Here is a 144,179-nt window from a genome sequence, read left to right on the forward strand (position 1 = left end):
CTGTGGAAAAGCAATCAAAATAATATTAAAGTACTTTTCATTAAACACATATTACATCTGTGCATTTGTGTGCATATACATATGTCTATATTAGTGACCATTTTTTTTCTTATATGTTAGAAATTAGACTCTATTAGTCTGGCTGGAGTTCTTCTACTCCAGGCAGAGAATGTCCAGGGAGTTCAAAGCACTCTCCAATTGGTACAGAAGCTGGAAGAATTGTGAGAAGGAAGTGGTTCTCCCTTAGGATTCGGCTAGGTCACAGCTATTTGATGGAATTGGGGGAAACTTAGATGAGGCTGGATTAGAGAATGAGAGGAGTAGCAGAGGCCAGGGACTGCAAGGCTAGAAAACCAATTGTTAATGGTGGAAGTTATCTGAGTTCTTAGAGGTGAATCTGTGCAAGTCTACAGCAAGTTAAATTCTTGCTTTCTTAGTAGAAAGAATTAGACTGAGGGGTGTAAGGCAGAAAAAGAGACTGAGGCAAGTTTCAGAGCAGGAGAAAGGGTTTCTTAAAAAGCTTTAGAGCAGGGATGAAAGAGAGGAAAGTACACTTGGAAGAGGCCCAGGAAGGTGACTTGAAGGACAAGTGCCCCGTTTGACCTTGGACCTAGGATTCTTCCCTTAGGGTAAGCTGCCCACACGTGCAGTGGCCTACTAGTCCCTGGGTGGCAGGTGTACACAGTGTGTGTACTGCAGTTATAAACATGCTTGCCTGAGGTGTTCTCCCATTTTCTGGTGGAATGTCCATGGAAAGTCATACTGAAGCAGGAGTGGCCGCGAGAAACAGACCTCTTGGATGCTGAACTAGGAAGAAAGAGGTGATTTATTTTGGCTGGGAGCAAGGCAACATATTTGTCTAATACTCAAGCTTATCCAGCAAAGAGAAGCTCTGCCTTTATATAGGCTTACAACTCTAGACATTACATGTGAAAGGATCTTGGGTTTACAGACTTAGAAATTACATGTGAAAGGGTCTTGGTCAATGGAGGAGGAGTGAGGTGGAAGCTTGATCTTGTTTAAGCAAAAACAATGCCTCTGAAGAGATTCCCCCATACTGTGCCTGCCATCTATAGGAAGATGATTAAGGAGGTGGCAGTTGGCCAGGCTTTTCTTCTATTGAAATGCAGTGTGGCAGAAGGGGGAGGTGATCTTAGGTACTTGGGTCTCTTTCCTCAAGACTTCACCATTTTGCCTCTTAATGTGCATGCTTGAGCCCACTCACTCAATTCCTGGGATCTTATTGTAAGCTGCTGTTGACCAATTTCAGTTGTTATTATCTGTGGGGAAATTGCTTCACTCTGGTGCTGGCTGTGACCTATTGTTATTTTAGAGAGGCAGTGTGACAACTGCTTGACCATACCTGACTTTTCTGGTGGGGTTTGGGGGAGCCCTTTCCTGCCCTGCTCATGCCTGACCTACTGTAACACAAGCTACCTACTGTAACACAAGCCCCATAGAGAGGGTCAGAGGTTGGAGGGGACAGATGACAGGTCCAGAGTGTGAGAGTTGGGCTGTTTGCATCTTTTCCGCCTTTCAAATGCTTGAGAACTCAGGAGAGGGCAAATCAGTGATGATACCAGTATCTCAGATCTACTAGGAACCTCTTGTGTAAAACTTGGTCATGAGAGACACAAGGTGAGGCAGGAACTGAGGCTTGTGGATTGGGAGATGTGAAAGACAAATATTCTGGGCCCCCAAAATCACTAAGCTAAAAGGAAAATTTAGGTTGGGAACTGCGTAGGGCAAACCTGCTCCTATTCTATTCAGTCATCCCTCTGCTTATTGAGATAAATGCATATCGGATTGTCCCCTTTGGGAAGGCTAATAGAAACTCAAAAGAATGCAACAGTTTGTCTCTCACCTACCTGTGACTTGGATGCCCCTTCGAGTCATCTCACCCTTCTGGACTGAACTAATGTTCATCTTACTGAAAGGGAGATCCAGGCATCTCAGATCAACTTCCCTTTTTCTAAGACTGTAAACTTCCCCTTTTCATTCCTAAGATTGTGAACCAAGCCCTTTTCATATGTAATTCCTAAGACTGTAAACTGAGACCCTTTTCATATGTTAAGCTCTAAACCTAAGATTCTTCCGCATGTAACATCTAAAGTATAAGCCTATATAAAGAAGGAACCTTCCTTTGTTAGAGGAGCTTGGATATTAGGCAAATATACCATCTTGCTCCCGGCTGAATAGACTCCTTCCTCCAATATTCAGTGTCTGAGAGATCTGTTTCCCGCGGCCGGTCCTGCAACATTACATACGTTGATTAATGTCCGATGTCTCCCTAAAACGTATGAAACCAAGTTTTGCTCTGACCACCTTGGGCACGTGCCTTAGGACCTCCTCGAGGCCATGTCACTGGTGTGCGTCCTCAACCTTTGCAAAATAAACTTGATAAATTAGCTGAGACTCAAATTTTGGGGCTTCACAGAGAGTTCTGCCGTACTTCAGACCAACTTCAGACCACAGGGCTGCTGCGAATTCCACCAGCCCCACCCCCATCAAGGCCTCCAAGAGGAAATAATGTGGGAGGAAATTAATGGAGAGGATTGGAGTTTTGGCATGATGATCTAGGGGATAGAGCACTGAGACTTAGGGGTAAGCCAACCGTAAGAATATTTATACTCACCAGCTGGTAAAGACTGGGATAAGTGGGTAATTTACAGCATTAACACATGCTGTCCATGTACCGAGCATCAGGGAAGGTGCTTTATGTACATTAACTCTTTTATGTGAGGTGGGGTTAATCTTTCCTATGAAAGAAAACTAAACCCAGGCTCAGAGTAGTTAAATGCATTGCCCAAAATCATGCATCCAGTAAGAGTTAGGGTGGATCTGATTCCAGTTTGAGAGTGACAAACCTTAACCATGAGAACACCAGGGAGTGAAAGTTCCGGTTTTGCTTTGGCTCCATGACTGAGGCTCTGATCAAACTGTAAGTCTAGTACTGAAGAGCTGGGCCCATGCATGAGGCATTCATTCAGTCTTGCTTCCACAGCATCTAGTACTGGTCTCAAATGGACATGTGACAAGCAACTCTTGAATTGACTTGGCCACATTAAAAACAGCATCTGAGTAGTTAAGGAGTGGCCAATAGGATGCAGTCTGTAGGAAGTTTGCAGAAAGGGCATCTTCTCCTGCCAGGCCATCAATAAGGTGGGGAGTGCAGGCAGTGTGCCCTCTGTGGGTTGACCTGTACATCTATAATTAATGATAGCCTCCTTTTGCCCTATCTGGAGCTGCATATGATTCTTGGAAGGCTCATCTGCAAATAGTGTTGTACTAGCCTGAGCATAGAAAGTTAACACCAAGACAAAAGTATGCCAAATTGCAGGATCTTCATTGCCTGCAGCCATGGAGGGCTCATGTCTCTCCAACCCGTGGCCCCAAAAGGAGGGTGTTAAGACTTTTTATACCCGTAAATCCACCTGGGGAGTGAGGGTGAGGGGCAGGGGTGGGGGTGAGGGGCTTTAGAGGTTCTGAGGGCTAGTGGATTTTGTAAATCACTCCTGGGTGGAGATAAGGGTGAGGGGCTCCAGAAATTCCAGTGGATTCCTGGGCGAAGATGAGGGTGAGGGGCTCCGGACTCTCTGAGGGCCAGGGGACTTTTTGACATTCTTATTGTTACTTAAATGGTTCACAAAAGTCAAGATTAGCATTTGTTTAGACATTGTCTGGGTTGGGTAGAAATTACAGTCCTTAATTACTTACTCACATTTAGGTTCCAACAGAAAGCTGAGGTATAGTTGAGGTATGCAGTTTTGTGGGGCTTTTACCATGTCACAATAGCACCTCAAAAATACAGATGAGCAGGGAAGCTCACACCTGTAATCTCAGTACTTTGGGAGGCTGAGGTGGGTGGATCACCTGAAGTCAGGAGTTCAAGACCAGCCTGGCCAACATGGCAAAACCCCATCTCTACTAAAAATACAAAAATTAGGCTGGGCATGGTGGCTCATGCCCGTAATCCCAGCACTTTGGGAGGCAAAGGCGGGTGGATCATGAGGTAAATTGATCAAGACCATCCTGGTCAACAAGATGAAACCCCATCTCTACTAAAAAAAAAATACAAAAATTAGCTGGGCATGGTGGCACACGCCTATAGTCCCAGCTACTCGGGAGGCTGAGGCAGGAGAATTGCTTGAACTCGTGAGGTGGAGGTTGCAGTGAGCCAAGATGGCGCCATTGCACTCCAGCCTAGGTAACGAGAGAAACTCTGTCTCAAAAAAAAAAAAAAAAAAAAAAAAAAAAAAAAAAAAATTAGGTGTGGTGGCACATGCCTGTAATCCCAGCTAATCAGTAGGCTGAGGCAGGAGAATCACTTGAATCTGTGAGATGGAGGTTACAGTGAGCTGAGATAGTGCCACTGCACTCCAACCTGGGTGACAGAGTGAGACTCTGTCTCAAAAAAATAATAAAATAAAATAAATGGCTAAACTTTACATTATTCTTAAAGTTGATAAAATAAATCATAGGTCTGGGGAGTGTGTAAGCTTGAAAGTTGAAGAGTTCTAAAGTCTTAACTTCCCCTTGGGAAGATAAAAGCTGTGGTTCTTTTGTTGCGATAATGACAGACTTTTAGAGTCTATCTGTTTGCCTGACTCCCATTCACTGAATAAATGCTGGTAATTGCTAATTGCTTTGAGAAGAAAACTGACTCATAGCTTGAGAGTGACTTGCATATCAATGTTTCAGTCCCTCTGTGCTGGTTTTCTCAAAAGGGTGGGGGAGCTGGAGAGGGCAAGTTTGCTTCCTCAAAGGCTTTTGGCCTAGACTGATTCAACTGTGAGTTTTTTTTTTTTTTTTTTCCCCAAGAGATAACATCACCGGGAAATTTAAACTGTGGTCCAGGGAATTAATGTTTCTTTTTTCTAGTCATCTTGTTCTTCAGGTCATGTCTTCCATTTCATACATAGCAGAGAAGATAAAAAGCATTTGATCAAATTTCTAGCAAACTAGCTGTTAGGGGCTGATTTAAGTGGCTGCCCATACCCACCAGGGCCCTTAAGTGTCTTTCACTCTGATTGCTCCTCCAAAAATATTTTAGCCAATCACTGATTGATGGCTGAGTGTTAAGCCCAGCTGCAGCTGTAGTGATGGACTTTCTCTTTGTAAGGATAGCTATAAACTAAGAAGGTGCCTCTAGGCCCCACAGATCAAGGGCCTTTTCTGAGATGCTACAGACATGAGGTCCTGAAAGAACTGTTTTTGTTGATTGCTTCATCCTTGGGGCAGAAGAGCTGTTTTGCTTCAGCTTATTCTGGTTTTCTTATTTTCTGGTTTATGATGTGCTCCAGGATGAAACAAATTTTAAAGTCAAGAGATTTTTAAGGGGAGAATTCCAAGAGTTTTCAAAAGGGACATCATTTTAAGACACTCCAAAAGAGGACTATAACCCTCCTCTTGACCTCTCCAACGTTTGGTACACGTCTCATCCTATTCCCATCTTGTCTACCAGATGCTGATACCAGCGACACAAGTCAGGAATCATCCATTCCGGGAGGTATCCCTTTGTAATCTCTCAGTGGGGCCTCCTTACCTGCTGCCTCAACAGAGCTGATTTCTCAAGACTGGGGAATTGCAATAGGGAAAGAGTAAGTCAAGCAGAGCTGGCTGAGTGGGAGACCAGAGTTTTATTATTATTGTTATCTTATTATGGAGTTTCCGCTTGTTGCCCAGGCTGGAGTGCAGTGGTACAATCTTGGTTCACTGCAACCTCTGCCTCCTGGGTTCAAGAGATTCTCCTGCCTCAGCCTCCCAAGTAGCTGAGACTACAGATGCATGCAACTACGCCTGGCTAATTTTTGTATTTTTAGTAGATATGGGGTTTTACCATATTAACCAGGCTGTTCGTTAACTCCTGACCTCATGATCTGCCCACCTTTACCTCCCAAAGTGCTGGGATTACAGGCCTGAACCACTGTGCCTGGCTGAGATTTTATTATTACTCAAATCAGTCTCCCCAAATATTTGGTGTTATATGTAAATTTCTGATGCTGCAAAAGAAATAGCACTTGAATGTAAATTTCCTCAGCAAGGCACTTTACTTCTATAGAAGGTTGCAGCTCACAGATAGAACAAAGCTGAGCACACACCAGGACAAGGGAGGGGAAGGGGTTCTTATTCTTGACGGAGGTAGCCCCTACTGCTGTGTTTTTCCCCTATTGGCTAAGGTTAGGCTGCACAGTCAAGGCTAATTCCAATTGGCTATTTTAGAGACAGCAGGGGTACAAGCCAGAGTGGCAGGGTGGGTAGTTTGGAAGGAAGGATGGTTATGGGACAGGTCAGAGCAGGTAACCAGGGGTCAAAGCAGGTGACTGGAGCAGGTGACTGGGATGAGTCAGGATGGAGTAAGGGACTGGGGGAACAGATGTGAACTATTGATTAGAACTGATGGAAAAGGTTGTTTACTGAAACTACAAGGAAGTTAAATTTTAAAATGGAGAATTAAAGAGTAAGAGAGCTGAGCATACTGACATACTGATTCTTTGAAGACAAACTTGGAGTTCACTATATCTAACATTTGGGGATTGAAGTTTTTAAGGACAATTCGTTGGAGGGGACGGGCAGTGAATCAGGTAGTGCTGACTGGTTGGGTCAGAGGTGAAATCCTTTGATGTTCCAGTCTTCTTGTGCTGAGTCAATTCCTGGGTAGGGTCACAAAATCAGATGGGCTGGTTTCTCAATCTGAGTAGTGTCAGTGGATCCATCAAGTGTGGAGTCTGCAAAACATCTGAAGCATTCATCTTAGGAGCAGTTTAGGGAGGGTCAGAATCTTGTAGCCTTCAGTTACTTGACTCCTAAAGCATAATTTCTAATCTCGTGGCTAATGTTAGTAGTCTAGTTCCCAGGCAAAAAGGTTTGTTTTGGGAAAGGGTTGTTATCGTCTTTGTAACCTCTCAATGGGTTCACCCTACCCACTGCCTAGACTTTTGAACAAAGTCCTGAGGACCAGGTCCCACCTCCAGACACTTGCCTGACATAATTCATCTGGAGCATGTTCCAGATACTGGTATTTTTTATTTTAAAACGATCAGGTAATTCAACTGAATAGCTGGGCTGAGAATAACCTCTGTATGAAGGCATTCTAAAATATTAGCATTAAAATATTTAACTGTTAAAAAACTTGCTCATGCAAATTCTTCTTGTTGCAATGTCCCTCTTATCCTATCTATTGATTTTGGTTTCATCCTTACTTCTATTTTACCTGTGAAGTTTTCCAGACTGATTGTGGCTGAGATGGTGTTTCTTTCTGAACTTTCATGGTATATGTTTTAAACTATAAACTCTAAACTAAGTTCCTCCTAAAGTTAGTTCAGCCTATGCCCAGGAATGAACAGGACAGCTTGGAGGTTAGAGGAATGATGGAGTCATTTAAGTTGGACATTTTTCACTGTCTCAGTCATAATTTTGCAAAGGCAGTTTCACCTTGACATGCTCCTCCTGGCACACACAAAGGCAGAGATCGTTGTTCCTTCCATATGCTAAACCCAGAAAGCTGGCACATGATCCTCACCAGGAGGACTTTGAACAAAGTCCTGAGGACCAGGTCCCAGCTCCAGAAACTTGCCTGATATAATTCATCTGGAGCAGGTTCCAGACATTGATTTTTTTTAAATTTTAAAGCAATTAGGCGATTCAATTGATTAGCTGGGCTGAGAATAACCTCTGTATGAAGGCATTTTAAATATTAGCACTCAAATATTTAACGATTAAAAAACTGCATGACTTTTTTTTTTCTAAAAGCCTTCTGTATACTGTCTAATTTAATTCTCATGTCAATGATTAGAGATTTTGCAGAAGCAGAAACAAGCTCAGAGAGGTTAAGAATATGCTAGTAAGTAGAAGAGGTTATACCTGGTCAGTGTAACTTCAAAGCTCAGAATTTTAATTGCTATGGCAGACGCTGGTCTGATTTTCTTTGTTTTCTACTGGGCTCAGAACTACTTGAAGGGGAAGGCTGTGTTTTTTTTTTTTTTTTTTTTTTTTTTTTCCGTATCTCTATTTCCAGTGCTTGGCATTATGCCCCATGTTAGTTGGAAACAAATGAATACTGAATATTATTCATGAATGTGAGGATTCTTCAACAGAGAGTTGGGTCTTAGCCCTGAATTCTGGGTCTTCAGGGTTATTATGCTGTGTCTGGCTCATGCAAATTCTTCTTCCTTCTTCTCCTGTCCATTGATTTTGATTTCATACTCACTTCTATTTTACCTGTGAAGTTTTCCAGCCTAATTGTGGCTGAAATGGTGTTTCTTTCTGATCTTTCATGGTATATAAAACATGTATTATTTGACCCAGGACTGAATCTGTACCATTCTCTTGCTGTATGTGTAAAGACTGTACACTTTCATTTTGATCTGTAAGATCAAAAATTGGAGCAAGATTGTAAATATCACCAGAATCTTCTCTTTTGAATTTCTTAAAATTTCCAATGTGGCCCTGGTATAGAGTCCTTATGAATGGAATTCTGTTTATCTGTTAACTTTATTCTGTTAAATAAATTTAACAATTTATTGAATTGTAGAAAAATATTTCTAACTGGAAATAAAATTATTAACATCTATAACTGAGTACATAAAGGTTTATTTATTTAGTAATATAAAATAAGTTAGCCTTGCACAAGCATGCCACAGAAAGCAAGTATATTCAGAGGTAACAGATACATTTTAAAATAATAAATATACTCCTATCTTTTTCTTTCTCTTTATCACTGTACATAGATGTAATATTCTCTTTACATAGATGTAATATTCTCTTTATTCACTGTACATAGATGTAAAGAGAATATTACATCTATGTACAGTGATTAAAAAAACCTACTTTTCCAATCATGGACTTGTATTTCATAGACATTACACCTATATGCATGGGGAATAATTTTTGAAGGAAGTAGTGTAATGTGGAGGTTAAAAGTATAGTTTTGACATAATATATTAGACGGGCTACTGTGGGTAATGTGATCTCTCAGGCTTGGTTTCTTAATCTGTGAAATGGGCTGTTAGTATTACTGTCTAAGGTTCTGGTGAAGATTAAATGAGACACTAAATATCTTAATGCAACGACCATAATTTGCACTTGATGAATGTTCAGAATATCATTATTAAAATTTTTATTATCATTAAAAGGTTTAAAATGTGAGCTCCTTTCAAAGGCAATTTATATTCCCAAATAGCAGAAGGAATGTTTTTGGACAAGTTGGTGTGGACAGCTACCTATTACTCAGTTTGGCTCCTTTGTCACCCTTCCTTTGCAAGTCACATGTTGGAGTCCCTTCAAATCCCAGCTGCATCCACATTTTATAGGTAGTTCATAGAAAGCAGCTGCAAGTTTTCACCACTCTACCCTGTATTTGAACTAAAGGAGATACATATTTTTGTTGTACCTGCATTTCAGACTGTTTTGGGCACTGTCTATGGGGATGATGGGCCAGTGCAGGAGGAGGGCTAAGGAATCTAGCTGAGGGGCTGAGGGATTAGGTGGAATATGAGATCCCCCTGGCCATTCTAGAGAGAGAATTCTCAGGTGGGTATGAGAGATTTAGATAAGTTCAGTCTACAGAATCACTTAGATATATCTGATATCTCTTTCTAGATGATTCAGCTGAAATGGACACCATAGTTTTACAAGAAGAGTCAGGGACAGCCTAATACGATACACACATCCTCATAGGAGTTTCTCTTATTTCTTCTCCTCTCCATCCACTTTTGGCAGAGTGTCCTTCATATTAAATATTTAGCTTTGGAATGAAGCCATGGTGCAGTCAGGGAGGGGAGGGGCAGGAGAGTGGTTTGGAGAGATGGAGAAATGGAAGCCGTGGAAAACAGAGCTAGTGATAGGCTGTGGCACAGGTAGGGGTTTGCCTGTGATTCAACCATTTCCATGTGATCACCCAGGCCTCTCTGGGATATGATGTCTCAGCCTTACCAGAGTCACAACCAAATCACACCTTTATAGGTGCTAAATACTCGAGAGAGTTATTCCCCTAATGATTCTGTATGTAAGTCAAAATGGTGAAAATACTCAACACAGGTAAAGCACAGCAAGGTTTTGAGTTTAATATTTCCGATGATGCTTCTTTAGGGACTATTAAATATAAAATCCTTCAATTCTTTTCTCTCTATCTTGATGTTTTGGGTATACTTTCCTTTCAGAAAACACATAGGAATTTCAACGGGAAATTAGCAGCTTTGGCACTGCTGGGAGAACTAGGCTGTACTAGGAAAATGTTGAATGGTGCACACAGCTACTGCCTTCATTCCTTTGGAAACTTCATGTCTCCATGCCAAGGCCAAAAGGTTCTATATGCCTAAATATGAGGCTCAGGTAGCTCAGAAAAGCTGGACACCATGGCTGGACCAAACCTTTTATATCCTGTTCAAGTTGGTTATGGAGCCTGCCACTAGGAAGAAGATAGAGTTAAAAAACTAAGTCTCCCCCTCGATCTGGACAAATTATCAATATTCTTTCTTTCTTTCTTTCTTTCTTTTTTTTTTTTTTGAGATGGAGGCTCACTCTGTCGCCCAGGCTGGAGTGCAATGGTGTGATCTCAGCTCACTGCAACTTTTGCTTCCCCAGTTCAAGTGATTCTCTTGCCTCAGCATCCCGAGTAGCTGAGATTATAGGTGCCGGCCACCATACCTGGCTAATTTTTGTATTTTCAGTAGAGATGGGGGTGTTGCCATGTTGGCCAGGCTGGTCTTGAACTCCTGACATCAGGTGATCCACCCACTTTGGCCTCCCAAAGTGCTGGGATTATAGGTGTGAACCACTGCATCTGGCCAAATATCAATATTCTTTAGGATGGGTGCATAAACTTAATACGGGAAGATACCTGTTCTCATATTCTGGCACCTCCAATGAATTCCACAGTACATATAGCAAAAAAGAAATACAAAAAGCATTGTTAGAATGTGGATTATAGTTTGACTTAGTGAAACGATCCAAGTCTTGGTTGGCTGCCAGCTTGGCCCTGGGAAACCCATCGACTATGGATGGGAATGAAAGAAGGGCTCTGAGATCTTCTCTTCCCAAAAGGAAATCTAATTTAAATAGTTCCTGTCAGCTATTTTTGACAACTGGGTTAACTACTATTCTCATTTTCCCTTCTCAGATAGTGGTTTTCTTTGACTCTTGTCCTAAAAAAAAATGCATATGAGATTTTAAATTAGCTGCTGAGCTAGCCAGTTTCTGGAAAACTATCTGTACTTTTGCAGCTTGGCCTGATCGCTCCTCTTATCTGGGTCAAAAGTTTGAGGGTGAGGAGTCTGAGTCCTGGTTGAATATCTTTTCACAAGTTGCTGTTTTGTTGTGTTTTATTGTACACACTGTGGCTTCTGGACGTATTATGTCTCGAGCACTGTCAGTGCTGAGTGGGATCCCTACCTCAGCCTAGGGATTATAGGGAGGGCAAAGGGTGATGTGAGGTGCAGGTTGGGTGATTCAGGCACAGCTTCAGTGACAGAGCCATTGTATCTGCTGGTCTTTTCCTGCCCATCTCAAAGAATTACGGGTCTTCTCTACAGATATGAACCATTTCAGAGAGGGTACTCTTCTGCCTCTCAAACTGAAGCTTGGATTGAATGTTGGTGCATCATAAAGAATTATGTGGTTGGCTGTGTTTACTCCATTCTATGGTGAGGTCTCTTTCCCGCAAACCTAGGCATGAAACAACTTCTCTGATTTAGGGTTCCAGAAGGAAGAACTCATCTCCCAGATCCTGGGTATGAACATAACTATATTAGAGTAGATATCTGGGAATTTAGGTGATGGGAATTAGGCATGGATGTTGCCTCCTAGCGATCTTTCAGAAAGACAAATCTAACCATTTGACTTCTGTGCTTAGAGATTACTGATGGTTCCCCACTATACAGTGAATAAAGTACATATTCCTTAAATGACAGCCAAAGTTTTAAAAAATAAGCCTTCAGTCAAACTTAAAGTTTCTTCCATTGCTCAGCTTTCAAACCGTATGTCCCAGTCAACCAAACTATAGGCCATTTCCAGCAGACCACACTTTATCTTCATCAAAATCCCTTTGGCCTTTTCTGTAGAAATGAATGAGCTAGTTCTAAAATTTATATGGAAATGTAAAGAGTGAAGAAAAGCAAAGTCAGTCTTGAGAATGAAGAACTTGGACAACTTAGGCTCCTAGATAATCAAGACTCACTGTAAACTCACGGTATCTAAAACAGAATGGGCAGATACATGGCATAGATTAAACAATTAGAAACAGACCCACACACAGTGGGTTGCCTGAATTCTGGCACAGGTACACGATAATGAACTTGGGACAAAAGTCTTTTCAATAAAAGGTATTGCGTCAACTGAATGTCCATGTGGAAACAGAGGACATTGTGCCTACTTTAGAAACAATTTTCATATAGATTGTAGATTGTGAAAGGTAAAAGCTACTAGAAGAAAACATAGGAGAATATCTTCTTTACTTTGTAGTAGGCAAAAATCTCCTTAAATAGGGCATAACAACCACTATCATTGAAAATTAGACCATATTAAAATCCAGAACTTTCATTCATCCAAGTAAGACTTTAAAAGACTAAAAATTGAAGCCATAGAGTGGAAAAAGATACTTGCAATATATGCAGTCATGCACAATATAGCAAAGTTTCAACCAGTGATAGACCACTTATGACTGTGGTCCCATAAGATTCTAATACCATTTTTTCATTTCCACCCACATTTTATTATCATCTTTAATTTATTGCATACAAGCAAGAAAATTATTTCCTTAATAAGGGAGAATTATTCTGCAAGTATTAAATGTTACTTTTGGAAAAGTATTATAATTATTATATCCTTAGTTTTTTTGTTACTTAAAAATTTTATTGTATTTCAATAGTTTTTTGGTGAACAGGTAGTTTTTGGTTACATAAATAAGTTAAATACTTTATTTTATTTTAATAGTTTTTGGGGAACAGGTGGTTTTTGGTTACATGAGTAAGTTACTTAGTGGTGATTTCTGAGATTTTAATGCACCTGTCACCTGAGCAGTGTCACTGTCCCCAATATGTAGTCCTTTACCTTCACTACTTTCTACCCTTTCCCCAAGTCCCCAAAGTCTATTACAACAATCTCATGCCTTTGTATCCTCATAGCTTAGCTCCTACTTATAAGTGAGAACATAAGATGTATTGTTTTCCATTCCTGAGTTAATTCACTTAGAGTAACGACTTCCGACTCCATTCAGGTGGCTGCAAAGGCCATTATTTCACTCCATTTTATGGCTAAGTAGTATTCCATGGTGTATGTGTGCTGTATATTTTTTATCTACTTATTGGTTGATGGGCATTTAGATTGGTTCTATATTTTTGCAACTGTGAATTGTGCTGCTATAAACATATGCATGTAGGTGTCTTTTTGATGTAATGACATCTTTTCCTTTGGGTAGCTACCCAGTAGTGGGATTGCTGGATTGATTGGTGTTTCTACTTTTAGTTCTTTAAGAAATCTCCATACTGTTTTCCTTAGTGGTTGTGCTAGTTCACATTCTTAACAGCTGTGTAAAAGACTTCCCTTTATACCACATCTACACCAACATCTAGTATTTTTTTATTTTTAAATTATGGCCATTCTTGTAGGTGTAAGGTGGTATCTCACTGTGGTTTTAATTTGCATTTCCCTGATTAAGAGTGGTGTTGAGCATTTTTCATATGTTTGTTGACTGTTTGTATAGCTTCTTTTAAGTAAACAGATGACCCACAGAATGGGAGAAGATATTTGCAAACTATGCATCCAGAATCTACAAAGAACTCAAACAAATCAGCAAGAAAAAACAAATCATCCTGTCAAAAGCTGGGCAAAGGATATGAATAGACCATTCTAACATTTTTACTGTACTTTTTCCATATCATTGTGTTGCAGTTGCCTACAATATTCATTACAGAACTATGTGGTACAGTTTTGTGGCCTAGGAGTAATAAGCTATACAATATAGCCAAGGTGTGAAATGGGTTCTACTATCTAGGTTTGTAGAAGTACACTCTGTGATGTTCACATAATAATGAAGTCACTTAATGTATTTCTCAGAACACGCCTGTTGTTAAGTGATGCATGACTGTGTATCCAGTTAAAGACTTATATCCAGAAAGTAGAAAGAACTACAAGTCAATGGAACATAATGTACAACTCAATAAAGAGCAAGTAAAAAGTTTATATAACATATGCGTGTAAGTAGACATAAATATATATTTATATTATTACTTTCTATTATTTATATTATTATATATAAGTAAAATTATATTTGTATATTTTTTATTGCATTTTAGGTTTGTGGGTACATGTGAAGAACATGCAAGATTGTTGCATAGGTACACACGTGGCAGTGTGATTTGCTGCCTTCCTCCCCTTCACCTATATCTGGCATTTCTCCCCATGCTATCTCTCCCCAACTCCCCACCCTCTGCTGTCCCTCCCCTATTTCCCCACAACAATATATATATTTTTTTAAGACAGGATTTCACTCTGTTGCCCAGGGTGGAGTATGATGGCATTGATCACATCTCACTGCATACTTGAACTCCTGGGCTCCAGGGTGGAGTATGATGGCATTGATCACATCTCACTGTAGACTTGAACTCCTGGGCTCAACTGATTCTCCTGCCTGAGTTTCCTGAGTAGCTGGGACTATAGGTGCACTCTACCATGCCAATCTAATTTTTTGTTTTTTATTTGTAGAGGTGACGATGAGGGGCAGAGTCTCACAATGTTTCCAGCCTAGTCTCAAAAGCCTGGTCTCCAGTGACTCTCCCACCTCAGCCTCCCAAAGTTTTGGGAGAACAGGCATGAGCCATTGTGTCCAGCCTAATGTCATATATTGATCAGGAAGAGAAGCACTGGAAATTTCTCACACACTATGGGAAGGAGGATAAACTGGTAAAGTCACTTTAGAAAACCATTTGGTATTATTTGCTAAGGAATTCAATCTCTGGATATATACTTAAGACAAATGCATGCAAGTGTACCAGAAGATGTTACACACTAACATCATGACCACCTGAGACTGGAGGTGACCCAAATTTCTATCTACTGATAGCAGAATGGGTGAATAAATTGTGGCATATTCACACAAAATACGAAGGCCCTTGAATGTCATGGGAAGGGATCAGACTTTAGTTGTTAGGTAATAGGACACCATTCAAAGCTTTTGAGCAGAAGGGCAAGATAAAAACTGTGTATCAGGAAATTACATCTGTTAATGCTATGAAGAGAGGAACTCTTTTTTTTTTTTTTTTTTTTTCTTCGAGATGGAGTTTCACACTGTCGCCCAGGCTGTAGTGCAATGCTATGATCTCGGCTCACTGAAATCTCCACCTCTTGGGTTCAAGCCTCAGCCTCCCAAGTAGCTGGGAGTACAGGTGTGTGCCACCACGCCCAGCTATTTTTTTTTTTTTTTTTGTATTTTTAGTAGAGATGAGGTTTCACCATGTTGGCCTAGATGGTCTTGATCTCCTGACCTTGTGATCCGCTCACCTTGGCCTCCCAAAGTGCTGGGATTTCAGGTGTGAGCCACCACGCCTGGCCAAAGAGAGGAACTTTTTACATATTGGGATATAGATTTTTCTTTTCAAAAGGCCCTTGTAAGTAATTTTTTTCAATAGGCACTCTAAAGTTATGCAACGTTACTTTGAGATAGTTTTTTTTTCCTACCAGAAAGTGTTTTCATGTTGAGATGTTTCCACTTCAAAAAACTATACCTAGCAACCCAGAGTATGCTTTGAATTTCACCTTATCAAACTCTTTGTTTCTTGCAAAGAATTTTCCTGCTGAAAACATCAAGAGCAAATTAAAAAAAAAAAAGTAGACTCTCAGTGGATTTAGCTACCTATATTTTCAATGATAGAATTTACTGTGGATATATATTTTTTTCTCTGTATGGTTTGGTTAGAATTCTAGCTTAATAAGTCATGGTTGTCAAGGTTTAGAGTCATTTTGGTTCTAAAGATAGAAATAATTCATAAAGAGAAAAAGTTCACTTCTTTATTTTGAAGTATTTATTTAGTATCAAATAGTCTGTTAGTCTAATTTGTAGGCTACTTACCTACATTGAAATATTTATTTAGGATATATTATTTTAAAACAGGTCAGTTATGTGAGAACGAGAAAGACGAGGAAAAACCTAGATTTTTATCACTTTTAGGTTTTATTTGTCACATATAATTACACATTACATGCAAGAAACTCACAATACAGACCAATATGTTTATGTATGCTGGTACATCAAGAATAATACAATGCAAAAATTTATAATTTGTACATACAACTATCTTAAAAAGTCAAATAGGAGTAATGTAAAAATAATTTAGTGAATTGCTCACTGTTTGATACACTAGTTGACATTTTGATCTGCACTTAAAATCATTATAATTTAGCAGGTAGTTCTTTTGAAAGCTACATCTGATCATCCTGACCTATCTGGAAATGTGCATAAAATATGAAATAATAGCTTTGTGTATACTGTAAATGAAGATATTTATTTTTCAATAGTAAACAGACATTATGATGGAACTTACACATTAATGAAGAAAAAAACTGCAAAAATTGAAGAAAAACTCCCAGACCACCAAAAGGAAAGCAATGTTGTGTTTTTTAAACATTCATTTGTGTGTATTATTACAACAAACAATATATGTATTTGTCTCTATTTTCCCGGCAGGGCCGTATAGGTGAAATACAGGTTCCCAGGCAAATGCTTTTGTAAAGCAGATGTGGGGAAAGTCCTTAAAAACACAGACAGGAAGCATGTTGTGCTCACTCTTACACTTGTGGATTTTATACTATGTTTTGAAAGGTGGTTATGTTTTTACTTACTTGGATGCAAAATCTGTAAAGCAGAGACTATTCTAGACTTTTTAATTTTAATATGATCAGTTGACATTTCTATGTGCTGTTTAGGTACCAGGACTACTGTAAATTAAAATGTCACCCTGGCGTAGAACCTCAATCCACGTGCACAGTGGCAGGGGTCTAGCTTTTATTTCACTTCCCACACTGTCAAGGAAATGAATTGATTCTGCCTTTGTTTCAGACTCAGGAATGCAAGCAGCTAGAAGGAGGCCAATGGGTGGAAGAGTTGATTGCTTACGTTAGGTTTGACCTAAAGCTATAGAATAAAGAAGGAACAATTCAATTGCCATTTGTATTGCTGGAGAGAAAAAGTAGTTTGTGGGCAGGAGTTTGTTTAAAATGTCTGAATTTAATCAACCATGAGAGGATCTCATTTACTCAAACAGATTCTTTACAATATTTCGATTTTCTTTTCCCACAGAAATATTACAGGTATCTTTTAAAACCAAGGGTTATTAGTTACCTGAATTTCAAATGCAATTTAAAACATTGCAGGAATCTTTTCTTTTCTAGTGGAAATTATATTTGGATAGCAAAAATGTGTCATTAATGTTATAAAAAATTTAATGACAAGTGGCAGAGCACCTAATGTTTAGACTTACTTTTTCTATTTGCTACATTTGACAGAGTAGTTTTTCAATTTTTTAAAAATACATCTGCACTTGCAGGATTTCTTGTTTTCATATAACATAACCAAATAAAAACAAGATCACTCACTGTTTTACATTTTCAGAACTGGTTATTTAAGTGTGTAAAAAGTTCAGGAAATGTATTGACAGGGGAAGAATGATTTAGTGAAAACTGGCATTTTTTCTTTAATTCCCACTAAAATAATGGAAATGTATAGGCCAATATAAATTCCCATTTATATTGGTATATATATTCCCTTTATATGTTCTGCGTATATTGGTAGATATATTCCCATGTAATGACGTGTATACTTTCATATAGTGGTATTAATACCATTATATGGATATACAATTAGTATGTAATGGGAACATATATACTAGTATTTCTAACTTAATTCCTATTAAATTAATGGGGATTTATAGGCCAATATTCATATAGCTATGCTTAACACAGAAATTTTTATGGTTGGAGTATTAAATTATAAATGGTAGCATTAAATTTTATGGATTCAATATTTATGAAAATTCAAACATTTCCATGAAACTGATGGTTTGGGTAGAGATAAAATAATTTAAATTTCAAACTAAGATTTAAGTAGAAAAAGTATAGTCGAAAGCAAATTCTAATTTTCATTTTAAGTTTATGTTCAGAGTATAAATGTAAATAACAAGAGTGCAAGTAAATTATTGATGCTGGACTTTCAAATAAGGAGGTAAGCCTTTAGTAAATTTTATTTTAGTACTAATTGCATTTTATTTTGATTACAACTACCATAGTTCCCACGGGTCCATTTCACTATGCTGTTTGTGTGTGTGTGCACACGTGTGTATACTGGGGGGTTGGTGGTAACGTACACTTAAAATGCAAAGTACCTGATTGATAAGAGAAACTTCAACCAAACTAGCCATTTTAAAAAATCACAGGCATCTTCAAAAGCTTGAAAGGCTGCAAAGCAATTCCCAACAGTCTGGGAGCTCATCAGACCTTGAACTAAATAAATATGTTTCAAGAATAGAAATAGATTTATTTTTCAAATGAATGTAGATTTTTTTTGAGAACTAAAATACACATCTGAAATTATTATTGACATTAGTTTTTCCATTATGATACTCTGTAACAGTGGGCACTAAAACTCAAATTATTATGTGGAAGTCTCTAATCATATATGATGTTGACATAAGTTCCTGCTCTTCAAAATATTAATAAGACACAGATGTAGGTTAAACTCCTATTCTCTTTTGACAGAGCCAAATTGACTTATATTTATAGGTCCAATTTAACATTAACCTTCTGTTTTTTGCAAAGATCTCTGTGCACTATGCAAAAACAGAGCTAGAAGAAACAATTCTAGTTTTTAAATTTATTTCACAACTAGCATAGCTATTACCTGGCAGTTCTCATCAGACCCTCAGCTCTGCATGAGGTATAAGGTAGCCTTTTTCCTCAATGATGTGTTTATTCGCTCAGACTCCAGCTGTCTCTGTAAGAAATCAGCTAGTTCAAGAACAACCAGCATGATTACTTCAACTGTCTTCAGGATCAATAAGAAAACTAATTGAATTGATCTCCCAGTTTCTTCTTGTGAATTTCAACCTTATTATGAGAAAAACAGGACTTAGAAGAGATGCCCGTATTTTTATATGCATGTGCACATTCATGGGCCAACCTACATCCTGGCAAAAATATCCTCAGTGGACTGTCCCATTTCTTAGACTTCCTTGGAATTTTGTTGTGGTGAACATTGCTTAAAATAAATGGACCTTCAGCCATTATTTGAAATTGTATTAAATCATTTGGTCTACGGATTTGGTTATGATAAGATTTAGTTTGAAGGAAGGAGTTAATTATAAAAGTAAAAAAGGAATCTTGAAGTTGGAATTAACTCCATCCTCATTTTGTTCTTCTAATAAATGGGTGAAGTTTATGAAGAAAACACACAAATCACTGGGTAGCTCTTCAGGTAAACACCAGGTTTTCTTATTGTTATTTTCCCACAGGCCCTGCAGAAGTTATATGATTGATTTACACGCAGCAAGGGGATCCTGAGAGCACTTGCTAGATTACTATTTGTAATACTGAATTTATAAATCTTGGACATACTCTGTTATTTGAACTTAATTTGTACAGATGCAGTAGCTTGCATGGAAAGTACTCAGCCGGGGAGTAGGCCTATTGGTTTTCTCTGGTCCCTTGAGAAATAAGGGCCATGAATAAAGCAACTCATAAAGCAAATGAGTTTTGAGTTAATACAGCAGTGATCAGTAATAGCTCCCCATTGACACAGAGCAATGGGTAAGCCTGGGGGCAGATGGGAACAAATTGTATCACAGCCAAAGAGAATTACAGGAAGCCCTTGTTATTTTCCTGTTTTCTGAATGGACCCCTGCAGAGGCAGGAACAGGCAGCAGGAATCAAATTTGCCACCTGCAGAGATTCAGGAGAACAAGAATCAACTCTTGGATATCTTGTGCTAGTCAGGATATTGGAGATTGAATTGTAACTGGTTCTAAGTCAAAATGATGGAGAAAAAAGAGTTGTTACTTAGTGAAAGCAGGGAGTGGGGAGAGTTGTAGCTGACCCACCACGTTGTCAAGTCACGAGCACAGATACATCTCAATTGGTGGTGTGGACCTCTAATCTAGTCTGGTATTTCTTATTCTAAGGAGCATATATTTGTGTGATGACAAACATTTCAGGGACAAGTAAAAAGTCTTAAACACAACAACAAATAAATAAACAAACAACAGCAACAAAAACCCAAACTAAAACCCAAGCAAAACCTCCCCCAAACCCCCAAAACTTTAAAGAGTAGGCAGGTAGGGAATAAGTGTTTCTGAAAACACCTAACTGACCACTTTATTCACATTCACTTTATAAACGAGACCTCTTCTTTTGGAAGTCTCTGGCAGAATCCTTAAATGATAATAGCCACTGATTTCAAAGGATGATGTCTTAGAACACAGCAAAGAAAAGCCACATGTACCGCTATGGTAGGAAAAGTGTAGAATTTAATACTGCATCTCAAGGCTGTGTTGTGTGAAGGAAACTTTGGGCATATAGTGTGGCACATGACACTTTTTAATTTGGGGAAAGTAAGAAGTCTAATGTGTCACCAGCAGGACACACATGTTTACCTCTGCTTGGAGAGCCTTTGAGGGGTCACTGAAGGGTGTACACCTGTCACTGAGCCTTCCTAATGCAGAGCAGTGAACAACCGTGGAAGCCAAATCTGCCTTGCAGATGAAAAGAGGAACCAGTTGATTCTAGGCTTGGTTCTTTTGGTGTCACAGCAGTGTGGGGTGGTGACAATTGCCACCACAACTAGGTACAGAATATGAAAAGCTCTTCTGTAACCCAGAAACCCAGCTCCTGAGGGAACCAGGGAAGGAGAGCCTATGAGACATTTGAATTTTGCAAATATTATGTAGTGTTGGGACACTTCTGCCCTTGTTGAAATGGAAAATAATTGCTGTTCTCCTTCCCAGAACTTCTTTGTCTTGGTCCTCTTGGACAGTGAAATTACAACCTTTAGGTCACGCAAATGTAATCTCCTCTCCCTTCTCACTGATACTTGTTAATTAAAGCACTTTTGCTATGCTTAAATTAATGAAGCTCACCCATGATGTTCAGTGCATGTTAAATTTTACTCTTAGGAAAATGGTTGTCTCCTTTATTTTCTCTTTTTCTCTTCTCCTACATATTCCTTGGTTTATATGACTTCTCTCATTTCCACTTGGTATTTTGTAACCCTGTGTATTCACTGAAAAATTTCTAGCCTTGGTGGGCAGTGAAAATTTAAATAAAACATTATGCATTTGAAGCAAAAGAGTGTACATTTAAGAGATTGAAAGCAAATGGGATACGATAGCCTGTTTTCAACTTTCGGGTCCTTTCAAAAATCAAATTGCAAAGGAAGTTGCAGGTAATATTGGAAACCAGCTTGCTCTGGAAGGTTTTTGTTGCTAAAAATTCCTATTATGGTGCATGTGACAGTATCAAGATGAATTTTCCCCACTGTCTCAAAGGGCCTCTATGCTCTTTCTTTAGAACCTAAAACAAATATTTATTTTTCTTTATGAGTATGCTTATGCTAAGACTGTGATACTATTAGTTGGAACTTAAGCAACAAACCTCTAAATCTAAACCTGTGTAATGAAAGAGGTTTATTGCTTAATGTGGTTTGAGTTTTATGTACACAATTGTAGGGCAGGTAGAAAACTATATTTAATTCATGAAATAGCTTTGGATGATAATAGATCATTGAGATGTATGATACAGGCAAAGTCAAGTACCATCAAAATTGTCACTATCCTGCTGCATGGGATATAATTAATATTACTGTTCTTTCAAAATTGAAAATGAAGATACATCATCTGAAAAACATAAATATGTCTGTTCTTTCCCTGAAACATTTTGGGCTGCTCTGGTTAATATTGGGCAATTTTTACACTAACAAAAAACGAGTATAGTTTTGTGTTGCTCCCACAGGACAAGTTTGCCTGAAACATAGAGGGAAAACTGTCTAATGTAGCTGCTTCTGCTCAGCTGTGGCCTTTGGTAGGTCCTATATCTGGTCTGAGAGATTCTATGGAAACTTTACAACCTTCAGTAGAATTGCTACTTGCTCTACCAAACATCTGAGTGCCTTTAGAGATAATTTCTTTGGGTAAAATGTAGTGAGGAGAGCTACTTTCTCTGAGTGGCAGCAAGGTGTGTGGCCAAATAATTCCACAGATAGAATGGATAAGATGAGTAAGCTTTCATCTCTTTTTCTTCCCTTTATTGTTTCTGCTTGATTCTTACCTTGCTCTTGCCAAATAAATAATGAACCTTTTGCGTTGTCTCAGACCTAGTAGTATGTTCTAGGAGCATATTAATGTATTACAATAAAGTTTTATTTTAGTTTCGAGCATATGAAGTACTTCTCTATGACTTACTGTATTTTGAGACTGAGACAGAAAAGAAGGGCTCACCCCATGTGTCACAGAGATTATATGGAAATAGCACCCCATTTCTGTAGGTATGGGATGGCGTGTTCCTAGGAACTAACATCTTGAGCTTTAACATCCCACTGCATACCTGTGGAAAACAACTTCTTCTGTAATTTTGTAAAGTTTAAGTGCAATTTCAAGTGTAGATTTTAATGAAGTTCTCAGTACAAGGTAAGAAGAAATGCAAAGTGAATTGAAAAAGTATATTCTTAAATTTGTTTACAATGCATGATGGGAAAAACCCCTAGAAAATTGATCTTTCTCTGAGTATTTGCCTAGGGTCTAGAATAATCTTTTTATACATTTGGGTCAGAACTTGCTTTAAAAATTGATACATTTAACTTTAATGATTTCTGAGCTCTTAAAATTCCTTTAAAAATGTATATACTGCATTTATTCAATATTGTGTGGAAAGTACCTTTTTACAAAAGTACTTTTAGTTCACTCTCAATCTATTTTTCCTCCCCTAAAATCCCAGTGTCAATGGTCCTTATATTTTTGATTCAAGTGTCAGAGGTGTTTGAACCAGAGCAACTCCATCTTGAATAGGGGCTGGTTAAAATAAGGCTGAGACCTACTGGGTTAGGTATCAGGAGGTTAGGCATTCTAAGTCATGGGAAGAGATAGGAGGTTGACACAAAGTACAGGTCACAAAGACTTTACTGATAAAAGGATGTGGTAAAGAAGATGGCCAAACCCCACCAAAACCAAGATGGCAACAAAAGTGACCTCTGGTTGTCCTCACTGCTCATTATACACAAATTATAATGCATTAGCATGCTAAAAGGCACCCACCAGTACCATGACAGTTTACAAATACCATGGCAATGTCAGGAAGTTACCTTATATGGTTTTAAAAGGGGAAGAATCCTCAGTTCTTGGAATTGCTCACTCTTTTCCCGGAAAACTCATTAATAATCCACCCCTTGTTTAGCATATAATCAAGAAATAACCACAAAATAGCCAACCAGCAGCCCTTGGGGCTACACTGCCTATGGAGTAGCCATGCCTTGCTCCTTTACTTTCCTAATACACTTGCTTTAGAGGGAGAAGAAAAGGAAACATCACTTAGGTAGATAGTAAAGTCTAGTCCTTGGAGAATCAGCCTGCCTGAAAAATCACAGCTACAGGCAAAAATGGATCAGCCTGGGGAAAACTCAGACTGTAACTGCTGCGCTATTAGAAAGTAAGGCCCAGCATAGAAGCCTTTTGTTCATTGTGCAATTAGCCGGCTCCCAGGAAAAAGTTTCCTCTTTTTTTCTGCTCCATGGGAACTTGCACAGGGAGGAAATAAGCTTACTTGAAACAAACCCACAATTATACAAACAAGAGAAGCTATGTTTTGTGCTCTCCTGGAGACATCCCACAGCTGCATAGATAGAGGCAGTTATAGAGACAGCTTTCAGATAAGAGAAGTTACTCAAATAGCTACAGAGATGAGAGGAGTTTCTGATAAAAGCTTTTGGATTCAGCTATAAAAACAGCAACTCTCTTGAGCTCCCCTCCCTGCTGCAGAGAATTTTCTTCTTTTGCTTATTAAACTTTCACTCCAACTTCACCCTTTGTGTCCATATACCTTAATTTTCTTGGTTGTCAGACAACCTTGGGTAACACCTTAGACAACAAGACCATTGACTTTGACCTGTTTCACTTTCACTTTACTCTATGGACTCCCCTGAATTCTTTCTTGCATGAGGTTCAAGAACCCTCTTTTGGGATTGGGATCAGATCCCTTTCCAGGTAACAGAAGTGCTTAGGACACAGTAATATTGTTTGCATTAAACTGAACTTGACTCATCTGCCTACTGCTTTAAGAAATATCATGGTGGTATTACATAACAAAAAGTTGAACATTTGCCACACACTGCAGCTCACAATGCTATCCACATTTGGTTTTGCTTCTGGAGCAGTTTGTAATGTACACAATTCCTTGTACTTTTTACATTTTTGATAACAGTGGGGAACATTGACTATGGGTGAAATAGTTTGTAATTAGATGGATTAAATGGCTCTTAAATGAATGTCCCAGGGTTGAATTCTTTAATTGACTTTTGCCTTAGACCTTACTGGCAGTGGTCTTAAATGGAATCTGCATGCCCTCTTCTATGACTATAGATCGTGAACCATCTCAAACTGGGGGAAATACAGTAGTCCCAGACATTTACAAAGTTTCATGTTCTCATTCTTCTCCTGAGCCCAAGCAATAGACCTGCGAGTAAAGAATTATGCTGAGAATCTAGGCAATAATCTTGATGTTTCTAAAACAGCAGTAAGGATTCCTTGAGAAACTAATTTTCTGTTGGTGGATATTTCTCTGAAGAGGATAATATTTCTTCCAGCAACAGCTTTTTGGTTCTGATTGACCTCAAGAATTGTTCGACCACAACTTGGATGTGTGTGGCCAGTTGAGAAGCTGAGAAACTTAAGCTACCATGTCCTATTCTTAGTTTGCTTTGGCTAGAATCCTCTAGAATTTGTAATACCCTAACAGATAGTATCAGCTTCCACAATGTTCATGGCATAAGCTGGAGAAATTTCTAGTGCCGTCTTATCTTGGTAATTATCAGTTGATGGAGACTATGTCTGTATGAGACTGATCATTATAAGAGAGATGTAGTATCCATCTTATTTCCACATATTTAGATGAAACATTTAATTGAAGCATTACCAAAAATATCTTGTTTTTAGCTTTTAAACATATAAATAGACTTGGCTTAAGTAAAGACTTTGAATGCTTTGGGGGCTTTGTGATAAATATGGTGAGAATCTTTTCAGAGGTATTTTCTTTGTGTCTTAGTTGCATTTCATATCTATGTTTCTGAATTTCAACTTTTGCCTGGATCCTGAGATGTAAAGGGCATGCTGTGATAATGCTGGAAACAGAATTTGTTAGCATTTTTTGGTAATAGTAAATGAGCTAAGTGAGACTTTTTCAATATTAAAATTTGCAAGTGAATGGATATCAGTTTTATCAACACAGTCATATTATTGAAGAAAATAAATGTTCTCTTACCTCCTCGTGACTGTCTTAGAAGAGTTTATTTTAAAACTGCAACTATCTATTTCAATGTTGAGAAGTGTTTCAAATGGCCAGATTAGGAGTCCTCCTTCTGACAGCCCTGCTGGGGTTGTCTATTACAGAAGGCTCCCCTTGAGGGGCTTCCTGCCTTCTCAAGGAGGTTTCTCTCAGGGTTTCGTGCCAAAGGTGAGCAGAGGTTGTTCCCAGTGAATTCCCCAAGTTTCCCTTGTTGTTTTTCTGGTATTGATAGTTTTCATCTGTAATTTTCATTGCAAACGGAAAGCATTTGCTGCCTGGTAGGACAAGTTTTTGTATATATTATGTCACTTAATCTTTAGCACAATTCAGTAAGGTTGCTATTATCCATGGTTTCAAAGGAAGACTGAAGGTAGGAGAGCTTAAATATGTTGCTCAAAACCACAAAGCCAAAAAATGTCAAAGTGTGTTCAGATGTGGGTTTGCATGACCCTGAAGCTCAAATTTTAGCGTCTTCACTATACTCTATTATTCAACATCATTAAATTGTTAACGTAGGTCTAGAATGTTACAGCTAGGGGCCTAAAACAAAAGCATGATCAAATCCCCTTCTGAGGACATAGCCTTTTCCCATGGGGCCATTAATAGCAGAGTCCTAGGGATTCACCATTCCCCCAGCCGAGTCTCTTTCCTCTTCTTTCCTTTCTAATGATTAGCAAGGAAAGAGTGATGCAGGAGCAAAGTAGCAGTGGAGACTGAAGGAGAAAAGATCACTAACTGCTTGGGACACGATAAGCTAGAATTTCCATAGCAAGTAATCAGGTGAAGAAGCAAAACTTCTGCCCCATATCTACAGTCTGCATTTCTGGGATACCAACCCAGGAAGAACTTGCATCCTTAGGCAAGGGAGAAATTAGAAAGAAGAAAAAAGCAGAATATTTCATTTTCTTTGTCTTCAGATTTTATCAGAAACCTTAGCCTATCTAGTTGTTTTAGGGTTGTTATGTTGCTACTTACCTTGGAATTGCCAGAAGGTTCTAACAAATTTACCGTAAAAAATGGTTTTGAATGAAAAATGTTGACAATGCACTTATTTATTGTTTACTTCAGAATGTCCTTTTAAATAATAACCCCGTTTATTGTGTATTCTGTGTAGAGTCTCGAAAATGACATGGAAGAAACTTGTTCAAGCACATGACATTTGTGGGAAAAGATAGATCAGGGCCTACTTGAAGGTGAAGTTGCTCTCAACAATGTGCCAGGTAATTCATATTAGGAGCTGGTGTTAGACAGAAAAAATGATTGTTGAAAAACAGCCTGATGAGCAAAAGCAATACTACGTCATCCCTTGAGAGAAACCATCATAGCCCATGAAAAACATGAATTTTCCTCCTCAGTTATTTACATGCAAACATCTCATTGTGTTCTCTTTGGATTATCCATTTTACTTATGGAAGCTCTAGTAGTGTATACATGTATACATGTAAATATATACACACTAATATACTTATTTAACATTCTAAATCTTTCTAAGGTCCTAGTTTTAGTTACTTTGGTCAGAAAATATAAAAAATCAAACATAATACATGTCTGTAATGGAACATAATATTTGAGAAATGGAAATTATTACAAACAAACATGAGACTTCATCAGAAGGAAACACTAAAACACTTATTTTGTTTTTTTTTCCCCATCTACTGGACACATGGGTTGAGTCCACATAACTAGAGCCAATAGATCTGAGGGTAAATTCAGTTATTCTGATCCATGACAGATGTTTTCCAGAAACATTGCTTTCGGATGTCTGGCACATATTTGCGCCTTGTCAGATCGATGAGGAAATACAAATTTCACAATGGGGTCTTCTGGCAGATTGTAGACTGAGGAACACTCAGAAGTCAGCAGCCTAGTTTTTTTTTTTGCTTGTGTCTTCATAGGTAACTACATGGTATTTGATTCATGTAATCAATGCTGACAAAAGTTTAAAGGGGAGAGCTTCTCGGCATAAGCCATCTGACTTGGCTGTCTACCTAGATCAAGTAAAATGGGTGATTGCCAGATCTCTACTGTATTTTACAATAAAGAAAACCAGTCAAAGAGAATTGTCTTAGAGAAGCTATTTAGAAGATTGACACTTTACAAAGGGAAACTTGACATTAAGCAGAGATCAAAAAGACCAAAATATTGGTGATGACATTATATAAACACAATCTTCACGAAAATATTTTTGGGCCATTTTTAATATTTCACATCCGAGTAACTACACAGGATTGAAAAGTAGATGACACACTTTTCTATATGGTCATTTGAGTCTTTCTGTCTCGAGATTACATTTATTGGATCTACTTTAAAAAAATAGTTTAAACTGTTCTGGCAATCAACAAAAACATCTGTCATTTTATCACGCTGATTCAAAAGGCATAAGAATTCTAAACTGAGTTAAAAAAAGAAAATAATACATGGGGAGCATGCAGTATGGAGAAACCAGTGAGAAATAAAGAGTGTATTTTAATGTTTGACTTCCTGCATGGGTGAAGTGATGAGCTCATTGACTATTACCTTTTGTGAACACTTAAATAGGAGCAAGAAAACTGCACATTTAAAACCAGGAAACAAACCACTGAAGGCCTGAGAATGAAAAATCCCCCATGACGACTCTTTGGAAGTATTTGCAGTGCATGAGAATCAACTTTTCTACAGCCTGACACATTACTGTGTTTTGGATTACCTTTCATGCTAATCTCTTCCCTTCAGTTATGGAGCTAGATGAGAGAGAGATGCTATTTTTTAAAACAATACAAAACCAAGAAATGGAGGTGAAAATGATGTCTTAGCCGGATGCGAAGTTTAAGGTGAACATTGAAGGTCAAAAATAGCATAATGCATTCATTCCCTTGCAAAGCACTAGAAGGACCTGGACCTTCCATACAAGGTGCTTTGATCAGAGGTAGCATTTACTTTGTGTGTTACTATAGTGAACTTAACAAAAGGTGATTTTTCTTTGATGATGTCATAAATATTTGCTTGAAAGCAATATATTACAGACAGAAGGTTCACCTTTTATGATGACTTCAATTCACATACCATGGTGGGTTTTGGTTCCATTGGGTGTCTTGCACAAACTGGACTTGTCAGTGTGGTATATTCCTTTCCTTCCAAATGCTCCACTTACTTTGGCTGTCCCTCTAATGTGCAGAGTGGAGTGGCCAGAGAGGAGTGAGGTTGGATGACCTAAAAGCACACACGTTCCTAGAGAATTAGAGCCTCCTATGCATTCTCGAAGCAATCTGCTTCCACATACATGGTGGCTTCTAAGCTTGGTGAAGGTCGAAATGGCATAAGACCTGTTAGGGCAATGGAGCAGTTTCTGCTTCCAGATTTTCTAGCTGAAAGGAGAGAAGAAACAAAGACAGTGAACATTTCAGATGTGGTTACAGCACACACTTGTTGAGCATCTTCTGCCCATAAGAACTGTATTGAAGACCTTTACGTATACTTTCACCTGCAATCCTGAGTTTTTCTTAAATGTCAAGACATTAATCAATCTCTTCAGGCACTATGAATAGTCTTCTGGCTCATTATGAAAATGCTCTTGAATTTGTGTACACTGCTGAGAAGAACTGTATACTAGTTATCATAGAGATATTATTGATAATTTCCTTAGAAAATACATGTTAATCCAAACTCTTTCTCCCCCTTTTTCACCCTTTCCCTTTCTTTAGCCTAAAATTATTTATGACTTGACCAAGATTTTAAAAGGAAAGCAATGCTTTTTTCAGTACTTCTAAGCTTATTTCCAGATAAAGAAATTTTTATTTTTTCCCAGTTCTCAAAATTAATGACTTTTCTTCCTGTAACTGATTTGAAGTACACCCCACCCGAACCCCACTGTAAAACTGGCATATAATGTAGGTTGAACAATAATAACATTTTCCCAGAGACATGGAAATGTGGTCTGCTATTTTCAGGTAAGGAAAGAGGACTGTGGAATTAGAACAAGTTTTGTAATTAACAAATAATTGTTGCTATCACTCATTATAACATTGCTGAAGAGAAAGAAAGGAGCTGTTTGTATAATAAATGCAAAGGGATAAAAGATCATTAAAAATTTTTATTTTGGTAAATTTGCTTTATCCATGTGCTTTACCATTTGCTCACTCTCTCTCTCTCTCTCTCTCTCTCACACACACACACACACACACACACACACACACACACATCTTTTTAAACCATTAAATATTTCAGTACATGTTTTCTAAGAATAAAGAATAGATCAGATCATTCTCCTTTTAGGGACAGGAAGTCCATCATGGGCCAGGAGTGTCCCTGCACGTCCTTGCTCACCCTGACAAATTGCAAGGCCTAACTGTTCTCTGACTCTGATAATTTCTGCAGCTGGTCACACAGGCAATTAAGGTAGGCACAGACAACTATAGCACTGACCACGATGTGGCTGCTTGCTCCTAGGGGAGGCTTGTTTATTGCTCCCCCAGGTGCTGAGACTTCAGCTCTGGGTTCCTCAACTGTGATACAACCCACTGTGTGTGTACTGCCAGCTGGTCCAATCATATTGCCTTGTGGGATTTGGGAGTAGGGAAACTGGCACTATCACGCTAAAGCTTCTGCTATTTGCTGTGCTGTGAGTAGTCAATTGCCTGAGTCTTTTGTCTACTTTTGGCACCTACAGAGTTGTGGCAAAGCAATCTACTTGCTTGCTTCATCTCCTTTGGAATCCTGTTACTTCTTGCCACCTATCTTCTAAGAGGTTGAGAGTCTTCCCAAAATGGCCCAAAGTGCAGGGTGCCAAGACCGACAAGAACTTTTTGGAAGAATAAAAAGGCAAGAACTCAAAAGCTGGGTTCAGGGACATTTGTGAACTCCCTGGGTCTGGTAGCAAATATTCTGGCCCAAATGGTGCAGAAGGTGGGCAGCGAGTGGTCCACCTCTGTCCTACCTGCTGATGAGCAAGAGTTGAGTCAACAGATGGAGGCTGAGAGGTGAGGGATAAAATCTAACAAACTGCCATGGTTTTCTGTTTGCTCTCCGATGGGCTAGGGGACTGAGAGAACACTCTGGGCTCTTAGGTGGGGAAGCACAACTGTGTCAGGTTTTAAGTTACAATTGTATGCATCTGAAGGGCAACATATTCCCAGAGAGAGTACCAAGACGCAGATCCACGGGAAAAGGGAAAGGAAAGAAGTCCAGGGGTGCTTTGATCAGCCGACGGAGGGGCTGTTCCACACTTGGCCACTGCCTTGGTGCAAAGAAGGAGTAAGAAAGGTTACGCCTTAGAGCATGCGCACCAAGGCTGTGTCACGTGGGAATCTACGCTTTAAACCACTGTGCAAATTACATCATTGAGATAGAATCATGTCCCATAATAAGGTTTACTACTCTGAATTTCTGTTTTAGTGATTACATTATGGCCAGTCCAAGAAGATTTTCTTTTCTGTTTTTTTTTTTTTTTTTTTTTTTTTTTTTTTGAGGCAGAGCCCAATTCTGTCACCCACGCTGGAGTGCAGTGGCGCAATCTTGGCCGAATGAAACTTCCAGCTCCCAGGTTCAAGCAATTCTTAATGCTTCAGCCTCCCGAGTAGCTGGAATTATAGGCATATGCCACCATGCTCATCTAAGTTTTGTATTTTCAGTAGAGACAGGGTTTCCCAAGTTGACCATTCTGGTCTCAAGCTCTTGACCTCAAGTGATCCTCCTGCCTCAGCCTCCCAAAGCTCTGGGATTAGAGACATGAACCACCATGCCGCCTGTGTCTGTTTTTGATATCCATGCTCAAATGACTAAGTATCAGGTTCTCTTGAGGTCCTTCTCTTGTAAGGAGCACACATTTAATTAACCAGATTTGAAACAGAAAAAAAAAAAAAGGGAAAGGAAGCAACTGTAGCCACTGGGCAAGGCTATTTAGAGCTCTGTTACCTACTACTTCGGCTGCTCCCAGGGCTGAATGTGTAATTGGTATTGATAATTTACATTCTTGTTCTGTAAATGCTCATGATGTTCAGGAGAGATTTTCTTGATTGGAAGAGCCATTTGTAGAGAGGGATAGAGGATTGCATGCACAACTGATCACAGATTGGCTTTGATTCTCTTCTAAGTTTAAAAAAAAAAAAATTTAGAATTCCAGAAGGAGAAAAGGAAACCACAGCCTTCATCAAGGACTTAAATACAATGGGACTCATGAAAAATGTAATATCTCAGTGTAACAGCCTTGGGTGGCCAGTGGAAAAAAGCTAATTGGAATCTGGAGGCTTGTGGTAGATCCCTGCCAACTGAATTTACTTGGTGTTATAGTTCTGGCTGTTACAGACATTGTGACTGTAAATGAATTAATTCCCTGCGATAGCACCTGGTGTGCCATTTTGGACTTTAGTCATGTATTTTTCTCAATCCCTTTTGCACCCAAATATTAAGACCCCTTCTCTGGCTGACCCTCCGAAACATGTTTCCTGGGCTGTTGCAGTACTACTTGAATTTCCCTGCTATTTATTGCCAGCAGGTGGATCAAAACACAGGACAAGCCACTCTCTCTCTCTCTCTCTCTCTCTCTCTCTCTCTCTCTCTCTCTCTCTCTCTTTTGCAGAGAAATTAGGCTTACAATATTGATGATACTCTATTGATAGGCTTCAATAATATTAGCAGATGCTAAATTACATGAAGGCCTAGAACGACTCTTAATTCTGATAAGATACAGGACTGGCCACCCAAGCCAAAATTTTCAAAGTGATGTGTATTAAGACTCAAAAGTTGATCCTAGACAGTAAAGAAAACATTCTTTGCTCTATGGCTCTCTTAAGAGAAAGGAAGCCTGGCACTTAATTGGACTATTTAGGGCTTAGAGACAAGACGTGCCTTATCTATGCATGCCTCCTGTTGAGTCCTATGTACACCCTGATCAAAAAGTCTGCCATATATGGCTGGGGACCTAAGCTGCAGGTGGCACTTGGGTCAGTGTAGCAGGATGTTGCAGCAGACCACCCAGGGGGCCCTTTTCAACTCCAGGCTTCTGGAAAGGGAAACGGTCTCCACCTGGAGGTAGACCCTTGGCATTATGGACTCATTGCCTCCCTGGCACCACTAACCACTTCATTGGGGAAAGAACACCGTACACCCTGGAGATGCTGAGAGGAGGGATTAATACATGCTCTTTTTGTCTCTGAGTCCCAGCCCCTCAGTTGGCAAAATAATCAGAGATAAGTAGCAGCTCTGATTGCCAGCTGGTACCACTGCTAGATTTATCGGCTGGGTTTATCATCCTCATCTATGCGCTGTGGCATCAGAAAATCTTCTGATGGTATTCTCTGAATTTGTATGGAGTTTGTATGGAATTTGTATAAATTTGCAGGAGGTCAGTGCCAACTGTTCCTGTTGTGTTTGGATTAATACCAAGGTTCAGTGGAACAATCCATGCAGATAGATTGTATGCATATGCATATGGTGGAGCAATCTATGCATACCATAAGAAAGGAAGCTAGGTGCTCATCTGAAATTCGACCTGTTAGTCTCCTCTGTGACTTATTCATTTGGGCCTGGGATTCTGAAGTGCACAGCTGAGGTTAACACTGCAGACTGACCTCATTCTGTGGATGGGATTCTGTTAATCCCAACCACAGGCCTGCTTAGCCTGGAATTATTCTACTGTGCCTGGTGTATCTAAGGCAGCTCCCCAAAATGAATCACCCTTTTACCTGCATAATCACTCAGATAGCTCATACTGATTCATGTACTTCTCCTGACACTAAGTGTCTTTGAGTCATGCTATGTAGGACTAGCCAGGTGACAACTACATGATGACCCTGCCCATAGAGCTTAACTAGACCAAGGTCATGGTGATCAAATCAAATAATATGTTCATATGTGGGAGAGAGTGGTCCAGAGGATATCCATCCACTGGAGCTTGGTGGGGAGGTTGCTGTTTGGTTAATCTTTGAGTCCTTGCAATGATTGGCAATGGCACCACTCTTTGGATCACATTCCCACTGTTAGCCCCCTAGGTTAAGAGTGCTGTCCTACCTAAGGGATATATGGTTTTCTATTTCCATATAGCAGTGTTCCCCAGCAACAGAGTCCATATTTTAAAGACAGACCAGGAGCTACTCTTAAGTTTAGCTATCAGAGCCAATGAGATGAAAGAAACTATAAACGATCAGCAGGTCAGTCTTAGCTCCCTGATTGTAAATGGATCATTGACCTTAGACTACTTAGTCTGGTAGAATTGGGGAGAATTTGTATGGTGGCCAACTGTTCCTGTTGTGTTTGGATTAATACCTACAGTATGGTGGAGAAATCCATGCATACCATAAGATAGGGAGCTGGGTGCTTATCTGAAATTCGACCTGTTAGTCTTTTCTGTGACTTATTCAACTGGGTTTGGATCTTGGAGCACATGGTTGAGGTCAGTACTGTGGACTGACCTCATCCTATGGATGGGATTCTGTTGACAATAGCCCTAATCCAGTATTGACAGAAATAAGTGGAAACAGATTTGGTCGTAGTCCTTGTCAGTATGTCTAATTCAAGTTGCGGATGGGGTGGCGTAATCATATAAAAATTTAAGTACAGCCAAGGATCTGCTAGCCTGAACATGAATTATCAGGATAGGCAGTCCACTGAACAACCCTGTCCATTCTTGCTGACTGAGCTAAACTGCAAGATCTAATTATCTTCTTACCCTGAGTTTGTTTCTACAGCTAGTCAATTGACAACCTTCACTGCCTGACCACATGAGGACCACAGCATGACCACTTTGAGACCCTGACTCCTGGAGAAGGAGGACTGGTTTGTTTACTGCTTGCTACAAAAGACACTGAACCTTTGTCTCTGGGCTCCTCAGCTGCTGTGCAACTCACTGTGTGTGTAGCAGCAATTTGGGTTCATTGTGTCACATTATTAGATGTAAAGGTAAAGGAGCTGGCATTACCATGCTGATACTCCTGCTGTTTGCTGTGCTATAATAAGTGGCTTTTCTCTGGCTCACTGAGTCACGTTGTCTATTTCTAGCACCCATAGAATTGTGACAAGCCAACCTGCTTGCTTGCTAAGACATCCTTTGCAGTTTTGGAACTTCCTACCACTTTCTAAAGCTGGGTTTCTTTTCTGATGATAACCACAGTACAGTTAGTAGATTTGACATTTGACATGAGATATGATACTTAGACATATGTGTTAGATAAATAGATATAACACAATTCTCTGCTATCAGTTTTCTATTATTGTCAACAGTTTTTTAAACTAAAGTTTTTCCAAGAAGTCAACTAGCAAATCCCCTTTGGCTATTTTTTGTCCTATTTTTAAAAATTAAATATTTGAAAAGATTTTAAGGTTCGAACTGAAGCTGATTTAAGGCACTTTTAATCTTTATCCACACAAAGATTGGTGTGTATTTCCTGAACTTTTGGAGCTAAAGAAAATGGAAGAGATTCTTTTCAATGTTGTTGATCTATGGAAGCAGACATAACCTTGAGAGGTGAAGTGAAGTGTCCAGGTGCATTGGAGGAGGAAAGCTCGTTTAATATTTTCATTTTGTGGCCACTCTCCTCCACTTCCATTTTTTCTTTTTTCTTTGTAATGCCATCCAAAGTTACAATTGAAGGCAGTAGCAGGCTTGGGTACTTTTGAAGCTGATCAGAGTTTCATCCAGTAATAGGCTTCAAAATCTCATTCATTTCAGAAACCATAAAAACAGAACCATACAGAAAACCATGGGAGCTGATGACTCACAGGCAAAGATCTCCATGTACCTAAATAATAATAACAGGAAACTTATCCTTTCTTCCAGCTCCATTGCCTGAATCAGATGTACAGAATCTACAGTACAAGGGCTCCAACTTTAGCAAAGAAGAATTCAAGGAGAGGTGTCACATATTCTGGTAGTTCAAATGATCCAGACTTGATATGCCATATGTGTTCTTCTGCTGTGTATATGGCCTTATTTTGTTCAATATAATACATCTTTCTTTCATAAGAGAAAGCTTTGGCCATTACATTTATTGTTCTCTAACAGAGGCTGTTCCTGGAGTCTGAATGATATAATCAGTCAAACCCAGAAATGAGTCCTAATTCTTGAGTAGTCAAGAAAGCTCAGAAACTGCTGCTTATGAAGGGATCTCTTAAGCAACCATAAGCAGTTCTTAAGCCATGGGATGACAAACTCACACACGTGGTCTCCACTAGGGCTAGCACCAGAACCCAGGCTCTCTGGCTTCCAATCTCACTTTCTTTCACAGGAAAATGTTGTTATTGTTAGCCCTTGGTATGCTCACAGTTGAGTATAGATGACTGTTAAAGGAAATCTATTTTCTGCAAAGATATTTCATTCAAAAACAGAACAATGTGTCAATTATAATGCTTATTCTTAGCTGTGTATAGTTTAATTCCACAATTTATACCCCAAAGCTAAATAGATTTTTTTCATATAATATAACCAGAAAACAAAGCAAAACAAAAGTGAAAACCCAAATAAAACAAAAGGGAAAACCTTGCTCTATTTTTAAAGATATGAAATTTTAATGTCTTTTTGTATACTGAAGTATTTAGAGCATACATGTTGAATGAGTAAGAGTAAGAGTTTAATAATCAGTTTTAGGATTCTGATTAATGTCTAGAATTATGAGACCTTGCCATTTACTCCAGTGAAACACCAATTTTTTATTTTTATTTATTTTTATTTATTTTTAATTTTTAGTAGAGACGGGGTTTCACCATGTTGACCAGGATGGTCTCGATCTCTCGACCTCGTGATCCGCCCGCCTCAGCCTCCCAAAGTGCTGGGATTACAGGCTTGAGCCACCGCGCCCAGCTGAAACACCAAATTTTGAAGAGATTCATGCATAACTAGGACTGATGATCTACAGTGGCTTTTAAACATTGCTCAGTGAAACCTTTATTCTGTGAGATGTCCCTTGAAAAATGGCCTGTGCTCAGAAATATTGGAGAACTGAAGAACTTTGGCTTAGACAGTGAAATGTATGTATGTAACACACACACACACACACACACACACACACACACACACACACACAAACACACACAAAGGCTTTTCAAAGCCTTTTATACATATTATCAGTCCCCAATATGTAAAAACATAATAAGATAGGCCAGATTTCCTCGTATTTGTCTACAGAGCTTCCCATGCACAAACCACATCAGCATTTCACTGTAGTAGTATTCTACAAGAAGCTGGTAGAGCTTGTGAAAACTGAAAACCTTATTCAAAGGGTCAATCCCTCTCATTCCCTAATCATCAAATCTTAATATCTGAATCATCTCAATGTCCTTTTCATGTAGGCAAAATGCTGAAGTTTGAATATTAGACTCCAGTAACAAGAAAAACCTCTGTAACCCACAGTTTAGAAAATTCTAAACTTGGCCGGGCATGGTGGCTCACGCCCGTAATCACAACACTTTGGGAGGCTGAGGCGGGTGAATTACGAGGTCAGGAGATCGAAACCATCCTGGCTAACATGGTGAAACCCCATCTCTACTAAAAATAGTGTGGGTGTGCTGGTGCGCACCTGGAGCCCAGCTACTCAGGAGGCTGAGGCAGGAGAATTGCTTGAAGCTGGGAGGCAGATGCTGCAGTGAGCCGAGATCGTACCACTGCACTCCAGCCTGAGCACAAGAGCAAGACTCCATCTCAAAAAAAAAAAAATAAAATAAAATAAAATAAAATTCCAACTCATCAAGTTGTATACATTAAATAGGTACATCTTTCTGTAAGCCAATCACATCTCAAGAAAGTGGCTTAAATATTTTTTCATTTGGTTGTACTGGAATAGCTTTCTCTGTAACCTCTACCCATTGGCTTTAATAAGTGGGGCTACATTGGTTAAGTCCAATTTCCTGTTCACATTGCTTTAAGCATGTGAAGATAACCGTGTTGTGCTTTCTGAGGCTTCTATTCCTCAGAGTAATCATGAGCAGTTATTTTAATTCCCTCTACCATCTTTGTTATTCATCTCTGAATGCCATCTAATTTGCTTATTTAATTCCTGAAGCATATTGTCTATTAGAGTGAGGCTAACATTTCTTTAGTTCTAGACACAAGAATTCTGTTGATGTGACCTGTAATTCCAACAGGTTAGATGTTTTATATCGTCATATTGTTGGTCCATGAAATAAAATCCCCATAACTTTTTTTGCGTATGCAACCACTCACCTTCCAAATTCCTATAGTTGGATTTTTGGACTAAAATTTTTCTTTAGTAACTACTGTGTTTTTAGTTATAGCTAACACTTCTAGTATGCTTGATTTTTTATCTTTTCTCACCTAGGTTATCAACCATTCCTCCATTGATTGCAACTATTAAGATGGGAGTTAATTAAAAGTTTATAGATTGGGGCTAGGGACCTGACTTAGGATGGTTAGAGTCCCGTCTAAGATTCAGGGGATTAGAGATCCCTCTTGGTAAAGTTCCTCTTGGCTAAGAACAAGTTTAATGCTTTGGGATGTTAATTGCTATTATCTTTGGATTAATCTGTTTTGCACTCTTTGCTGATGGCTGTAGGTGACAGGGTTGGATATGTACAGTATTGGGGGACATGGGGAGCTTTTTTCTCCCTAAAAGGGGAAACGTGAGAGCCAATAAGATTGCTGGAAAAGATCCTTTTGCTACTGAGAAGTAGCCACCTGAAGTTTACAGTGTCACCACAATGGGTGGGTCTTTCTCTGGCCTCCCTGATCTTCCCCACAGTGCCACAGGCGACGCTTTTCTCTTTCTCCTATTCCTTTCCTATCTTTTCTATTACTCAGGGCAATCATCTTGCCCAGAGAGCACAAGTTGGGGGTTGGATGAAAGATAATGGGGCCCATCTGGGGCAAATTTAAGCCTTGCCAGTTTGATATTGGGTGATAAGCAGAATGTCTAATGTCTATGTTTTATCACATATATTTTGCTGTGGCCAGAATGAAAAAAAGTACTTTTCCTTTAGGATGCAGCTTGGCCCCCAAGGCAATGGTGATGCAAGCCAGATCACTAGGTCTGCTCAGGGAAAGGGAACCCAGAAGCCTGGCATGCCAGCAGAGTAAGAATTTCTTATCAGTCAGATGTCTAGCTTCTTTCGCTCTATGTAGATTGTTGAATGAATGGTAATAAAATAAAATGAATAAATCAGTGTTTATCTCCTCTGCAAAATTTTGATTAATGCAAAAAAGAATTCTAAGGCCAGTCTTAAGCTCGTGTATTTTGTGTTATGCATTTGTTTTTCTGTGTTGAGCGATGATTTAGGATAAAATATGGGCTTAGAATACCTGTGAGCCTGCTTTTTGAGATGATCTAGTAAGCTGGTGAGTAACAAACTTGGCTGCAGGTCCCTGAAACAAACAAAAAAAACTGGATGAAGTCTCCACCTTGTTTTATGTCCTTGGGAGCTTGACCTTTTAAACACATGGTGGCACCTTCTCTTGGTCTCCACCTTCAAAGAAACAGGAATTTTAGGGTTCATGTCATAGTCAGCTCTAAAAATCATATTAAATAGGTAAAAGCCTTTGCAAACTCAAAATTAACTACTTTAGACTCTTCCTGGGAAGGGAAATGGAGACTGTCTTACATTGTAGCTCAGTAGCCAGGGCTTTGCACTTTCACAGTGGCAGTTCAGGTTCAATCCCCCCTAGAAAGTAAGTTATTTTTGGTTTAATATCGGTGTGAACTTGTCTATTCTCCTCCATGGACTGTCTGAAATTTTCCTTTCTCTAAGCACCAGGGAGTTCACCTTTGGTGAGGTTCAAAAGCCAGAAATATTGGCCATTTGGCATAAGAAGTTCTAGAAGGACTTTATTAAAGAGTGCTATGGTTAAACTCAGTTTAATTAAAAGCAGACTTTCAAACTCTAACTGCCTGGACTTCTTGGGAAAAACAGGAGGCACCAAAGACCCCTTTACTGGCCCTGTTCTTCCAAGGGCTCTCCCCTGAAGCCAGTCATCCAATTAAGAAACTGGCAAATGAAAAATCTTACAAGTGCTGAATCTTTGTCTGTCTGTATATTTATATGTGTTGTATGTTTATATATAAAAGAGCTCTAATTAATTGGCTTAGAAAAATAAGCGCTTAAATCAAATATTTTGGCAGAAAAATAGAAACTTGAATGCCTTTTTGTTTATGTGACTTTAGTAATCTTTTGGAAATAAAGAGTTTTAAAGATTATTGGTAAAATAAAATGTCTTAAAAATGTAGACATTTGGTCTAAATTAAGGTCAGATATCAGATTTGCTAAATGCTTTAAGGTCAAACTTTCTTTGACTTTTGAAAATTTTTCAATTCACCTACTTTAGGTCATTAAATTCTAGATAAGACCTGGGGTCATGTGGAATTTACCATGCCGCCTAGCTATACAAAGAAGATTATAAATAAAGATTTTATATATAAAAGGATTTTGTATGGTAAATTCTTGTCCTAAAGTAAAGTAACTGTTGTTTAAAAGAAGGAATATTTAGGGCCATTTAGTAAGTCCAAGAATGTCTCAGATGTTCTGTATAAGTTGTGAAAGGATTTGTAAAAAGGAATGTATGCAAGAAATGTTGTAGAATTCAAAGGTGTTAGGTTTCTTAAATGCCTCATGAATTGCAATAAAAGGTTTTTCTCAGAGCACTGATTTGCTCTTTCACAAAAAAATGTAAAGGTTTATAAAAGGTTTGTAAGAACCTTACCTTATGGTTAGACATTAAAATTGAGTAAATGTGTCTATAAGGTTTTATTAAAAAGTAGGTTTAACATTAATAGTACATTAATATAAAAGGGAAATTTGGCTTTTTGCTATAAAAATCATAGAGGAAGCATTATCAAATGTGAAATGGTGTTTTTCTTTCCTTGGACTATATTTGCATTTGTGTTATTGGTATATGTTCCCAAGTTATGGAACTCCTATAATTCTAATATTACTTAGTGTATGTTATTAATCATTATAACTGTTCTGTAAAATTTTGTGTGCCACAGAGGTAAGCAAATTTATTTATCAATTGTGGCTTTAATAGTGGCTGTCCTAAAACTTTTTATCATCCACAGACAATTGTTGTCTTATTTTAATCCTCTTTAGAAGGTGGTTTATAATCAACTATCGAATTCTAACAGGTGTTCTTAAATGCAGGTTTTTGATAACTTTGGAGATTGTAACATTAGAATAGAGAAAATAACTTTCAGAACTCTCATGAAGATCTGGAATGTTCATAAATATCAAGCAAAACAGGAGTTAACTAAATTTGCTAAAAAAATAAAAAACTAAAATAACCTTTTAAACTTTGCTTAGCACATTGCCGATCATTTTTTGCTTTTCAGAGTCAAGAAAACTTTTCTTTTGAGCTATTTACAGCTTTTAACAGTTGAATGTACTCCTGTGAACAAAATTTGAAGGACATTTGTTTCTCTCTACCTGATTTCTACAGAATTTGGAAACTAGTTCTGAATATTCTTAACTTATGGCAGTACAGTTATTTGCATAGGTGCAATAAGAATCTGTTTTCTTTTGTAACAGGACACAATTACAGAAATGGCAGAAATTGCTTATTTTGTCAAGGTTTTAACTGGAAAGGTATGTTTTTCTTTAAGGAATTAAACTTGACTTATAAAGCCAATAAAAGCCCCTTGGGGAACTGGCCTCATACCTTGCCTGCACAGTCCCTGTACAGGGTTTCTGACCTATGGTAAGTAAAGAATGTCACTTTCTGTCAGGTCCAGAAGCCCCAAGTTATCTTGGGACCTCAAGAGGAAATAAATTTACCCAACTCATAGGTATTTAAGGGTAGAAACCCATGGCTGGGATCAGCTTAAAAAGTCTAATCTGAAATTCCTTCTATGGAACAGAGTTCCATCAAAGCCAATTTAAAAAGAGCTTATGTGAAAAATAATTGTTCTTGTTGCACTTTATAACCAGGCCAAGTATAATAAAGCAAATCAGTCTTACCATGATTTGTTTTTAGTAAAAATGGGAACCTGCCAGTAACCCCAGCACTTGGGGAGGCCGACATGGGCAGATCATGAGGTTAAGAGATTGAGACCATCCTGGCCAACATGGTGAAATCCCATCTTTACTAAAAATACAAAAGTTAGCCAGGCGTGGTGGTACATGCCTGTAGTCCCAGATACTCAGGAGGCTGAGGCAGGAGAATCACTTGAACAGACGAGGCGGAGGTTGCAGTGAGCTGAGATTGTGCCACTGCACTCCAATCTGGCTGACAGAGTGAGACTTCATCTCAAAAAAAAAAAAAAAAAAAAAAGGAAGCTATGTTTCAAAAGTTATGGTACATTTGTTTTTAAATTTTAGTCTCATTAGTTGTTTTTAAATTTGTTTCTGCAATTTAGGTTAACCCTGCTTATTCCTGTAAACTAACCAGGGATCTCTGACTGCTGCTCAGAAGAAACAAAAGGGTGGGTAATGTAAAAATCTGGATCGGTGTTCTAATTCTGGGCACATTACAATCAGCTAGCAACCCCATATCAGCTTAGTTCTAACAGTTGCCCAGTTCATGAAAAGCCTTCTAATTTAGTTTACTTGGAACAACTTTACTTATTTTGCTTTACTCTTGTAGAATATATTGCCATTATACTCTGTGTAGGAGTACAGAACAAACTTAACTGAATTCTTAAACTAAACACTTATTAATCTTCCAGATACCGTCTCTTGTTGAAACTCAAGAGTCATGAATGGCCCTAGCCATACTGATGCTTTCTAACTGAGCTTCTGTCTACTCTGAACACAAGAGCCCCTAAGAGTTAGGCGGGAATACTATTGCTCTTATTTTGCCTAAAGAAGTTACAGAAGGTGGACCTTCATCTCTCTGCAGCCCTTAGGATTAAGAGTTCCTCTATAAAAAGGAGGGGGGAAATGTCAGAGGCATGTGAACAAGAACAACTCCATCTTGAACAGGAACTGGGTAAAATGAGGCTGAAACTTACTGGGCTGCATTTCCATATGGTTAAGGCATTCTAAATCATAGGCTGAGATAAAGATTGGAACAAAATACAGGTCATAAAGACTTCACTGATAAAACAGGTTGCAGTAAAGAAGACGACTAAAATCCAAGACCAAGATAGCAATGACTTCTGGTCGTCCTCACTGCTACACTCCCACCAGCACCATGACAGTTCGCAAATGCCATGACAATGTTAAGAAGTTACCCTATATGGTCTAAAAAGGGGAGGCATAAAAAATCCATTCCTTGTTTAGCATATCATCAAGAAATAACCATAAAAATGGGTAACCAGCAGCCCTCAGGGCTGCTCTGTCTTTGGAGTAGCCATTCTTTCATTTCTTTACTTTCTTAATAAACTTGCTTTCACTTTGGAAAAAAAAAAGTTTATAAATCTACCTCATTGTACCATTATCTAGATCATAATTAAATATAGCATAGTATTACAAAAATTAGTAAGAGCTTATCAAATCTATTGTTACAAACACAATCGGCATAGGGTTGATATAATTTCCCTGTCCAGTAATTTTCTAAGAAAATAAAACTTATTTTTCCATAACTAATCATAACTTGCCTCTTACTGATTACTTGATTTCTTTCTAAGTACTTTCAAAATACATTTTAATGATTTAATCCAGGTTCTAAAAACAATTTGTACAAAGCTAAATATTCTGTGGTTTTCAGTTGCTACCACATTCCTGTTAAACTTGGGACTATCTCTTGAACCTTGTTTTCTAGGAGTCCTTCCACTCTTGTTTGCTTCAGAGGTTATGATTGGTGTTTCGTTGTTGTTTTTCCACAGCTCCTCTTAATGTTTTAATATCGCCATGAGATTTGACCTCATTCACAGCCTCCTGGGGTTCTCTAACAATATCTTTGACTTTATTGGCCTTTAATTCTCTCTTAATAGTGCTTCAAGCTGAAGGTCATTTTTTCCCCCAAAAAGCAGCTTGAAGTCATCTGAGGGTTGAAGAATTGTGCTTTCTCCTTGTCTTTCATGAATATGGAATCCTTTCCTTTGCAGCTGGTTAGTAGTGCAGAAGAAAACCTTAGAAAGCCTTTCCTTAGAGAAACCAGTGTGAAGTTTCAGAGGAGGATCAGACTAAAGCCAGGACATCTGGGGTCTCGTGCCAACTTTCTCAGGCATTGCTTTAAAAACACCATAACTAGCCCAGGCATGGTGGTTCATGCCTGTAATTTCAGCACTTTGGGAGCCTGATGCAGGTGGATCACGAAGTCAGGAGTCGAGACAAGCCTGAACCACATAGTGAAACCACATCTCTACTAAAAATACACAAATTAGCTGAGCGTGCTGGCACGCACCTCTGATCCCAACGACCTGGGAGGTTGAGGCAGGATAATTGCTTGGGCCTGGGAGGCAGAGGTTGCAGTGAGCCGAGAATGTGCCACTGCACTCCAGCCTGGGTGTTGGAATAAGACTCTGTCTCAAAAAAAAAAAAAAAAAAAATCACAACAAATTTGGACTTTGATGTTTCTTCATCTATTGAACAAAATTAAACAAGGTAGATCAGTGGTTTTCGACTGATTTCAGCTGCCCGCCTCCACCCCAGGAGACATTAGGCAATATCTGGAGGCATTTTGGCTGTCACAGTGGGAGATGGGTGGGTGCTACTGGCACTTAGTGTGTTGAGACAAGGGATGGTGCTGAACATTTTACAGTGCATAGGATTATCCCACCCCAAACGTCACTAGTTTCAAAGTTGAGAAGGCTTGGGTTAGTCCGCTTCATGATCTCTTTAGGTACATATTTCATTCCTTTTAAATGTTATTTACAAAAGATGAAATTCAGTTTTGGGGGAGAAGGAAAAGGAGAAGATGAAAACAGTAAAGCCTCATTGCATGGCTTAGAGTAATAATATTAGTCAGTTGCCTGACATTTTGCATGGATAATCATACATCATGCTTACCTCAAATCTAAGTGGTAGTTACTACAGTTATCACCTTTCTTACAGATGAGAAAATGCAAGCAGAGAGTGTTAGAAACTTGCTCAAAGACATTTAGCTGATAACTACTATGATCTGGATAAATATTGGAGCTGTTTAAATTTTTAGGACTTTGGCTATCCTAGGACTTTGGGAGGCCGAGGCAGGTGGATCACTTCAGCCCAGGAGTTTAAGACCAGTCTGGCAACACGGCAAAACCCTATATCTACAAAAAATACAAAAATTAGCCTGGTATGGTAGCATGTGCCTATAGTCCTAGCTACTCAGAAGGCTGAGGCATGATTACTGGAGCCTGGGAAATAGAGGCTGTGGGGAGCCCAGATGATATCACAGCATTCCAGCCTGGAGAGTAGAGTTAGATTCTGTCTCAAAAAAAAAAAAAAATAATAATTTTTTGGGATCTTATCTTGCATCTGTTATTCTTATCTAATTGCAAACCTTTCTCCTTACCTGCTATAATTTTTAAAATTAAATTTACGTATGTTTATATACAAATAAAATTGTCTGACTTTTTATTTACACAAATTTTCTTAAACTCTATTTGAAAACCAGGTATTTAGAAAGATTTCAGTATCATCTTTTACCTTTAGTAAGAAAAAAGGCATACAATAAAAGAATACATTTCTGGCCTTCCATTTCTCCTTTCATAGGAAGAGGATATTTGGATAAGGTAATCTATGGTGTTGTTTTTCAGTTCCACTGTTCTAAGAACTGTGAATATTTTGCATTTGCTTGACAAATCCATTATTGAGATTTAGTTGTTGATATTTACTATTCTATATGAATTTGAAAGTCTGTTTGTCACACTGAACTTCTGAAGCAATCAGAAAGAAATTCAGTTATTATAGTGTATGCAAGTCATACTGTAAGCCTTAGTTGAAGCATTTAAAAATTCTATGAGAGAATTTCTCCTTTCATTTCCCTTCCATTTCCAAACAGTAGTTTAAGGAGAGCATTTTTAAAAGTTAAAGTTTTGAATTTGAAAAGCCCATATTTAATTATATTTGTGGATTCTTGAATATAATAACATTTTAGCTTGGCCGGGCACGGTGGCTCACACCTGTAATCCTAGCACTTTGGGAGGTCGAGGCAGGTGGATCAAGAGGTCGAGAGTTAGAGATCAGCCTGGCCAACATGGTGAAAGCCCGTCTCTACTAAAAATACAAAAATTAGCTGGGCATGGTGGCGTGCGCCTGTAGTCCCATCTACTTGGTAGGCTGAGGCAGGGGAATTGCTTGAACCTGGGAGGTGGAGGTTGCAGTAAGCCGAGATCATGCCACTGCACTTCAGCCTGGTACCTGGCGACCGAGCAAGACTCTGTCTCAAAAAAAAAAAAAAAAAAAAGAACATCTTAGCTAATATAACAGAGAAGAAGGAAGATGAGTAAGAGTGAGATACTCTTCTTAAGTTGACAAACTATGAAATGGGTTAAATAGATGATTGTATTGTTAAATGTACAGTAGTCATAACTCATTTCACATCCACCTTTCACTGAATTTTCTGGTTGTCAACGTTTTAAAAAATATTTTGCTTTTCATTGATTAAATTATTCTTATTTCTTAATATCTTCTTTCATAGAATTTGGATTTCTATCACATCTTAAACAAATCCATTTCATCATAATAAGAAATCATTTACTTTTTATGCTTTAAGGGACTTGGGTATAGGAACTTTGGATTTTATATGTGTGTATAGATATGTAAATAATAAATATATATATTAGAAACTCTGAATTATATAATGCATATTTATAAAATCTCCTAAATAGATCTTTTTTAACCTTTATTAATATTCGATAACATGACAAAAGCAGTAAGAACCTAGGTAGGGGTTGCTGATTTTGTAGATTTCTAGTATTCTTGGGATTTCTGGTGTATGTATGGAAAACAGAATAGTAGATAGTAGCTGATTTTAGACACAAAATATACTCTGTACATTACCCCTTTGCCTTCATTCTTTCCCAAGAAATACTTGACTTTATATAGACAAATGGTTCCCATTATTTTTTACACATTTCTTCCTAAACTGAGAGGGCCAATATTCAAATTGTGATGAGATTTCAGCCCATATTTATTTTGTATCTGATAATGATATGGAACCAGTTTATCAGGGAATTTATTTATTTGCATGTGTTTCTAATATGTTCACGTGTTGTAGAAACACAACATGGTTAATTTCCTTTGATCCATACACAGTGCAGCAACAAGCACTACCTTAACTTCATACTTATCTCCCACCAGTTAGGGTTAATATTTATGGGTGTTTATTCCTTCAGCACACATCACTGGCAACGGGGATGACTGGGCTTGCATGGGTTCTATGACTTTTTGATATATGTTATGAAAACTCTTCATGTTTTTAAAAACTATGTCTACAATTTAACATTTGAGATGAATCTTCTTTCTAGCCTGCCCAACCCACATTATATATTTAAAATCTTTATTTAAGAGATTTTATTGTAGTAGAGAAGTCATAGGCAATAAGGTCCCTTCCTTCCCCTTCCTTTCTTTCTTCTTTCTTTCCTTCCTTCCTTCCTTCCTTCCTTTCTTCCTTCCTTCCAACAGACTGTCATTCTGTTGCCCAGCCTGGGATGTAGTGACACAATCAGTACTCACTGCAGCCTCAACCAATTCTCCCATCTCAGCCTCCTGAGTAGCTAGAACTACAGGTATGTGCCACCACATCTGGATTTATTTTTTATTTTTTGGCAGAGATCAACTTTTGTCAGGTTGCCCAGGCTGGCCTTAAACTCCTGGGCTCAAGCAATTCACTGGCCTCAGTCTCCCAAAGTGTTGGGATTACAGATGAGGGCCACCACACCTGGCCTGTCTCTAATTTTTTTTTTTTCATCATTAAAAGTTCCTATTTATGTCAAACTCAGAAGCTCTAAAAGGAAACAAATCCTGAGTGTGAAGGAAGAAGACTGATGAAATTGTGGCTCTAGATTCTTTATTTCCAGGAAAATAATAATTAGAAAAGGAAAATTATCAATAAGACAAATTTTATTCTGGATCCCACAGAAATTTCTATTTCTTATAATGTCCTCTCCAAATTAATTTTGCCATTTTTGTCAAATTTTAGCAGTTTACAAATATTTATTTGCAGCCTACCAAAAGATATAGTGATCAGAATGATATCCAAAAGTTAATAGCTGGTTTGTGATAGGTCATATGCATTCAAATACCCTTTCCTTTAGTGTGAAGGAGAAAATGCAAAAGCAAAAATACTGTGACACTGCATTTTAAAATCACAGAGGTAGAAGTAAAAATAAATGTGGTGTTGTTGAAAGTTAAAAGAGAAAAATATGCACCTTTCATATATAGCATCCAAAACTATGTGAGGTAGAAAATAAAGATTGACATGTTGCAAAACACTAAATCTCTGTGAGAATATTTTTATGAAAAAATGGCTACAAAATAGCAATTCACCACTTAAGTTTAACCAAATAAGATGACATCTCATTTTAAGTTAGTTTTTAAAGGAAAAATATATTGCTTTGTTTTTCAGTTAGTTACATTAGTTGGAACAGTAAGCACAAGAAGATACTGCACCATTTTAGTTAATCCAATCTTTAAAACTAAATTTCCCTAAATTTCTCAGAGGTCTGACACTACTCTGAGAAGAATGAAAAATAGACTGGCAAATATCAGGGCACACTGATTAAAAGTCTGGATTATGAGATGGAATTTAACTGGAGTCAATACTTAGTCACTAATTTAAAAAAAATTAATTTTTTTAAAAAATGTATAAATTTAGTAAAGACAAGGTCTCACTATGTTGGCCAGGCTGGTCTTGAACACCTGGCCTCAAGCAATCCTCCCACCTTGGCTTCCCAAAGTGCTAGGATAACAGGGGTGAGCCACTGCATCCAACCCTCAGACTTTACTTTTTAACTATGACCTTGGGCAAGTTATTTCCTTAAACATTAGTTCCCTCGACTATAGAGTAGAGGTTACAGTCCATATCTAATATGATTAAGTAAGATATCCCATCCCAGACACAAAATGGTCAATATATGTTGTTATTAATAGTCTTAAAGCCAAATTTTTCTAGAAATAAACACATTTTTAATCAAACATTTTCTCTCACATATCTCAATAATTTATAGAAACACATACCAATTTCTCCTGCTATGTACAAAATATTAATTTTAAATCTACATATACTCTAATTCTATACACTTATAAAGAAACACACCTATATCACGCATACACACACGCACACACACACACACACACACACACACACAACTGGAACCATTTTGTTTTAAACTATACAACTGAAAGAATAGCCATTTTGATTTCATTCACAAAATATGTGTTAATGTTGTCCAGTGCCGTAATTTTGGGAGCTATTCTCATTTGAGGTTTTTTCCATTGAATTGAAACCATTTATTTCCCAAATTAACTCTCCACAGATGTCTTGTATAAAAAAAAACAAAAAACAAAAACAAAAACAAAAACTGAGATCAGCTTTTGATTGTGATGTAGTTGATTTTAAAAGTAGCTTTCTGCTTTTAGTTTACCTGGGGATAATATAGTTCATAGTTAAACCAAAGCATCTCCTTCTTGACCTGCTATTTTGATTCAAATGTCAAGAAAGTGCTTTAATAATAGTAATTAGAAGATTAGGACAAGACTTGCCGTATCAATGAAAAGGAATTAGCAGGACATACCACCATGTCCACTTTATCATTATTATATTACTTTTTTCTATAAGACCCACTGATAGAGATATCAGAATATTAAGGCTTTTCCCAAGAATAATTACATTGTTTCACAAAACACATAACTCATTTGGTGAAAACATTCATGTCAATCGGCTTGACTGAAATGGTTAGGCAGGTTAGACAAAACAGTGAATTTGCAACTTTGGAGATGCAGGTGCAGTTTAAAGAATAGTTTTCAGTTTATCGTTTTATTTGAAATGCAGATTCTTGGACTCTCACATAATGAACCATAATTTCTTAGAGCATTCCTAAGAACTTACATTCTTCTGGAGCTCATAGGAAATTCTGAGAATCTCTGGCTGAGATCATGGGATAATAATTGAGTGCAAAGTGGCATTGTGTGGCAAAGCAGAGAAAACTGTGGAGTAATATTTGAAGCTGGGGTGCCTGTCTGGATTCTACTTCTTCCTGGCTGTTTGATCTCATATAATGATTTAACTTCCTTGAGCACTTATTTTCTCACATTTACCCATCAGAGTTGTTACAGGAAGCAGATGTGATAATAACCATGAAAGCACTTTTAAATCTGTACACTGCCATACAAATGTAAGGCAGCATTACTATGGTGGTTGTAGTTAGCACTAGCTTGGTGCAAAACCTATTGCGGTGTTTGCCATTGAAAGTAATTGCAAAAACTGCAATGACTTTTATACCAACTGTTTTAGTGATAATTCGACTGATCTAACAGTGTTGCATTTTTCCCAGTATGATGCTAAACCTTTTCAATAAACACTTACATGTCAAAATCTAAAATGCATTAGAGGCCAGTCATGGTGGCTGACACCTGTAATCTCAGCACTTTGGGAGGCCAAGGTAGGTGAATCACTTGGGGTCAGAAGTTCGAGACCAGCCTGACCAACATGGTGAAACGTCGTCTCTACTAAAAATACAAAAATTAGCTGAGTGTGGTGGCACATGCCTGTAATCCCAGCTACTCAGGAGGCTGAGGCAGGAGAATTGTTTGAACCGGGAGGCAGAGGTTGCAGTGAGCCAAGATCGCACCACTGCACTCTAGCCTGGGCGACAGAGTGACTCCGTCTCAGAAACAAAAGACAAAAAACAAAAAAGGAAATACATTAGAGAATACGATTCGGGTTGAAACCAAGTAGGCAAGGCAGGTTAGCAGTGGTCAACAGTTCATGTTTGAGTTGATCCCGAAGTGATCAGAATAAACAGGGAAGTGGTTGAAAGCAAAGTGGAATTCAATAAGACAACAGCAGTGAAGGGAGTGGGTGGAGAAATTAAATTGCACTAAGAGCAGATGGAAAATGAATGCCTATGCCTGAGTCTACCTAATACAGATGTAAAAGTCATAAAGACAGTGAGCTGAACATCAATCAGGCACAGATGCTACAGCTGGAGCAGTAGGCTGAGCCCAGGCATGCACAAAGAAACACGAGACCATCTTTTTTGTTTTTTTCATATTCAGCCAGGGAAGGACCTCTTTAGGGCACTGAATCTATCTCTTGGTCTCCTCATCAAAAGGGTTTGTTAGAAGTAAAATCAGAAAACAACCATGAATGTAACCCATGTTTTGAAAAGTATAACATCGGATCAGAGTAATAAAGGCCGAGGAGGAGAAAAGGAAGAAGACCTATTTTCAATATTTTCCCATTACTTACAGTAAGCACGACATGATGTTAGGGGGTTACAGAGTCATTTAGGTTGTTCGGCAGTTGCATGAGAAAGGGGTCACGTCTGCCACATCTCCTGAAATATCCTCAGCCCTCATCATTCTTTCAACAGGTATGAATCTGTCCAGTGTTTTGGATGTTTTGGAAGTATTTTCTTTCTTTCTTTCTTTCTTTTTTTTTGACATGGAGTTTTGCTCTTGTTGCCCAGGCTGGAGTGCAGTGGCACAATCTGGATTCACTGCAACCTCTGCCTCCCAGGTTAAAGTGATTCTCCTGCCTCAGCCTCCCAAGTAGCTGGGATTACAGGCATGTGCCACCACATCTGGCTAATTTTGTATTTATAGTAGAGATAAGGTTATATCATGTTGGCCAGACTGGTCTTAAACTACTGACCCCTAGTGATCCACCAGCCTTGGCCTCCCAGTGTTGGGATTACAGGCGTGAGCCACTGTGCCCAGCCGGAAGTATTTTCTTTTTAATATGCTAGATGTTGTTCTGGGAGAGCAAGACAGATATGGCTCCTATCCTCAGGAAGTAATGGCGTCCCGGTTTCATGCAGCATGTCCTTATTACAGATTGTTAGCAAAAGTGGTCACAATTATTCTCCCTGTATCCCCATCCTTTTGCAATGTGATTGCAGATCCTATCAGCAAGAGATGGAGTATAATTTCCCACCCTTTGAATCTAGGTTGGCAGGATGACTTTATTTGACCTATAAAAAGCACGGAGGTGACCGTGTGCCAGTTCCTACTCTATGCCTAAAGAAGCTTTCCTCTCTTTTGTCTCTCTCTTTTTCTCTCTCGGAATCTGTGACCACCGTGAGAACAAGGCTGGGCTAACATGCTCGTGGGTAAGAGTCCATGTGGAGCTAGTCATTCTTGCTGAGGCCATCTAGATCAGCTAGTTGAGCACCTGCCTGTCTGGCAGATCCCCTCAGAGCAAGCCCAGCCAACAACGGAAGAATGATCCTGCCAAGCCCAACCCCAGTGGCTGTTCTACAGAATTGTAAACTATGTGAATGATTGCTTCCAGCCACTAAATTTTGGAATGATTTGTTATATAGCAAAATCTGACTGAGCAGCTCTTAACTATGTAAGTATGACTCCAAGCTTATTTTGGGCACAGAATTTTCTCATTGGCTTATCAAATTACCTTGATAACTGCCAAATCGCCACTCCACTTTGCGCTGTATGGACATGGCCTCACTGGACAGTTGTCAGAATACAGACACCCTGGGAAGGTTTGATATTGGATCTCTGATCTGCAGAATACGAAGTTGACTAATGTGCTTGAAATGTGACATTTAGAGTATAATATATTCCTCAAAGAAAATACAAATACATAAGGCAGGAAATAAACATCTACAACAAACATAAACTTCAAACAAGTAGTTGAAAAGTTAAATGCAAATCCTGTTAGCTTTGTTTTCCAACATGATGACTCATGATGTGAAACTATGACCAAATACCTGTTTGTCACATTCTGGATTTGTATGACTAATTTAACATGTCCTATAGACACAGCTATTGAGTCTCCAATTTCTCCTTCAAGTCATTTTATGATGTTGATATATTATTGAAATTATCACCAGCAGCTTATGTATTGTTCCAGTTGTCTAGATGTAACTACTTTAATTCTAATGATGACATATCAGTGGTAATTAGCAAAAGGGAGCTTTGATTTATTTTAATTTTCAAATATGTCAAAGTGTCTTTCCCTCTTTTCCTGGCAGCCTCTTGTCTGTGTCCAGTTCTCTCAGCTGGGCATTTTGGGACAGCAGCCAATTCCAGGGCTAATGTGTTTCTGCTGTTATCTTACACTGATGCTGCTTCATAGAGGCAGCAATGAAGATAAGCCCTAATTGGATGTATTTTCAAAGCAAACCTTTTAGTTACTTAGAACAGAACTCCTCTAATTAGCTTCCTTTCTCCTCTATCTGGCCATACAATAGCCACACTGATGTGGAAATGCTGAACTTGGAAGGTAGTCAAGGGCAGTGTCGGGCAACTGAAGAATAATCATGCTTAGCTCAGAGAAATGCTCCACCATACAGGCTGGGAGATGCCTTTCCACAAAGGCAGGAGGAGTGAAGGATAGCTGGGAGGTCCTATGTGACGAGAGGTCCTTACAGTGGTGCAGGGTACACTACCTAGCAGCCATACTCTGGAGCCCAGCAAGACAGAGAAGGCACAGGGAGGCACTTAAGGAGAAAGAGTCAATACTTTATAATGGCCATTATTTTGCTCCAATGGAAATATTTTACCCTTAGTTGAGGACTGGGCATTTTAAATTGTATTCTTTAACATGTTATTCCCAGGTTGGTGAAAATCTATTTCAATCCCTGCACTTTTTGAGTTACTTATAAGATTCTAATAGCCACTGAATAGGAGAGCTGCTTAGTATTAGGTTGGTGCAAAAGTAATTTCTGTCTTTTGCAGTTACTTTTAAAAAGTAGCTCCTAGTAAAAGGAGTAGGTTTAGAGGTCTTGATGCGTAAAAAAAAAAAACAGAGAAAAGAAGCAGAGTCAAAGCCATTTCTTTCTGGCATTCATTTCTGAAATGAAATTAGAAGTGAGACACAATAAGTTAATAATTTCCCTTTGGCTGGAAGTGGGTCTGCCATCATTACCTCATGCTCTCTAGGGGGTACTAGTTCCTGTGTTCCTTTGTGCATCACTGAATACCAGGGATATGAGGATTAATGTCGCCTGTAACAGATGCATCTGGGCTATATTACATTACTCCTCTGGTCAGTTAGAAAAGGTGAGCCTGCACTGGGCTGGATGGCAGAGTGTGGTAAAGAGGGGACAGTGAGAAGCAGGGTGTGGTCAAGAGACAGCAGGAGGAAGCAGCTTCACCCTGTCGTGGCGAAGGCCTCCTGTGGTTCCTCATCCATTTGATTTCCTAGTCTCTTCTCTGGAGCCATCTGTCTCCAGAATCCTGACCCCTGACTCTAGGAACTTTAGCCAAGATTCTAGCTCTAGCCTTTACTTCATAGGAAGTTTGAATTTGAATTCACTGTTAAAAAAATTATACAGGCTGTGATTTTTGGATGCTGGCATCATTATTTAAAATTTACTTATTTATATTAATAGTAATAATTGGCACCTGTTTTACTGATTTTATAGATCAGAGGTCAAATTTAGTCAACCAGTGGCTTAACCAAGTAATGTTAACTTGGAGATAGCCTTTTATCTTTCCTCCTTGTTGATTTCCCATCTGATTATAATATTGTGTGTAAGGCTTGAATATTCTGTACTCTTCTGGGCACAGAAATACCCCTTCCAAAAGCTAGTCCCTATTCACCCTATTATCTCCAACAAGCATGAGGTCTGTTAAAAATTGTTTAATCTAATAATATTTATGGGATTAAAATTCATACATTAGATAACATATTATTCAGTCTAATATGTTTGATATTTGTGCTAGAGTTCAGGTAGCAAATCAATAGCTTAGGAAAAGTTAGAGACTGTCATTTTAAAATCTTTTTTCCTTTTCTGTGATGCTAATTTTCTGTGACTATCTTGCACCCATGACCACAGTGGGCAAGGCACTGACCCTGCCTCTTTAACCACAGAGATGGATCAAGATGGCTTTTGAGAAGTAAGAGGGATATAGAAGTGATGTCTGTGAATTATATAATAGTTCTGGGGAAAAGGTTTCTAGGTCAGAATTACTTCTACAATGTGCTAAAATCATACATTTTGCATAGAAGTAAAGGCCATGAAAATAGTGATTTTTAATAGTTTCACAGATTTCTCATTGGTGCATCTTTACACCAAAATGAGTATGTAAGTCAAATATAGAGAACACAGTTTATATAACAAATGTCTTCTCTAACACTAGAACCACAATTTGCTCCCCTCTTCCCTCCATTCTAACCCTTGACAATGGGTTAAACTTTTGGTCTGGCACAAAGCTCTATGAGTTTTACGTCATCCCCAGTGGATACACCTAATTCTAGAGACTGCGTACCTGATGATTAGTTCTATCCACTGTATTGGCTGTAGAGGGGTGGTCTCTAGTGTTCTGACGAATTCGAGCTGAGTTTTGTTGCTCAATGGCAGAAGGGGTTGGGATACAGAACTCTCTGAAGCATCGTTTGAAGTTTTCATCCAGAAATGCATAAAGGACTGGGTTGAGGCAGCTGTTTGTGTAACCTAGAGCAATGCAGAAGTGCCAAGAAACAGTCTGGAATGTAGTTTCCGGGATTGTCACCAAGGCTTTAATGATGACGTAAATGTGAATGGGAGTCCAGCAGACGATGAACACAGCCACCACCACCAACACCATCCTGGTGATCCTTCGAAGATTCCTGTCCTTTTCTTTGGAGCCAGAGAGCATGCGGACACTCTTGAGACGCAAGATCATCAGTCCGTAGCACACGGTGATGATGAGCACGGGCATGATGAAGGCGAAGATGAAAACACAAATCTTCAGCAGGTTTTCCCAGTACCAGGTTGGATGAGAGAATGTTAGTGTACAATCTATGGAACCTAGAAGGAAAGAATTTAGGGGAAAAATTAGCAGCAACATTTAATTGTGTCATAAGGTTTTAATACTGCCATTTTGCTCACTCATTTGTAGCCTTGATCAGAGCTAACTTAAGGCTGTAAGGAAATTATGGAAGAAACTCAGCTGTTTGCTGATTTTCAAAGAAAGTTTTAATTCTATTTTTTTTTTTCTAAATTTCCCATTTCGTGGTCCACTTTGATTACATTAAGCTTTCATTGAGGGAATGATAATGAACCTCTCAATATGAGCTTAACCATTTATGAGGTCTATGTTGATATCAAATGTAATAATTATTCAAAGCCTCTAGGAGGCTCCAGCTAATGGATGTTTTCACTTCTTTTCTTTTTCTTTTTCTCTCTTTTTTTTTTTAATGGATGATTCAATATTCTGCTGTTAGATGTAGAAAGATAAATTTGTCATGTATTCAGCCACTTGGAAATTTTAAATAAGCCTCAGTATAATACTCTTTGGGTTTAAGCTGCAATTACTCTTGGGAGAACTATGTTCTAATTTACCATCATTTTTATGAAGTAAATACAGAGAAATCAGGAATACATAGATTGTATTATCTTTAAAGGGTTTAATAGGCCTAAAATTATAAGGAAAATTCCTATTTTAAAATATTTAAAGGCATTTTTTACTAGAAAGAATGATTAAAATTACAATTTGACAAAGACAATGGACCACTCCATAAATACTGCTTTGCTTATGACATCACAGACATGTCAGGCTGTGAACCCTCCATCCCTCAGGCCTGTAACATCACTCACCTTGCCTGTATTTTGTTGTAGCCATGAACATTACAGGAAGACCAATGGCTGAAGAGATGATCCAGTTGCAGACATTGACAATTTTGGCATTTCGGGGAGTACGAAAATCTAAGGCCTTGACAGGGTGGCAGACTGCAATGTATCGATCAACACTCATGGTGCAGAGTGTGAATATGCTGGTGAACATATTATAGTAATCTATAGAGATCACAATCTTGCAAAGGATGGTTCCAAATGGCCATGTTCCCATTAGGTAATTCACACTCTGGAAGGGCAGGGTACTGGTGGCTAAGGCATCTGCCAGAGCAAGGTTGAAAATGTAGATGTTGGTGGCAGTCTTCATTTTGGTGTATCTACGAGATAAAGGAAGAAGAGTGACAGAATCAGTAAAAGGCACTAATGTAAAATACAGGTAAGCTTCCAATGATAAATTTGCATGAATTAGTAGAAAGCTTCTTTGAGATTACATATGGGATTCTTTTCCAGTATTAGCTTGGCTATTTACAATGATGTCAATGATGTGCCTATGGGCTAAATAGCTGTAATAATAGCAACGATGCTGCTTTGTTGAGTTTCTTTTTTCTTTTCTTTTCTTTTCTTTTTTTTTTTTTTTAAGATAGGATCTTGCTCTGTTACCCAGGCTGGAGTGTAATGGTATGAACAGCAATCACTACAGCTTCAACCTCCTGAACTCAGGAGATTCTCTTGCTTCAGGTTCCTGAGTAACTGGGACCACAGGTGCATGCCACCATACCCTGTTAATTTTTTTAAAACTTTCATAGGGACAGAGTCTTGACATTTTTCTCAGGCTAGTCTTGAACTTCTAGTCTCAAGAAATATTCCCCCCTCGGCCTCCCAAAACGTTGGAATTAGAGGCATGAGCCACTGCACACAGTGAGGTTTTTTTTTTTTTTTTTTTTTTTTTTTTTTTGTAATGTGTCAGTCATTGCGATAGGTCTAACAGAAAGAGGGAGATTCCAGTAAAGTAGCAGAGGCAGAGACTGAATAGTTATTCTAAATATAAAAGAGAACATTTTAGATATATAAATGTAGTTACAATTATCAAAAACTATAGTAGTGCAAGTGTCTGTAGGTGTGTACACAAACACATGCACATACAAACACACAGGCTATTATGGGCCACAGAGATGAGGTATCTCACAGAGCGTAAGGCAGCGGGAACAGGAGGACTAAGAGATTGAAGGCATCCTGGAAGTGCAAGTTTAATCCCAAAGTACAAGTGGGATGATTGAGTAAGACAGTTGGTGGGAGCAGGTTATTCCAGATAGAGAGGTAGCAAAGAGCACCCCAGCAAAGGTGTAGAGTTGGAATGGCATGATGTGTGTGTCAAGCACATTCTACCAGGGAATGTCAATGGATCTGATAGGGGAAGAAGAGAGTCCAGTACATGAAGAACTTGTATGCCATGGTAAGAAGATTAGAGTTTATCCAATCCATGACAAGGAACACAGGTATGTTTTCTTTGTTTTTACTTGTTAATAGCTTTACTGAGGTATAACTGACCGATAATAATTAATGCATGATTAAAGTGTACAATTTGATAAACTTTGATACATGTAAACACATGTGAAACCATCACCATAATTAAGATCAGAGTTGGCACACTATGGTGTGCAGACCCAATTGGGCCACTGTCTGCTTTTATAAATAGTTTTATTGGAACACAGATACACCCATTAAAAAACCCGTTAAGTGTTTTGATTTTACAATGGCAGAGTGCAGTAGTTGCAACAGAGATCAGATGATATGCAAAGCCTAAGTTATTTACTATCTTGCACTTTACAGAAAAAAAAAGTCAACTCCTGATCAAGATAATGATATCAATTGCTCCCCAAAGTGTCCTGTGTATCTCTTTAATCTTTCCTTCTTGCCCCTCCCTGTCCTCAGAGTCAACCCTTACTATTCTGTAGGGAATTGCTGATATTGGTTTGCTTTCTGTTCTTATAGATTAGTTTGCATTTCCTAGAAGATGAAAATAGAATCATTCAGTATGTACTCATTTTTTGGTGAAGCTTCTTTCACTCAGTGTAATTATTTTGAGAGTCATCCATGTTGTTGTATATAACAAGAATTCATCCTTTTTACTGACAAGTAGTATTACATTGTATGTTTATACTGAACTTGTTTATCCATTCATCTATGTGTATTTTTTTCTTTTTTTCTCTGAGACAATGTCTTGCTCTGTCGCCCAAGTTGAAGTGCAGTGGTGTGATCTCAGCTCACTGCAACCTCTGCCTCCTTGCTTCAAGTGATTCTCCTGCCTCAGCCTCCCAAGTAGCTGGGACTACAGGCATGTGCCACCATGCCCTGCTAATTTTTGTATTTTTAGTAGAGATGGGGTTTCACCATGTTGGCCAGGATGAACTTGATCTCTTGACCACATGATCCACCAGCCTCAGCCTCCCAAAGTACTGGGGTTACAGGTGTGAGCCACTGTGCCCAGCCCATTCATCTGTTTGTTTTTTTTTAATCCATTCATCTATTAATGGGAACTGAGTTGCATATAACTTTTGGATATTACAACTGAACTGTTATGAACATTCATGTGCAAGTCTTTATATGAACATACACTTTTCTTTCTCCTGGGTACGTATCTAGGAGTGTTATGTATTTTTTAATTTTTATTTATTTTTTCTTTCTCTTTTGTGTTATATATTTTTAAGGCCTGCAGAAATTAGAAATATCATGATAATAGAATAGATAAGCACATACACTTGCAATAATACATTATATCTGATGGCAGAAGTATACCTTGCAAATAATGGATAGCAATTTTTTTTAACATTCCACATACGTTTACCTTAATTTAGTAATAGTACCTCAATTTCACTCTGGGAATCACTCATTTCCCATCCTCAGTCCAGTTGCTTTGCAATGGACTCTATTACTAGTCCAGGGTGTGAAGACATTCAGTGACTAGGGCCATGGTGAATGGCCAAGGATGGTTTCACGTTTCAACCAGAGCCAGTGAGAGTTTATTTTGAGACTAATGGAGAAAAAGTGCATTAGTTTTCCCGCAGGACCCATACCTGAAAAGATGTATGGTATGCAGTTGCTGGAGGAGCTTGTCTGAAAATGTACCTAATCCAGAGAATGTGGATTGGAGAGCATGAGAGAGAACCCTATACCTGAAGCCAGGCTCTCCTTGGACTTCTGATTTATACTGTGCCATCAATTCCTTTTAAATGTTAGCTTGTGTTTACTGTTTTCCCGTCACACGATGTTGAGTCTAACTCATTCAGCCCACGACAGCTGTTGGTTGGAGGTTCTTTGTTTAGGACTGAATTCAGTGTCCAGGAAAGTGTTTCAGTTTCAGTAACATTAGAAAAGTGATTTCATAAATCTCTTCAGAGTCAGCAGGGTGGCTTTGTTACCGGAGCTTTAAAATTCTGATACCGAATCTGGTTTGTAATACTTGCAGAAGTTGTGTTACTGCCAGAAAAGCTACCCCATTTTCAGATTTGGGGAAGTTTTTTTTTTTTTTTGACTTGCTTTAGAAGTTTTACTTTCTTAAAGGATTTTAAAGAAAAAGGTAGAAAGAGCCATTTAACTTGAGGAGAGAAACAATTTGATTTTACTTTGGACTCTAAATATGGCAAATATAGAAAGATAAGGTAGACAAATACTCCAAAGAACAAAAACCAACAAAAAAGCAAAATTAAAACTGTGGTTTTAAGATTTAGAATAATTGACCTTGGTGCTCAAGAAGCTTAAACATTTTTGATTTTTTTTTTAATAAGCAGAAGTTTCTCCCCCAAATCAGAAAATAACTTTGCTAAATTCACTGTTGGTTATAGACCTGCTTGATATAAAGAGATGCTTCACTGCAGCCGCCGCTTTCCCACCCAGCAGACCTTACATTTCCTGGCTTATCTTTAATAGTGTTTTATGTTAAATAATTGGTTTCTTTACAGTCAGTTTTCTGACTTATCATACTTCTATCCTTTCCTTCAGGCTTATCTTAGCACTAAGTATTTCCAATGTATGTTTCAGTTAAAAAAATCATTTCCTTCTCCAGAATGAGATGTTGGTGAAAAAAAAAATTATGTCAGGGTTCAACATTGTGAAAGGGAACACGTGGTTATGCATATGTTAATCAGCATGCTAGCCATTCCACAATGTGTGTCTATTTCAAAACATCATGTTGTATATGGTAAATACATAGAATTTTATCTGTCAACCTACAAAATAAAAATGGTAAAAAATAAAAGTGAATATTCATAAAAGCTCTTTCAGTGGGCATTTTATAGGAATGATGCTTTACATTTTTCTCAATTTATTTAAAAAGCCTTCCTTTAAAGATAGCCAGCATTCTTATCCCAGTTACTCATGCTTTGGATTACAACAACATATAAAAGGGGGCTCAGCAATCTTCTAAATATGTGAAAAAAAAAAGTTATAGAAAGTGAAAGGTTTAAGAATTCCAATTGCCTCCAGTATATATATCCAAAGGCTTTAATCTGAAGAGAGAGTTTAATCAGAAAAGGAGTAATGTGGTCTGGGCGCAGTGGCTCACACCTGTAATCCCAGCACTTTGGGAGGCTAAGACCTCATTTGAGGTCAGGAGATGGAGAGCAGCCTGGCCAACCCTGTCTCTACTAAAATTAGAAAAATTAGCTGGAGGTGGTGGCAGGCACCTGTAATCCCAGCTACTGGGGAGGCTGAGGCAGGAGAATCGTGCCACCGCATTCCAGCCTGAGCAACAGAGTGAGACTCTGTCTCAAAAGGAAAAAAAAAAGGCAAGCTCTTTATTCTATTCTGTTCTGATGTGGTGGCATGAATGTTGTCCCAGCAAAGTTCATTGAATGGTCAGAGTCACACCATGAGCCTCGCACAGCAACATAGGACTCAGAGTTAGCAAACTAGCCAAAGAAGCGACCTGCAGGAATAATTATCCTTGCCCTTCAGTTTACCTGAGTGGGTCTGAGTAGGACTCCTGACTATTAAAACACGATCTTGCTTCCATCCTCCATGCTACTGCTTTGTACTGTACTATGAATGTGTTCTGTGGCACATGAGCAAAGAGAGACTCATCTGGACTCACAGGCACTCCTGACATTGACCCTTCTTAGGGTAGCATTAAACTCCATCTTCTGCTGTAAGCAGTGGCCCAAGCTGTTTCTTTCTAATTATCCCATTACAGTTTTGTAGTAGATATTTCTTTAACTTTGGTCTAGATGATTAAATAGCTGTTTTGTTTTATGTATGAATTCAAATGAATTTACCATGCTATTCCTTTTTGAAAATAATTGTGTTCTTCTGAGACCCTTCCATGTTTGACCCATGAGAGTGATTTGTGGAGCTTCCAGAAGCATTGAGGAGAAGGCATTGTGAGGCCCATTTGTTGGCAGCTCACCTATTATTTGATGCTGCATATATGACTTTTGTTTATAAATGTCCTTCCTTTCTTATGGTTATAAAATAATTCCTATTTGTCTTTTGACCTATTTTTCACATATTTCTCAAACTATTGCTACTTACCAAAATGTGATTGATTTCGTGCTAAGTGAAGCTAGACTGAATCAATTATTTCTGTATACCTGATGGTCTTTGCAAACTTTTGTTTTGTGGTTAATTCTTTGAATTGTGATGATCATGTCTCAGTTCAGAAATAAAACTGATCAAGAGAGCCTGAGAGGAAGAAGGACACTTTTTAGAATCCAGCTTGCTGGTTTCTTATTTTATTTCACATCATGGCCTTCATCTTGCTCGACCACCTTTTCCCTAAGTTCACAATAGAGTCAATTGTGATGGATGGAAGTTTCACTTCTTTTGGGGCTGATTTTTCTGCCCTTTCATTTTTTTTACCAAGTGGTGTGAAGAAAGATACCTAATTCATTAAGAATTCAATGAGCCCCTTTTATATGTTCCACACTGTGCTTGAAAAGATGTATTTATTGCATTCACAGTGACTTTTATGTCCACTTACCCTTACATAGAAATTAACCTTTTTAGTTAAGAAAAAAAACAAAAAACAAAAAAACAAAAAACAACACTGTCTAGACTGTCATCCTTTAATACTCATAATTAATTGGATCTATCCAATGAAATAAACGTACTTTCCTACATTTCAAGTCATTATTTAGACAAAGAATGTGGTCAAATGAATATCTACCTGAATTAATTTATACATTATTATCCATCTATTCCATTCTGATATCCCAGGTGTGTTTTTAACTTGTGACTGTGTGTGTGTGTTTTGAGGGGGGTTTCTAAAGTAAAAACATAATCCAAACTAGTAATTATTCTCTCGTTTGGTGTTAACATGGAGAAAGATTGTGTATTAGGTTGTTATTTTGAATTATATTCTCCACTATCATAGTGAAGAGGAGGACAGAGGACTTCTCACTTTGCTGTAAAGTGTTCTGATACATTGAATTTAGATTTATTTCAAAGTGATGTTATGTGTTTAATGACCATATTTCCAATGAGCAACTATCGGCAAAGGGAGAGTGGTGATGTCAGACCTCTGAATCCTGCAACTGGGAAGGAACTATTGCTTGCTAGTTTGCCTCAAAAAGAGAAGACTGGGAGAGGCGTCTATGAAATTAAGCAAAGGCACATCTCCATCCAGAGGGCAAGTGGCTGTTTCCATCTCTGTGTATCACCAGAGTTTGATGACTATCAGTCTTGTTGGTTGCATGTCACCCTTTCTCTCCACATCCTCTTTGCTTTTTTGTCTTCTCCCAATCTTCTCCGCTTTCTTCCTCCTCCAGGTCCCCGAATGACAAGCCGTGAGTAAAGTATATTTCAGAGACAGCAAGGGGAAGTTGTTTTCTTAGAAACATGATGAACTTCATATATAGAAAATGTAAAATAAATAACTAATATATTTTTATTCTTGCCTCTGGCCCTCGAAAATATCGGAGAAAAATCTGTGTGTCCTTAGAATAATTATGTAGAAGTGAACAACATACATTTCTATTGTGTTACCTCTCCTGCTAATCTCATTGTTTCATTCTCTCCTGGATTCTATTTGCCTGCCTTCTTCTTTATTTCTCTTATTTTCTGGTATGCATTTTTGTAAGTCTCTTCAAGTTTTTGTTTTGGAATTGGAAACTGGGGTGGAGGATGAGGAGATGAGGAGAGAACATGGCCACACGTCACTGCACTGCTCCTCTGGGTATAGGAAAGGAAATGGAAAGAGAGATGCTTCCATTACAGCCAAGAGACTGCTTTCCCGTTTTTGTATTATGCTTTCTGGAAGTACCCATTTCCTGCTTTATTCGATTTCTGAAAATTTTACTTCAGGACATGAATAGCACTTATCAGAAATTTATATAAAAATGACATGTTTCTCTTCTCTGATTTTTGTATTCTGTGATAAATAGTATTTATGTATTATAGAAAAATATTACTATGCTTTATTCTCTGATATATATATATATGTACATATATTCTCTGAAAAATATATTCTCTGATATATTTTTCAGAGAAAAAATATATATTCTCTGGTATATTTTTCAGAGAATATATACATCTATATCAGAGAATATATCATAGTAATAATTTTAGTAATATGTATCATATATATTTTAGTAATATATGTCATATATGGTAATATATATAGTAATGTATACACTAATATTTTTAGTAATAAATATCAGAATATATGTAGATGTATATATGTATCAGAGAATATAGCATAGTAATATTTTTTATATATCAGGTGAAATATTCCTACCTGTGACTTTGGTTTTTGTTTGCAAATATATAGAATATTTAGTTTTTTGGACAAAAGACTTTGAAAACAGCATCAGCACATCCATCTCAGGAGCTAGAGCTTTTTGGTTTACAGAAAACACTGCTTTGCTTTTATTCTAAGAAACTGTTAACCTTCTAAAGCTAAGCTTAGAAATATCTTAGCTTTCAAACTTATAATTTCGAAAAGGAAACGACATTTCTTATATTTTAGAACCTGGGCATTTTATATATGAAAAATCAAGTATGCATTACTAGCCACTTCAAATCATGGTATAGCCCTAGGTATTCCTTTAATACAGAAGGAATAACAAAGAAGACAGCTTCAAAATATGCTAAATAATTTCATCATTAATACTAGAAAATTACCTTTTGTAGAATCACAAGCATATTCTGTAGATTTTAAATTTCTAGAGAGCTTAGACTACTAACAAAATTATTTTTTCTTGTACTTAGTACAATAAATGTAAGGCTTCATATATACTTTTGGCAATGATATTGTACCTAGAGTCACTTAATGTAAGTAAAATATGAAAAGTAACATGGACAGAAAAATTCAACAAAATAAAATAGAAAAAAATTATCCATTCAGCACAGAACCCAGCACAAGATGGGCACCAACAAATGCTTGTTGAATGGAATAAATAAAGAAATTAGGGCTTGGTTTACTTTATTTTTATGTGTGTAGAATAACACGTTTTTTAAAATTGCATTTTAGGTTTTGGGGTACATGTGAAGAGCACGCAAGATTGTTGCATAGGTACACAAAATGGCAGTGTGATTTGCTGCCTTCTTCCCCTTCACCTGTATCTGGCATTCCTCCCCATGCTATCTCTCCCCAACTCCCCACCCCCTCACTGTCCCTCCTCCATTTTCCCCCAACTGACCCCCGTGTGTACTGCTCCCCTCCCTGTGTCCATGTGTTCTCATTGTTCAACACCGCCTATGAGTGAGAACAACAGATGCTGGAGAGGATGTGGAGAAATAGGAACACTTTTACACTGTTGGTGGGAGTGTAAATTAGTTCAACCATTGTGGAACACATTTTTTTTTTTTCCCTTAGGGAGCCAGCAATTTTCGAAGTAAAACGAATATTTGTTTTTACTGTGCCAATTCATTGTCAAATTAAAGAGAACTTCTAACATAGAAAGTCATGGAGTAATGAGAGGTAAGATCCCAATGAGACTTTCAAGATCACCTTGTCTAATCACCTTGTTTGATGGTGAAGGACCCGAGGGACAGAGAAGTACAAGTATTGGAAGGTTTTCTCCCATTTCTTTATACTCCATCTAAAACTAAAGTGGAGTCTAGACTGTATTGTGAGCCACGTATATTTCTGGGGGTGCACTGCCTATCATGTTGTAAGCAGTGTATCCCAGAAATACTCTTCCACCTCTCCAGCCACATCGAGGTAGGCATGCAAAGTTTTCTTATCTTCCTTTCAAAGATGACTGTGCTGAGAGTATCTTGGAAATCTTGAGACATTTTCTCATTATAGTGAATGCTGTAACATAGTTGTTTAAAGGAAAGCTGAGCTTTTTCCATATCCTTTGCTTTATTTTCTTGCAATCCATGGTTTGAACCTTTCAGTTCTATGTAAATCGACTCACAGCCTCTTTGTTCCCAGTTTTGTGACTAGGTTTTCTCCTTTTGTTTGGAGATCTGTGCCCGCCTGTCGTATTGGTTTCTCAGAGACAATACTTCTCAAAATACACTTATTCTTCCTCACCTCTTCACCCCACCATGCCCACAATAATCCATAAAATCACTTGCAAAGATACAGCAGATGGAGAATTGAGACTATTAGAAAGAAGGATCAACAAGACTTAATTACTTTTTAGAAGGAGGGAGTAAAAGAAGGGTGTAATATGACTTCCGCATTTCTAGCATGGGTGAATGGATAATGGTGATATCATTATCGAGCAGAGAAGGCAGAGAAGAAAAGCAGATTTGGTGGTGATACTTTGTATGTATGGTGTTGTGGGACAAAGGAGACTATTCATTAAGCCATTGGAAATGTCCACAATTTAGCCGGAGCCACTCACCTATGGGTCACCAGACTCTTGATGGTGACTGCGCGCAACTGGGATGGCTCTGTGCTGTAATGCAGAATAGAAAGAATGCTGGGGACAGAGAAAGACCAAGTTCCAGAAAAGAGCAGAGAGGAAAGGAAGGAGCGAGACAGGGAGAAAAAGTAGGAATATGCTTTGCAGGCAACATCAGAAACATGTGAGTGTGAGAGAAATGAGGTTTGAAATGTCAGAGCCAGAAGCCAGTCTGTGGGAGATTCTTCTAATCATCTGACACACATTTTTCTAAGTAGACGATATGACTTTTATCAATATCTAATCAAAGCAATTGTCATTTATCATGACTATTGCTAGTTATACATGTAAAATGCAATTATTCATGGACTATAATTCCTTTTGACAGCAATTGCTTGAAATAGGATTTGTCAGAATTCTTGCATTTGAAGGCATTAAGTTTGCTGGAGCCCTATAGCCATTCGTGTGTCTATATGTGAAATCACATATTTCATGCATCCTAACATATTGAATTACATCTCACTTATGTGACAGATACTTTCATGATAAATCTTATAGCTCATATAAGAAATGATCTTGATAGAAATGTCCCCAAATCTGACAATCTTAAAAATTGAAATGACATTCCAGGATCAATTTGCAAACTAAAAAATTATCTAAAATATCAGTAAAAATAAATAAATTTTTGATTAACCATGCTAGAGAAACTAGTTATTATTTCCTTTTCTATACAGAAAATGATAATCTGAAATTGTCACCCAATGATCTGGCATTCCAAAAGTATGCAGCCTATCATTTAAGAAAGCATGACAGAGGTATTGCAGGGAATTAACTAACAAAAATATTATTATTTTTCTGACCAGGTTCAGTTGCTCACATCTGCAATTCTAAGCTCTTTGGGAGGCCAAGGTGGGAGGATCTACTGAGCCTAGGAGGTCAAGGCTGCAGTGAGTTACAATTGTGTCACTGTGCTCCAGCCTGGGCAATAGAGCAAGATCTCATTTCTGAAAAACGAAAACAAATTATTTTTTCTGGATTTTGTGATATTTGTGGGACTTATTGATGTTTAAAACTTTATATTTCTGAATGAGTTTTCCATTGAATTATCTGCTTTAGTTTCTTATTTTTACTTGTAATTTTCTGTTGTTTTCTTACAGAGCACTCCAGTGTGTATGAGCCTTGAGCCTCACCTCACATATTTCAAGCCCCTCCCTGCCCACCTCTCAGCTCTGGCTCTCAGGGCTGTTCCTGAACTGAGCCTGATGATCTCTCTGGTCTCTGCCCAGGATTTCTGCTACAGGAATCTAGAGGGCTCACTTGCCGCATGCAGTGCAGGTGCGTCTGGCTGGCACAAAAACTCCCAACTCCATTCACCTCCCATACCCCATTTTGGGCTCTTCCGCATATTGCAAGACCATCTCAGTTTCACTGCCCAGTGCCACCTGCCAGATTTCTACTCCCCTCTAGGTACTCCAGGGGCCCCTGGGGCACTCTGTGAAGTGTCTCACTCCAGAATTACAGTCAGGTAAGAGGTCACATCTCTTACTGTTTGGGATTCCTTTTATTTCCCAATAAAGAGTTTTTCCTGGAGTGAGGGAATGAGACGATCAGGTGGTAAAGGCAGGGCTCCTGCTGAGTTGAATTCTCTAGCTCCCTTTCTTCTATCCTCTCAAATGTCTTCCCCCAGCCCAGAACTGTTTCCTCTCTCCTCTCTGTGTGGCAGGAACATCAACATTTTCACTAGCCTTTATTTTCTAATATGTAACCTATGGCATAAGCTATATTCTTTCAGTCTTTTAGGATAAGATTTTTTTTCCTCCTGAGAGAAGTTCTGGCTGTGTCTGGAGTGCAGTGGCATAATCATGACTCACTGCATCCTTCACCTCCATATATGACATGATATACTAGATCCTCCTACCTCAGCCTCCCATGTAGCTGGGACCACAGGCATGCACCACCATGCCTGTCTAATTTTTTTGTGGAGATGAGAGATGGGGTTTCGCCATGTTGCTTAGGCTTGTCTCAAATTCCTGGGCTCAAGGGATCCTCCCTCCTTGGTCTCCCACAGTGCTGGGATTACAGGTGTGAGCCACTACACATGGCCTAGGATGTGTTTTTTACACTTAAGCCCAAGCTTTTAGAATTCATTAAAGATGTTTTCCTTTTCCATCCATCTAGTTTCACATTTGAAAGGTAAAGCTCTCAAAATTCTATAATGGAATTGATAGTCAATTGCTCTCCCTGTGGGTTCTTTTGTGGCCTTCTCTTTCTTGGGAATACAGGCTGACTGTATTCCCAAATAGTCTGGTTTGAAGGATAATAGACCTGCAGTATAAAAAGGAATTACTGAAAGGGAATATATGCAATGGATATTATTTTTATTTCTTATTTTTCTAAGTGCCTATTAAGTAACTGGTAAGGAAATCAAATAGACTGTTGGAATATGGAGTTCAAAAGAGAGGACAGGGCTAGAGGTGTGACTTTGGGAGTAGTTGACCTATGGGTAATTTATAAAGCATAGAACAGAGGAACTTAAGGAGCAAGTGTATGCACAGAAGAGAAGAGGGCCTAGGTTAAAGCTCTGAGAAAGGTAGAGGAACTAAGGAACGGCAGAGAATTTCAGCAAGAAACCCAGAGCTGGGGTTAAGGAAGCCAAAAGAAGAAAGATTATCATCAAGTCTATAGTGGTCAAATGTGCTGAATGCAGAGAGATCGAGTAAGAGAAATATGTTTACTGCTTTTGGCAAAATACTCTTTAATAACCTTGGCAAATTCCATAGAGTGGTAGGGTTGGATGATAAATAGATATGAGTTAAAAAAAAAAAGGAGATGGAGAGCAAGGATCTGGGAGCCAGCAATTTAGAAAACTCTTTGGAGATATTTTGATATAAAGAGGGAAGGAGAGAAATGTGAGTTCAAGAAAGATTTTTTATTTATTTAATTAATTAACTAATCTTTATTTTTATTTTTTTGAGATGGAGTCTTGCTCTGTCACCCAGGCTGGAGTGTGGTAGTGCGATCTTGGCTCACCACAACCTCTGCATCCCAGGTTCAAGCGATTCTCCTGCCTCAGTCTCCAAAGTAGCTGGGATTACAGGCGTGTGCCACCACGCTCAACTAATTTTTGTATTTTTAGTAGAGATGGGGTTTCATCATGTTGGCCAGGCTGGGCTTGAACTCCTGACCTCAAGTGATCCACCTGCCTCAGCCTCCCAAAGTGCTGGGATTACAGGCGTGAGCCACCTTGCCTGGCCTTATTTTGCTTTTTTGAAAAAACATGATTTGAAGGCTGGACGTAGTGGCTCATGCCCTGAGTCCCAGCACTTCGGGAGGCCTAGGTGGGTGGATCACTTAAGCCCAGGAGTTCGAGACCAGACAGGGCAGCATGGTGGAGCTCTGTCTCTAAAAACAAAACAAAACAAAATCCCAGAAACCACCCCATTATGATTCGACATACTAGAGAATGTATGTGTGCTGTTGAATCATGTGGTAGCAATGGAATCTGGAAGAAGCAGGGAAAATAGAGCATGAGTAATGTCCTTGAGAAACTGGACAGGCGATGTGCTTTGGAGCACATGTGGTTTGGTTGATCTCTTCTCAATTATTACTGGCAACAGGACTAAAAATGTGGATACAGATGTAGAAAAGACATATATCTGTTGAGGATGTTTTTGTCTGCTTTTATTTTTTTTTTCATTGAAAGCCCTCTCTTAACTGCATTTTTTTCTCTTTTATAATTTTCATTTCTATTTTATTTTTCAGCAAAAATTCTAGAAAGAATCCATATTCACTGTCTTGAATTCTGTTGGAAAGGAACGAAATAAATATTTGTTGGAGTAATAAATAAAATAAAACCCAGAAGTATCAATGAAAGGAAATGATAGAGAAAAAAATGAGGGAGATCTAGAAGAGAAGAGAATCGGAAAGTAAATTTGGCAAAGAAACATTTGGGAGGCAGTATTAGCTGCTCATTTGAAATACATAGTTTATAAAAAAAGGAGTTAGGATGATGGATTGAAAAGCTCAGTTTTGGGGGAGGCATCAGATTCAGGGGTTGGAAAGGAAGAGGTGCTGGTCTGGAAGGTGGTGATTCTCACAGTGGAGATTTTGGAGCTCTTGGTGACCAGTTCTCGGGTATTACTATGGAAGGCTGGGCCAAAATTTACCTACAGTGAAATATGGATAACGAGCCCAATTCAAATACTGTCTCCTTAATGGTGTCTTTTGATCCTTTCCATGGGTGTGATCTCTCTTGGGCTGAGTTCTGCTAATGACTACCACTATTGCTGTGGTTACTGCTACTGCTACTACTTATTCCTTTTGTTCTTGTTATTTTTCTTCTTCCTTCTCTTACTCCTCTTGTTCTTCCTCCATTCTTCTTTTTTCTCCTAATTCTTCTCTTCTGGTTAGTCTTTTTTATATTATGGTTATGACTTGACTATACCTCCTTTAGCACATACACTCCTTAAAACAAGGATTGTGTCTAACTTGTCTTTTTTCTATTCAATTTTAAAATTAATTTTGATCAGTTTATGAAAACACAAATTTTTGTTTACAAAAAACTTGTACACGAGTTTCAAATAATACTAAAAGCCATTTTAAGCCAATTCCAGTATCATACCTTTTTTTTCCCTCAAATACATACACACAAAACATTCTCTTTGTCTCATGAATTTGGACTGTTACTTGCCTTGACAATAATTATGTGCATAAATATGTATTCTTAGAAAATATGTGATGCTTCATTCTTTCTTTTATTTTTCCTTCTCTCCTTCCTTCCTTCCTTCCTTCTTTCCTTCCTTCCTTCCTTCCTTTCTCCCTCCCTCCCTCCCTTCCTTCATTCATTCTTTTTGATGGAGTCTTACTCTGTAGCTGGGGCTGGAATGCTGTGGCATGATCTTGGCTCACTGCAACCTCTGCCTCCGGTGCTCAAGAGATTCTCATGCCTCAGCCTCCCACGTAGCTGGGATTACAAGCGTGCACCACCATGCCCAGCTAATTTTTTTAGTATTTAGTTGAGAAGGGGTTTCACCATGTTGCCTAGGGTGGTCTCAAACTCCTGAGCTCAGGCGATTGGCCCACCTCGGCCTCCCAAAGTGCTGGGATTATAGGAGTGAGCCACTGCACCTGACCTGCATCATTTATTTTCTTAACTTAAATAGTAGCAGACTCTATCTACCTTGGATATATTTTATGAGTTCCTTTAACTTTTTAGTTAGCAATACAATTTTCTGGGCTCTTCATTTAAATACCTGTAGACTTAGTTCATTTTTATTCTGAGATGGAGTTTCTCTCCTGTTTCCCTGGCTGAAGTGCAATGACATGATCTCAGCTCACTGCCACTTCCACCTCCCGGGTTCAAGAGATTTTCCTGCCTCAGACTCCTGAGTTGCTGGGATTACAGGCAACCACCACCATGTCTGGCTAATTTTTGTATTTTTAGTAGAGACAGGGTTTGGCCATGTTTGCCTGGCTGTTCTCAAACTCCTAACCTCAGGTGACTCAACACCTCAGCCTCCCAAAGTTCTGGGGTTACAGGTGTGAGCCACTCCACCTGGCTTAGTTCATTTTTTTTAAAGCAGCTTTGTAGTAGTATTTTATGTGAATATGCCTCATTGTATGCATCCTTTTTGCTTCTTGGCATTTACGATGTTCATTTTTCAGTATTATTAATAATGCTGCAGTGAGTGTTGCTGTACCTGTCCCTTTGTGCAAATCTTTCACTGGGCTGACGTTAGCAGATCCCAGAGGATCAAAATTTCTGTAAGGTCACCCAAACTACCTGGGAAAGTGGTTGTCCTCCTTTCTGAGGCACATGATAGTTTGTTCCTCTCGTCGTCCCAGTAGTTGAGCTTAAAAAACTAAAACATCTACCAATCTTTTTTTTTTTTTTTCCAGAGTCTTGTGCTGTCACCCAGGCTGGAGTGCAGTGGGGTGATCATAGCTCACTGCACACTGCAACCTTGACCCCACTGGCTTAAGCGATCCTCCCACCTCAAACTCCCAAGTAGCTGGGACTGCAGGCACACACCACTGCACCTGGCTAATTTTTTGTTTACTTTTTGTAGAAATGAGGTCTCCCTAAATAACCCAGGCTGGTCTTGAATTCCTGAGCTCAAATGATCTGCCTGCCTCAGCCTCCAAAAGTGCTGGGATTACAGGTGTGACCCACCATGTCCAGTCATATCTACCAAGATTATGAATGATATGTAATATGGCATTATTGTTTCAATTGACAGTATACTAATTAGAGGTTGAAAATAATTTCATCTATTTCTGGATTAATTGTACTGCCTCTTTTATGAATTTATTTTCTTTTTTTGAGCTTTTTTATTGGGTTGTCTTTTTCTTACTCATTTACAAAAAATTAAAATATATACTACAAATATTTCCTCAAAGATTGCTGTTGTTTAACTTTATTCATAGTGTTTTTGTCCCTGAGGAGTATTACATTTTGACTACCTCTGGTGTGTGTGTTCGTATGTTTTTTATAAAGATCTTATTTATTCTGAGGTTATTAAAAATGATGTCTGAAATTTTCTCCTGACAATTTAAAATATTGATTCTTTTAAACTTTGTAAAAATAATACATGCTTATTGTACAAACACACAATACAGGAAAATATGAAGAATAACATAAAAATAAGGTAAAATCCTATTACACGGAGATAGCCTTTCAAGCAACATTCTTTCAAGCATCTCCTTATACATGAGAAGAAGAGTAACGATAATGAATAGTGCCTACATGCCTGATATTGCATTAAGTAATTTATAAAGTTGATGCGGTGGGTACTTCATTGTCTCCATTTTACAGGAAAGAAAACTGAGGCTCAGAGAGATCAGCTCCCTTCCCACAGCTTGTAAATCCAGTAAAGAGATTCCCCGGGTCTGTTCACTTTTCTACCCTTCCTCCCTCTAACAGATGGGGAGTATCTCAGAGGTGGGGTTGAGTCTTCTATGTCTGCCAAGCCCTCTGTATAGGAGCACTCAAACTGCTTATTTTAGGCTGAGGTGGGTAGAGCACTTGAGGTCAGGAGTTCAACACCAGCCTGGCCAAAATGGTGAAACCCTGTTTCTACTAAAGTTACAAAAATTAGCCATGCATGGTTGTGTGCACTCGTAACTCCAGCTCTTTGGGAGGCTAAGGCAGGAGAATCGCTTGAACCTGGGAGGTGGAGGTTGCAGTGAGAGATTGCGCCATTGCACTCCAGCCTGAGAGCAGAGTGAAACTCCATCTGAAAAAAAAAAAGTGCTTATTTTAGTTGGTTATATAAAAAACAGATTTAATCTCTATGAAAAAGGTACATAAACATAATTTAATCCTTGTGATGAAAAATGCCAGTTTTTTTTTTACCTTGTCTCATTCCTATTGCTCACAGTATCATTTTCAATACTTGCAACTGATTATTTTGCTGTTTACTTCAATATCTCTAAAAAGCACATTTCTAGTGTATGTTGAGGATATAACCTCTAAGAGAGCCAGTTTGGCTTAGCATTCAAAGTAGTTTTTGTTCACTTTGAAAATGTTACTCTATTCATTGTCTTCTTTGTGCCAATTGTGTTGATGAGAACTCTTATTCTATTCCCTTTAAAAATATCCTTTTCTCTTCTCTTGTAGGACTTGCAATCTTATCTCTTTTGTATGTTCTGGAATTTTATTAAAATGTGGCAAGAATTTTAAAAAATATTTATTGTGCTTGGAGCATAGAGACATCAGTTCAGTCTCATCTCTTTCTTTAGTTACAGGATGTTTGGGGCTGTTACTTCTTTAAATATTGCCTCTCTTCCATTTCCTTTGTTCTCTACCTTTAATAGATAGTTTAGATAGTTTAGCTTTTCTGTGTCTATCATTCTAGGATCTTATATGTTTCTTCATACTCTCTATTTTTATCCCATTCATTTTCTTTTCCTTTCTTTCTTTCTTTCATTCTACTCTTTCTTTCTATTTTTCTTTCTTTCTTTCCTTTTTTTTTTTTTTTTGAGATGGAATCTTGCTCTGTCTTCCAGGCTGGACTGCAGTGGTGTGATCTCAGCTCACTGCAACCTCCACCTCCTGGGTTCAAGTGATTCTCCTGCCTCAGTCTCCTGAGTAGCTTGGGAATACAGGCGCCTGCCATCATGCCCGGCTAATTTTTGTATTTTTAGTAGACTATGTTTCACCATATTGGCCAGGCTGGTCTTGAACTCCTGACCTCAGGTGATCTGCCTACTTTGGCCTCCCAAAGTGCTGGGATTACAGGCGTGAGCCACTGTGCCTGGCCTCCATCCCATTTACTATGTTCTTCCAGCTCATTAATATGCTCTTTGCCTTTTCTCTTTCTGCTTTTCAGCTCACCCATAAAATCCTGAAGGCCAAAAATTATGGTCGTTATTTTCAGAATTTCCAATTTGTTCCTTTATTTAATAAACACTTATGTGTCAGATACTGTTCAGAATGCTTTACTAATGCTAAACTATTTAATTTTTATACCACATACATAAGGTATATACTATGACTATATCCATTTACAGATGAAAAAACGAAGACACAGATTGGATAAGTAATTTGCCCTGGAGACATCCAGCCAGTGATTATCGGAGGAGCCAGCACTGAAACCCAGGTTGTCTGGGAATCTAGTCGCTATGCTTTGCTTGTTAATAACCACCTCTTATTATTTTTGAATTGCTTCCTCTTGTTTTGTAGAAAAAATTCTCTCTTTTATCTCTCTGAAGATATGTAATATGACTTACTATTATTCATTTGTTTCAGACACGGTCTTGCTCTGTTGCCGAGGCTGTCATTCAGTGGGGCAATCTCAGCTCATTGCAACCTCCACCTCTCTAGTTCAAACGATTCTGCTGCCTCAGCCTCCCAAATAGCTCGGATCACAGGTGTAGGCCACCACACCTGGCTAATTTTTGTGTTTTTAGTAGAGACAGGGTTTTGCCATGTTGGCTAAGCTGATCTTGAACTCCTGGACTCAAGTGATCCACCCACCTTGGCCTCCCAAAGTGCTGGGATTACAGGTGTGAGCCACTATGCCTGATACGACTTGCTTTCTTATTCTGTTTCAAGTGTAGATTCTTTGGTTTGCTGTGTTCCCACCACTGCCCTGTCTCTTTTCTGGTGTAGACACTCTTCAATAGCATGATGATTATTGGCTTTGAGATGATCCTTGAAGTTAATATTCCCTGGTAGACTGTTCACTGCTTCTGCTTGTGCAGCCTGGCTGAGGATAAAAGTTAGAATTAGCTCCTGAGCTTTGCACACCATGCAGTTTTCAATAAAAACAGGATGAGATGGGCTTGCTGTAGACATAATACGTTAGTGGCTGGTCATCTGATTTTGACTACTTAATCTTTCCTTCTAATCCTGTAGAGAAGTGTTACTCTCCCAGGTATAGCCTAGTATCTCTGCCCTAAGCATTGTGTGAGTTGTATAAAGGACACAGTTGCTTATGTCTAGCCTGGAAGATTTAAAAGAGTAAACTAACATGCCTGCTACCACTGTTGAAATCTGCCTCATTATGGAATATCAAAGGGGTTACCTTCACTGCTGCAGCTTATATTGGCTGTTCTTAGTTTCAGGTATTCTTTCAGCATTTTAGTTTATCTGGAATGGGAGAACTCCTTTCTTCTGACTTCATGTTTCATGAGTAAAGTCACTCATAGTTTCTCTCAGTTTCGATTTCTCTCAGTTCCATTATTCACCCCTTTGAAAAGGAGGTGTAACATAGCTAGTTTATATGTTTAAAGTATAGGATATGTATAGCCTTCTCCCTTTCTCTCTTTCTTTGAGATTCAGCTTCCCAAGGAAAACACAAAGATATTCTACTTTCTAAATTTCAAAGGGGCCGATATCCAGATGCGGAGGTCACCAGTGGTCCAAGCAGGCAATCAGGTGATTTAGTAAGCTGCATTCTGGGATTAGAATTGGGAAGCCATTGTTATCACACTTGGTAACATAAATATATTTATCAGTTGTGAAACTGTTAACTTATTTTGTCTTATCTCTCAGTTGGTTAAAAAATGACAGAGAAAACAGAAATAACCTTTAATAGAGCCCTTTAAAACATCAAATTGTTTAGTAAAAATTTCTCTATCATTTTCATAAATTCATGTATGGCTGTCCATTGAGTTATTGCTTTATATTGTCTGGAAAAGTAGTTTTTATCATGTTCTGGAGTTCAGGGACCAGGAGTAAAGTCTTGTGCTTGTTCTCAATTAGTTATCTTGAAAATGAAATTTGCGCTCACTTTAAAGACGTACTTAGTTTTAGTATTGAATAAAGCAAATCTTTTTTTGATATCAATGAACTTGAAAATACATTTTAACCTTTTGCATGCTTGCATATGAAATCATAGTGCTATATAACACATATGATGATTATAGTAGTATTACCTGTTTATCTATTGGTTTGTAAGCTTCTGGAGTACACGGACCATCTTCAGGCTGCACTCAACTGCCTGCCTTGCTATGCCTGAGCAACATGATGCATTCTCTCAATCCCAGTGGTCACATTTATACACATTTGTTTAATTATGACATTCCTGATCATCTCACATTCATAGGAGATTTCCCTCCAACAGGAATAAATGATAGCTTCCCAGCCCTTATTATCTTACCACTCCCACATTGATTTTCGTTTTTATCCCTCTCCTATTACCAAAGGAGAATGGATAATATATGATAGTCAGTTGCATAATTGTGAGAAAGACAAAAAAAAAAAAAACCAAAAAACAAGTCCCTGACAGCTTTTGGGGAGCAGTCTAGTTGCTAACCATCAGTCTGTGGTATTCCTCCGTGGAACAAAATTCCGTAGGAAATAAACATCAGATGAGGACTCTCCATGGTGTGATGCAACAAGGCAAAAATAAGTTAACTTTGTAACTGTGCCTGCAATTGAGATAAAACCAAAATCACTCACAACCATAAAAATGCCAAGCATCTCCTTTCCTGGTTAACATTAGGCAACCACTGCTTCTTACTGTTATTGACCACTGCTCAATGACAACTCTAGCCTTTCATGCTTAATTCCGCCTCCTAGATAAAATGTTACTGATGCTCATTCATCAAATTTCTCTGGCTTTAAGACAGCACACTGTCTAGATAGACCTTTGTTTCTTTGAATACTTTCTCAAATCAAATATAAACTGAAATCCTTAGGTGTTCTGTGTCCCTTGTTGTAGCAAGCTCAAAAAGCATATTTTATTTTATTTTTAAACTACAGGGATATTCCCGGTAGTTTGAGCTGGTGAGCGTGGATAATAGAGTGTACTTGAAGATAACAATGAGGATCAGGCCTCATGATGAGCCAGCCGACAAAAATCAGCAATTAGAGGGAAGCATTAGATGTTTTCCAGTGATGTGGACAGATGGGTACAGGCCACTTAGGGGGCATTGTAGCTACATCAGCTGCTGGACCACTCAAATCTCGGCATATATGCTTACCTAGTGTTACATAGCAGGCAAAATTCACCCCAGGAGGAACTGGTGGTATGAAAGCTAGTATACCATCTCACCTTTTTTTTTTTTTTTTTTTTTTTTGAGACGGAGTTTCGCTCTTGTTACCCAGGCTGGAGTGCAATGGCGCGATCTCGGCTCACCGCAACCTCCACCTCCTGGGTTCAGGAAATTCTCCTGCCTCAGCCTCCTGAGTAGCTGGGATTACAGGCATGTGCCACCATGCCCAGCTGATTTTTTGCACCTTTAGTAGAGACGGGGTTTCACCATGTTGACCAGGATGGTCTCGATCTCTTGACCTCGTGATCCACCCGCCTCGGCCTCCCAAAGTGCTGGGATTACAGGCTTGAGCCACCGCGCCCGGCTTTTTTTTTTTTTTTTTTTTAGAGCTGCTTCCTTCTTTCTGCAGCTGTGACTACCCACTGAACTTTTAGCTGGATCTTCCACATTCTCTAGGTTAAATCTCTTTATATATTATGCATTCCATACCTCCAAATATCAGTTAAATATCGTCTTTAGGTCTAGAAGCTATCAAAGTGAAGACCTGTTTGCTTAGTTGTAATCAACTGGCTTATACTTACAGTGAGTATTTTCAATACCTTCTACAGGTATTTTGCACGTTATAATGTCTATCCAATGCTCCCCTAATTAAAATCTTAATTGTTAAAGGATTAAGAAATACAAACTTGCCTTTCCATTGCTAGAGATATGTTGAGTCACACCAACTGCTTACTCTATCTTAAGAGCAAAGTCAGCTCCATTAAAATGCTGTGAACCTGCAGACCAATGAGTAACTAAAACTACCTTGATTTGTTAATTTCCTTCTATATTTGGCTTCTTAACCAAGTTAGGAGTAAAACAGTCCAGCATATTCTAATAGTAAGAATATTGGGTTTGGAATTAGGATATATAAATCTGAGCACTGTGTCTGTGGTGTTAATCAAGTTACTGAGTTTCAATTTCCATAAATGTGAAGTGGTGAAGATATTACCACAAAAATTACCATAAAAACAAATTAAATGATATTGGAGATAGATACTATATTTGAGCATTATAATTATAGCCAACATTTGTTGAATGCTAGGCATTGCTCTAAGGAGTTTACTTGAATTTTTCTTACTTGATCTAAATCAGAGCCTTTCAAGATGTATGCTATCGCCTCTTAAATAACAGTGGTAAAGATTCTGGGCAGATGGATGAGTAGAAGCATCAAGAGTCTGTCTCACCATCTAGATAACAACTGCGTTGGCATCATCTGTTTGTTGTAAATGTTTTTGAACTTTGGAGTGCTATTGAAGGCTTGCAACTTCCAGGGGAATGCTTGACAGTAAACCGTGGTTAATTTTGGTCAATTTCTGCTCTTCTCTGGCTAGCAGCTTTCTATGGAGGCAGTGCTTGGGCTGCAGGAACAGCTTGCATGCAGCTTGCAGGAGCTAGAGATGAGGTAGGCAATAAGAACCCTGTCCTCCAGTGATCAGAATCTATGTTCTGAGTGCTGACTGCTGCTTCTGATGATCTGCAGACACAAAGGCGGATAGTCATTGTTGTACCCCCTCACCTGCAAATATTACAAATTCCTTTCCCTATAGCTGAAGCAACTTCCAGGGAATTTAAATTACCAGAACCATTTCCCCCTTACTTCATTTGTTTTCCCTTGTTATCTTTTTTTTTTTTTTTGTGAGGGTCAGACATTAAAGACTAGGATATTCAAAAGCAACTACATATAAGAAAAGGAAAATAAGAAAGTCACTAGCAAGCTGAGAGAGAGGCACAGGTTCAGAAAAAAAGCCAGAGAAGACCTTAAGTTTACATTTTAGGCTAATCCTTGGCACAGAGATAACCTACAAGAATTAAAACCAAATTTAAATGTCCATTTTTCAACAAAAAAATTATTAGGCATACAAAGAAAGCAAGAAGTATGAACAACAACCAACAGAAACTGTTACTGAGAGAAACCAGATGACAAATCTACTAAAGAAGTCTTGAAAACAACTATTTGGAAGCCTCTGAAATAACAAAAGGAAGATACAGAGAAGGTCAAGAAAACAATGTATGAACAAAATGGAAATGTCAATAAGGAAATAGGAAATCCAAAGAGAAACCAAAAAAAAGTTCTAGAGCTGAATATAATAATAACTGAAATAAAAAATTAACCGGAAGGATTCAAAGGCAGGTTTGAGTAGGAAGAAGAATTACTGAATTTGAAAATAGAATAATTGAAACTATCAACTCTGAAGAAGAGAAAGAAAAAAGGTGACGAAAAGTGAATACAGCTTAAGGAACCTGTGAGATACCATGAAATGGACTAACACACATATTGTGACAGTCCAAAAACATAAATAGATAAATAAATGAATAAATAAATAAATAAAAGAGTGGAGGTGGTGGGGAGATTATTTGAAGAAATAATGGTTGAAAACTTCCCATGTTTGGTGAAAGACAAGAATATAAACACCCACAAGCTAATGACCCGTAAGTAAGTGTACCTAAAGAGACTCACATTGAGACACATAATGAAACTGTTGAAAGACAAAGACAAAGGGAGAATCTTAAAAGCAGAAAGAAAGAAGAAACTTGTCACATATAGGAGATTCTTAGGACACAATAAAAATGTTAAAAAACAAAATAAGGAGAGAATCTTGAAATCAGAAAGAAGAAACTTGTCACATATAAGAGATTGTCAATCAGATTATCAGCATATTTCTTATCAGAAACTTTGGAAGCCAGAGGCAGTGGGTTGGTAATTTCTAAGTGCTAAAAGAAGCAGTTAGCTGTCACCCAAAAATTCTATATCTGTCTTTAAAAAGTGAGGGAGAAATTAAGGTATTTCCAGAAAAACAAAAGCTGAAGGAGTTTGTTACCATGAGGCCTGTTTTGCAAGAAATGCCAAAGGGGAGTGATGTGAACAAGATGGCAAAATAGGAGTTCTCTTGATTCACTTCCTCTTAACGTAAATCCAACTAGCCACCAACCACAGACAAAAATACCATCCCAAACATCCCAGAACTTGGGAACCACAGAAACTAGCTAACAGCAGTTCCATCCCAGGCTGTGCTGGCCATGGCAGTCCTGGATAGGCACTCCCTAGTGCTGAAATAGTTGCAGCAGTAAGGTTCTTAGATACCACAGCAGACAATCTACCCAGAATATTTTGGACTACTGAAGGACATTTTCATATAAAATCAGACTGCAAAGATTAGGATAAGTACTCACTTTTTCAATGCACAGTCACCAATGCATGACCAAGAAGATCAAGGACAATTAAGGAAACATGACATCATCAAATGGCAAAATAAGGTACTAAGGTCTAACTCTAAAGAGATGGATATATATGAACCATCAGAAAAGAAATTCAAAATACTGTTTTTAAAAAGCTTAGTAAGGCTAGGCCTAGTGGCTCACACCTGTAATTCCAGCACTTTGGGAGGCCAAGGTGGGCAGATGACTTGAGGTGAGGAGTATGAGACCAGCCTGGCCAACATGCTTAAACTCCATCTCTACTACAAATATAAAAATTAGCTGGGTGTAGTGGTGTGTGCTTGTACTTCCAGCTACTTGGGAGGCAAAGGCAGGAGAATCACTTGAACCTAGGAGGTGGAGGTTGCAGTGAGCTGAGATTGCACCACTGTACTCCAGCCTGAGTGACAGAGTGGGGCTCCATCTCAAATAAATGACTAAATAAATACATAAATAAGCTAGGTACACTTCAAGAAAATATAGCAAAACAATTCAGAAATGTATCAGAGAAATTTAACAGAGAGATTGAAGGAATAAAACATCAAACAAAAATCTTGGAGCTGAAAAATACAGAACAAAGTGAAAAATGCAATAAAGAGCATCAACAGTATATTTATCAAGCAAAATAAACACAGCAAATACATCTGTGAACTCAGACATGTTATTTAAAAATTTATAGTCAGAGGAGAAAAAAGATAATAAAAGGATTGAAAAAGCTCATGGAATTCATGGGCAACATTGGAAGAACAAATTCAGTTATTGGCATTCAAGAGGGATTAGAGATAGACATAGGGGTAGAAAGCTTATTTAAAGAATGATAGCAGAAAAGTTTCCAAACCTGGAGAAAAATATAGATATCCAGGTAAAGGAAGGTCAAAGGTCTCCAATCAGGCTTAATCCAAATACGACTAAACCAAGACATACTATAAGCTCACTGTTGAAGATTAAAGACAAAGAGAGGATCCTGAAAGCGACAAGAAGAAAGAAACAAGTAACATAAAAGGAGTTTCAATACATTTAGTATTGAACAGTTTCTCAACAGAAACTTTACAATTCAAGAGTGAGTGAGTGAGAAGACTTATTTGAACCTTTGAAGGAAAAACAAACAAACAAAAAAAACCCTTGCCATTAACAAATATTGTACCCAGTAAAGCTGTCCTTCATAAGTGAAGGATAGATTAAAAACTTTTCCAAACAACAACAACAACAACAACAACAAAAACGGAGAAAGTATATCACCATATAAATGCTAAAGGGTGTTATTCAAGCTGAAAGAAAAGAATGCTAATGAATAACATGAAAACATCTAAAAGTGTAAGATTCACCATTAAAAGGGAGTGTAGTCATGAGCTGAATAATGATGCTTTCATCAACAACAAGCTACATATACGATGACGGTCCCATAAGATTAATTGTTTAATACAGTAACTTGTTGTACAGGCTTGTAGTCTAGGAGCAATAGGCTGTACCATATAGCCTAGGTGTTGAGTAGGCATTATCATTTAGGTTTGTGTAAATACAAATACAATATATGATGTTCACACAATGACTAAATCACCTAATGATGCATTTCTCAGAATATATACCTGCCAGTAAGTGATGCATGACTGTATTGTAATGGGGGTGTGTAAATCCTGTGTATTTCATGTATATTGTTAGTATGAAGGTTAAAAGACAAAATCATAGAATAACTACAAAATATTTTTTTAAGGGATATGCAATATAAGAAGATACAAATTATGACATTGAAAAATTCAACATGTGGTGAGGAGTGGAGTAAAAGTGTAGGGTTTTATTTTACAAAGTTAAATTTTTATCAGCTTAAAATAACTTGTAATACCTACAGGATGTGTTTTGTAAGGCTTATGGTAACTACAAAGCAAAAACCTGTGATAGATCTGCTTAACAAAAGAAGCAATGGCTGGGCATGGTGGCTCACATCTGTAATCCCAGGACTTTGGGAGGCTGAGACAGGTGGATTACTTGAGTCCAGGAGTTCAAGACCAGCCTGGCCAACACAGTGAATACCCATCCCCACTAAACAAACACACACACAAACAAACAAACAAACAAATAAAAAACTACAAAAATTATCTGGACATGTTGGCCCCTGCCTGTAGTCCCAGCTACTTGGAAGGTTGAGGTGGGAGAATTGTTTGAGCTCAGGAGGTAGAGGCTGCAGTGAGCCAAGATTGTGCCACTGCACTAAAGCCTGTGTGACAGAAACAGACCTTGTGATATGGTTTGACTCTGTGTCCCCATCCAAATCTCACATCCAATTGTAATCCTCATAATCCCCACATGTCAAGGGTGGGAGCAGTTGGAGGTAATTGGATGATGGGGGCAGTTTCCCTCACGCTGTTTTCATGAGTTTGAGTGAGTTATCAGAAAGGCTGACAGTTTTATAATCATCTGATATTTCCCTTGCTTGCACTCACTTCATCTTGCCACCTTGTGAAGAAAGTGCCTGCTTTTCCTTTGCTTTCTGTCGTGATTGTAAGTTTCCTGAGGCCTCCCCAGGAATGTAGAACTGTGAGTCAATAAAACCTCTTTCCTTTATAAATTACTCAGTCTCAGATATTTCTTCAAAGCAGGGTGAAAATGAATTAATATGCCCTCTCTCTCTCACAAGAAAAAAAGGCAATGAATCAAACATAGCTAGAGAAAATCACTCAACCACAAAGGAAGACAGTAAGAGAGAAAGAAAGGAATAACAGATACGCAAAACAGGCAGAAAACAGAAAACAACAAAATGTCAGTAGCAAGCTCTTACCTATCAACAATTACCTTGAATGTAAATGGATTCAAGAATCCAATTAAAAAACATAGAATGGCTAAATGGATAATAATAAAAAAAGCTGAATACATGTTGACTCCAAAAGGCTCACTTCACCTGTAAGAACATAGATAGCAAGTGAAAGTATGGAAAAAGATTTTTCATGCAAATGAAAATCATGAGAGAACAGAAGTAGCTATACTTATATAGGCTGGACAGTACCTCATACCTGTAACCCCAGCACTTTGGGATGCAGAGACAGGTGGATCATGAGGTCAGGAGTCTGAGACCAGGCTGGCCAGAATGGTGAAATCCTGTCTCTACTAAAGATACACAAACTTAGCCAGGCATGGTGGCAGGCACCTGTAATCTCAGCTACTCAGGAGGCTGAAGCAGGAGAATTGCTTGAACCCAGGAGGTGGAGGTTGCAGTGAGCTGAGACTGTGCCACTGCACTACAGCCTGAGTGACAGAGTGAGACTCCTCTCAAGAAAAAAAAAAAGAATTATATGTCAGGATACTGTGTAGGAAGCTGAAATTGAAATACAGACATTCTCGTTTTTTCTAAGTTTTACAAACAGGAGCTTTAATTCAGGTCTATAAAGACTTAATTTCAAATTCGGTTTGTGAAACTGTTAATGAGCATTCCCTGTTTATCCTGTTTACTGTGCAATAGTACCTGCTGATGTCTGCTGATGTCTGAATATTCTGGTATTTAATGAATTCCTGCAACAGTAGGTTTCCAAAATAGTTTAGGAGCAATTGATGGAAAAATAAAGGTAATGCAATTAGTTCCTGTAGATCTTGATTTACATAAAATTATGTATTTATGATGACTGTTTTCCATCCAAGAATTATATAGTTATTTATAATTTAACAATTATGTTGACTTGAGATTTTTCTAGGAAACAGAAAGAAGCTTATTGAGAATTTTTTTTTTTCCAGTCAGAGAGTTGTTTGGAAGGTATTTTCCTCTCCCTGTGGAGAACTCAATAGCATTTGTGAGGAGACAATATGATTCATGAATAAACCAGTAATTTGGCAAAGCAAATAGTCCAATTAGTTTTTAAAGCCTGCAATTTTAGTCTTATGGTGCAATAAGGTTATTAAATCAATGTAGAGTTGTCTTCCAACTTGGAATAGACTCATCTGGCACTACCAACATTTTTAGCCACAAATTATGTAACTGTTTTTCAATAGGAAAACTCCAAATATTGATTTATATTTTAGTGAAAAATCTTTCTAATGTGATACTTTATTACTTTTCAGGATGATCTACAACTTCTGACATTTTCTTCCTGTTTAGTCATTTTCATATGATTAATTATATTTTTCTTTATTATACTATTGGACATTCATATTTAAAAATCTGAAGAACACAGAACTATATAAAAACCAAAATACAAATCACTCTAAACTTAACAAGTACAGCCAAACCCCGAGAACATTTTGGCATATTTAATACTCTAACTTTGTGATCAAGTTATATATTTCACACTTTTCCTATCTAAAGACAAAAATGTTATTGAACTTTATGTATTAAAGCATTTTAAGAATTATGGGCATGTTTTTAATTTTCATAGAATGGATTGTATTTTCATAATTACTTTTGTTCACCATAAAATCTCCTTAGTGTCAACACGGAATCAACATACATTTATTTAACACCTTCATTTCTTCCAAGTATTATTTTTAGTGAAGGGAGTACATGTGCATGTTTGTTACATAGGTAAATTGCATGTCACTGAGGTGTACTGCTGAAATGATTTTGTCACTCACGTAGTGAGCATAGTGCCTGTTAGGTAGTTTTTTTATCTTTACCTTCCTCTCACCCTCCACGCTCAAGTAAGCCCCAGTGCCTGTTGTTTCCCTCTTTGTCTCTGTGTACTCAATGTTTAGCTCTCACTTGTAAGTGGAACATGGGGTATTTGGTTTTTCTGTTCCTGCACACATTCCCTCAGGAAAATAGCCTTTAAATTCATCCATGTTGGGGCAAAGGACATGAGTTCATTCTTTTTTATGGCTGCATAGTATTCCACAGTAACATCTTTCTTATTTTAATTTTTGCCAAGCACATGATAGGTACTGGTTCTACAGTGAGACATGTCTCTCCTAAGTCTGGTGACAAACCAGAACCAAGTGATTTATAAATGGTATGTTAGATACTACAGCATGGGTTGGGGATGGGGTGACACGGCAGTGTTGTCAGGAGTACCTAATGCTTATGTAGGTAACAGGAATGTTGCAATTATTCAAAATTTGTTTTATTAGATGGAGAGTGTCTATGAGAATATTAAATTCACTTATCAGGGTCATGTTCCTGGTCCATTTTGCTAAGGATTTTGTCTCTGATGGTGGCAGAAAGCCATTAATTTAGGTTGGGCCCCAAATTTTCCAGACAAAAATAATAAATCTAGTATTTCCAATTAGCCTGCCATGTATCTATTTTCCAGAAATAGACATACGCCACTGTTAAATATGTTTAAATTAACAAATTTTACTACCCATTTTACTGAGAGTCAGATATTCATCAATATTTTATTACCAGTGTATTTTCTGCTTTGTGAAGTAGGAATTTCTTTTCCTGACATAAACTCTGTACTTTTGAGTATTTGTGAAATAGTTGGTGCATAGTAGAGGCTAGAAGTTTTCTTGTGTCACCTAGTATAACCTCCTTGTGTGATACATCTCTAAGATGAATCTGCATTTCTTAGTCACACATTGTCTTGTGACTTCTTTCTTCCCATTTTCTAGGGAAGCATCCTACTCTATTGTTCTCCTGTTATTATGGGTATTGCCACCTCATCTTCTTCCAGGGAGGCAGAAATCCACCAATGTTTTTCACGGGGAAAATACATACAACGAATAATTCTCTCAGTATTTATCAGTTTTCAGACTATCATATTGATTCAATAAGCAAAATCTCATTTACTGGAAGTCTCCCCAAATACCTTATTCTTTTCCAACCTGTTTCTAAGACAAAGAATGTGGAATGGACTGGAGTAGTCTATGGGAAATGGCATGGGAGTTGAATGGGCTAGGTTTCCATACTGATTTCATAAGTGACCCCATTAGCCATTTGAGAAGCAAAGAAAGAGTTACGGAGAAGAGCATGAGTTAAAAGGGGTAGTTTCTACCACTTTTCTAGGTACTTTTGGTTCTTTTGGTCTATTTATGTAGGCTCGCTGAAGCACCACCGACATGCCTGGTTACTTGCACTTGGCAATGATTCCAGCTCATCTGCCTTCAGCCTGTCCATCTGGTGTTTTGTTCACTAGGGTAGGGATACAAGGATATAGAGCAGGATTCCTTTTCTTGAATTTAATTAGTGCTGCTTCAAAAAAAGATCCTTGAGTAAAGTTGTGCCTTTTATTCCAGATTGATTCTTCTTCGATTCTTCCGGATTTAATTTGTCTTCTAGATTCAATTTTTCTTGATTGCTATCTTATCACCCCTCTCCCATTTGGATCCTTGTGATGATAAATTGGAAAAAGGAAAAGGCAGACACTTCATGGGCTTAGGTTCTTTTCTGAACTCAAATGTGGAAAATAACCTTGGAAAATATCTTTGCACCCAAATCAAACAATAATAGCTCTTACAATAATTTTAATCTTGGAAATTTCAAGTATCAACCATTATCTCTCAGTGCAACAATGATCTAAAAGTTACTTTCAAAAATTGGAAATGGAACACTGAGACACAAAGCTGAAATAAATGTAGCATTAACATAGCATTGTAGGGCCGGGGGTGGTGGCTCATGCCTGTAATCCCAGCACTTCGGGAGGCCGAGGCGGGTGGATCACGAGGTCAAGAGATCGAGACCATCCTGGTCAATATGGTGAAACCCCGTCTCTACTAAAAATACAAAAAATTAGCTGGGCATGGTGGCGTATGCCTGTAATCCCAGCTACTCAGGAGGCTGAGGCAGAATTGCCTGAACCCAGGAGGTAGAGGTTGCAGTGAGCCGAGATCGTGCCATTGCACTCCAGCCTGGGTAACAAGAGTGAAACTCCATCTCAAAAAATAAATAAAAATAAATAAATAAATAAATAAAACAATAAAACATAGCATTGTAATCAATTCAGTGTAGTGAAACATTTCCACTACTATTGTCCCACGAGTATTTGTTACTTTGTTAGGTTTTGAAATACAAGAATTAAAACAGGCAACTGAACAACAACAGCAAAACCAGACACAGTCTGTCCTCAAGGAGCTTGCATTCCTCAAACTGGAAATCTCATTAAAAAAAAAAAAGCATAAAAAAGGATCATTCATTTAAGTGGAGATATGCAAATGTCACAGTACTTGGCTGAATAATACATCCAGGAAGCCTGACTAGACCTCCAGCTTTCAGCACTGAGCCTGGCCGAGTGGCTGTCTCTTGACCAGTTTGCTGATAGGAATTATTAGCGCTCACCAGTCACACACTGAGTAATGACACTGTCGACGATAGATTATGACAGCACCTTTAGATCACAATTGAGATTTTGTAAATAGAAGTTCCACTAATAATTAATGGGTTCTATTTTTCCAGGCTTAAAGGCTGACTCAATTAGAGACCTAGATCCAGTTGTCCCAGAGACAAAAGGTCAATTCAAAATGTCACAGCCTAATATGAAGGAAAAGCTCCAGGCTTTGACCTGCAAGGAAACAGGCATCTCATTTCCTTAGTTCCCATTTCCAAGAGGAAGAGCCTATCAATAAGGAAAATAGGTTGCCAATTAGGGAACATTCTGGGAAGTAAGATATAAAAGCTACCTTAACATACCTGTCAGCCATCCAAATGAACCCTCAATAACTGGTTTGAAAATCTCTCATTGATGCAATTGAATAAAACAGTTTTTAAGCACTTAAGTTTCAGGGTAATGTAGCTTCTCAATTCAAATCTTACTTCCATTATTTACTAGTTGGACAAATTTGGGCTTATTCCACAAATTTTCTGAATTTTATTTTTCCCATCTGTAATAGATAGAAAACATTACTACCTTCTTTGAGTGGTTGGTGTACAGATGAAACTTTTTAAAATGTGTGTATTTAAGGATTGTTAGTATGAGATCTGAACTGCAGTTTCTTTCACTAAAAGTCAGTGATGATGATGATAATGATGATGGTGATGATGATAATGCTTTCTATGGGTTTCAAATTTAATGAGCCCTATTTTATTCTCCAGGACATATTGCTAGGGACCAATATTCTACTGTGTTCATGTTTGTTTGTCCTTAGAATATAGGCCCAGGTTAAGCATTCATATTTACTCAAGTGTTACTTTTTGTTTTGATTGTACTAACATTGCTTCTAGATGTTTCTTATGTGTTCTAAAGATAATTGATGCATTCTGACCTACAATTGTTCTGAAAAGACAACTGTTTTCAAAGGGCTTCTTTGACCAATTATCTTTTCAAAAATGTTTTGGTCTGCTAAATTTTATAACTTCATCTATTTCAACTAGAATACTGACTCAATATATTATGCTTTAATATCAACTTCAAACAACTGTGTGAATAAAAGCATGACAGCTATACCAAAGCATCGGTTTTTTTTTTTTATCATTTTACTAGTTAGGACTTTTTTTGACATAGTAGAAGACATATATCTTTATTATAAAATATTTTCCAAAAAGTGAATAAAAGCAAGGGTATGTATAAAGAACGTTAATTCCTTCATTCATATGCTGTTATTTTGAGTTTTCTAAATTGCTGAGAAAATAATACTTTTGTGGAAATGGTCACTGGTGTGGTTTGTTTGTTTTAAGTTACGCTTTGGGTGGCATTGATTCATGTACCAAAGTCTTTTGTGAAAATGTGATGTATTTTATATGCAGGCAATTTTTAAAAATTTTTATTTGTTTTTATGCAGTTCTTTTTTAAAAGTATTGTCAATTTCTCTTTTGATTGTTACATCTTACATTCCATAAAACTGATAAAATGCTTTATAAAATGTGAAAGTTTCAGGTTTGACTTCCAGCTTGATTTTTCTCCTGCGTGTCTTCGTGTGCTAGGGTATTCACAAGTAGACTGGTCATTTCAGTACAATGATAGAGTAACAAATGTCCAAAGGGAATGATTCCTGAGATTTTTCTTCCTACAAATTCCACTCATACAGTACTCTGCTCTTCTGTGCTGATATCCTTACTATTTGTAAAATTTTTACAATTATCTACTTTGAGAAAGATACTTGTTAATTATGGTCGATAACACTTTTTTCACTCTTTTATGAAAATGAACCAAGGCCTTTTCCACTTACTTCTCTCTATTTGCCTCTGAGACATGAATAATACCTTTAACAAAATTTGAGAAATGGAATAAAGACTTAAATTAAAAGTTATCCCATTCATTGATGGGCTTGGTGATGGAATAAGATAAGCTATAGTAATTGATTGTAATAAACCTTAAGAACAGTGTTTCTCTGAAAGTGTGATGGAAAGAACACAAAGTCAATTATTATAGTCTTATTCTTGGCATTTATTAACTGGTAAAAATGTTAAATTTTCTTATCCACTAGAATGTTCCTTTGAAAAAAAGTTGGTCTGTGTCTGTTTTGCTCACCGATATCTGAAACTCCTAAGAGAGTGCTTTGTACATAGTACTCAACGAATGTAGTTCATGTTTCTTCTTTAAAATTCATCTATTACTTTAAAATGAATTTGTTCAATTTCTTCCCTGTCTAGACTCACAAAAATTTTATGAGAATCAAATTGTTCAATATAGAAAAAAGTTTAAAGTTCTATAAAATTTTAAGGCATTATATTTAGTCCTTATATATGTGTTTTATTTATTTTATAAGGAAGTTGAAAAATCTTCCTTTTGTCATCTGCCGGAAAGACTATTGGAAGGATTTCAATTAATGGTGTCTGCTTTTAATAGGACTAGCAATTTCAGCGGCCTTGGATCTTGAACATGCTCATACTTAATTTTATTCAGCCCACGTGGTTTGCTTTACAGAGCTGATGGGGGTTGAGTAAGAATGAAATTATAATGTTGATAATAATTTCCCTTGTTCTTCTTGGCAGGCACAATGAGGTTCTGATGTTCAGGTTATAGTGCTGGCAACGTTTTTCAATTAACATTTAATACTCCCCCAGAAAATGCTCAACTTCTCACTCTCACTGAACCCAGCGTTTCAGTGAAAAAATGTTCGGAAACAAAAAGGCTTTCCCTTCCATTGATCCCCTTGTTCTCACGGCTTCTGTACTTGGAAGAGTCTTAGTTCTCAGGGGCAGCATAAGATTCAAGGTTGTTATTCTCTGCTACATCCTGTGCTTGCTTTATTTATAGAGTTTACTGTCCTGAGCTAGGAATTTGACAGACATTGCATTGCAAGTCCTGGAAAAATCCATCATGACCACATGAAATAGACACACAGACCCATGGAATTGTCATTGATGCATCCTTCATGAAGAAAAGAGCTCCACCATTTCACCAATTTTACTGTGATTAGAGAATCAGACTCAATAGGGGTCAGAATGATTCTTCACAGGGATGAAATTAGAAATGCCTAAATTCTCAAAGCTACTGTTCAGAAAATGCCATTGTTATGTTATTTCTTCTTATTCAAATGAACAATGCTGATAGAGACAAAGGAGTTTTGTCACGTGCAGTTAGCATTTAGACTTAATCCTGCTCAAGATTCTTTCACTCGAAGACTTAAGTAACAAAAATGCTATTTTGTATGAACAATTGTCAGTTTGCATATTTTCTTCCACTGACTTTATTAGGCAATATAAAAAGACTTATCAACAGGGAACCAAATGAGTTGCAGTTACTTGTCCTTAGAATTCTCTTGACATCATTGTGGTCCCTGACAAGATAGTTTTGGAATGATGCATTTCATGTGGAAGGAGTTGATGAGAATGAAGAGAAGAATGACAACAGTGACACTCACGCAAAGCTTCTCCTCTGCAGAACTTATGAGTTGAGAAAGATAAACTATAATTACAAATATTATAATGGATAATCAGTCTGACATAGAGAAAGGCTAAAGCCCTGGATGAGTATTGGTAGGCTGTGTACTGATGGTGTGGGTCCAGTGGGAGGGAAGATAATTAGGAACAAATAAAACTGTTTAGCATCTTTTTTTTTTTTTTTGAGATGATGTCTCACTTTGCCACTTAGGTTGGAGTACAGTGGTGCCATCTCAGCTCACTGTAACCTTCACCTCTCAGGTTCAAGTGATTCTCCTGCCTCAGCCTCCCAAGTAGCTGAGATTATAGGTGCAAGCTGTGTTGCCCGGCTAATTTTTGTATTTTTAGCAGAGATGAGGTTTCACCATATTGGCCAGGCTAGTCTCAAACTCCTGACCTCAAGTGATCTGCCCGCTACAGCCTCCCAAAGTGCTGTGATTACAGGCATGAGCCACCACACCCAGCCAAGCTTTACAGAGCACTTTAGCGTTTACCACATATTTTCACATATTTTTATTATCCAAATATTATCTATTGGGACATAAAACCCATGTGAGGTTGAATATAGCTATTTTTCCTTTATTAAGGATTAACTAATGTGATTCAAGTAGGTTAGGTGACCAGTGTAGTCATTAGTAAGGGGCAGATATCTAAGCATGTCTTCTTTTTAAATTTTTTTAATTTCAATTTTTGTGGCTACCTAATAGGTGTTAGGTGTGTATATTTATCAAGTACATGAGATGTTTTGATATGCAATGCATAATAATCACATTGTGGGGGATGGGGTATGCATCCTCTCAAGCACCTATCTAAAGATGTCTTCTCATTACTTGTTTACTACTCCAGCTCCTCCACTATGCCTACTTTAAAGAGAATTGATTGATCAAATTTAGAGAAATTTTTAGAACATCCTGAGCTTTCACTTTTCTGGGAGGTAATTTAATTTACTACTTGTTCTATAAATAACCTCTTAAAGTTCAGAGAAGTAAAATATATGGACAGATCCGTTAAACATTTTTCATAAACAGGACTCAATTTTCTCAGCAATAAAATGGATAGGTTGGACCAGACCGGTGCTTCTTGATCTTGGCTGCATGGTAGAGTCACCAGGGGAACTTTCACACCTACCTACGCCCAGGAGCTACTCCAAAAGATTCTGGTTCAATTAACCTTAGCTAGGCTTCCTTTTTTAAAAAAAGTTTTCCAGGTAATTCTAATATACCACCAGGATTCAGAACCACTGGACTAGAAGATCTGAAAGTACGCTATATGATGTCTAAGCATGTTGCAGGGATTTATATAATGGCTCTGATGTTCCATGAGTTAATTGGAAGGAGACTCGATTATTATTCATTTCACCCTGTCTGGGTTCCTTGCTAGAATTTAGATCCAATTCTCACTTAAGAGAGTCTAGGAATTATAAAATTTTGCAATGGATTCTATGTTACCTAGTTGAAACTCTCCTTTAATTTAACTCTTTTTGCAAACTTTTCCCTGATAGTCATCTGGCCAATCTAAATAATTCCTGAACATGTGAGAAAGTGTTCTCTGAGTTTGGCAGATCAAAGGAGCAGTCATTTAGGTATGGATGGATGGGGACAAAGATGTAGAGTCAGGCAGGAAGAAGATTTCAGTGAGACTTAAGGAAATCATCGAACAAAACTGTGGACAAGAAGCCAAAAGCATTACAAACATCCTTAGAACACGTTGGCCTACCCTAGTACCCCTTTTTACTCAGCTAGACAGTCTGAGGTTCAAAGAATAAGTAATAGCATTTTCTAAAGCAACTTTTGAGAACTGAAGAAAACGTTTTGTTTTAAATGAACAATAATGCAAGTCAGAAAGAAAAGATAAACTATCCAAACAATGAGCTTTTATGTTTGAAATGACATAAAGAGAATTTGAAGCTGCCACTCACTATCTGGTCATATGCAGTGGGTGCAGGGTCACAGGTGTGCAGGCATAGGTATCTTGGAGAACAGATTTTATATTTGCCAAGAAGTTAATACGAATTTGCAGATGACAGTTTCCATTTTTCCTGAAAGCTTCCAAAAGACGGCTATGAGAAGTCTAGCATATTGCATTTATTTAAGATAACCACAAAGCATATACAATAGAGAGAAATTCTTCAGAAATGCTATTTTCTAAGCATTTACTCCTTAATCACTGGCTAAGTCTGGTAATGAACTTTGCTGGTTGTCTGAGCCAAATAAAGAGTTGAGAGTTAGAGATGGGGGCCTGGGGTGAAATAGAGATAATTTTATGTGATAATTATTATAACACAACTTCAACATCAATTCCAGAGAGCAATCTATGGCAACTGTTCTGGTTCGTGCTAACTTCATATTTGTGCTGTTATTTTCTGATGTTGAAAAATACTGTGAGTTGGTCTAGTGTTTTGTTAATTTTTTGTGTGTATATACCTACACGATAAATATAAATATCTACTAAGTACTAGGTTATTTTTTAAAAATGCTTTGCCTTCATGTACTAAACAATATGTAGTCAAATTTTCTAAAGAATATGTGTTCCTATTCCATGACCACTGCAAGAATAAACTTTTATTTAAGATGTTCTGTATCAGAGTTTGGCAAATGATAGCTTGTGGGCAAAACCCAGCCTACCACTTCTTTCTGTGGTCTTCCAGCTAAGAACAATTTTACATTTTTAAATGGTTGAAAGAAATCAAAAGAAAAATAATGATTTGAAGCATGTGAAGATTATATGGAAATTCAAATGTCAATGTCCATATAAAGTTTTGTTGAAATGCAATCATATCCATTCATGTATGTGTTTTCTGTGGCTTCCTCTGGGCTGCAACAGCAGAACTGAGTAGTTATAACAGAGATGATCTGATTGTAAAAACCTGAAATATTCACTTTCTATTTTATTTTATTTTACTTTAAGTTCCAGGACACATGTGCAGAACATGCAGGCTTGTTACATAGGTATACATGTGTCATGGTGGTTTGCTGCACCTATCAACCATCATCTAGGTTTTAAGCCCCTCATGCATTAGCTATTTGACCTAACGTTCTTTGTCCCCTTGCCACCACCTCCCAGTGGGTGTCGTTCTTCTCTCTGTGTCCACATGTTCTCATTGTTCAACTCCCACGTATGAGTGAGAATATGCAGTGTTTGGTTTTCTGTTCCTGTGTTAGCTTGCTGAGGATGATGCTTCCAGCTTCATCCATGTTCCTGAAAAGGGCATGATCTCATTCTTTGTTATGGCTGCGTAGTGTTCCATGGTGTACATGTACCACATTTTCTTTATCCAGTCTATCATTGATGGGCATTTGGGTTGGTTTCATGTCTTTTCTCCTGTAAATAGTGCTACAGTAAACACTCGTGTGCATGTGTCTTTAAGGTAGAATGATTTATATTCCTCCGGGTATATGCCCAGTAATGAGATTGCTGGGTCAAATGATATTTCTGGTTCAAGATCCCTGAGGAATTGCCACACTGTCTTCCACAATGGTTGAACTAATTTGCATTACCACCAACAGCATAATAGTATTCCTCTTTCTCCTCAGTCTCAACAGCATCTATTGTTTCTTGACTTTATAATAATCACCATTCTGACTGGTGTGAGATAGTATCTCATTGTGGTTTTGATTTGCATTTATCTAATTATCAGTGATGTTCAGCTTTTTCTCATATGCTTGTTGGCCGCATAAATACTTCCTCTTACAGGAAAGACTGAGCAAAGCCACCTCTCTTCATCCAATGAATATGAATCTTATATTTATATGTCTCTAAATATAGTAAAATGAGATGAGAGTCTTACCTCAGAATCATTTCGATCCAAAGTTTTGTAGGTAGAGCCCTTTTCAGTTTTTTTTTTTTTTTTAATCAAAAATTAGAGCAAGGATTTTGTGGCTTAAAATTTTTTTCCCAAAGTTTACTGAGTGTAAATATCAAGTAAGTGTTGTGATTTTATAGCTATAGTGTGGTTATTATTTATTAGGTAAAAGTTTCCTTTCTGTGTTTTAGAGCTTTATTGAAAATAAAAGCATAAGAGTTCAGACAAACAAAATCCTACATTATAAGGATAATTTTGACATTCATGTATTTGCATTACAAAATCAAAATTTTACTTACACTTCTATTTTAGATATATACAAGAATCAATTGAGTTTTGAGAGGTTTATTTCAACATATGAAATAAAACATGCGCATATATATTTTAATTTTTAAATTATTTTTAATTTTTTGTAGGAATACAGTACCTGTATATATTTATAGCAGGCGTCCCTAAACTATGGCCCGCAGGCTGCATGCGGCCCCCTGAGGCCATTTATCTGGCCCCCCACCACACTTCAGGAAGGGGCACCTCTTTCATTGGTGGTCAGTGAGAGGAGCACAGTATGTGGCGGCTCTCCAACGGTCTGAGGGACAGGGAACTGGCCCCCTGTGTAAAAAGTTTGGGGATGCCTGATTTATAGGGTACATGGAATTTTCTTTTCTTTTTTTTTTGAGATGGAATCTCACTCTGTCGCCCAGACTGGAGTGCAATGGTGTGATCTCTGCTCACTGCAACCTCCACCTCCCAGGTTCAAGTGATTTCCCTGCCTCACCCTCCTGAATAGCTGGGACTACAGGCACACGCCACCACACCTGGCTAATTTCTGTATTTTTAGTAGAGACAGTGTTTCACCATATTGGCCAGGCTGGTCTTGAACTCCTGACCTCAGGTGATCCACCCCTCCCCATGGCCTCCCAAAGTGCTGAGATTACAGGCATGAGACAAACATGTCACGGGGAGTGAGGTATACATCTCATCAAGCATTTATCCTTTGAGTGACAATCAAATTACATTTTTAATGTTATTTTAAAATATGCAGTTAGCTTATTATTGATAACAATAAATCACCCTTTGTGCTTTGAGATACTAGGTCTAGTTTATTCTATCTAATTTTCTTGTTCCCATTAGCCATCCTTACCTCCTCCTACCCCCACCAGCCTCTTATTACCCTTACCAGCCTCTGGTCACCATCCTTTTACTCTCTAAGTTTATGAATTCAATTGATTTTAAGATAACACAAATTAAGGGAGAACATGTAAAGTTTGTCTTTCTGTGCCTGGCTTATTTCACTTAAGAGCATAATCTCCAGTTCCATTCATGTTGTTGCAAAGGACTGAATCTTATTCTTTTTAATGGCTGTGTAGTATACCATTGTGTTTGTGTACCACATTTTCTGTATGTATTCTTCTATGGATGGACATTAAGGTTGCTTCCAAATCTTAGCTAAACAGTGCTGCTGCAACAAACACAGAAGTGCAGATATCTCTTTGATATACTGATTTCCTTTGTTTTGAGTATATACATACAACCTACCGTAATTGAACCAGGAAGAAAACCAAAAGCCAAACAGATCTATAACAAGTACTGAGATCTAAGCCATAATAAAAAGTCTTCCAGTAAAGAAAAGCCCAGGACAAGATGGCTACACTGCTAAATTCTACCAAATATTCAAAGAACTAATATTATTCCTACTCAAACTATTCTAAAAAACAGAGGAGGGAATACTTCCAAACTCATTCTGTGAGGCCAGTATTACCCTGATACCAAAATCAAAGACATATCAAAAAAAGAAAAATCTAGGCCAATATCTCTGATGAATATTAATGTAAAAATCTTCAACATAATACTAGCAAACAGAATTCAATAATACATCAGAAAAAATCACTCATCATAACCAAGTGGAATTTATTCTTGGGATGCAAGGATGGTTCAACATATGCAAATAAATCAATGTGCTATGTATATTTTTAATTTGTATAATGTGCTTAGGTATCTGGTGACTGATAAGTGAGTTATATGCAAATCCATTTTGTTTTCAAACAATTCTGATTATTTTTATTTTATTATGGAGTCTTGCTCTGTCACCCAGGCTGATATCGGCTCGCTGCAACCTCCGCCTCACTGGTTGAAGCAATTCTTCTGCCTCAGCCTCCCGAGCAGCTGGGACTACAGGTGAGCACCACCATACCCTGCTAATTTTTATATTTTTAGTAGACACAGTGTTTCACCATATTGGTGAGGCTGGTTTTGAACTCCTGACCTCATATTCCACCCTCCTCAGCCTCCCAAAGTGTTGGGATTATAGGAGTTAGCCAGTGTACCTGACTCATATTCTACCTGATTATAATAACACATGCATCTTCATGTTGTGAACTTGCTACCATATTTAATATGGAACATAGCTTCTTGATTTCCTTGTTAGTATTTTAAAAATATTTCCTTGAAGAACATTTTATATATATTTGATTCTCATTATTTGAGGATTCTGTATTTGAAAATTGGCATGTTTACTAAAATCCATTAATATTTAACCCCAAAATAACACTTGGCTTTTGCAGTCATTTGAAGACATGTGTGGACATGTGTAGACCAGCAAATAATTTGAGTTGCTCTCTGTGCAAATTTCCAGGTAAGGCCAAACAAGGCAATGCTCTGCTGTCTTGTTTCAGCTTGTACTGTAAACAATCGTCTTTTTCACAATCTATTTATTGCCACATTTTTCACATTTCTGTGTGATTTTTTGTTGCTGTTGGTGGTGACTTCATTGTTTAAAATGGTCTCAAACATAGCGTGGAAGTTCTGCCTAGTGTCCCTAAGTGAAGAAGACTGTGATGTACCTTATGAGGAAAGTACTTGTGTTAGAGCAGCTTTGTTCAGGCATGATTTATATAACCACAAGTTCAATGTTAATGAAGCAGCTATATGTTAAATAAAGTGTATTTAAACAGAAACACACATAAAACAAGATTATGTATGTGTTAGCTGACGAAAATTTTGTAATCAGGGGCTCACAGGAACCTAGCCCTGTATATCCCCTAGAACAGAGCTTCGATATTCACGAATTCGATAGTCATAATGACTTTATGGAACATAACTATCATGAATAATGGGAATTGATCACATTTTTATTTATTTCACTTCTTCAAATTATACTTTGGGCATTTTTATTATAAGAGTAACCATTCATTCCCTATTTAAAGTTTGTAAACTTGGGAATATATGCATATATATAGACATGTATGTGTTTCTATTTGAATTTATGATTTGCTAATATATGTCTATAGTATAGATAACTTTTCATAACTCAAATGATAAAAGCTAAATATGCATGAACAAAGTGAATTGAGAAAATTATTTAAATTAAATTTTATACTTGAATAATTTGAGGTAAATCTGAATTGCTAAAAGCTTAGAATTGCATAGTATTTTAAAGACATACAGTTCTGTTGGTCAACTTTGAATGTTGGATTTCTCACCTAAACACAAAGAGATAGATGCAGTTCAAGTCTTTAAGTTTTATCAAGTGACATTTTATAAGGCCATAAGAAAATGCATAGTTTTTTTTTTTTTTTTTTTTAACAATGGTAGCATGTATTTTGGATTATACTATAGGGAAACTGGTTATAGGGGTACTTTGGAGATGTAAAAAAGAATGGATTTAAGTTGATACTTGAAGAATCAGGAAAAATTTGATAGGAAAAGAATGAGAAATATGTTATGGGAAAACAGAGTGAAAGAAAAATAAAGAAAACAGTATAGAAGAGATAAATATGAAGCATATTGGAAGACAGTGAAAGAATCAGTTTGACCTAATTTATTTAAATGTTAATTTAAATCACACTAATGGTTTTTAGTGAGTATGAGTGGTTAATATCTGAATCACTTAGGAGACCTACTGTAAACTGAATGCATTCCCCTCAAATTCATATGTTGAAACCTAATCCTCAATGTGATGGTATTTGGAGGTGGTCAGGTCATGAGAACAGAGCTGTTATGAAAGCAATTAATGCCCTTATGAAAGAGGCCCTGGAGAGCTCCCTTGCCAGTTTGCCTTGTGAAGACATGGAGAGAAGATAGCTGCTATTCAAGTAGGTTCCTCACCAAATGCAGAATCTGCGGGTGCTTTGATCATGAACTTCTCAAGCTCGACTGTAAGAAATAAATTTCTGTAGTTTATAAGCCACCCAGGCTATGAAAGTTTGTTATAGTAGTCTGAACGAGACACTTGCTTATATACAATGCATAAGCTAACATATTATTTAAAACAAAAAACAAACAAACAAACAAACAAAAAGTGTACCTGACAACATTTTTGCCTGGAAAGAAACTTTTATGCAGAACAGAATGATCTCTCTCTCGTTTAAACCATCCCACAGTTCATCTTATGGGAGAGCCCTATCCATTGGTTTACAAAAGTTCACTTGATTAAATTTGGTAGAACCTCTTGGCATCCGATTTGAAATACAACATCCAGGATATGACTAATATCTGGAGGCAAATGTTAAAACAATCTCCTATAAATTAAACAGAGAATGAAAGAGAGGGAGAGAGAGAAGAATTTTGCTCTGCCTCACCTTTGCCAATCACTCTCTTAGGTGTTACACATTCCTCACCCTTACGGAGGCAGCACATACTCTGACTCAGTGTTTTTTATTCCTTGTCTTCCCCTCTCACCCAGGCCTGGGGTCCACAAAACAGCAGGACCTTTTGCTTGGGGTTCCCTGTACAGCAAAAAGATCACTCCCCTTTCCCCTCTCCTTCCTGCGTTTCTGCTCAAACATGTGATGCTCGCCTGGTGGCTTCGGTGGGAAAACAAAACCAAAAACAAAAACGGAACACTGTGGGGTTGCACCTTTTCCTACGTATCCTCTTGCCTATACTCTCGAAGCGTATGGATAAAGGCTTGACGGTAACTTTCTGTTTCACTTACTGGCCTAGTCATAAGCACCACACCTGGTAGTTCAGCGTGCACTCGCTCTTTCTCCCTCTGATAGAACCTATGCGAGCTTATATAGAATCCAGTAGGCTGTGATGGAACGGGAACCACAATTGTTTAGTTTTGTGGATGATTCCTCTTCCTCCAGATAGTATTGCTGTGAAAAATATGCTCTTGATAGTCATTGAAGTTGCCTTAGGACGTTTTAGTACTAGAAAGGTTTAAGATGTTTTTAGTCCAATTTGCACATTTTTACAGATAAGGAGAGTGAGCACAGAGTGCTTTTAAGTTGAGTCACAACTGACACTTGGGGTCCTGAGCCAGGGCAAGGTTTTTCTTCCTTGTTGTTCTTCCTTTCTAAATTTATCTCTGAGAAATTGACAGGGAAAGAAAAATGTTACCCGAGGGAAGAAAAGATGGGTATGGAAAGGAGTTGCTTGGCAAGCTCAATATGTGATGCTTCTTGCGTATGACATTTCTTGCATTTGATGCTTCAGCCTGCTTTTGAAGACTGAAATTTTCTTGAGCTCAATTAATCACATGATACTCTTAAAGTTACTATATGACATGAAATTAATGGAAAAGGGAGTGGTAGTTTTTTGTTTGTTTGTTTGTTTGTTTTTTCTTCTATCCTCAGATAATTTGCCGGAAGGCATAGGAGGCTTTGTTTCTTTTATATAGCTCAGACAAATCTGCTTTTATCACCCTGAGCTCAAGATGAAGTAAACTGAACACTGGACATGATTGGTGCCCACTCCCTCTCTATTCAGCAAAACTTACCAGAAAAAGCCTTTCCTGAATCCCAAGGCAGGAACAAAAATGGGAGGAAAAGCTTATCTTATGAACTCTCTTGGTAGTTCTACTTGGGGCTGCCTATTAGAATTTTTCTTATGAGATTTTGATAGTTAAGGATCAACCTTTATTGATAGATCTAAAAGAGCTCTATTTATTAACCAGATTTTACTGTGCTAACATATAGCGACCAATTATAAAACAACAGGAAAGATACTCAGCAGAGTGTGAGAAATGACCTTGTGTGAAGGTGAATCATTTTGAAAAGTGGTTCCAGGGGAGAGGAGTAGGGGACTAGAAGAGTAAACGAGGCAAGAGGAAAACAAGGTATGCTCTTGAGATGGTCATAACGTGAGTAGAGCCTTCTGAGTGCCTTGCCATTGGCACTTCAGAATTGTACACCTGAGGAGAGGGGAGTGAGGGCGGCATTTGTCCACAGGCTTCCACCTCCTGGTCAAGGGTTTTTCCATGTGGCATTGACTTCCCTGAAATTTCAAAGAGTGCCTTTGTGAGTGCCATGCTGATTCCTCTAGAGGGCAATTACTCCAACAGAGAAGCCTGAGGGCAGAAAGTGAACAATATTGATGCAGTCAGGGTGAAGTGTTTGGGCAAAACTGACTGCCATATCAGGGACTGAGGTAGAAGGCAAAGTAAAGGACGTGAGGTGGGCACAAGAAGGATCTGAAACCATGTGAAAGCCATTGCTTTCAAATTTTGCCTGGTGGAGCCCTAGAAATTCTATGAAGGCCCCTTGGGGACAGCACTGGCGCGAGGTATGGGTGCAAGGTAAGCAGTGCTCTTGGCCCCAACATGTGGTTACGTCTAGACAGTCGTTCTGTGATCTGATTTATATATTGGGTCCCAAGTTCTTGAAATAAGTGTCTACATCTAAACACAAGTTTGAAGACTGTTGTCATATATAATTGTTTCAGTTAGATAAACATTAAACTTAATGAGGATTAAAGACTTGAAATTCTCGTATTTTAAATTTATATGCTCTGTTTAATCTTGGTATTTACCCCTAGTACGTTTTTTTTAAATTAAAAAAAAAAAATTGATCTTTTTTTGTTTGAGACAGAGTCCCACTCTGTCCCCCAGGCCGGAGTGAAGTGCTGCGAGATCTCTGCTCGCTGCAGCCTCTGCCTCCGGGTACAAGCAATTCTTGTGACACAGGGTTTCACCATGTTGGCCAAACTGGTTTCAAACTCCTGACCTCAGGTGATCCTCCAGCCTTGGTATCCCAAAGCTCTGGCATTGTAGGTGAGAACCACAGTGCCCAACCAAAAACTAGTATATTTTAAAATCTCGTATTGATGTATGTTATTTATAAAAATGAGCTTATTTTTTCTTGCTTCTGACCTTAAAATATTAAGGTGAGAGCCAGACACTGTTGGTGAGAGCCACAGTGCCTAATCAACACTAGCATATATATATATAGTTTTTTTGAGACGGAGTTTCCCTCTTGTTACCCAGGCTGGAGTGCAATGGCACGATCTCGGCTCACCACAACCTCTGCCTCCTGGGTTCAGGCAATTCTCCTGCCTCAGCCTCCTGAGTAGCTGGGATTACAGGCACGTACCACCATGCCCAGCTAATTTTTTGTATTTTTAGTAGAGACGGGGTTTCACCATGTTGACCAGGATGGTCTCGATCTCTTGACCTCGTGATCCACCCGCCTCAGCCTCCCAAAGTGCTGAGATTACAGGCGTGAGCCACCGCGCCCGGCCCCAACACTAGCATATTTTAAAATCTAGCATATTTTAAAATCTCATATTGATGTATGTTATTTATCAAAATGAGCTTATTTTTTCTTGATGCTGATCTTCTAGGATTCCATTTAAGGCAGTAGCTGAAAATAGTAGTTTCAACTACTGCCTTAAATGGAATCCTAGAAGAAATAATATTTTCAACTTTTATATGTAAGGGATCCTATTAGATGCTCAAAATCTCAAAGTGAATATTGTCAGCATTTATTATTTGAATACATACAGACACCAATTAATTATTTTTATTTTCTTCTTAGCAGTAGAGACATTATTATTTATTTAAATTTATTAACAGATTTAGTTTTGCAGCAGTAGCTGAATTTTTTCTAAAAATACCTAAACATTAATTAAAACACATAATTTTCTTAATAAGTTCAATTAAAAGTACTCAGAAGAGTTAATGGCCAGAATGTTTGTTTTATTTGACATCTATTTTTCTAGCATTGGCCTACTGGAACTACAACAACTTGGGGTAATTAGGGAAATTATGTGTTTAAGCTTAAACGTATGAGAGGATACCAATTATAAAAAGTTTTGAGAACATAAAAAAACACTAGGTATGTGTATTTCCATATGTTTACTACATATATGTGTTTCCATATATAGTAAATTTTTTAAAACATACTTGTGAATACGCACCACTAAATTTATGATAGTGGTAGTCTCATTGAAAGAAGGGTAATGGTAGCAGAGAAGAAACTACAACAGTTTCTGTCTGTCTGTCTATCTATCTATCTATCTATCTATCTATCTATCTATCTATCTGTCTATCTTATTGTCTATCTATCTCTCAATTATCTATCCATCCATCCACCCATCCTATAAGAGAAAAATTGCTCTGTAATTATACATTTTTTATCTTTCGAAATGTCTCATAAAATATCAGATAGGTCATTCTTTCAAGAAAGAAAAGAGAGAGGGAAGAATATAAGAAACTCGTTGATTGGTAATGCCATGCAAATGACAAAGACACAACTTACAACCAAGGAAAGTAAAAATAATTTAATGTGTTTAGGGAACAAGGAAGAAGAGTTGTTCTCCTCTGAATTAGTATCTACATGGAAAATAGCAATTAAAGCTCAAACTGTAATAGATTCAAGAAGCTCTCCCTTACTAAGTAAAGGCATGCAATTAAGTCTTTTTTAATATAAGCCATTAAATTAAGAATTGAATTTTATTTAGTGTTTTCCTCTTGAAATTCATATTCTAAGATATTTTGTAAATTTTGAAACAGTAACTTTTATCAATATTTCAGTTTTCTAAATAAATATTGTCTTTTCATTTTATGAATATTACTAATGGTCATATTTGGTGATATATGCATTCTTGATTCGAATATATATGTATGTCTGTGTGTGTATAAATGTACACACACACACACACACACACACACACACACACACATATCCTTAAATTAGATAAAACATTATTATTCACTAATTTCTAGCTACCTAAATCTGGATTAAGTTTAAAAACTTATACTTCTGTTTCAATCAAGTATAATTGATCATTTTAAAATTTAAACCTGAATCAAATGTTTAGTACAGAACAAGTATAGGCTTCCAGGACTTTTAATAAAATCAGAAATACTTGTTAGGAAGGAGAAATGACAATAATGTCTTGCATGTATTTAAATGCTCTTCTCTGGTAATTAGTTTTGTTAAATATTTATTTAACCAAATTAAGAAATAATATTAAAAATGAAGACACTATTACTTGGCACTCTTCATTTGAAACGTACTGGAATGATGATTTACACAGCCCACAGAGATCTTGAAGTTTCTAGCCCTCCACTTTTCAAGTGTCTATGCATACCATGTTCATAGCTACATGAAGAAACCTTGGGAAAAGAATCTCACAACATAAACACAACCTGGTTCTATATTAGTTTTTGCAGTTATGGGTAATTTTATAGTTTGGTTCAGTTATTAAATATTTTTAATAAGTGAAACATCTCTGGGGGCTGTAACTTTTTGTTTTGATTTTTTTTCTTTACTGTTCCTGACAATGACACATTATCACCCCATTTTAAGTGATTGCTACTTTTAATAATATTTTCATCATTATATTTTCTAAAATATTTCTAAAATATTTCATAAGGTTATTCTACAATCATTGTTTTTCTTTAAAACCAAAAATGATTTCACGTGATGGTTACTGATAACATTTTCATCATCTGGATTTAAAATCTTTAGAACATATAACAATTTCTCCTTTCCTCCCTAGTATTTCTTAGAGCAGCCCTGTTTAAAAATCTCATTTAAGTCATACTACTTAATAATGTTGATGAAGGGATGATGATAGTGGTGTTAGAAACAAAACCAAAGAGCTAATCACAGCATCCATGTTAGCCGTTATTCTTCTTGTTGCTGCCATAGCCATCTGAGCTTCATGATTCACTCAATGTACTAAAGCATTTCAATAAATATTACCTTAATATAATCAGAAAACTGTAACCACTTGATCATTCAATAGTATTTTTTTGAATTTTAAACGGGGAAGGAAGTGAGTATTTCTCCTCAATATTTAATAGATGCAACATTATATCCAGGCTTTTAACAAGAACAATACATCCCTGAACTGATCATTTTGTAGTTTAAACACTGCAGCTTGGAGACAGTCAGTTAAATATTCTCGGCTAAATAGACATACTTGCTTCAGTCCCCAGATGCTTTCCCTGTCACTTCATCTGTCACTAACCTGCCCATTTTTCTGTTTCACGGTCAAATTCTGAGAGGATTACCTGACCCTGCAATTAAAACCCAATCTGCCACAGGTGGGTGTCTGGAATGACCTTTCAAATAGTACTGCATTTTGTAAGAACTTTCAGTACTGAGAATAAAGCATAATATCATGTTCTCAGTAAGATGCACTGTCACCATCTTTCTCCAAGTCAACAAGAGGCCAGAGGTAATGCCTTTAAAACTAACTCACCCAACCAGCAACCTCTTCTATACTGGAATAAGACTTATCTGCTCATTTCACAGCCAGTTGCCAGTCTGTTGGCTCTCTCTGTATATGAAAGCATAAAGAGAAGAAAAACGAGGAAGGAAAATACCAAGGAGAAGCAATAAAAAGGAATAAAATATTATGTTTCAGATAGCAGGATTCCTAGATGCTTTGGTAATTTCTGTTTCATGCTTTTTCTCTCCAGGATTCCATACAGAATTTGGGGATCATTTACTATTCCCAAGTTATTACACTCTGTCAACTTAATAGTTGAATTAACTCAAATCATGATTTTCCAGCATAATAAACTCAAAATTACGTTAGCTAGGAAAGATTCAGTGGCAATGAATTAATGAACTATCTGTTCTTGGAGAAAATCATTTACGTCTCCTGTGCCTCAGTTTATTTAGCACAGATAATCTCTAGGGTTCCTTGTAGCTTGATTAGTCTATGATTCTATGAATTTCTTATAGAAAAAATGAGAAATGTATTTTCTTTTCACAAAGCAGGCCTTTAATTATAACTTTTATCATCATAACTGCAGAATGAGACTTGGTTTTTAATCTTTAATGTGAATCATTGTGTTGAATTACTTAAAGTAAATGTTTTAAAATATATATTCTTCCATTTATCTTCTTGTATTTTTCCTTCTGTTGTTAGCCTTCCTCTCAATAGATGGTGCTCTTTTCTCAAAGACAATACTTATCTTATTCCTCATGAAAAGATCAGGGAAATTAGCTTTATTCTTTAAAAATCATTAATTAATCAGACACATGAGTGGAAAGAATTGCTCACAAGCAATTTGCAGCATCTTGGTAATAAAAACATATCAGGGAGAGCAATTGTTAAATGATTTAAGAGCTCCACTCAAACCTGCAATACTTGCTGAATAGGTGAAACAAATATTGTAACTAAAAGTGAAAATGCCATGTTCCCTACATACACATACCCCTGGTTAAAAACAAAAAACAAAAAACATCTAATTAGAAGCCATTTTAAAGTGTTACAATATTTATCTTCTTTAACAAAAACAGGTATATGACATTTCACATTCACATGTAATATTTGAATATACATATCAGTACCAACACAATCAGTATCAATCACAATCAATATTGAGAACTTGCACACTCTGCCAAATATAGGTGGAACGTCTGGGTAAACAGAAAGCGAACCACAATTCTTTTAAATTAATTTTACCTGATAAGAACACTTTGTTTAGAGCACCCATCACAACTTCCTGTATAAGAGTTTCTATAGTTTCTAATGTGGAATTATGGTGCTTTTGGTCACTCCTAATTAGCTCCAATTTGTGGAGGCATTGGAATACAGCCATGCCCTGCGGTTCTCCTGAGCCATCCTACCCATTCCAGATGCAGTTTGTGACTTAGGCGATTTGAAGCTACCAGCGGCAAACTAGTCTAGGCAACACAGCTGTCATGTTTGTTATAACAGAGCAAAACTACCACGGAGATGCCAGGAAAACTTCCTTTATCCAGTGTTGCCTCAGGATGAAAGGAAGAGTTGGGTAAGGGCTGCTATGGCAGGGGAGGAGAAAGGGTGGGGTTGTGTTACAAGGAAGTACTGAACCAGCAGAAGTAGGAAAGTTGCCAAGGTTCATCTCAAAACAACTGAGAAGACTTGTGACCGACCGCCCCCCTCAACTAAATTTGGGAAAGAATTTATCTCCCATTTTTCACAACTTACTCTTTCCATAGCTCCTGCAGAGGGACTGAGTGTAGGACTCTGACAAGAGCCGTCTTTGCTTAGTATAAGGGAGAGCTCTAAGTCTACACTTATCTTCACCCCCACCCCTAGACCTTTGTAGCTTTTACCAAAGCAACTTCTCTGCTTCTGAAATTTTGGAATATTTCTTTAGCAATTGGGGAAATATAGAAAAGTAGATTTTCGCACAGGAATAGCAATCACTGTCCGTGTCGCCTCTAGAGTTTCCCCGGTTTACCTCCCCACTCTCATCCTCCCGCCCAAGATTTAGCCCTGGGAGTCAGGTGTCTCTTTGTACCCCCGTGAGCCGCTGAATCCTCCGCGCCTTCCTTACCTGACAATCACATACATGACCAGGAAGTTTCCGAAAAGCCCCACCACACACACGATGGAGTAGAGGGCCATGATAGTGATGGCCGTGATCATGGAGGGGCTGCCGGTCGGAGGGCAGGGGCTGTCGCTCCCGCCCAGGTCGGTGCGGTTCGGACCGCAGGGGTCGGATAGGTTGCCATCTAAGTGGGACAAGTTGACCCAGGAACCAGGGCCGGGCGCTGGGGAGCAAGTTGAGGGCGCCAAGGGATCAGTGCAATTGCTGGCGTTCGCGGGGACTGCGCTGCTGTCCATGGTGCTGACGGCCGGCCGGGCACCGCAGTGCGAGGTAGCCGGGAGCACAGGGACTTTTCGGGTTCCAAGCGCCTCAGTCTCTTCCTTTCGCCGCTGTCACAGCTCTTGCTATTTCTTACAGAGGCCAGTCCTGGCGGAGCCAGAGAGGAGCGTCAGTCGGAGCGTACGGAGCTGAGCATCTGACATTCTCCTCTGCCTATAGCCCCCTCCCACCTTAGCAGTTCAGAGAGGCTCATCTCCGACCCCGCGCGACTGCGGTAGGGGAGGGTGGGCCATGCGGGATTCGGAGGCTGGAGGGGAGGGAGGAGAGAAAAGGGGTGGATTTTGCGCAAAGAGATCCAAGGAGTCGATCTCCTCACTGGGCACTCTTCCGTGCAAACACATCTAAGGGAGAGAGGGAGAGAGAAGGACTGGGGAGAGAAACAGAGTTAGTTTTTGGCAGCAGTGAAAAATAAGAAAGAGGGCTAACATCACTCCATTTTCCAGCCCTTTTTTCTCCTTATAATCTGTCAGGAAATACATTGGCTTGATGAAACCCTAACAACCCTAAAACCCCAATGATCTTTCATCCTTACTGCCATTTTCGATTATTTGGGAGTAGGGGACACACAATCTTCTTTTGCAGTCCTTGTTGCTAACATCTAGAAAAGGTAATAATGTTTTTCCAATTTTCTTCCCTACCAACCTGTTGGAAACAACAGCAATCCTCTATTTTCTGAAAAGAAATGAGAAACAAATAAACTTTTGTGGAGAAAACCTGTTCCCTGCTTTCCCCAGTTTCTCTTAGGGTGAAGCTCTGTTTGCCTCTGATTTTGTCTTAGTGGGGAAGAGGCACAAGAACTGGTTACAGAAATCAGAAGGTTGTGGCATCCAGTAAAGTCAGCTAGAGATAATGTTGATCTTTCACATCTTAAATCTCATAGACCTGTTTGGAATTATTTATCCTTGTTAACTCCAGACTTTCTCGATAGGCATATGCTTCTGAGAAGAAGGTTGTTAACACCAAACAAAACTTGCATTCAGTCTGTTTGCTAGTGTAGAAAGTCTAGGAAGAGCCACACAGCATATGGAATTAAAGTGGCCTACAACAAGATCCTTGAGAAGCATGGATACGTTTTTGAATTTTATACCTTACTTTAGAAGTGAGGTATAAAAAAAGAACTTACTCTTTGTATTTACAAACTTGTTTATAAAATAGAAGTCTATGGGTGCTTCTTTTTATAAACAAATTTGTAAACACAAAGAGTAAGTTCCTTTTTTGTAAAGTTAATACCAATTCTGAAGTAATTCTCATTTCTATATGTGTATATATTTGTGCACGTATCTATCTTTTAACCATAAACATTGAAAATACATATTCCCAGTTGGTCTTGAAAAGTACTGAACTCTTGGGAAGCATGGAGGGAAGACCTTGAAAGAAATATTTAATTCCAATATTACTTTTAGGCATTTAGCTTAGAAACAGATAACTCATAGGTAAACGATTAATCATAGGCGATTTTGCCAATGTTCAGTATTATTTTTATCCTCTTACATTAAAGGATATAATTTTCACAATAAAATGTTACAGAGATTTCCTAGAGACTAACAAAAATACCCTAAAACATCTCTTTCCATGAACTAAGGTAACAATTCTCTTATATTGAGCTGAAATTTGTCTGCATGCATTCAGTTGTTTTGCACTTAGGTCATGTGGAATACAAGACACAGTGTAATAATTCCTGGCCTTGAAGTCAAATCATTTTATGAATCAGCTTTGTAACTTTGTAGCTGTATGAATTTGGATATGTTACTTTACCTTATAGGATGACAGTTTTCTCACTAGTTAAAAAAAGGGGGATTTGGGCTAGTAATATCCAACCTCATATGTCTGTTAGCAGGATTAAATGAGTATATATTGCAATAGTGATTGATTAATAAGTGATAACTCATTACCATTATACTTCATGCCTTTGAAATCAACTGAGTAGTCTCCTATGCAAGTTAAATATTAGCATCCTTCAATTGTTTCTTATAAGATGTAGTTCTGAGATCTTTTAGTGGCCTTGCTGTTCATCCGTTCTCATTGTAGTTTGTCTATCTGCTCTTAAACTACAGCTCCAATGTTAAAAATAATGATCTACATTTGCCCTGACCAAAAACCAAACAACAAAAAGAAACTGAGCCAAATTATAAACTTTATCTTTCCACCAGTAAAACGAAAGTTCCATTTATTTTTATTTTTATTTTTTGGTGATGTTGCTTTCCCAACTTTCCTTAAGTTTACCAATAACAAAATTCCTAACTACCATTCAAGTCAATTCCACAAATACTAAAGATCTGCTTTTGACTAGTTGCTATGATGGGAGCTGGAATTTAAAAAGATGGACACAACTGTTCTTGATTACAGAAGCTTTATTCTTATGCCTGGTGAGTACTGTGTTTCATCTCCTATAAATTCGTAGTTGCTTTGGAAGGAGCTTAGTACAACACTATAGACTTTTTTACTTTTAAGTTACACCTTGTTAGATCCAGTTCATGATTCTTATCCACCAAGATCTTTTGGAATGGTGATTCTGTCATCTTTTGTATGCATTTTTGCAATATACCTTTTTGTACTCTCCTAGCTTAGTAGTCCTCAGTAGTCTGTCTAATAAGGTTCTTAAGGGAGACCTGCTCACTAACACAGTACTTAATATATAGTGGACTCCCTCCCTCATGCTCTGTGTTTCTTTCTATATTAAATATATATGAATATGCATGTGCATAATATTTGAATTCAATTGAAGAAATAATTAGCATATATTTTATGCCATTATCTATTTAATAAAATAATCTGGGTGAATTTTTAATGATACAACTTGAAAATAAAACACCTTTGTGGGAAAATCCTTAATGAATTTTGTCCTTTTTGACTCAGTATAGTGTGTTAACCAACCATGATTTAACTGTATAGACTTATGAACTAGGCATATGCCCTTTCTTCTAGAATTATAGACAAGGAGCAAGCCAATTCCCATTGCACTTTTCTAGAGACAGTTGTTTTTTATTCTGTTTTGTAAAGAAATTCAGTTGCTCTTTAGAGCAGGAATTGTACTTTGCACTTCATCTTCTCAGCTGAGATTGATGTTTTCCTTTTCTGTCAGTCTCTATGATGTTCCACTGAGGATAGTTTTTATCCTTCTATTTTGAATATAAAATCTTCTGGTTATCATTGCATGTCCTTCCTTAAGTTGTATTAACATTTATATCTTGGTATCTTCCACCCATTTAATGTACAATTTGGGAAATTGCAGAACAAATTTAATTTTCTTTCAAGTGTATTGACAGCCTTGAGAAATCTAGAGAACTGTTGCAGACATAATAAATTAATATCACTTACTATGTAGTATAAAAAGACTTCAATTTCAAGCTTTTTTAATTTCAGAGTTGCCCTATGGTATATTTTCCCTTTCCTTCATAACTGTTCATTTTCTACTCAAGTGGTCTGAAGTCTATTGTGAAAGCTCCAGTCTCTCATAAAAGGAGATGGACTGTAAATAAATGAGTCAATTTATTAGAAACCTAATTATTTTATACAGTATTGATCTCAAGCATATAATCTTTTATTTCACTAAGCCTTAATATGTAATCTGTACAATTGAAATATCTGTCTTTTTGTTGATGCTTCTTGCTTAGCACAGGCTTTCTATTTGAAGTAAGAATTTTTTTTATCCATTTAGATTTAACATTGCTATCAAACACATATCTTGCAACCTTTTTCACAAAAATTATTTGTTTCAAAGCAATGCATTTATTCATAGCATGGATGAATCCCAGGAAAGTGCTAAAAGTCACTTCTCTTTGAATTTCAACACCTATTGGCTTAGTTATTCATAGAATTGCCATCATCCTACACTTACTTTAATAGCTTAGTCCTGATTCTGTTGAGAGTGTCTGTTAATGGAACACATGATTAATGGTTATTAATGAGGAACACAGACATAAATGCTATGCAGGAAACAATTACAGCAGTTTGAAGCTCAGAAGAAGGGATATCCAAGGTTTCATTGGAAGAACATTTTATGTATTTGTTTATAGCTATACTCTATGTTATCTAACATTCAAATGTGCATAGCTAATGAGAATGCAAATGAATTGTAATACAGTTTTATCCTTGATCGTTGGATTGTTGCATACATATCAATAAAAATGGAAAAGGCACTCTTTATTTGCATGCCAAAAAATAAATAAGTAAATGAAAGCAAAAAACTCCTCACACCAACTTCTATCCAATGAACCTGAAACAAAGGCATCTAGAATAAAGTGGATAAAAGCCCTGGACTTTTGATTAAAAAAAAAGCAGTTCAAAATCTAGACTCAACTATTTACTTCCTTGTGACTTATTAAATTACTTATACTTCCTGATATTTGATTTTCTTTTCTGTAAAATAAAAATATGAGAATCAACTTCAAAGAGGGTTTATAGGATTACACACATATGAAAGAATTTATCCTTTGTCTTTTGGCTTTTTATATCCTGTTGTATGTGGCCTAGAAATTAGCAGGAAGAATTCTTATAAATATTACACTGTTTAGTAGTATGGAATTGACCTTAAACAATCTGATTTTTTTAAGGGTCTGAAGGTAGTATCTAGGGTTCAACTAAATGAACTCTTTTGAAAATTTATACCAACAACTAGTTTAAAAGATACATAGGGTTAAATGTCTTTCTAAAACCTGGAACCTCATTTCTATGTAAGTTTTGTTCTTCAGTTACCAGTTACAGAGGTTTGCTATTACCCTAGTACAGCCCCTTATCACTTTCTATTTAGATAAACAGTTGTCAGATGTTTTGGTCTCAGGACTCTTTGCACATTTAAAAATTATTGAGGATCCCAAAAGCTTTTCTTTATGTAGATTATTTTTATCACAGTCAATCATATTAGAAATTAAAACTGAGAGATTTATAAAAACAATTCTTTATCATTATATTTTAAATAACAAAAACATACCTATTACATGTAAACATGAATATTTTCCGGGAAAAAGCAGCCCTATATTTTTCCCAAACAAGAAAATATTTAGTGAGAAGAATGGAATTATTTTATATTATACAATTCTTTTATCATTATTATTTTTATTATACTTAAGTTCTGGGATGCATGTGCAGAACATGCAGGTTTGTTACCTAGGTGTACACATGTCATGGTGGTTTGCTGCACCCATCAACCCATCATTTACATTAGGTATTTTTCCTAATGCTATCCCTCCCCAACTCCCCGATCCCCTGACAGGCCCCACTGTGTGATGTTTCCCTCCCTGTGATCATGTATTCTCATTGTTTAGCTCCCACTTATGAATGAAAACATGTGGTGTTTGGTTTTCTGTTCCATTCCAGTTTGCTGAGAATGATGGTTTTCAGCTTCATCTGTGTCCTTGCAAAGGACATGCACTCATTTTTTTCTTCATGGATGCATAGTGTTCCATGGTGTGTATGTGCCACATTGTCTTTATCCAGTCTATCATTGATTGACATTTGGGTTGGTTCCAAGAATTCTTTTAATGTCTGCTTTAGAAGAAGGCAATTGTATTCTTATATCTGCATCTGCATTCAGTCAGTTACAATACATTGTTTAGTTGAAGTACATGAACAAAAATGTGGACTTATAATTACATATATGGGTTTGAAAAAAGGAAGATTATTTTAACAGCCTTTACGAATAATTGTGGATATTTTTCTTTAAACTAAACCTAAACATAAGAAGTGCTAGTTTTTTAAGGGTTAGTTGGTATGCGGAGATTAAAAGCACATTAATGAATTTTTTTTGTACTTTGGCATGTTTAATTCTATTGATCTGTCTTCCACTTTGAATGAATCTGCTACTCCTGCCTGGTTTTATAATAGATGCATTGATCATTTAGAAAATACTAGTTCACTGCATTATGTCACTTTCCAAATGGTAAAACATGTCATTATAAAATAGCAACAAATCACATTTGTTCATATTACAACTGGTCTTACAGGAAATTTCTTCCAATATTGGGATGTTGGGGGACATCTCAGTGGGGAACAATTTTCCAAGTTCCAACTTCTCTTGAAAGCCGAAACTTAATCATTGGTAATAGACACTTTTAGTTTTCCTTGAGGTGATACATTCAGTTCTTTCATTTCAGGAAGATATCTGCCAAATGCAGAATTCCAGATAAATGTAGTTTATTGTTTAGTCATTCTTTAAACAAAAATAGTGATCCACTGAAAAGGTGGTTAGTTCAGTTCACAGCTCAAACAGTCAAGCATGTGCTGTTCTTTGGGACAAGCATCCTACTTTGTTTGTGGCAGAAGCTTATGTGTCCTTCCCGTTTCATCACACACAGATTTAAAGAGACTTACTCATGGGCCAAGATGTAATTAAATTAATACCTTACTGATCCATTAATTATATTTTTTAAAATCGGACTTCTTTTGTATTTTTATTCTGTATGTGCGTGTCTGTGAAGAGTACAGCGACTCCTAGTACGGCATGGGGTTACTGTCGCAATTCCTGCTGAGGTATCAGCAGTTGAAGTCACGATTGCTTATGTACCATTTGTGCAAAAATTCAATATGGTGAAAAAGCCATTTAACTTTCTATAATTATGATGAAAATTGTTTTGATCTCATTGATCCATTGAAGGATTCTTAGAGATTCCGTAAATCCACAGACCACATTTTCAGAAGCACTGATTTAGGTCACTATAAAAATGTCTCACTTCTTTCTTTTGTTTTCTTTTACTCCATCGAATATTTGTATCAGTGCCATATCACTCTTTCTAAAATCACTTGAGCAAATCACATTCACTCTTTTGCATTATAGCCTCCAATGACTCTCCAAAAAAAAAAAAAATATATATATATATGGACCTGCATTCTTATCTCTGTACTAATGTCTGTGCTTCCTTTCTCTTGATTCTTTCTCTCATTCTCCCCTCCCTGGACTTCATGCTCCAGGGATCACAGAGAAAGCAGTGGGGGAACCACCTTTCTAGCACTTTAATTCTGCTTTCAACCATTGCACATCTGCCTTTGTATAAAAGACTCTCAGTGGTGTTAATATCACGGAACTCTTCCATTTTCATTAAAAACTGGCACTTTACTCATGTTTTCATCACCAACCCAAGGCCTGCCTTCAATTTTCTCTGTTTTTCTCAGCTTCACTTTCTCCTCCTCCACACTTTAAAATCTGGCCTTTATTTCAAAGGACATTAGGGACTTTCACAGTGTTAACTCTATTGGTGTTTTATTCTTTATTTTATAGCATCACTCTTTTTGATATTCTTTATTATCTCTCCCTTCCATAATTTATTTTTTTAAAATTATTTTCCCACCCCGTCCATTTCTTTTGGTTTATCTTAATGTTTTCTTCTTCCTTTGCTTGCATTTTAAATGTTGATGTTTTCCAGCATTCTATTATCCTTTTCAACGTGCTCTTAAGTAATCTCAAATCATTCTTGTCTTGATTTTAATCTGTATGTTGACCGATCCAACCTACATCTCCAGCCCTGTTGTTCTCTAAAGCTTCAGATTCTACTACAGATAAGTTAGGTAGACATTTCCACTTAAATAACTCATGAGCACTGGAAATGCAACATGCCTAAAGCATTTTAACCTTCTTAGCCAAACATAGTTTTCTTAATGGCATCACCATCTGCTGAGTTCCCCAAGGCAAAAATCTGGCAGTCTTCCTTGGCCTTCTAGGTAGGCAGCACTACTGTTCAGTGGTTAGAAATAGACACTCTGGACAGGGTGAGGTGGTTCATGCTTGTAACCCCAGCATTTGAGAGGCAGAGGTAGGAGGACTGCTTGAACCCAGGAGTTTGAGACCAACATGGGCAACAATGCAGGATCCCATCTATACAAAAACAAAATATTTTCCAAGTGTTATGGTGCACACCTGTAATCCTACCTGCTTGGTAGGCTGAGGTGAGAGGATCAGTTGAGCCCGGGAGATCAAGGCTGCAGTAAGCTATGACTGTCCCACTGCACTCCAGTCTGGGTGATAGAGAGAGACCCTATCTCTAAAAACAGTTTTAAAATAAGTATAAACTCTCATACCCCATTTCTTGCTAAAATGTTGTTTTAATCATGGGCAAGTGGTGTGACTATGGACAACTTAATCAACTTTTGATGGCCTGTTTTTTTCATTTATAAAATTGGGTTTTCAATAGTGTTTACTTTATAGGACTTTTATAGGTATGAAGAAAATCATAGACCATTCTCCCTGCCTTTCCCACATTCAATTACCAGGATTACTGATTCTACCTTTTGGTATCATGTTTGAGTTCAGACTTTCATAGCTTATAGAGAGTTGTACAGTTTGCTCTTAACCGATCTGTCTTCCTTCATGTTCATCCTATACACTGTAGTCAAAAAGAGTTTAAAAAATGGAAATCAGACTGTGTCCTTGCTGATCATGCTTGTTGGCTCCCCATAATTTACAGGATAAAGTTAAATCTCCTGACTTCTAAGATCCTTCAGGAAAAACTCTTCTAGCTGCATTTCTGGATACCCACTGTTTGCTCCTAGGTCCCCATGAACCCTGAACACCTTATAATTCCCTTTACTTGCCATGTTCTTTTTTCTCTGATTTTGCTCATTTTTTTTTCCCTCTAGCACAAAGTAGATACTTAATAAACATTTTATTTTTACTTTTCTGAGATGGAGTCTCACTCTGTTGCCCAGGCTGGAGTGCAATGGCACAATCTTTGCTCACTGCAACTTCTGCCTCCTGAAGTCAAGCAATTCTCCTGCCTCAGCCTCATGAGTAAGTGGAATTACAGGCATGTGAAAACATGTCCAGCAATTTTTTTTTTTTGGTATTTTTAGTAGAGAGAGTTTCACCACATTTGTCAGTCTGTTTTCAAACTCCTGACCTCAAATGATTTGCCCTCACAGTCTCCCAAAGTGCTGGGATTACAGGTGTGAGCCACTGCACCCAGTCAATAAACATTTCTTGACTCACTGTAAGGCACTGGTGCTGTTGACATTCTAGATTGGCAGTTATGGTATGTTGCAGCTCCTCAGTCTTTTTTGTAGCAACTGATTGCCAGGAGAGTGGTGCAGATTCAAAGGCTTGGTTCATTCTAGACAAATGCAACAAAGTAGCTCAGAACTTAATGACCTGTGCCAAACAATTAATTGATGTGTCCCTTTAAGCACCTTTAGTAAAATAATAATTTAAAATTATCCAAATACCAGTATTTTATGTTAACAGTAAGAGACTGTATTTTTGAAATGAGATTTAAGGAAATGTGAGCTACTTACAGAGCTTTTGGTGGGATTAAACAATCATAGAAAATTTTATTTTTTTCATTGCTTTAAATGTAAAATTAAAACAAACTTCTAATGTAACCTTAGAATTAAGTTACACTTCGATTCTTTATGGTTGAAATCTCTGCTTCTTATCCTGGATTATGTATTCTAGGTTTCATTTGCATCCATTAGCAGGTTCAGAGAGCAGTACTTGTGTAACTTGTCTTTGTGTTTGTCTGTTCTGTAACTGTTTCATGTAAGAATAATGAAAGCAATCCATGTATTTTAATGTTGTTTACCACTTTGGATCTTTCTCATCTTCATAGAATGTTTCTTCTTTTCAGTGAAGAGATTGCAAAAGTTGACATAGAACAACGTTTATTAAATAAATAACTACAGAAACGTTTCAAGACATAGTACAATAAGATATAAATAGAAACTATAAAATGTTAAAAAGTAGGGGGTCAAAGTTAAGGTTTAGAGTTTTTGTTTTCTTTCTGCTTGGTTGTTTATGCAAAAAGTGTTGTATTGTGATCACATTAAAATAATGGGTAACAAGATAGTATTTGCAAGCCTTATCGTAACTCCCCCAAAATACAAAGAATACACAAAAAAATAAACAGCAAGAAACAAAACCATATCACTAGAGGAAAAAAAGGAATATAAGACCACAAAACAACCAGAAAGGAAATAAACAAATGGCAGGATGATTTCTTACTTATCAATAATAACATTGAATATAAATGGACTAACTTCTCCAACTAAAACATAAAGAGTGTCTGAATGGATGAAAAATCAAGACCCACTGATCTGTGGCCTAAGACAAACAAACTTTACCTATAAAAATACACATAGATGGAAAAGAAAAAGATAGAAAAAAGGTATTCCGTATCAGCAGAAACTGAAAAACATCAGGAATAACTATGCTTGTATCAGACAAAATAGATTTCAAGACAAGAGCTATAAGGAAAGACAAAGAAGTTACTGTATATAAAGGGGTCACTTCAGCAAGCAGATATAACAATTTCAAATATGTTTGTACCCAACATTGGGCACCCAGATATATAAAGCAAGTATTGTGAGAGCTAAGGAGAGATAGGCCCCAATATAATAACAGCAGGAGACTTCAACAGCCAACTTTCAACATTAAACAGATCTTCCAGACAGAAAATCAACAAAGAGACCTCAGAGTTAATCTGTGCTATAGACCAAATGGACTTAATACTTACAGATCATTTCATGCAACAGCTACAGAATACACATTCTTCTCCTAAGCACATGAATCATTCTCAAGGATGGACCATATATTAAGTCACAAAACAGGTCCTCAAACATTCAACAAAATTAAATAATATCAAGCATCTTCTCTGATCACAATGGGATAAAATTAGAAATCAATAACAAGAGGCACTTTGGAGACTGTACAAATACATGGAAATTAAACAATATATTCCTGAATGACCAATGAGTTAATGAAGAAATTAAGAAGGAAATTGAAAAAAGTCTTGAAACAAATGATAATGGAAACACAGCATACCAAAACCTATGGGATATAGACAAAGCAGTACTAAGAGGGAAGTTTGTAGCTATTAAGTGCCTACATCAAAAAGAAAAAGAAAAAAAACACATTCAAATAAACAACCTAATAATACATCTTAAAGAACTATCAAAGCAAAAACAAACCGAAGATAAAATTAGTAGAAGAAAAGAAAGGATAAAGATCAGAGCAGAAATAAATGAAACTTTCTGAAATGAGAAAAAAATACAAAAAATTAACAAACGAAAAGTGAGCTTTTTGAAAAGATAAACAAAATTGGCAAACTTTTAGCCAGACTAACTAAGAAAAAAAGAGGGAAGATATAAATGAATAAAAGTTAAGGATTAAAAAGAAGACATTAGAAATGATACTGCAGAAATTCAAAGGATAATTAGTGACTATTGTGTAGCTATATGCCAAGAAATAGAAAAATCTAGTGGAAATGGACAAATTCTTAGACACATGCAACCTACCAAGATTGAACCATGAAGAAATCCAAAACCTTAATACACAAATAACAGGTAATGAGACACAAGCCAGAATAAAGGTCTCCCAGTAAAGAAAAGCCCAGGACCTGGTGGTTTCATTACTGAATTTTACCAAACCTTTAAAGAATAACTATTACCAACCTTACTAAAACTATTCTGAAAAATAGAGGAAGAGGGAATACTCATTCTATAAGGCCAATATTACCCTGATACCAAAACCAGACAAAGACAACCACAAAAAAAGAAACTAAACAACAACAACAACAGCAACAAAACTATAGGCCAAGACCTCTGATCAATACTGATGCAAGAATTCTCATAAAAATAGCAGCAACCTGAATTCAACAACATATTAAAAAGATAATTCAACATGACCAAGTGGGATTTATCCCTGGGATGCAAGGCATGCACAAATCAATCAATGTGATACATCATATCAACAGAATGAAGGCCAAAAACCATATGATCATTTCAGCTGATACTGAAAAAAAGCATTTGATAACATTCAATATCTATTTATAATAAAAATCCTCAAAAAACTGGTGATAGAAGGAACATACCTTTACATAATAAAAGCTATATATGACAACCCCCCAGTTATTATCATACCAAATTGGGAAAAACTAAAAGCCTTTCCTCTAAGATTAGGAGCATGAAAGGGATGCCTATTTTCACCACTGCTATTTAACATAGTACTGAAAGTACTAGCTAGAGCAGTCAGACAAGAGAAAGAAAGTCCATCCAAATTGGAAAGGAAGAAGTCAAATTATCCTTGTTTACAGATTATATGATCTTATATTTGGAAAACTCTAAGGACTGAACCAAAAATCAATTAGAACTAATCAACAGATTTAGTGAAGTTTCAGGATACGAAATTAACATACAACAATCAGTAGCACTTCTATACATCAACAGTGAACAACCTGAAAAAGAAATCGAGAAAATAATTCCATTTACAATAACCACATGTAAAATTAAATACTTAGGAGTTAACTTAGCCAAAGAAGTGACAGATGTCTGTAATAAAAACTATAAAAAAGTAATAAAATAAATTTAAAAGGACACCAAAAAAATGAAAAAGATTCCATTTTATGCACTGAAAGAATCAACATTGTTAAAATGTCCATGCTACTAAAAGCAATCTATGAATTTAATGCAATTTACATGAAAATCCTAATGATATTCTTCACAAAAAGAGACATTATAGTCCTAAGATTTATATGAAACTATAAAAGACCCAGGACAGCCAAGGCTCTCCTGAGCAAAAAGAAGAAAACTGGAGGAATCATATTACCCTACTTCAAATTGTACTGCAGAGCTAAAGTAAATAAAATAGCATAGTACTGGAATAAAAAGAGACACGTAGACCAATGGAACAGAATAGAAAACCAGAAACAAATCTACACACTTAACAGTAAACTCAGTTTTTTACAAAGGTGCCAAAAACATCACTGGGGGAAAGACGGTCTCTTCAATAAATGGTGCTGGGAAAACTGGATATCCATAAGCAGAAGAATGAAACTGGACCCTTATCTCTCACCAGATACAAAAATAAAATCAAAATTAATTAAAAACTTTCAGCCCTTGAACTATGAATCTACTACCAGAAAACATTGGGGAAACTTTCTAGGATGTTTGTCTGTGCAAAAATTTATTGAGTAATACTCCACAAGCACTTGTGATTTAAAAGCTTCTTCACAACAAAAGAAACAGTCAACAAACTGAAGAGACGACCTACAGAATGGAGAAAATGTTAGCAAACTACCCATCTGACAAGAGATTAATAAACAGATTATGTAGGGAGGTCAAACAACTCTAGAGGAAAGAATCTAATAATCTGATTTAAAAAATGGGCCAAAGATTTGATTGGACATTTCTCCAAAAAAGATGCGCAAATGGAAAACAGGCGTATGAAAAGATGCTCACCATCATTGATCATCAGAGAAATTAAAATTAAAACTACAATGAGGTATCATCTCCAGTTAAAATGGTTTATATCCGAAGGACAGGTAATAACAAATGCTGGTGAGAATGTGGAGAAAAAGGAACCCTCATAAAGTGTTGGTAGAAATGTAAATTAGTACAACCAGTTGGAAGTTCCTCAAAAAACTAAAAATAGTGCTAACTTACGATCCAGCAATCCCACTTCTGGGTATGAACTCCAAAGAAAGGAAATCAGTGTGCCAACGAAATAGCGGCACTCTATTGCAGCATGGTTGACAATAGCCAAAATTTTGAAGCAAGCTTAGTGTCCATCAGCAGAAGAATGGATAAAGAAAATGTAGCATTCATATGTAATAGAGTACTATTCAGCCATAAAACAGAATGATACTGTCATTTGCAACAACATGGATGGAACTGGAGGCCATTATGCTAAGTGAAATAAGCCAGACACAGAAAGACAAACTTTGTATGTTCTCACTTATTTGTGTTATCTAAAAATCAAAACATTTGAACTCATGGAGATAGAGGGTAGAAGCATAATTGCCAGAGGCTGGGAAGGGTAGTCAGAGGATATGGGGGAGGTGGGGATACTCACTGGGTTAAAAAAAAAATTGTGAGATTATATAAGACTTAGTATTAGATAGCACAATAGGGTGACTACAATTTGAGTGTACATTTAAAATTAGTATTTTGTGTGTGTTTGTAACACAAAGGATAAATGTTTGAGAGGTTGGGGTGCTCTATTTTGCATGATGTGGTTATTACACATTGCATGTCTGTATCAGAACATGCCATGTACCCTATAAATATATGCACCTACTAGGCACCCATAAAATTGAAATTTAAAATTTTAAAAATGGTAATATTGTTAAGAAATGTGTGATATAAGAAAAAGCAAAATTTAAGGGGGAGAAATTATGTGTTGTTAAGAGAGGTTGGAATCAGGTTCTTGGAAAATAGCCTGATGTTGGATAGAAGGAAGGTGGGCCTTGCACCCAAATAGAACACACTTTGTTTTTCCAGGGATGTATAAAACATGAAGAGAAAGGTTATCCTGGGTCTGGGAATTGAGTCTTCATTCCTGAACCTGCAGCTTGGGTAGGAGGATGGTACTGTGATTAGAAAAGAGCATCAGATTTTTTATCTTGGGGCAATATAGGTAGACTTAATCTGTTTTTATTATTAACTAGGACTATAATAGGTTTTAGTCTCCCGCTTGTTTGGTATGCAGGAACAGAAAAGACAAAAAAGGGAATTAATGGAGCACAAAACCAAATGAGAAGAGACGTGGAACCCAAGGAGATACATATATGTATTTTTCTTCTTTTTTTGTTTGTTTTTGTCACCCAGCTTGGAGTGCAGTGACCTGATCTCAGCTCACTGTAACCTCTGCTTCCTGGATTCAAATGATGCTCATGCCTTAGCCTCCTGAGTAGCTAGAATTACAGGTGCAAGCCATCATGCCTGGCTAATTTTTTGTATTTTTAGCAAAGGCAGGGTGTCTCCATGTTGGCCAGGCTGGTCCTGAACTCCTGACCTCAAGTAATCCATTCACCTCATTCTCTCAAAGTGCTGGTATTACAATCATGAGCCGCTGTGCCCAGAATATGTTCTTTACGGCGTAAGAAAAATCTCTTTGTTTATAACTGAGTGCCTGCAGCTACATGCTAAACAAAAGTCAGAAGACTTTAGTAAATCTTTTGTCTGTGGTTTCCCTTGGGGTTGCTGTGAATACCTACATTATTCCACATAGTGAATAGTTCAGTGCCTCTCACTTGGTGTGTGATCATTAATATGTACTGTTTGATTGATTGATTGAACAGTTGGCTTAACAGACTTAAGTAGATTGAATGGGTAGATGACAAAGGACACAGCACAGTTATACAGTAACATACCACTTTCACTTAAATTGTCTTATTTGAGTTTTTATTGAGCAGGAATTATTTTATTTCAACGTTTCTAATTCAGAAGCTGTTGCTCAAATTATTCCAAAAACTGAACAATGGTCACCTGTACGAAAAATCTCAGAATGGGAATTTGAGGAAGTTAGGTATTAGGGAGTCTTTATGACTCACAGACATCTTCTCTTTATCCCTTTTCATAACTCAATGGGTATAAACAACACATTTTCTTGACAGTCTGCCAGACACTGTATTGGGTACTTTCTTTGAATAACCATATGAGATAGGTTCTATCCTAAGTAACCGTATCCAGGTGCTTGAACGAGGCTCTGTGGGAAGATGGAGCAAATGCCTTCGGGGACTATCCTCTTTAGCCATGGCAGTCTGCCCTGATCTCACGTTCACCTGTGTCCCAGTGACATCAAAAGCCTAGAAGAGATGCTGTCCATCATAAATACCTGGATTAATACACATGGCAAAATGTACTGTGACCATATCAAATTTCAGGTAGATTTTTGGCTGTGACAAATAAATAATACACATTAATTTACTTAAAAAATATTTACTGGGCATCACCTATTTGTCAGGCACTAGTACAAAGTACTTAATTAAAAGAGTAAAAACACAAAGTCCCTGGTTTAATGGAGCTTACATTGTAGAGGGAGGAAAGAAAGATGTGGTGTGAGAAGAAGGGAAGAGAGAGGGAGAGAGGAGAGAAATTAGTTTCATGTAATGTCAGATCGTGATAAGTGCTACAGAGAAAAATAAGTCAATCTTGTGTCCAAATCAGCTTGATAGCCAAATGAGAAAGTAAACTAAAAAGTAAACTGAGATGTTTGTATTTGATTAAATAAACAGGATCATATCCATTAAGGGAATAAACCTCAATCATTGTTTCCGGATATAATTAGTAAACATTGTATGGTTTTTTTTGTTTGTTTTCAAAGAACTTTTTTTGTTTATTTGGCTGGTGACCTGATTTCCAATTGAGATACTCTCCACCAGACTCTATCTCTTTCTGCTATGTGTTAGAGCTCCTATCACAGTAAAAAATACAGTCACACATATTGCATTTTCACACATGCCAAAATAGCTGTTGTGTATTTCTAACTCTGGAAAATAACTTAATGTTATGTTACAAAAGTTGAATTAGAATTCCTAAACTTAAAAATAACTTTCAACATAAGTCCTTCAAATTCACTTCTAAAAATTAAAGTGTTGCAATATGTTTTATCAGCAATTTGAATTCTTACCAGAGTCAAGTATACAAAGTAAAATACTTTCTAAAGAAATTTAGTTGCTCTTTACTTACTGCCTTTTCCCCTTCTTCTCTCACTTATAGCTAATTTAAAAATTTTGTTTACTTCATAAATTGTTACCATAAACAGATATGTATATGCATTAATAGTATTTTCTCTTCTATTCTTAGGTAATTGTTGTCACACTATACAATTTTATCTCCTCCCTGCTTTCTTATGCTTTTTGTGTATTAATTTGTAATCTGCTACTTTAATATAGTTTCCTGAAATAGTACATAATGATATGCAGAGATATTTGTAATTGTAAACATTTTTTTTGTGTGTGGAATTACCATAGTTTATTCAATACCTTGTTAATGAACATTTGATTTGTTCTCTGACGTTTGCTTTTCTAAACAACACTACAGAGAATTGCCCTGTGCATTTTGGATTTTTGCCAGTGTGACTTTAAGGTAGACTCTTAGAGTTAATGTTGGGTCAAAGGATACATGCATATGTAATTTTGCTAGATATTATTAACTTTCTTTCTTTGGGAATTGTACGTTTTGCAACTCTATAAGAAATGTATATGAATATCTGATTCTTCATGAATTTGACAACAGAGTATAATTTCAACCTTTTGGATTTGTGCTGATCTTGTAAGTGAGCAATGGTATCTCAATGTAGTTTTAACTGTATTTCTCTTATCAGTGAGGTTGACCATCTCAGAGTTAAGAGGCTTTTGCTTTTTTCTGAGATATCTTTCTCAATCCAATTTAAAAATAGGGATTTTAGTCTTTTTTCTTTATTTTAGAAGATCTTTATATATTAGAGATACTGCACCTAGCTATTTTTTCAGCTTGTCATTTGTCTTTATTTGCTCAAGATTTTGCCATACAAAAAATATCTTTTTATTTTATGTATTCATATTTATCAATTTTTCCTGTATTACTTCTGGACTTTGAGTAGTAGTATAGCAATTTTCCCATTCTCAGATTACAGAATTTATGCATGTTAACATCTAGTACTACAGTGTTTAATTTTTCAGAATTCACTTTTTATTCCTTTTGGACTTTATTCTCAGGTATGATGTAAGAGACTAAATTTTTGTCTTTTTCTCTATGTCTATCCAATTATCTCAAGTCAATTTACTAAAAATTTCATTTTTTTTGCCTCAGACTTGATATTCCACCTTAATTGTATCCTATATTTTCCATGTGTGTATGTATATGTAACTCAGTTGATTTCTGAACTTTTAAATTTTGTTCCATTAGTCTGTCTTTTTATATAACACATTCTACAGTGTTATGAGACTTTCAGTGGATTTTAATAACAAATAAGACTAACCACTCTCCCCAGGTGTTTGCTTTTTTTCACAAATAAACTGTATAATTAAATTCTCAAGCTCTAGAAAAGAAAACCAATGGTGGTGTATTAAATTTCTAAATTACCTGAGGGAGAACTGATCTCCTTATAAAGTTGGTTCTTCCTATCTGAGTACACGGTGTATCTTTTCATTTGTTTAAGTTTACTTTTGTGTCTTTGACGAGTGTTTTCTAGATTTCCTCTTAGAGATGCAAACATTTCTTTCTAAGATTTAGCCTAGATATTTTATATTATTACACCTTTTGGCTATATCAAATACAGTCTTCTTTTCCACTGTATCTTCAAGCTAGTTATGTGTACATACAGGATATTGCTTTTGGTAGGATAACTTTTTATACCCTATTCTTTATTCAATTCTCTTATTGTTTAAAGCAAATTTTTTATTTTGGATAATTTTAATTTCATTTTTTCATGGGGTTACATATATTATAGTAATGGGAAAATTACTTCATTTTAAAATTCAAAACCCCATAGACCTTTTAGAAATGCATATACCACATTAATGAAAGTATATTTGTGCTCAGTGAGCCCAGCAGTAATTTATTCAAGGACATAGCTTATGATGCAATCTTTGCTTAGCTGGACTTTTTTTTCTAAATTCAGCATAAGCAAATTTTAAATCATCTTACCTTCAATAGTCATTAAATTTCCTTTAAGGTACCAGGTATTAGTTTTGTATATATGGTCCTGCATGTCAAATTTATCAGTTCCTCTCATTGTCTGTCACTTTTAATCTTCATTTTTTTTATGATGACCAGTAGCCTGCTCAGCTTTTTGTCCATGGTAGGAAATCTCTTAAATATTAGGTTATATTTTTCCTTCCTTCATAATCCTTACTTGGCTTCTCGTCTTACTTAGAGTAAAATCAAGTTTCTTTAAATGGCCTACAAAGGCCTACAAGATTTATGTCCCAACTCACTCCTCCACCACCTCTGTGACCTCATTTACCACATTTCCCTCATTTCTTCCTTACAGCTTCTGCACTCGAAATATTTCTCCCAGATATTTCTGTGGCTCATTTATTTACCTCCTTAAGGTGTCTTATTAATTAGATCAAACAGATGAGTAACCTCATTCCTGACCTCTCCTTTAAGGTAGCATCCACATCATGGTACATGCATCCTTGGCTCCCTTTCTTACCCTTCCTCCTCTCTATATCCTTTACTGTATTAAGTTCCTTCTCTCAATAGATAGGATGGCCTGCTTTGTCTTTGACTCTAGGATCAACAATATGGCTTTTTTTACCCAATAGAATGAGCTGGAAGCGACAGCTTGTTAGTGTAAGTCTAGGTCTCAAGAAGCCTTGGCTGTTTCCATTTGTCTTCCCAGCCCTTCCAAAACCTTGATAACCCGCTCAGCCTAACATGCTGGAGGTGGAGAAACATGCTCGTTGCTCCGGTTACCTTAGCCAAGGTCAGCTTTGATCATCCTTCAGTCAGCCAACCCCTGCCAACATCAGCATAGTTGACAGATCTCAGACAAATGAGCAATAAACGTGTATTGCTAAAATGTGACAATTTTGTGGCAACATTGAATTAATGGACACATTATTGATATTTTATTTTACTAAGCTTTATTATACATTATTCATTATTCAATCTATTAAATTTTACTTATATGTTTGTTGTTTTCCACTTTTTGATGTTAACTCTATGAAGGCAGGGAATTTTGTCCAATATGAAATTGGTTCCCCATAAACATTTGTTAGATGAATAAATTCACAAATTCTTTTTATAACTTTTGCCAGCATGCATTGATTATTTCAGGCACTTGAATGGCATTGCTTATAGAATTTCTCAGTTTATTCACTCTCTCTCACAGGCAGACATAAAATGATTAAAATTAAATGAACATAGCTATTTATAAGCTCTTTATAGAATTTCATATATTAGTTTTTGAAAGTTTCCTAGCTATAACTGGGTGGTATTCTATGCATCACATTCTTCATTACTATTGTTCTCTCCTGATTATTGGGTAAATTTAAAAAGCAGGAATCAAAATGTTTGGGGCTCAAGGCTAATGTCCACTTGAAAACTCTCTTCCTTTTTTTATAGGCCTAAATAATCAGGCATATAATGCAATAAAGACTATGAAACAAATTTATTCATATGCTATTTGTGTCCCTCCCACCCCCACCAACCAAATTCACATGTTGAAACCCTATTCCCCAATGTGATGGCATTTGGAGATGAAGCCTTTGGCAGGTGGTTGGGTCATGAGGGTGGAGCTTTCATGATGGAATGAATGCCCTTATGAGAACAGACACAAGAAGGCTTTCTTCCTCTCTCCTTGCTTTCTGCCATGTGAAGACACAGCAAAGGATAGCTATCCACAAACCAGGAAGAAAGTGCTCACCAGAACTTGATCTTGGACTTCCCAGGGTCCAGAACTTTGAGACATACATTTCTGTTGTTTAAATCACCAGCCTATGGTATTCCATTAAAGCAGCCCTAATCGATTGAGACACATTTTATTCAATTTTAGAAAATATGTCATAGATCCTATTTTTATTTTTGAACATTGCTGCAAATGAATACATTTAAATATAGAAAAAATAATTAATGAAAATATAATAGAAACAGCAATTGTGATGAAAATTCTACCTTTGAGTTTAAGACTCCAGGCCAGACACTTTTTGCCACTTTAATTCTTTGGAGCGATGATACTTAAGAGGGCTCCGAAAATAAAATGATACTATAAAGGCCACCGTTTTGCCCAAAGTGGGAACTACAAAAATTGTATTTTCAGCTTAAGTCTGCCCAATATATCTTGGGGAAAAGAAGATACTATCTATTCATGATCCAGAGCCAAAGTTGATGATACATTTACTGCTACTTTCCGAGAAGTAAAAATTCCCAATAATTTAAACATTGTGGAAAGTTTGTATTATGACAGCGATTAAAAAAACAAATGTTTATTTCTACTGAGCTTTGCATGGTTGAGATTATTTCAGAAATATGCCAACTATTAAAACACAGTTATTAGAAATCATAGCTTGTTACACTTCTATTATTTAGCCCATAGTTATGTCTAAACCTTTTGTTCTAAGCCTTTTTTTTAGTCCAAATTTTTTGTTGAAGCAATAATTGTAAATACTCAATTCCATTGGTGGTGTTATTGATTTGGTCTCATCACATAAATGCTAAAAATACAATTAAGGAAGATATTTCAGTTTTTACATTTGGAAGTGGAAATCCAATAAATTATTTAGTTGATAATTGAAGTATTGCTTGAATTGCCTGGAAAGTAGCCTCATCTGGACTCTCAAAGTACCACTCTTTTTATTTCTGAATGAATCTTTTTTTCATATTTAAAGTTAAATCCAAGTTCTCTACAAACATTGATGCAACATAATTTTAATAGTACCATCTGTCTTCATTGTCCATCTGTGAAATAAATAAATAAATGTGCCTATTTTGTGCTCATTCTAATGACGGTCAAAGATGATTTTTTTTTGAAAAGAGGAAATGTTCTAAAATAGTCTACACACAAATAAAGTGGAAAACTGTGACATTATTTAAAAAGTTGTGGTCAGAATGCTTTTTTCACTTTTTCTTGAACATTCATGTAATTGAAAAGGCAGCAAACCACACTGCCATGTGTGTACCTATGCAACAATCTTGCATGTTCATCACACGTACCCCAAAACCTAAAATGCAATAAAAAAAAAAGAAAAATATGTGTTTTTTCAATTAAAATTACTTGGGCTTAAATTCTTTGTATGTGTGACCATTGTGTAAATACACATGCACATAGGTGTACAATGACAATTATGAAGTCTTGAGGCAGTTTATACTTATACTAAAAAATACCACTTTTGTGAAATGTTATAATCTGTCAAAGCTTTTCTTCTCTTTGCCATTGGTTAATTTATGTAAATATTTAATTTCCTTAACTGGGAGTCCTAGATTTCTCTATAAGTTGCCCAAGCTGCCAGCTGTCTGATAAAGTTAAGAAGTCACCATAGGAACTCTGAAATAATTTCTATAAAACCATAATTTGGGCAGGATCTGGTGGCTCATGCCTGTAATCCCAGCACTTTGGGAGACTGAGGCAGGTGGATCACGAGGTCAAGATATGGAGACCATCGATCATCTTGGCCAGCATGGTGAAATCCCGTCTCTACTAAAAATATAAAAATTAACTAGGCATGGTGGCACATGCTATAGTCCCAACTACTCGGGAGGCTGAGGCAAGAGAATTGCTTGAGCTTGGGAGATGGAGGTTGCAGTGAGCTGAGATCACACCACTACACTCTAGGGTGGCATCAGAGCGAGACTCCATCTCAAAAACAAAATAAAACAAAACAACAACAACAACCCCCCCCCCCCAAACCCCCCATATAATTTGGCATAAATATAATTTACTCCATCGCCACTCTGGGAAAACACAGACATGCACACGCACTTTATCATTTAACCCACAAAACTGTTAACTACTCTTTTTATGCATGGCATTCCTCATTTCCTGCTCTTACATCACAGGGACAAGGTAGAACACACGGCATTCAAGAGATGAGTGTTAAATAGTACTTACTCCTGCTCTTCCAGCAAATGCAATGAAAAGAATTTCTTCAACAAAGTAAATGAGCTGTACCCTGCCCTGGACCATGCCATTTCAGCACTGTGCCTTGCACTGCTTCTCCTGCCACAATGTGAGAAAATATCAGAGTTCTGTGCTCCAGGTTTCCAGGAAACGTTTTGATGGGATGTAAGGGCTGGTTCTTCCCATAGAAGTACATTTATTGCATGTAGCAACCACAAGTATAAAGGGCTGCAATGACATGAAAAGCAGGAGCCCTTTTCTGTCATCTCAGAGCAACCCAGTTCTGCCACATCCACTTGACTGAATTCTCTTGTTTGTAGGAGAAAGGGGCAATTTGTGCAGGCAAAGTCACTACTACACACTGAATCGAGAAGCCTGTCTGACCCAGCTGCTTTTTCATCCTTGCTTTCCTATTTTCCAATGAGTTTTCAGGATGCAAACTTAGTGCATACAATATTGTGACAGATCACACTTCCTTTGAGCTCGGAGGAGTATTCTCCTCCAAATGAATCTGGAGGGCTTCCCAGTTTTGGTGCTGATGGATTTAGCCCTCGTCATTTTCTTTACAGGAAGACAAACAAAGTAGTGGTGGGAAGGAAAGCTTGAACAAAAAGCAAAAGCATATGCAGTGATGAGCCAAAGACAATTTTGTTTTTGGACGAGAGGATTTTGAAATTAAAATTCTAGTTGCCTCTATTCAGATATAAGATCAAAACTGGTTTAGAGTGATTTGACTAAGAAACATCTCTGCTCACTAAAGTAACCAGGAATACTCTTATTAAAGGGGAGATCTTCCAAATAGAGAGAGATCATTTTTTTTCCCTTAAGAGAAGATAATATACTAACGACTGTCATTTATTAAGGCCTATGGTCCAGACACTGCTTAAATTCATTTAATCCCTATAACAATGCTGTGAAGTAAGCATTTTCCTTACCCTCATTGCATAGGTTAGAAACTGGAATATGATATAGAAATAACGTGCACAAGTTTATAGAGTTAGTATGAAGTATGAAGTAAAATTGAGTGTCATTTGGGTAGTCTGCTTCCTAGCCTATGTTTCTAACCATTTTCCTCTACTCTTGCTCATTAAAATGTATCTTTAGCATTCACTTTGGTGATGAACAAGCCAGCCTTCAACCCTGGATCTGACACTACCCAACTAACTTCCACATATCTGTTCTTCATCTGGAAATTTAAGATAATAGAGTCAACCTCATTGTGTTTAGAAAAAATGAATAGAATATGCTTGGCACACTTACTTGTATAAAAACATTTAAATTAAAAATTAGTCTCTTTATTTAAACTTAATATGTTGTCAGATTAAATACCAAAACAAGTTTCTTGGCTGCCTCCTTGCAGTGAGAGGCTTCCCCATTCCTTCATCTGTGCTTATTTATCTGTCTTTCATTTATCTGTATGTCTCTCACATGTGGGAGAAGAACTGAAGATTTTTCATATTTGCTGAAAATATCTTCGAAGCTTTTTTTTTTTTCAGTGAAATTATAGGATAACCTCATTTTGAAGTGACATCTGAGGTCAAGTTCTCTGCCTTTGTTCTGGTAATGCTTGGTTTTATATAGACAGTGAGAAAATGTTTTCATAGTGACCTACGTCACAGGAATGACTGCAATTTCATAGGAATCTATCACAAACCATTATATCTTGTTAAATAGAAAGGATATTTTATTCAGGGCTTATTTTCCTATTTCATGAGGAAATATATGTAAGCACGTTAGAAAGCCACCTATTTTATAAATCCCCTCCTTCATGCCACATCTCCTTTTATTTACCATTCCACATATTTCTTTCAAACTCATTTCTTCCAACTTGTCACTCATTCAGTCTCTACTTCTTCACTTCCTATCACTTTTCAACCTATTTAACTTAGCTTTCACTTTCAACGTTTCCTAGAAATGGCTCCTAATAAGATCACTCTTGACTTTTAGTCTGATAAAAGTAATTGATCGAGCTCTTTCCTCAACCTACTCATTTCCTCTTTTCTCTAATTTTTGTAGGTACACAGTAGGTGTATCTATTTATGGGGTGCATGAGATACTTTGATACAGACATGTAATGCATAATAATTACATCATGGTAAGTGACATACTCATCACCACAAGCATTTATCATTTGTGTTACAAACAATCAAATCATATTCTTTTAGTTATTATAAAATGTACAATTAAATTATTATGGACTGTAGTCACCCTCCTGCCCTATCAAATACTAAGTTTTATTCATTATATGTTTTGTACCCATTAACCATCTCAACTTCCCCCTGCCCACCCCCCACTAACCTTCTCAGCTTCTGGTAATCATCCTTCTATTTTCTATCTGCATGAGTTCAATTGTTTTAATTTTTAGCTCCCACAAATATGCAAGAATCTGTGAAGTTTGTCTTTCTGTGTCTGGCTTATTTTATTTAGCATAGTGACATCCAGTTCCATCCATACTGTTGAAAATGACAGGATATTATTTTTTATGGCTGAATCGTACTCCATTGAGTTTACGTACGACATTTTCTTTATCCATTCATCTGATGATGGACACAGGTTGCTTCCAAATCTTGGTTATTGTGAACAGTGCTGCAAGAAACACTGAAGTGCTGATATCTCTTCCATACTCTGATTTCCTTTCTTTTGGGTATATACCCAGCAACGTGATTGCTGCAATGTATGGTAGCTCTATTTATAGTTATTTGAGGAATCTCCAAACTGTCCTTCACAGTGGTTGGACTAATTTGCATTCCCACCAACAATGTATGATAATTTCATTTTCTCCACATCATTGTCAGCATTTGTTACTGCTTGTCTTTTCGATACAAGCCATTTTAACTGAAGTGAGATGATATCTCATTGTAGTTTTGATTTGCATTTTTCTCATGATCAATGATGGTGAACATATTTTCATATGTCTGTTTGCCATTTGTATATGTTCTTTGGAGAAATGACTAATCAAATATTTTGCCCAAATTATCATTAGATATTTTCCTATAGAAAAAAATTTTCCATAGGAAACTTTTATCATTGATATTATTAAGCATCTTAATTGTGGTAGTGATAAACTTATTTCTTTCTCTTTTTTTTTTTTTTCCCGAGACGGAGTTTCACTCTTGTTACCCAGGCCGGAGTGCAATGGCGCGTTCTCGGCTCACTACAACCTCCGCCTCCTGGGCTCAGGCAATTCTCTTGCCTCAGCCTCCTAAGTAGCTGGGATTACAGGCACGTGCCACCATGCCCAGCTAGTTTTTTTTGTATTTTTAGTTGAGACGGGGTTTCACTATGTTGACCAGGATGGTCTCGATCTCTCGACCTCGTGATCCAACCGCCTTGGCCTCCCAAAGTGCTGGGATTACAGGTTTGAGCCACCGCGCCTGGCCTGATAAACTTACTTCTTATATATTCTGTGGGTTGTCTCTTCACTTTGTTGATTGCTTCCTTTGCTGTTCAGGAGCTTTTTAACTTGATATGATTCCATTTGTCCACCTTTTTCTTTGGTTGCCTGTGCTCTGGGTATTACTCAAGAAATTTATGCCCAGATCTGTGTCTTATAGTTTTTGCTAAGTTGTGTTTCCAATATCATTTGTTTCAATAAATTTATAAATTTCCTTCTTAATTTATTCATTGACAAATTGGTCATTCATATTATTTTTCCTATTTTTTACAGTTTCCAAAATTCCTCTTGTCACTGATTTACAGTTTTTATTTCATTGTGGTCAGAGAAGATGCTTGATATTACTTCAACCTTTTTGGATGTTTTAGGACTTGTTTTGTGACCTAAGATATGATCTATTCTTGAGAGTGATTCATATACCAAGGAGAAAAGTGTGTATTCTGCAGCCATTGGTTGAATTGTTCTGTAAATATCTATTAGGTCTATTTGTTCTGTAGTGCAGATTGTATCTCATGTTTCCGTGTTGATTTTCTGTCTCAAAGATCTGTCCAATGTTGAAAGTGGGCTGTTGAAATATCAAATTATTATTGTATTGAAGTCTACTTCTCTCTTTAGCTCTAATAGTATTTGTTTTGTATATGTGAGTGCTCCATTGTTGGGTGCATATATATTTACAATTGTCATATCCTTTTGCTGAATTGATCCCTTTATCATTACATAACGACCTTGTCTCTTGAAATGTACATCATATGTTTGAAATCTGTTTTGTCTGATATAAATATAGCTATTCCTGCTCTGTTTTGGTTTTCATTGGAATGGAATATCTTTTTTCCATCTCTTTATTTTGAGTCTATGTGTATTTTCATAGGTAAGGTGTTTCTCTTTAAGGCAGCAGATCGATGGGTCTTATTTCTTCATCTATTTAGCCACTCTGTGTTTTTTGATTGGAGAGTTTAATCCTTTTACATTCAATGTTTTTATTGATAAATAAGGACTTACTACTGCCATTTGGTTATTTCTTTTCTCTTTCTTCTTTGCTTCTTTTTTTATCTTCCTTTTGGTGAAAGGAATTTGCTCTAGTGGTATGATTTAATTTATTGCTTTTTATTTTTTCTGTATCTGTTGTATGTTTTTTGATTTGAGGCTAGCAGGAGGCTTGAAAATGCTGTCATATAGTTCATAATTTTAAACTGATGGCAGCTTTACACTGATTGCATAATAACAACAACAAAAACAAGCAAAAACCAAAAACATGAGTAGAGACTCTACACTTTAACTTCATCTCGTTGCTTTTTAACTTTTGTTTTTTCTCTTTATGTCTTATTGTTCTAAGTCTTGGAAAGCTGTAATAGTTATTATTTTTGATTGGTTCATCATTTAGTCTTTCTCCCTAAAATAAGAGTAGTATATGCCATACAATTATGTGTTATAATATTCCATATATTCTCTATGCTTAGTATTACCAGTGAGTTTTGTACCTTAAGATGATTTGTTATTGATCATTGAACAGGATATTGACATCTTGTTTTTTTGAAACTGAAGAACTCCGTTTAGTTTTTCTCATAGGAGAGGTTTGGTGTTAATAAAAACCCTTCAGCTTTTGTTTGTCTGGAAAAGTCTTTATTTCTTTTTCATGTTTGAAGGATATTTTTACTGAACATTTTATATAGGGTAAAAGTTTCTTTTTTTCCTTCAGTATAATAAATATGTCATGACACTCTCTCCTTGCCTGTAAGGATTCTGCCTAAAAGTTTGCTACCAGACATATTGAAGCTCCATTGTATATTATTGATTTTCTCTTTCTGCATCTAGCATATACATATATTTTTTTGAAATGATGTTTCAATTTGTTGCCCAGGTTGGAGTAGAATGGCGTGATCTTGGCTCACTGCAGCCTCCACCTCCTGGGTTCTGACAATTCTCCTGTCTCAGTCTCCCAAGTAGCTGGGAGTACAGGTGCATGCCACAATGCTTTTCTAATTTTTGTAATCTAAGTTTCACCATGTTGGCCAGGCTGGTTTCAAACTCCTGATCTCAAGTGATCCTCCCAACTTGGCTTCTCAAAGTGATGGTATTATAGGTGTGAGCCACCACACCTGACCACCACTAGTATATTTTAAAATGTCATACTGTTGTATGTTATTTATCAAAATGAGGTTATTTTTTCTTGCTGCTGACCTTAAAATTTCTGTTTCAACTACTGCCTTAAACAGAATCCGTCTCAGGCCCCTCTGAAACTTTGGGTGCCAACTAGCTCAGGGACAAAGTCTGGCATGGGGCTTAGGGCAGGCCTTGGTGGGCCTGCAGGCGTTCCTCAGAATGAAGAGACTGAGTGCTGCAGATGGCCTGTTGATGGCAGTGGGAGGCAGACAGGTTCCTAGCTGGGCAGGGATGGGTTTCCAGTGAAACCCCATCTTCACATTAGAGATGTCCTGAAGCCTGGGGGCCAGGCTGGCTGTTCCAGGTGGTGTCTGTGACCAGAAGTAAGAACTTTATTGATACCTTTCAGCAAACTGGATGGTGCTTTTTCAAGGTCTGCCCATGGCCACCCATGGACCAGTCAGCATGCACTTCCTCCTTTCTGAGCACATAAGAACTGCAGACTCAGCCAGACTCAGGCACTTACTGGGATGATCTGCCTGTGGAGCTAACCCACTTTGGGTCTCCCAAGAGCTGTTCTGTCTCTCGGTAAAGCACCTCTCCACCTTTCTCACCTTACAGCTGTCTGTGTAACCTCATTCTTCCTGGACATGGGGCAAGAACTATCCAAATAGCAGGAATGAAAAGAACTGTAACATGTTCCCAACTGGCTTGCTGAGCTGCAGGCAGTGACACACTTCTGGACTGTGGGAGGGAAGATTAGTGACCCTTCTGGAGGCCCAGATCTTGGGGTTCTTCAAGCCAGAGGTGCTGCAATGTTATAGCTCTTCTGCCCTCCATTGGCTCCCAGTGGTCATCCCATGCAATAGAAAACAGTGGCGGGGCTGGGCCGGTCCAGGAGCCATGGGCTGGAGTCAAGTGGTAAGCTGAAAGAGCTATACACAAATGGACTAAAACACACCTCCCCAAAACATGCCCTAACACCAGAGCTGACCACACTGTGGGTGGAAAGAAGGAGAGAAGAGCTGTGGACCTTCTGGGATCCCAGACCTTGGGGTTCCCTGATCCTGGGGTGTGACAAGCTGTAACACCCTCTTTGGGGCTCTGTGTTTCTGGCATCTCTGAGCTTTTGGGCACCACTGTGTTCCCTGGTGTCTGCAGTGGAAGTTACTTATGGTATGCCTGTTACTTCAGTGGCAGCCTTGCACAGAGCCAGTGCCTGTGCTGGCACCTGGAGCTGCCCACCCCTCTGCAGCCAGTGTGCCTGGCCATGTACAGTGGCTAGACCCTGCATTCACTCACTCACACACCCATTGCCACTCACTCCTAGCTCCCCCTTGGCAGGCATGAGGTCCAGGCCAGTAGTGCGAGCTGAGCGCAGCCCAGTGGGACAAATGAGCAGGCATAATTGCAAGCATGAGCCACCATGCCTGGCCCAACCCCAGTGGGTACAAGTAAAACCCAAGCAGAGGTGCCACCTGTCACAGAGGTTTTCAGTTGGTGAAGTGACAGCCTAAGGCTCCTATGGCAATGCCTTTAAATATAATCTACCTTATAACAACTACCACATTGTATTTATATTTCAGACTCCTCTTCTGAAACATTTATTTCAGCTTATTAGTTAGTGTCCCTATTTTGATAATGCCTGCATCCCAAACCTAATGGGCCCAAAGCTTAACATTTTATTTCATCTCTAAAACTTTTCATCACTCAGTTCATTCTCATTTAGCAAATGACATCATTGCTCACTTAGTTCCCCAAACCAGACAGATCTTCTCCTGCTTTAAACGGCCACTGCATTCAGGCCCTTGAGTTGTATGGCTTTTGCTGATCTTCCAAACTCATCTGGTTTTACTTTCTCCCTTGCTGTACTTCAGCCACAATGACTTTATTCCGTTTCCTTGAAAACACCAAGTTCTTCCTTAATATTTCAGCACAAACATACTCCTTCACCTACTCTCTTTTGTGCTATTCTTGTGATAAGTTCTTTTCACTTAGTGGGTTAGTTCATATGTTCCTGTTGTAGATAGGATTCCCGTATATTATCAGAATTGATGAGCTTTTGATTTTCTAGCATAGCTGCTTAATTTCCTTCCTAGCATCTAACACAGTTTGCATTTATTTTTTTTTTTTTTTTTTTTTTTTTTTTTTTTTTTTTTTTTTTTTTTTAAGATGAGGTCTAGCTCTGTTGCCCAGTCTGGAGTGTAGCAGTGCAATATCAGCTCACTGCAATCTTCACCTTCAAGGTCCAAGCAATTCTCCTGACTCAGTATCCCTAGTAGCTGGAATTACAGGTATTTGTCACCATACCTGGCTAATTTTTATATTTTTAGTAGAGACAAGGTTTCACCATGTTGGCCAGGCTAATCTCAAACTCCTGACCTCCAGTGATCCACCCAACTTGACCTCCCAAAATGCTGTGATTACAGGCATGAGCCACTGCCCCTGACCACAATTTGTATTTAAATACATATTCATTTGTTTACATGTATTACCTATTTCCTACCATATTAGGTATTTTATTAGCTCATAGCCTAATTTTTTGTCTCATGTATTATACGCTTAGTGTCTCATACAGTGTTTTGACATAGTAAGTACTCAATGAATACTTATTAAATAAATACAGAAGTTAAAAAGAGTGGAAAATTGTTTTGAGATATAATGAGTGCTGGTATCCCTTAGAGCAGAGCAAAATAAAGAACAATTATAATTGTAGAGTTTGGAACATGGTTTATGAGCTCTCAGGGTTTAAATTCATGAACTTCAACCCAAGTACAACATGAAGTCCATAAAGAAGCAGTCAAAGGAAAATACAGCTGAGCACTGTTTATCATCTTCACATTCCTGAATCATTCCCAGGGTGATTCTTGATGTTGTTCTCAATGCAGAAAAAGGTGTTCAAAACAAATAACAGCTATCCAGTCACTCCATTTGGTGAAGTGTTCTCCCTCCGATGCAGCTGATGGGAAAATTAATAGTCCATAGCAGTTTAGAAAGTAAGGGCAGTAGCAGACTCAGATGCCTTTAATGGAAAAATTAATTCTTCCCTTTATTGTGTATGAAGTGAAAAAAACTGTAAGGACTTAAGGAGTGTAAAAAAAAAACTAACAAAATATCACCTCTTTCTATTCTTATTAGCTATCCAGCTTTCTGCACCAATAGTTCAGCAGAATCAGGGAATCCAATGTCAAATTTGGATTCTTTTTCTATTTGGGATCAGTATTTTATAAATTTTAAACCTAATTCTTGGACTTTTGCTTCCAGTAGAAATGGAATTACAGAGATTAGATTTATCCTCTAGCCTGAGAAAATGATTTTCAACTTATTGGACATCAGGAAACAAAGAACAGTGATGCCTGGGAAATGTGAAACACACAAGATGAGCCTGAAAATTTCCTGCTTGAAGAAAGTTTTGAGGATGAAACACAGGAAGGAAAAGTCCAAACAGAACCTGGTGGTCTCCTGAATTGGGAAGAGAGAGCTGGGTATCCCCGGAGGACAAGGTGGCTTGAGTAACTATGGCAGAACATCAGAGAAGAGAGTGCTGCATGTAGACAGAACTGCATGGGTCCCTCACGAAACTTCAGGTATTTACTAATCAGTACATACATGTGAGGAAATTGAGGCCAGCTGAAGAACTACCTGAAAGCATTAAGAGCCAACAATGCTTCCACTAGGGTTAAGAATAGTTCTTCCACCGGAGTAAAAAAACCTTCTAATTCATGGGGCATCAAGAAAAGTACTCAAATGTCTTCCACTTCAGTAGTGGGGAAAATTAACACTACAATAAATGCTTCTCTGCACCCCCCTAACAAAGCTTAAAAGCAAGACCTGTAAAAATCTGTTTCAAAGTAACTTATCTTCTGTCCCAGAAAAAAGATTATTTATAAAAATGCAAAAATAATTAGCATCCAACAAGGCAAAATTCATAATGTTGGCCTATAATAATAGCACATTACCAAATGTGATGGTTAATACTGAGTGTAAACTTGACTGTATTTAAGGATGCAAAGTATTGATTCTGGGTGTGTCTGTGAGGGTGTTGCCAAATGAGATTAACATTTGAGTCAGTGGACTGGGAAAGGCGTATTCACCTTTAATCTGGTGGGCGCCACCTAATCAGCTGCCAGTGTGGCTACAATATAAAGCAGGCAGAAAAAACTGAAAAGGCTAGACTGGCTTAACCTTCCAGCCTACATTTTTTTTTTCCCATACAGGATGCTTCCTGCCCTTGAATACCAGACTCCAAGTTCTTTAGCTTTGGGACTCCAACTGGCTTCCTTGATCTTGAGCTTGCAGATGGCCTATTGTGGGACCCTGTGATCATGTGAGTTAATACTTCATATCTATATATCTATATCTATACCTATATCTATATCTATATCTATATATCTCCTATTAGTTCTGTCCCTTTAGAGAACTCTAATACACCAAGTGTACCAAAGAAGCAGAAAAATATGATTCATAATGAAGAAAAAAAGTCAACCAATCCAATCTCCAAATAATACATGTAATAGAATTACTAGACAAGAAAATAAAAGTTATTTTTATTATAGTCCATATGTTTAAGAAGCTATGAAAGAGCCATATTAAGTAGAGATACAGAAAAAATCTCTATATCAAACTTCTTGAAATGAAAACTACAATAATGTATATAATAAATACACTAGATGAGATTAACAGCACATTAGACACTGCAAAAGAAAAAATTATAGACTTAGCAATAGAAACTCTTCAAAATAAAATACAAAGAGGAAAAGAATGAACAAAACGAAGATAACATCAAAAAGCTGTGGGAAAACTTTACGTAACCTAATATATGTAAAATAGAATCTCCAAAGAAAAAAGGAATAAGAAAAAGAGACAAAATAACAAATAAGTTAAAAAGTAAAGTGTTTAAAAAAATGCCATGCTAATAGTAATCAAAGGAAATCCGGGGCACCTATATTACATTAGGCTAAGTGGATTTAAGAATAAATAATTTTATCAGCAATAAAGAGAGGCATTATATGATATAAAGGGATCAAATTCATTAAGATTACATAATCCCAAATATTTATGCATTTAATAGTAGCACCTAAAATCCATCAAGCAAAAACCAAAAAACTAAAAGCACTCCAAGGAGAAGTAGACAAATCCATAATGTGTGTTGAATATTTAAATACCCATTGTGAATACTGACAGACCAAGTAGACAAAAAACCAGTAAGGATATGGAAGACTTGAATAACACTGTCATCTAATTTGACCTAATTGACATATACAGAGCATTTCTTTGAGCAAGACCAAACTCCATTTTTGTAAGTGCACATGGAACATTTAATAAGGAAAACTATATCCTGTGACACAAAGTGAGTCTCAGTAAATTTTAAAAGCTTCAAGTCATAGAAAATATGTTCATTGAGCAAAATGAAATTAAGTTACAAGGCAATACTGAAAACAAATATCTCTGAGTGATTTATTTAAGATCTATATTTCTAAGATCTACAATCTTAAGTGAAATTAAAAAGTATTTTGAAGTGAATGAAAATGAAAACAGAGTGTATTAAAATTTGTGTGATGTAGCCAAAGCAATATGTTGAGGGAAATGCATAGCATGGAAGTCCAATACTAGACAAAATATTGTCTCAGATTAACGACTTCAGCTTCTACTTTAAGATACTAAAAACAGAAGAGAAAATTAATTCCAAATTAAGCAAAAGAAAGAACATAATATAGGTTGGAGAAGAAAACAGTGAAATAGAAAACAGGAAAATAATAGAGAAAATCAATGAAACTCAGGCTGATTTTCAAGAAGATAAATAAAATTGTGAAAACATCATTCTCCCTCCTAAACCATTTACCTTTGTAAGTTTTTAAAAGTATTAGATTAGGGGATGTTTTGACTGCCCTACACAATGCCCCATAAAATAAGACAGTTTCCTATCTTGCTAGTAGGAATAGGCAATATTTTTAGTGCTGGATGAGTAGAGGTACTATTCCCTCTAATTGTGTTTGGGTGGTTAGGTGGTTCTTTTTCAAGCCTTTGATAGCTTCCTCTGCACTGTTCAGTATTATGTTGAATACTCAAGAGGAACCAAATGCAGATTCCAGGGTTCTTTATCTGTGCAACTCTCTTCTCTCCAGTATTCTGCTCAGTGAGTTCTAGCTGCCTTGCTTTTCCTGGACTCTTTGCTTTATCTCTTCACAGCTCAGATGCTCTGCCTTCATTTCCTCTTCCTGTGCTGTAGCCCAGAAACTCAAGGTACTAAGCCAGGGCAACCGTAGGCTTACCTTGTTTCCCATCTCTCAGGGATCACCATTCTTTGTTGCTGGACATACAATGTCTTGAAGACTTTTTAAAATATACTTATTCCCTTTTTATTGTTTCAGTGAGGGTTAATGGAATATCTGTTACTCTGTCTTGGCTAGAAAGAGAATCTTAAATCTGTTTTGTTTTTAAATCTATTTCTACTGTATTATGTTGTGTCTTCCCTTTGTATTTCTTTTCTGGGGCTTCATCCCATTTGCTTGGCCCTTAAGAAATCGTTTGAGTTCTTAATTGTCTCCTAAATTGAAATGGAATTTATGCATCCTACATTTTTTCTTTTTGTAGTTACAGTAACAGTGGAAATCAAAAAGCGTTTAATTGCTAAAGAATACTCATAGGACCTAGAATTACAATGATCACAAACTTATGATTTTTCTTTAGGAAAAGGATATTGTATGGTCACTCAGGAAAATTTAATACTCTAAGACAACACTTCATGAAGTGCTTTTGATATCCAATATTGGTTTGTAGTGATATGATACCAAAATAAAGATTGAAATCAGTCAAAGTAGCATTGAGAATGTGTTTATAAAACACAAAACTATTACTGGGCTTTTCAGGTTTCACCTTTCATCCTATCTTGTTTAAATATTGCATGTCACCTTGATTTGATCCATAAATCACTTAAGGCAAATCATAATACATGTAATAAATTAAGATTGTCAATGCTCTCTAGACAAAGTCAACCAGAAATTTATCTGTAACAGAACAGGTTGAAAATACTGCTTGTATCAACAAAGGCCATAGGAAACTGTGAGTTACCTTAGTAGAAGGGTTTTAGAAAAAAAATGTTTTTATTTAGAATTCTGGCTAGAGGCTAGTGATATTCAGAAGAGTTAAGGAAACAAGCTTTACTCTGGATTGGATACTCAGAGACTGGGATTATTCTATCTTGGTAAATCACATCCAGAAGGAGGGAAAACTAGGTTGAAATCAGCCACTCATCTTAGCTATAACAGAGATATGTTTAGACAGTTTTGTGGTTTGAACAATATCAATAGTTTTGCCTGTATTTGGACACAGTTTTGGAGTTGTCTTGTCTTTGGCTTAATCCATCATAGTCACAAATTGTCCTTGTCTGATATTGATATTCTCTGAAATTATGTTACAGAGGAGAACATCAAGGCCTAGCTCTAAGTGCCAGGCCAGCCCTTGGCTGTCAAGGACAGATTTTCTCTTTTCCAAGATAAATTAAAATGAAACCCATTAAGGGAGATCAAAGAGGAGTAAAGACTAGAAAAGTGTGTTAAAATAGAAAGAACAATGAGTGTACAAAATGTGTACCATCAGATTAGTCAGTTCTCCAAAGAAACAGAAACAATGTATAGAGAATATAGACAATATATAGAGAACTGTTTTATGAAATTGGCTTTCTCTAATATGGAGGCTGTCTAGTCCCAAATCTTCAGGGTGAGCTGGTAGATTGGAGATCAGGGAAGAACCAATGTTGCAGTTCAAGTTCATCTTCTGACAGAATTCTCTCTTTCAGGGGAGGTCAACCTTTTGTTTTACTCAGGTCTCTACTGATTGGAGAATGCCTGCCCATGTTAAGGAAGGCAAGTTGTTTTACTAAAAGTTTAATTTAAATGTTAATCTGGCCCAAAATACTCTCACAGAAATATCCAGTATGTTTGATCATGTATCTGGGCAATGTGGATCAAGCCAGTTGATACAAAATTGACCTTCATAACCATGAAATGCAATATACGTACTAGAAAAGGAAAATAAGCAATTATGTGTCTGACAGGATCCAAAAACTGGTGGCTCTGGAGAAGCACAATCCTTCCTGCTACTGAGACCAGAGATATCTCCTTTGTCCTGGCTCTCATAAAATGGATAGAGTCACCTGGCTGTTGGACAAGTATCAGTCTGCGTCCAAAGCAATACATCTCTGGGTATACTGCTTTGAAAATGTGCCCCACTCTGGTCCTCTAACTTGTTATGTTTAGTCAGATCACAACATACTTTGAGGCTGAGATTCTATAGGAGAGGGTGTTCTTGTCTGCAAGACAGCTTGCATGATTGGACTTTAGAAGTTCACGATGAAAGGCTGCTCTCTGATGTTTTATCTTAAGCACACAAACATGTTTGTCTGCAGGATAAGGCAAGTTTTGAAGTATAATTGGTCCTTGAGTGATGTGGGGATTGGGGCACTGCCCCTATTTCCCACCCCCACACAGTCAAAAATCCATGTATAACTTTTGACTTCCTTAAAACTTAAACGACTAATAACCTCCTGTTGTCTGGAAGCGTTAATGATAACTTAAACAGTCAAATAGTACATATGTGTGTATTATATGTTTTATAGGCTGTATTCTTACATTAAAGTAAGCTAGGGAAAAGAAAATGTTATTAAAAAA

At 37.3% G+C, this 144,179-nt stretch overlaps 1 protein-coding gene across 2 annotated transcripts; it reads right to left on the minus strand.

The window, feature by feature from the left end:
- Positions 1-28,832: 28,832 nt before the first annotated feature.
- Positions 28,833-107,837, minus strand: OPRM1 (opioid receptor mu 1). Of its 2 annotated transcripts, none has more exons than NM_001279979.1 (4): positions 107,438-107,727; positions 56,010-56,362; positions 54,700-55,220; positions 28,833-28,871 (listed from the first exon to the last, which is right to left on the minus strand). In NM_001279979.1, exons 1-4 carry the CDS (start codon positions 107,725-107,727, stop codon positions 28,833-28,835), a joined length of 1,203 nt encoding a protein of 400 aa, NP_001266908.1. The 2 variants fall into 2 exon arrangements, with proteins under 2 accessions (NP_001266908.1, XP_010342564.1); XM_010344262.3 differs by lacking the exon at positions 28,833-28,871 and adding an exon at positions 38,941-39,105 and having other exon boundaries at positions 107,438-107,837.
- Positions 107,838-144,179: the final 36,342 nt, after the last annotated feature.

This window comes from Saimiri boliviensis, chromosome 4 (genome assembly GCF_048565385.1).
Source record: "Saimiri boliviensis isolate mSaiBol1 chromosome 4, mSaiBol1.pri, whole genome shotgun sequence".
Classification (NCBI taxonomy): Eukaryota; Metazoa; Chordata; class Mammalia; order Primates; family Cebidae; genus Saimiri; species Saimiri boliviensis.

What these genes read in the sequence shown, in the direction of transcription:
- OPRM1 (XM_010344262.3), bottom strand. Translation starts at nt 107,727, where the DNA reads ATGGACAGCAGCGCAGTCCCCGCGAACGCCAGCAATTGCACTGATCCC. An exon ending in TACAACAAAATACAGGCAAG is followed by an intron (nt 55,221 to 56,009) that starts GTGAGTGATGTT and finishes CTTTCCTTCTAG; the next exon opens with GTTCCATAGATTGTACACTA. An exon ending in TGGATAGAACTAATCATCAG is followed by an intron (nt 39,106 to 54,699) that starts GTACGCAGTCTC and finishes CTTACTTTCTAG; the next exon opens with GGGGGATTGAACCTGAACTG.